The sequence below is a fragment of the Capricornis sumatraensis genome, chromosome 2 (genome assembly GCF_032405125.1).
Source record: "Capricornis sumatraensis isolate serow.1 chromosome 2, serow.2, whole genome shotgun sequence".
NCBI classification, from domain to species: domain Eukaryota; kingdom Metazoa; phylum Chordata; class Mammalia; order Artiodactyla; family Bovidae; genus Capricornis; species Capricornis sumatraensis.
The window spans coordinates 79839221-79960860 of NC_091070.1; the positions used below are offsets into that span (position 1 = coordinate 79839221).

The 121640-nt window shown below is 52.6% G+C and overlaps 12 protein-coding genes across 26 annotated transcripts; 9 read left to right on the plus strand and 3 right to left on the minus strand.

Moving 5' to 3' along the window:
* Positions 1-4877: 4877 nt before the first annotated feature.
* LOC138069785 (dehydrogenase/reductase SDR family member 4) lies at positions 4878-16656 on the plus strand. 6 transcript variants are annotated; one of them, XM_068961129.1, is made up of 8 exons: positions 4897-5186; positions 6815-6992; positions 11385-11486; positions 13535-13605; positions 13697-13748; positions 14046-14180; positions 14625-14680; positions 16120-16656. In XM_068961129.1, the coding sequence occupies exons 1-8, from the start codon at positions 5056-5058 to the stop codon at positions 16232-16234; spliced, it is 840 nt and encodes a 279-aa protein (XP_068817230.1). In that variant the 5' UTR covers positions 4897-5055; the 3' UTR covers positions 16235-16656. The 6 variants fall into 6 exon arrangements, with proteins under 6 accessions (XP_068817245.1, XP_068817261.1, XP_068817269.1 ...); XM_068961136.1 differs by lacking the exon at positions 11385-11486 and having other exon boundaries at positions 4891-5186; XM_068961144.1 differs by lacking the exons at positions 11385-11486; positions 14046-14180 and having other exon boundaries at positions 4878-5186.
* Positions 16657-17484: 828 nt separating this feature from the next.
* Positions 17485-34482, plus strand: CARMIL3 (capping protein regulator and myosin 1 linker 3). Its single transcript, XM_068964045.1, has 40 exons — positions 17485-17573; positions 19038-19132; positions 19443-19493; positions 19598-19657; positions 19743-19858; positions 20070-20167; positions 20399-20469; positions 20569-20642; positions 20867-20942; positions 21021-21109; positions 21571-21665; positions 21895-21981; positions 22193-22302; positions 22436-22513; positions 23104-23180; positions 23260-23364; positions 23457-23526; positions 23947-24028; positions 24156-24252; positions 24403-24457; positions 24538-24710; positions 24952-25020; positions 25238-25331; positions 25417-25515; positions 25950-26078; positions 26254-26367; positions 26779-26954; positions 27877-27964; positions 28121-28258; positions 28538-28601; positions 28719-28927; positions 29315-29415; positions 29978-30293; positions 30586-30714; positions 31722-31788; positions 31893-31982; positions 33455-33573; positions 33659-33839; positions 34015-34125; positions 34248-34482. The coding sequence occupies exons 1-40, from the start codon at positions 17534-17536 to the stop codon at positions 34271-34273; spliced, it is 4119 nt and encodes a 1372-aa protein (XP_068820146.1). The 5' UTR covers positions 17485-17533; the 3' UTR covers positions 34274-34482.
* Positions 34483-36331: 1849 nt separating this feature from the next.
* On the plus strand, positions 36332-42421 carry CPNE6 (copine 6). The gene is made up of 16 exons (XM_068963861.1): positions 36332-36437; positions 37713-37882; positions 38333-38512; positions 38857-38931; positions 39090-39164; positions 39283-39366; positions 39457-39546; positions 39899-40003; positions 40236-40322; positions 40566-40625; positions 40887-41020; positions 41096-41150; positions 41241-41292; positions 41623-41756; positions 41844-42080; positions 42284-42421. The coding sequence occupies exons 2-16, from the start codon at positions 37715-37717 to the stop codon at positions 42419-42421; spliced, it is 1674 nt and encodes a 557-aa protein (XP_068819962.1). The 5' UTR covers positions 36332-36437; positions 37713-37714.
* A 3374-nt stretch (positions 42422-45795) lies between these two features.
* On the minus strand, positions 45796-47431 carry NRL (neural retina leucine zipper). Its single transcript, XM_068966163.1, is given in 3 exon segments — positions 45796-45833; positions 45836-46127; positions 47051-47431. Coding segments are annotated over 3 exon segments (711 nt in total).
* An 11757-nt stretch (positions 47432-59188) lies between these two features.
* PCK2 (phosphoenolpyruvate carboxykinase 2, mitochondrial) lies at positions 59189-67437 on the plus strand. Its single transcript, XM_068963068.1, has 10 exons — positions 59189-59311; positions 61346-61591; positions 62227-62411; positions 62498-62701; positions 63048-63235; positions 63548-63710; positions 63977-64195; positions 66049-66186; positions 66478-66573; positions 66811-67437. Exons 1-10 carry the CDS (start codon positions 59283-59285, stop codon positions 67263-67265), a joined length of 1923 nt encoding a protein of 640 aa, XP_068819169.1. The 5' UTR covers positions 59189-59282; the 3' UTR covers positions 67266-67437.
* Positions 67438-74587: 7150 nt separating this feature from the next.
* DCAF11 (DDB1 and CUL4 associated factor 11) lies at positions 74588-82329 on the plus strand. Of its 5 annotated transcripts, none has more exons than XM_068963639.1 (15): positions 74588-74686; positions 75281-75510; positions 76400-76527; positions 76762-76889; positions 77164-77228; positions 77542-77642; positions 77880-78026; positions 78233-78287; positions 78643-78711; positions 79054-79111; positions 79210-79395; positions 79754-79907; positions 80322-80474; positions 81282-81388; positions 81479-82329. In XM_068963639.1, exons 2-15 carry the CDS (start codon positions 75356-75358, stop codon positions 81611-81613), a joined length of 1641 nt encoding a protein of 546 aa, XP_068819740.1. In that variant the 5' UTR covers positions 74588-74686; positions 75281-75355; the 3' UTR covers positions 81614-82329. The 5 variants fall into 5 exon arrangements, with proteins under 5 accessions (XP_068819740.1, XP_068819737.1, XP_068819739.1 ...); XM_068963636.1 differs by having other exon boundaries at positions 74631-74686; positions 75144-75510; XM_068963638.1 differs by having other exon boundaries at positions 74643-74686; positions 75276-75510.
* A 928-nt stretch (positions 82330-83257) lies between these two features.
* On the plus strand, positions 83258-86326 carry FITM1 (fat storage inducing transmembrane protein 1). The gene is made up of 2 exons (XM_068963642.1): positions 83258-85348; positions 85714-86326. Exons 1-2 carry the CDS (start codon positions 85083-85085, stop codon positions 86324-86326), a joined length of 879 nt encoding a protein of 292 aa, XP_068819743.1. The 5' UTR covers positions 83258-85082.
* A 1725-nt stretch (positions 86327-88051) lies between these two features.
* PSME1 (proteasome activator subunit 1) lies at positions 88052-91177 on the plus strand. Of its 3 annotated transcripts, XM_068964075.1 has the most exons (12): positions 88055-88083; positions 88552-88704; positions 89248-89280; positions 89427-89489; positions 89600-89710; positions 89799-89844; positions 89962-90059; positions 90309-90377; positions 90463-90530; positions 90620-90674; positions 90748-90834; positions 90970-91177. In XM_068964075.1, exons 2-12 carry the CDS (start codon positions 88666-88668, stop codon positions 91048-91050), a joined length of 750 nt encoding a protein of 249 aa, XP_068820176.1. In that variant the 5' UTR covers positions 88055-88083; positions 88552-88665; the 3' UTR covers positions 91051-91177. The 3 variants fall into 3 exon arrangements, with proteins under 3 accessions (XP_068820178.1, XP_068820176.1, XP_068820177.1); XM_068964077.1 differs by lacking the exon at positions 90970-91177 and having other exon boundaries at positions 88052-88083; positions 90748-90864; XM_068964076.1 differs by lacking the exon at positions 88055-88083 and having other exon boundaries at positions 88486-88704.
* Positions 91178-91211: 34 nt separating this feature from the next.
* EMC9 (ER membrane protein complex subunit 9) lies at positions 91212-93492 on the minus strand. Of its 3 annotated transcripts, none has more exons than XM_068965860.1 (6): positions 93146-93492; positions 92927-93003; positions 92508-92597; positions 91756-91825; positions 91571-91665; positions 91212-91422 (listed from the first exon to the last, which is right to left on the minus strand). In XM_068965860.1, exons 1-6 carry the CDS (start codon positions 93341-93343, stop codon positions 91242-91244), a joined length of 711 nt encoding a protein of 236 aa, XP_068821961.1. In that variant the 5' UTR covers positions 93344-93492; the 3' UTR covers positions 91212-91241. The 3 variants fall into 3 exon arrangements, with proteins under 3 accessions (XP_068821961.1, XP_068821962.1, XP_068821963.1); XM_068965861.1 differs by having other exon boundaries at positions 91212-91435; XM_068965862.1 differs by lacking the exon at positions 92508-92597.
* A 2689-nt stretch (positions 93493-96181) lies between these two features.
* PSME2 (proteasome activator subunit 2) lies at positions 96182-99434 on the minus strand. Its single transcript, XM_068965216.1, has 11 exons — positions 99318-99434; positions 98975-99007; positions 98476-98538; positions 98144-98230; positions 98009-98039; positions 97825-97922; positions 97211-97279; positions 96991-97058; positions 96768-96822; positions 96383-96469; positions 96182-96292 (listed from the first exon to the last, which is right to left on the minus strand). The coding sequence occupies exons 1-11, from the start codon at positions 99363-99365 to the stop codon at positions 96212-96214; spliced, it is 720 nt and encodes a 239-aa protein (XP_068821317.1). The 5' UTR covers positions 99366-99434; the 3' UTR covers positions 96182-96211.
* An 838-nt stretch (positions 99435-100272) lies between these two features.
* Positions 100273-111466, plus strand: RNF31 (ring finger protein 31). The gene is made up of 21 exons (XM_068962448.1): positions 100273-100607; positions 100694-100840; positions 100991-101146; positions 101370-101429; positions 101533-101608; positions 101842-102013; positions 102504-102879; positions 103054-103344; positions 103814-104062; positions 104162-104347; positions 104459-104665; positions 106984-107157; positions 107241-107339; positions 107433-107522; positions 108972-109086; positions 109179-109297; positions 109583-109696; positions 109838-109895; positions 110540-110636; positions 110916-111084; positions 111198-111466. The coding sequence occupies exons 1-21, from the start codon at positions 100416-100418 to the stop codon at positions 111249-111251; spliced, it is 3201 nt and encodes a 1066-aa protein (XP_068818549.1). The 5' UTR covers positions 100273-100415; the 3' UTR covers positions 111252-111466.
* A 422-nt stretch (positions 111467-111888) lies between these two features.
* On the plus strand, positions 111889-116757 carry IRF9 (interferon regulatory factor 9). Of its 2 annotated transcripts, XM_068962465.1 has the most exons (10): positions 111889-112002; positions 112757-112937; positions 113214-113397; positions 113650-113780; positions 113869-113962; positions 114066-114137; positions 114963-115081; positions 115187-115304; positions 116142-116257; positions 116386-116757. In XM_068962465.1, the coding sequence occupies exons 2-10, from the start codon at positions 112758-112760 to the stop codon at positions 116554-116556; spliced, it is 1185 nt and encodes a 394-aa protein (XP_068818566.1). In that variant the 5' UTR covers positions 111889-112002; position 112757; the 3' UTR covers positions 116557-116757. The 2 variants fall into 2 exon arrangements, with proteins under 2 accessions (XP_068818566.1, XP_068818558.1); XM_068962457.1 differs by lacking the exon at positions 111889-112002 and having other exon boundaries at positions 114963-115304.
* Positions 116758-121640: the final 4883 nt, after the last annotated feature.

Genomic DNA, 121640 nt, shown 5'->3' on the forward strand with positions numbered 1-121640 from the left:
TATTTTGAGAACAGGGCTAAGAATTTGGTTGTGCTCATAAAGCACCCAATGTGAAGGTCATATTAGGCACCCTATTTGGGGGGTTGTCCCCCTATATTGTATCCCAGGTGGCGCTAGTGATAAAGATCCAGCCTGCCAATGCAGGAAACATAAGCAAGGATACCCCAACCCCTTTCCAAACACAGCAGAAGAAAGCAATCCTGGGCATGAGGGAAAAGAGAAGCCGAGGCTTGTCTTTCATATATATATAAAATATATATATAAGATCCTCTGGAGGAGGGCATAGCAACCCATTCAAGTATTCTTGCGTGGAGAATCCCCAGGGACAGAGGAGCCTGGCAGGCTACATAGTCCATGGGGTCGAAAAGCATCAGACGTGACTGAGAAGACTTAGCATACAAGCATACTTGCATATATTTATTTATTTTGCATATATTTATTTATCTGGCTGCTCCAGGTCTTAGTTGCAGCCTGCAGGATCTTTAGCTGTGGCATTCAAACTCTTCTCAGCCTGAGGTATCTAGTTCCCCTGACCAGGATGAAACCCAGGCACCCTGCATTGGGAGCACAGAGTCTTAGTCACTGGACCACCAAGGAAAGTCCCCAATGTCTGTCTGTAAAAGCCTCTGCATGCTGCTGTACAGAGTTCCTGAAAAGAACCTGAACAAACACTGGGTGGGTGATTTCTATACGGTGTTTACAAATAACTGCCTAAATACAGGGCAATAGGTGGAAAACTTTGAAAAACAAGAAGTTGAATGAACTATGCATTAGAGTCATGAGATTCTAGATGGAGCGATATCTCACAAAATTAATAATCCATTACCTGTGAATAGGCAAAGGCTGTGTCAGTCTCTGGCACCTGCAGATATATTCACTGTTTTTGTTTTGTTCTGTTGTCTTGGTTGGTTGATTAATTGATTGGTTTGGGGTTGTTGTTTTTTAGTAAATTTATTGCCAACATTTAAAAATCAAACATTTCTGGATTTCCCTGGTGATCCAGTAGCAACTCTGTGCTCCCAGTACAAGGGTCCCGGGTTCAGTTCCTGGTCAGGAAACTGATTCCACAGGCCACAGCTGAAGATCGAAGATCCTCTGTGCTGCAGCTAAGGGCTGGTGCTGCCAAATAAATAAATACATATTTTTTAATCAAATATATCATATTAAAACCCAGATTCCTACCTTCTGTTTCCAGTTCCTAAAATCTGGTAATCCTGGGTTGGCCTTGTCAATTACAAACATGAGGGAAACTAGGTGCACCCCAGGTCTGCAAGCAGCAGGTTAGGGGGAGCCACCGATCCCATAAGTTCCCAGGCACTGAGACCAAGGTATGCTGCCTCTTATCACCCTAAGCTTACACCATCAACCACAGTTAAAACCATGCTACACAGAATGTATAAAAGGACAGAGCAGCAGGTAAATTCAGTTTGGAAGAAAGTTTCATCAGAACTGATTAAATCTCTTTTAAGGTCATTTGACCATAGTCATCAATCGAAAACATTTGACCCAGGATAAAATATACATATTTGTACCAAATACAATATATATATATATACATCCAAGGTTGTTCATTGTAGCAGTGTTTCAAATGGCAAAACACTGGAAGCTATTTAAATGTTCATCGGTGGGAGACTGGCTAAATAAATTATGGAATATCCACACAATGGAATATCTTATAGCTATTTTTAAAAGGGAGAGACAGAATAAAGGGGACTATTGTGAACTACTCAGAACAATCGCCAAGAATGTATTTTAAGAAATGAAAGACAGAAGTAGGGGAAAAGAAGAAAGAAGAGAAACAAGCAATTTGAAGGACATTATGTGTAGTGCCATTCCATTCATGGGAAACGTTTAAGGGAAAATATGCATGTAAATGCCTAGGAACTTCTAGAAGGATACATAAGACTAAGAGCTATAGGGGGAGCAGGTAAAAGAAGCATAGGGAAGAATTTCTTTTTTACTTTTCACTCTATAACCTTGGGTCTCTTTTAAAAATTGTGAACATGTGTTATTTTTGTAACTTAAAAAATAGATATTTCAATGATTAGAACAAAAATGCATTGATGCAGAAAATAAAATTCCACTTTAGAGAAAATTAATTTCCAAGAAAACTGTCATTCTCTAACAATGTCAAAAAAATTAAGGATAGCTATTCAACACTGACAGCAGGTCAGGTTGTCATGACTCATTTTGATTTCACATATGGAAATAAAACTTCCTACTTCACTGGATTAGACATATTCAATAAAAATTATAAAAAGCACCCAACAGTTGCCAGCACTTAGTAAGTATTCAATAAAAGTCACTGTTATCACACAGTCCTCCCACACCTCACAAGCCTGACCTGTGTCAGGGATGATGAGTCAATGACCAACAAGGAATAGCGATAGCAAGATGCAGGACTTGAATTCCACCCCAGGTGAACTTCCTTCTGGACTACAGTCAGCCTTTGAGGAAGATGAGAGTGCAGTCCTCAATCACAGAGGCATCTCCTCAAGATCTGCAGATGGTCCCACCTCCATATAAGAACAACCCCATTACCTATTAAAATCCCCACTGAAAAGAGACTCCTACACATTTATGTATTTTCCCCCCAGATTTCCTACCCTCTTCTCCAACAAACCAGCTTGATGAGTAGTAGAAGCTGAAGACTTCCACCCTTTTTGCTTTCCTTCTACATTTTTCTGTTCACAGATTCCACTCCCCCAATATCTGCGGCATTCTCTGGAGGCCAAATACACCCCCCGCCCAGACAAGGAGGCTATGTGCTGTTCACGAGCTCCCAGGCCAGAATTCTCCTTTCCCCAAACCCTTTGCTCTTTGAGAGGGCTTCTCTTGTGGTGGAGCGCGGGCTCTAGAGCATGTAGGCTTGGTGGTTGTGGCACAAGGGCTTAGTTTCCCTCAGGCTTGTGGTGTCTTAAGGCAGATTCTTAACCGCTGGACCAGCAGAGAAGGAGTTCAAACCTCTTGCTCTTTGGGGTGTGACCTTCCTCAGCCTCCACACACCCCCTGCAACCCCCTGCTAACCTCAGCCCCTGGATTTGGCGGCTCATCTCTGGACAGGAAGTGGAGAGAGATCAAATATGCCTTACAGGCCTGTCCCTTTGAGCCAAAGCGCTGAGAGGCTCTGCTTCAGTCCTAAATCCCCTCCCCCAGCCCCACAGGCAGGTAGCAAGCCCTGGGAAGGGTTCCCACAGTGCATTAGCTCTGAACAGGTCAGGAGGAGGAGGATTGTCATGCTATCCAGCCTCTGTTGTCAATAATTCATGAGGTTCAGACTAAGGGGCACCAGTCAGAGTCAGTTTTCCCCACACATGGGGAAAATTAGACTCAAGCTCTCTTATCTCAAGATGTGCTGAATATCACAGCTATATAACATCTCGATTGAGGAATAAACTATAAATCCAGTGCATGCTTGTTATATCATTCACTACTCATACACTTTTAAATGCTGAAATCTTTTTGGCTGCTCAGCTGACCTACACATATACTACCTGAACCTTTAGCAAGTATGAATTCTGTTAAACAGCAATCCCCGGAACTGAATTTCACAGACCGGGATTCTCTCTCCTCTAATTGTAGGGATTGACGTCAGGTTGCCAGACTGGTGATTTCACCAACTAACAACCCTTTTCTTAACCTACCCATCTGCTTTCATCATATTCTCTTAACAGAAAGACTAACACCAAAAAATAATTAAAAAGAGCAAAAGCATATCCCAGAATAAAGGACTATCTCTTAAATTAAATAAGCTTAGCTTTATGAAACACTGTATTTTCTTTTTATTTTTTGCCTTGAACTAGTGAAAACTTTGCCTTGGATCTACACAGCTTCTCAGTCGGGCATTTGGAGGCCACAGGGTTAAACCAATGCAGATGCTGACACTGGGTCTGCCGGGCCTTTCTTCAGTGTATCATAAGCCATCCAGATTTATTAATTCTCCCGGAAACCCAGGAGGGAGATCATTTCAGCCCACTTGGCAGAAGTAGGGGCTGAAGTCTTGGACACAGAATTTATAGCTGGAGAGGACCTTATCTATCATCTACCCCAGCACCCTCAGCATACAGATGGAGAGCTTGGCTTGTGGCAGCAATAATAATTACTCTATGGTAGCAATAATTACTATGTGTTTAGTAGTTCAAAGTTTATAAAATGTTTTTACATTCAACAAATATTTATTGAACTAGGATGGAGGCTAAGACCTGGGGACACAGTGATTATGGAAAACTTGAGTGCTCCTGAGTGCTCTGAATTTCCACCACTGGTTAGGGGACACTCTAGCCTCCTTGCTACCACTTAGGCCTAGAGAAGTCCTCTAGAGTGGAGGATATAAGAGATCCTGTCAGGTCAGGATCTTTAATTCTGCACACTGGTTACCCCTGGTGATCAGAGTCTGCCCTCCAGGCCTATGGGGATGGAGGAGAACTTGAGCCAGAGTGAAGGGCAGTGCAGGCCTAGCCCTGCTCCTCTCCATCAGGTGTCTCCCGTAGGCTCCTCCAGGCTCCCCTGAGACCCTCAGGAGGAGCCTCACCCCCATGAGCAATCTCAAAACATCTGGCCTCCTTTGGGCTGTCACAAACGTGGACCCAGACTTTCGTGGAAAACAAAACCCACCTTGAAGTTCTAGGAAGCAAAAGCAAACAGTTAAAGTCCCCTCTGCCCCAAGAACTGACGTGGGCAAGCAGAGGTGGGAGGAGGAGCGGGAGGACAAGGAAGTCTACGAGCTCCCCGAGGTGGGGAGGGCCCCACAGGGAACCGGAACCGACAGCACCATCCCAAGCCGGCCGGCCCGGGCGAGCAGGGGATCTAGGGGCGCGGCGGCCACAAACGCCAGGGGACGCTCTCGGCCACGGCCGGCTCCCCTGGCCTAGGGCCCGCGCGGAGCGGGACAAGCTGTCCCGATCTAGGGCTTACGGGAGGCGGGGAGACGGCATCCGGGAGTCAGAAGCTGGGAGGGGAGCGGGCCGCCGAGCCAGGAGGCGATTCACTCTTCGCCTTGCCCCTCGCCCTGCCCCACTGTCACCTCCCCTGGGCGGCCCTGAACCGGCCGGTGCCATGCTGAAGGTGCGACTGCCTTTGGGTGCCTGTGCGCGGTCGTGGAAGTCGGTCCGGATGGCCAGCTGCGGGATGGCGCGCCGGAACCCGCTGGAGAATAAGGTGGCCCTAGTAACGGCCTCCACTGACGGGTGAGTGCCCGAGTGAGTCTCGGAGTCCCCCGTTGTCTGCAAACAGGTGATACCCCTTGTCCTTGGCCTCCCGCGCCCTCTCTTCAGCCCTCCCGTGCGGCCAGAGCTGGCCCTGGAAGAAAGGCAGCACGTGGTTGGCCTGCAGCCCCCTTCAGATTCCGCTCCCCCCACCTTTGCAGTTAACAGCGCTCTTGTCACTGCCGCCCCTGGCTCGAGTCTGCCGCCTTGGCGCTGCCCCTCACCCCACCCCGTCTATCCTGTCTCCTGGGGTTCTGGGCCGCCCCAATTAACTGGCTCCACCTAGAGTCTGGGAAGACCAGAGGCCGGAAGTCCAAGACAGTCCAGATTCCAAACACCCTATGCACTGCCTACACCGACTGTGGAAATGTTCCAGACACCCCCACTGTGGCACCCCCAGGAGCCTCACAGAACTTTGCCCCTTCCCTAGAGGGGACACAAGTCATGTGTCCAGGTTCTTGTTTAGTTCAGTATACTGTGGCCTCTCTTGCCCAGCCTGTTTCTTACCAGCCACTGTTACCTACCCTGTTTCTCATTCTCACAGACCCCTGCTAGATGCCAGCTCTTCACAAAGTTAGAATACATATAAATGGGGAAACCTGGAGAAGGCAATGGCACCCCACTCCAGAACTCTTGCCTGGAAAATCCCATGGACGGAGGAGCCTGGTAGGCTGCAGTCCATGGGGTCGTACAGAGTGGGGCACGACTGAGGCGACTTGGCAGCAAATGGCTAACAAGTGCAAAATGTGTGACCCTGGGGGTTTCCCTGGAGGTTCAGTGGCTAAGACTCCATGCTCTCAGTGCAGGAGCCCCAGGTTTAATCCCTGGTCAGGGAACTAGATCCCACATGGACCATCCAAGACCCATATAGCCAGATAGATAATTTTTTTTTAATGTGTAACCCTTTCTCCTATGAATGTAAAAAATTTATGTTTGTAACCAGAGACCCCCAGTTTCATATGTACTCCAAAATATAACTAGTCAGTTCAGTTCTGATGCTGGGAAAGATCGAAGGCAGGAGAACGGGATGACAGAGGATGAGGTGGTTGGATGGCATCACCGACTCAATGGACATGAGTTTGAGTAAACTCCGGGAGTTGGTGATGGACAGGGAGGCCTGGGTGCTGCAGTCCATGGGGTCGCAAAGAGTCGGACACGACTGAGCGACTGAACTGAACTGACTGAACCAGAGACCCCGTTTCATATGTACCCCAAAACATAACTAACAATAGAATATTGAGATGATGTAGACTACTGTCCTAAGGAAACTATTTAGGGGTAAAGGCTTTTCTGAGAGAGACTCTCCAATCATGGAAATCACTGCTGCTTGCTATACCCCTAAGTCATTTCTCTCTCCCCTCAGTCTCTATAGGGTATGGAGCCTATGATAACACCTATGGAAGGTGTTATCACTTCCTGGGAACCTAGACTGAGGGCCAAAACCATAATAAAAGTAGTAAACCAGTGCCAAAAAGATGCTAAGCATGTCCATCTGTATGGTAATGGCTGTGTAGGTGGAGGTCCTACAGAAAGCAGCCTGACTTAAGAGCCCATGCTCTCCCCCTCTTCCTGTACCAGGCTTAAAAGTCCTTCTCTCTCTCTGCCCACAGGATCGGTTTTGCCATCGCCCGGCGTCTGGCGCAGGACGGGGCCCACGTGGTGGTCAGCAGCCGGAAGCAGCAGAATGTGGACCGGGCAGTGGCAGCACTGCAAGGGGAGGGGCTGAGCGTCTCGGGCACCGTGTGCCACGTAGGGAAGGCTGAGGACCGGGAGCGGCTGGTGGCCACGGTAAGCAGCAGACATACAGGTCCGGAGCCATGAGACAGCAGAAAGGAGGCAGCCTGCGCTGGCCTTCCTAGACAACATGGGTGTAATCCAAACCAGCACTGTTCACTAAAATAAAATAGTGCATTCCACATACCCACACCAGTCCACCAGCACATTTTTATGTGTGCCTTTAGGTTCTGTCTCCAAGAATCATCCCATTTCAGTCACAGAACCAAAAAACACTCTACTGTTCTACCCTGCATTGTGCCTTGGGGCACCCAAAAAAACTCCAGTTGGTCCTGGTTCTCCAGTAGCTTCCACTCTAATTGGGCAGATAAGAAGGGTAAATAGGCATTCCCACTATAGGCTAAGAAACAATCAATCCCCGGTTTTTCAGTTTATAAAGTTGAGTGCCCAGGAACCTATAGGAGGCAGCCCATTTTGTTTCAGCCACCGTGTGCCATTCACTTTGTCTCGAGCCTTTCACGGGTTATCTGCAAACAACAACCCAAGCAAGGGCGGGACTATGCTCCCTGTTTAAAGAATGGTTCAGAAAGCTGGAGCAACACCCCAGGGTCCCACAACCAGTAAGGGAAGAGGTATGAGCCAACCCAGACTTACCAGCTACCTGTGTGTTTGTGTTGGTCACTGAGTCATGTGATCCCATGGACTGTAGCCCACCAGACTCCTCCATCCGTGGAATTCTCCAGGCAAGAATACTGGAGTGCCTAGCCATTCCCTTCTCCAGGGGATTTTCCCGACCCAGAGATCTAACCTGGGTCTCCTGCATTGCAGGCAGATTCTTTACTGTCGCAGCCACCAGGGAAGCCAAGCTACCTACAAACTACCAAGCATTTCCCTACCAGGTCAGGCCTTAGGTGCCCTCTTGGACTTTAGTCTCAAAGAACGTGGCTAAACCAGTGTCGAGAGTTGGTTGGCACCAGTCTTGCAGGTAAACATCTTACAAAGGAGGCCACTCTTTCCTAGGCTCAGGGCACACTCTTTATTTGTTGGAGTGGCAGGAAGAATCTACCCAAGGATGGGAAGCAAAAGATACTGTGCTGACAGAATGAAAAGCGGTGGAAATAATTTGGGTAATCTTAGACAAGGAGGGCATGAAACAATTGTAGACAGTGGCATAGTAGACACCATAGGTTATTCCATTTGTCAGGAGTCGTTTGGCAGATGCTCAAATGTGCATTGGAGACAGTCAGTTGTGGGTCCAAGAAGGCCACCATGCCTGGCCACCTCTGCCATCTCTGCTGGACAGAGCCCAAGACCTTGATCCTCAGGGTGGGAGCCACCTGGGATCCTGGGCCAACTAGTGGTCATGTGAAATGTATGTGGCCACTTATTGTCAAAATCCTGCTGGGAAGGTGACTTCTGGACCCTCGCTAGGTCCCCTTTGCCCATCCTGCAGCTCTGACCCAGAAGTGAGGTTTGAGCTAGACTTTGAGGAGTGGGTGGGACTGGGCAGATGGCATAGGGCCAGGATCCCAAATGATCCTGCAAAATGAGCAGATAGTCAAGGAAGGGAGGGTGGGGTGCTCTGTAAACCCACAGTGTGAGAGCACAGGCTCAGGAGCCCTGGTAGGAAATGGGTCAGGTGGGAAGGATGGGGGACATGGACCTCCATGGCCTCCCAAAGGAGTTTAGACATTCTTGGAGGAGATAAGAATCCAGGCGAGATTTTGAGTGAGGCGGAAATAATTACTAAAGAACAATAATCTGGCACTGGTAGGAAGGATATATTGGAGAAATGAAGACTCTGGGCAAGGACATTGGTGAGGAAGCTGATGCTGTCACTTGGGTCTAGAGCAGTGGCAGGAAGAACAGATGTGCCTAAGCGATGTTTAGTGGGAACCAACCAAAATTTTTCCCCCTGGCTGGTGTCAAGAAATGGGACCAGGCGGGATGAATCAAAATTGACTCTCAAGTAGTTGAAAAGACCAGTGTTAAGTGGAGAATGATAGGATACTTGTTGGCAGTTTGAGATGTGCCCTGCCTATAGCCAGCCACTAGCCTGTGATGAGGGAAGCTGCTGCCCTGAGCATGGTTATTCCCCAGTGGCCTCCTAAACTGCACCTTGAAGCTTCTCAAAGGCAACATGAGCTGAAACCAGATCAGCCACTTCTCCACTTGATTCTACTTAAAAAAAAAAAAAAAAAGACCTGTCAGAACACAGAGCAAGCAGCTCTAAACCACTTTAGGGTAGCAATCACACAATTTAGAGCAAGCCTTAGAAGACACCTGGGTGGTCATAGCAAATTTGCCATTAATCTTCCACGGTTCTCTGTCTCTGTTCAGTCAAAAGCCAGCCTGCTCTCCTGTCCATGCTGATAGGCCTAGAAGGAGAAGGGGACGGGATGCACAGACCAACCGGAAGAGCGCTCCAGGCAATTCTGCGGCAGTCCGCTGGCTCCCCACCCCAACACATCTGCACTCAGCCCAGCACACATCACTTTCTAACTCATCCTACGTTTTCTTTGAGACTTACACAGAGCCGAGGCAGGTGACCTGGACACCAAAATTTAGACGGTGCAGGAGAGTACTGATAGAGGTTTTGCAAAGATTATGTGATCTTAAAATGTGTTAAATTTACGTGTTGACAGCCCAGGCATCCCCCTCAGCAGTGTGGAAGCAACTGAGCTTAGCACCTAGTTAGCAAGAATAATTAGTTAAAAACGGGAGTTAGCAGATGGTACACATTGTTAATAACACCCCTCTGTGTGCCAAATCGGGAAGCACAAAGTTGATTGAGGGCCCATTTAGCGCCGTTTGCCCAAGGCATCAAAATTGCCAAGTCTGGGCAAATGTGAAGTCTGTTTGCCCAGTGGCAGAATGCTGGCAGAAAGACTGGCTATTTGTTACTCCAGCACATGCCTTCACCACCTACTTACAGTTTATTAAGGAGGTTAACTGTTGGCTCTCTTGGTTTTCCCAGTTTAAATCTCAGTTTCTGCCTTGAATCTTCCATGCCTCCAGGCCAAAAAATAAAAGCAGAAGGTGGGGGAGGGGAGGAAAAGGCATCATAACTGAGCGTGGAACTGCTTTAAGCCCAGACCGGCATCTCCTCCATCGTGGCCCTCCTGGATAGCCAGTTTCATAGTGACCCTCAACTCACTTTTGGAGGACTCTTATGAATTAGCTCTGGGTTAGAGACTCAATTCTGCCACCACTAATTAGCCTTGTCCCCTGAGCATATCACCTCTCCAAAGACTCAATGAGCAGAATTCCTCTTCTTAGCTGGTCCTGATATGTCATTACTGAGCCATATGACCTTGAGAAATGAACTTCCCTGAACCTCAGTTTTATCACCTTTACCATGAGGACATTGGGCAAGATGATCTCAAAGGCCCCTCCCAGTGGCAACTTTCTGTGGGTCTATTTAAACTCATTTTTCCATTCAGGTACATATGGACAGGCTGAGTTTGAGTAATGGTAACTCATTCAAGGGAAACTGGACAGTAAGCACTTGGAGAAATGGGGCTAGGATAAAATAGGAAGGGTCTAGAAATGGATTTTGAGGTGAAAGCTGAGGCCATGAGAATAAAGGAGTTTCGAAAGGGAAAGTCAAAAGAGAAAGGATCAGTGACAGCCTTAGAAGAAGTGGGAGCAGGAAGAAGAGATTGCAAAAGAAATGAGACAACCTTAAATGCTTTAGCAGTAGAGCCTGGGGCTGCCCTGGTGACTCAGTGGTAGAGAATCTGTCTGCCAGTGCAAGATATGCAGGTTCGATCCCCTGGAGAAGGAAATGGCAACCCATTCCAGTATTCTTACGTGGGAAATCCCCCGGATGGAGGAGCCTGGCAGGTTACAGTCGTCAGGACTGTAAGACCTGGACACTGTTTAGTGAGTGAACAACAGCAGAGCCTGGGGTGCTTTTGAAGAGAAAATGTTTTAAGGAAAAGAGTTCATTTTGACAACTGTCCCTAAGAAGGAACCCTTACCAATATTGATAAATGCACCGCCCTTACTGTCCTGTATGAAAAGGCAAAAAGATAGGACACTGAAAGAGGAACTCCCCAGGTCAGTAGGTGCCCAATATGCTACTGGAGATCAGTGGAGAACTCTAGAAAGAATGAAGGGATGGAGCCAAAGCAAAAACAACACCCAGTTGTGGATGTGACTGGTGATAGAAGCAAGGTCCGATGCTGTAAAGAGCAATATTGCATAGGAACCTGGAGATGGGAAAGATTGAGGGCAGGAGGAGAAAGGAACGACAGAGGATGAGATGGTTGGATGGCATCACCGACTCAAAGGACATGAGTTTGGGTGAACTCCAGGAGTTGGTGATGGACAGGGAGGCCTGGCCTGCTGAGGTTCATGGGGTCGCCAAGAGTCAGACACGACTGAGCGACTGAACTGAACTTACTGTCCTGTAGCCCTAATTCAGACCTTCCTCCTCTCTAGGCTGTGAAGCTTCACGGCGGCGTGGACATCCTGGTCTCCAATGCTGCCGTCAACCCTTTCTTTGGAAGCTTGATGGACGTCACCGAGGAGGTGTGGGACAAGGTAAGGAGGGATGAGAGCAGCAGGGGTGGGCTTCAGAGGATGGCACACACTCAATCTGCTTTTAGAATGCACTTGTCGAGTGCAGTGTGAATGTGAGGAGTCCTCGCAATTTGCCACACACCTGCAGCGCACCTGGTAAAGGGCGAATGGAGGTGGGGGGCTGCCTTTGTCCCTGTCTTTCTCTTTCATTTCTGCTTCGCGATCTTGTTTTCATTGACTCCTTGCTAACTGTCTTCTGCTTCCCTCCCCCAGCTCTCTCCCCTCTACCACCGTGGGCTTATACAAGCTCTTCTTCCTGGTTTATTTCCAGCAGGCATGGCAGCTAATATGCCAATAACTAATACACTCAGACTTACACACCACCCTTCCCCCTCTCAGCTGCCAAAAACAAATGATTTTTCATTAGTTGGAAAACTTTAATAGCTGCTAGTTAAGTGAAATATCAATTCTAGTGAAATGAACTAAGTTGCCGCTTTATGACATACAGTCTTTGAAAAAGACTTGCACTCTTTCTTTTTTAACTCCAGTGTCGAGAACATCTGAGATCCAGATGTCTAAATTCAAGAACAGGATATTGGTTTTCGTGTGAGGGTGTATAATTACATTATATTTATAAGGTATATCACACACCTACCTTCTTTAATTATAAAGCCTTAATTGAAAGATTTGTCTTTGTTTACTAATGTTAATACTCCCACATGATTTGGAAATGCTAAATTTTTTATGATCTCCCATGGTTTTGCCTTTTACCCTGATGTCATCAATTATCTCTCAACACTGAAGTTTAAGGATACTAAAATATTCCAGTTTGTTTATCAGTGTTCCACAGACATAGAGACCAAAGTGCCAAAATGGTCTTCAGTGAGTCAGTTCTTGATTGATATTCTTTAAAGCAGAGAAACATCTTTCATGAGCAGTCTGAATAGGGACCACATGAAAATCAGTTATCAACTGAGTAATTTTTCTTTCTAGTTGGCTTTTTTTTTTTAACATCATAATACATCAAATCTAAATGCAGTGGTTGATCCTTGATTGAACCCTGGACTTTTAAAATAAGGACATTTGGGGGACAATTGGGGAAGATTTTTTATGGACAGTATATTAAGTAAAATCATGATTCTCAATGTCAAATTTCTTGGGTGTGATAATGAATGGTGGTGTGTAAGAACATCCTTATTATTTGGAAATAATGCTACAGCATTTAGGGCTACAGTATTATAATGTCTGCAACGTGCCTTCCAAGGGTAAGGAAAAAGCTGCATAAGCACATAGTTAGGGCAAATGGCACAAAATGTCAACAACTGGTGAATGTAGTTAAAGGATATCCAGACATTCATTGTCCCTCTATTTCAACTTATCTGCAAGAGTGAAACTTTTCAAAATAAACAGTTACATGGGGGGAATGGGAGGGGACTATCCCAGCAGTGCCTGGAACAATGAAAACAAGGCTCATGCATTTGCTTTAAATTACAGATGTACAGTTTTGATTTTAGACTATGTCCCAGCTCCCCCAATAGTGCCTCCTCATGATCCCATGTGCCAATAAGTATCCAGCCAGCCAGTCGATCCTGGAGGGCCAAGAGCGTCTCCCTCCCTAACTCAGAAGCCAGAAAAGTGCTGGAACAAACCCAAGTGCCTGAGGTCAGGCCACATTTTCCCTGAGAATCACAGCTCACTCTGGGGCAGGTCCAGGAAGCCAGCCCAAATCCCAGGCTCTCGCTAGTTGGAAGACAGTCCAGCTCAAGTCCAAGAGAGCCTTGAGAGTTCAGATCCATACTGGGTCAGGTCAGACTTAGGAAACGAGATGAAGCAGGCTCCATTCTTTCTCATCCAAACCCCAAAATGTGTCATTCTCTGGCTGTCATTCTCAAAGCTCCCTCTCCCTGGGCCATGGCGTCTTCACTTGTAAGCTCTGGGTAAATCATCTTCAGGACCTCTGCCAACCCTAACAAACAGATCCTGGGGACCCCACTCTAACTCTCCATCACCCTGCCTTCTGCAGCCTTCTGAAGACCCTCATGCTGTTCCCCCTCTTCTTTCTGTTGCAGATTCTGGACATTAACGTGAAGGCCACAGCCCTGCTGACAAAGGCAGTGGTGCCAGAGATGGCGAAACGAGGGTACAGGGAAGGAGGGGGCCGGGGTGCACTGGGCCCCTCACAGACCGAGGCAGGGGTCCGTGGCAGCAGGGCCATTCTGCTCTTTTTTCAGAGGCGGCTCAATAGTGATCGTGTCCTCCATAGGAGCCTACCGCCCATTTCCTGTAAGAACCCCCTTCTCTGCTGCTTTTATCCTTTCCTCCACCCTGCACTTCCCGTTCCTCCAGTCACCCTAGGAAATGTGTGTCCCCTTTTGCACACCACCTTCCAACGAAATAGAGGCCTTGCCTCCACAAATGCTAACCTAGGAGTAGTTTTGCCCTAAGACAGTTTTCTAACTGGGACCCTCTTTAACAAGAGATGCCCTATTACTAGTTGCCCGTTCTATCTTATGTCAAGATATTCTCCACCAAGAATGAGCTGGAGTTGAAGAGACTAACCCAATTCTCTCCTTTCCCCAGAGCCTAGGTCCTTACAATGTTTCTAAAACAGCCTTGCTGGGCCTCACTAAGAACCTGGCCATCGAACTGGCAGAGTGGAATGTTCGGGTGAACTGCCTGGCACCTGGACTCATCAAGACTAGCTTCAGCCGTATGGTGAGGAAGGGGAGTCCTGCATCCCACTGGGACTCTAAAGGGCATCTTCTCAATGGAGGAGTCCAGCTCCTGGATCCTGAGCTCCCAACCACTTCCACCCCCTGCCCTGGGCTTTTCTACCCTCCCCCTCCATACCAGCCATGTGTCCAAACCAGATCCCCACACTATCCTTTCCTAAGGTGCACAGTGAGACTGAGGAATTCAGATGCCACTCAGTCCATTTCGTATTTCCTTAAGTGGATGAGACCTGGAGCAACCCACCAAAATGCCTCCTTAGGACCTGAAGAGAACAGAGCAGAAGAGGGCAGTGGGTGGTGACTGGGAGCTGGGAAGGACTAGGAAATGAAGGAGGCACCTCGCCATCCTTCCTCTCAATAGATGTGAGGGCAGGCAGTTTGTCCTTTCACTGTCCCTCACAGGAAGAGATTTTCCTTTTTCCTGCAGTTGTGGGAGGATCAGGCAAGACAGGAGAGCATAAAAGCAGCCATGCAGATCAAAAGGTAAGGCTGTCACAGGGGAGGGTGAGGAGGGATAAAGATGGAAAGGTCTGGTCCCTCGAAGCCTATAGCTTGCCATCTCTCGGTCCCGCAGACAACACAGCCATCCTTTCCTTGCTTCAAACACACAGACTTCACAAGTTTGTGAACAGAGCGTCACTACAGTGGTGTGTGCAGGGAGTCTGCCTCCTTGCAAAAACCAAACACAGAGGCATCCAGGTTTAGCAGAGCAGAGCCCTGGGGGAGGCCCTGACTCTTCTCTCCACTTGGGTGTTTGCCTCCACCTCTGGGTGTCCCTAAGGATCAGGGACCAAAACCAAAATCAAAGCATGCTGTTTTAGTTTCCCTTGAATAAAAAGAGTCATGTTTCCAAAGTTCAGGTTGATGATCCTACAATTCAAATAAAAGTCTCCAAACTTCCCTTGCCTAAGAAAACTAGCCTCTTCCCCCAAAAGGTCAGGCACCTTCATCTGGCTCCCTGTCCTCTACGTTCTCTGCCTCTTTCCAGTCTCTGGCTTCCCGGAGCTCTCTTGTCTTTAGCTCCTCCACCTTGTCCCCTCAAGGACACGTACCAGCAATGCCTGCTTGAGGAGGGAGACGCTCTCAAGTGCTCCCAAAGCCATTCTCATGTCAGGCATGAGCTGCAGGCCTAGTCCATTAATCGGTCAGGCCATTGTCATCCTTGAGCCACAGTGAATGATCTGGCCCCGTGCTTTTCAGTCTTGGATCCACATTAGAATCAGCTGAGTAGTTGTGAAACCACAGATGCTCAAGCCTCACTCCCAGAGATTCTTTGTTAATTGGTCCAAAGCAGGACCTAGGCATCTTTAGTGGGGGAAGGGGAGGGAGGGAGAAGTTGAGCCTCTCAGATGATAACAGTGTGTAGCTAGGATGGAGAACCACTAATCCAGTCCTTCTAGGTTTGAAGTATCCACTCCACCCACCTCTAGAGCATTCTATGGCAGTTAGAGTGTTCCCTAACTATGCAATCAGTGATACAAACACTGAGAATTAGCACAATCTCACAAAATGACTTTGAGACAAAAATAGATTCCTAAAAAAGTTGTCTGTGAATTGAAGCTGTACAAATGGAATCATTTTAAACAAATCATTTACTGTCTCACAGACTCTCTGATATTCAAATAGTATGCACACATGTGAAACAAATTCTCTGAAGAATGAAATAGCCAGGTTATCTATATAACTTTGGATTTTGGTGTCCTGAGTTCTCTAGAAAACAAAGTATCCCTATATTATATGAATATAATGTGTCGTGGTTTTTGCAGAGTACAGTATTAATGCTTCTATTGAATTATAACAGCTTATAATATTGGTAGCCCTATTTTATAGACAATTCACTGATCCTGAAAAATCACCTGATACTTTAGCAAATTCCATTCCCTGTTTGATTTTTACTCCCTTCCTTTTTCCCTGCTTCCCAGGATAGGCAAGCCAGAGGATTGTGCCGGCATCGTGTCTTTCCTGTGTTCTGAAGACGCCAGCTACATCACTGGGGAGACAGTGGTGGTAGCTGGAGGGACCCTATCCCACCTCTAAGGATGTGGAGAGCATCCACCAGGGCAGAGATTGGGCTCCAGCTCTAGAGTCCTGTTCTCAAATCAATCAACTGGCCTTTCCCACCTCTGCCTAGCATACTGCTACCCTTACACCATAACACCCCCCTGCCATACACACACACACACACACAAATCAATTCTGCCCTGTGAAAAGCTCCAGCATTCTCTGCTATCAAGGTGTGGTCTTGGGAGGATTCCCGCTGTTGCTGTAGCCTTGGACAAAGACGTCCCTTGAGAGAACAGAGCAGGCCTGCTGAGAGGGCTTAGTCTACCATGGTAAAGACCAACTAGTATTTTTTTCTGGGCATCAGGGAAATTTGAGGGAGATGGGACAGAATGAACTTGGAGTGGAAGGAACTGAGTTGGAAATTAACAGCTCGCAAATGAGATGCAAATAAAAAGCAGATGATCACCATGCTTTGAGTCAACGTGCTCATTTTTCAGTGCAGGGTGCATAGGTGTGATAGCCGAGCAGAGCAGAAGTCTGAGTGGACTGGATTCCCCTAGTACGCTCCCAGATGCTAAGTCTGGATCCTCCTAACCCTCCTCCTAGTCTCCAGGACCTGAGCGTAATGCTGAGGGTGGAGGTGTTTGCAGAGCTGCCAGCTGGGAGGAGATGGCACGGGAATTCCCAGGTGCTACTCTCGGCTCACACCCGCAGGGATGGTGCCAAGAACATCGCAGGGATCACCGAGGCTGGGCAAGCGGGAAAGGAAGGTCGAACTTCCGCAGATGTGGCCAGGTCCTCTCCTAGCATCGCCCTTGGCCGCAAGTTCCTTCCTTGGAGGGTCAGCGAGGACGAGCCAGACGCGTCCCGAGCAAGCAGTGAAAAGGGAGGAGCCTGGCAAGGATGACCCCGCGAGGGGTACCCAGGCCCACAAACAAAAGAAATAGGTTCTGCTGACGGTGCCGGAGGAGCGGATGACACGGAAAGTGAGGGCGCTGTGCCCCCGCCCGGGAGATAGCCCGGGCTCCAAGGCGACACGCACAGGGCGTCGCACGCGGGAGCCGGCGGGAGGGGTGGGCGCGAGCGCGCGCAGGGTCTCACGCGGCCCGGAGGCGCGGCGCGCATGCTCAATCCGGCACGCGGGGCGGGAGACCCGGCGCTCCGAGGCGGGGGGAGGAGCGCTCGCGCAGCCGCCCCTGACAGGAGCGGGCTCCGCGGCTGCTGCAGCGCTCAGCGCCCGGGCCCTGCCGGAGCCGGGTCTAGCATGTGCCACGGCTCCCTGGCGGCGGTGACGGCGGCTCCTCTGCAGCAACAGCGGCAGCAGCGGCCGCCATGGCCAAGTCCAGCGCGGAGCTCACCCGCGAGCTGCAAGGTACGAGGCTGCGGTGGTCTCTGGGACGCTCCGTCCGGGAGCCTCCCAGCCCTAGTGCGTTCCTCCTCGCGGTACACCCCGGTCCCTCCGCCCCTCATGCATCCCGGTTCCAGGGCAGCCCCTTGCCCCTGCATCCCAGCTCGGGGCATCGCTGTCCCCAGAGCATCCTCCGCTGCCCCCTCGCCTCACCCGTCAGGACCTACCTGTCCCGGAGCCGCCCGTCCCGATCTTCAGTGACAGGTGCAGTCCCTTCACGCTCCCTGGGGCTGACTCTCAGCTATCCTGGCCCATCCCTAGGCGAAGCATCCAGTCTCCCCGGCGGAGAGTCCCCTTTCCCCCGCCGGGCGGGGCCAGGCCCGCCCCGCCGGGTGATGGGAGCTGCCCCAGGTTCTGACCGCCTCTGGGCTCAACACCCTCCCTCCTCCCGGCCCCGCCCCGGAACTGGCTCCAAAGAGCCCCTCAAGAAGCCGGGCTGTGCCCAGGCCAGTGGGGGCAAAGACGGGAGTCAGGGAAGAGGGCTTGGACTGGAGCTGAAACCGGGAGCAGGGTCTCTGCAGCTCACCTACAACAACCCCCATACCAGCCTGCCCCCTGCTCTCTACCCCACACCCACACCTCAAGGCCTCTCCTGTTTGCCTGGTTCTCAGACTGTTCCAAACCAAGACCGACCCCCCAGCACAGCCACAACCCTGACCCTCAGAGGCGGGAGCACAGGCTAGCCCACGCAGAGACCAGGACTCTCAAGGATACTCAGAGGCGCGCTACACCATGCTGATCTCCCACACCTCCAGAGGCACACAAGCACAGTTGTGAGATGTGTGTACACACATCTTTACAAAAACTGCACGCACACACACTTTACAGAAACTGCACACACACACACACGCACGCACACGCGCACACTGGGATATCTGGATGATTCTCCAGCAGATGGATATGGGACTCATTTAAACACTAACTCCTTCCTACCTCCCTACCCCCCACCCACAGGAGAACTGGCTGGCTCTGTGCCCCTTTCACAACTGCAAGTACAGCATACTCATTCACACTTACCCATCCTCAACACAAGCTCCCTGGCATCTTTACACACATAGTAAAAGGCAGACACCACACCAGACCATCAAGCATGTAGTGGGACACCCCCGCGCCCCTACACACTGACTCACTCTGTATGGGTTGACAGCTGCTGGAGTGCACGGGTTGGGAAAATCCTTCACACTCTCCCAGAGTGCCACCCAACTGCTGTCCCTCAACTCAGGGACATCAGAAGCCAGAGTTTTTTCCGTAGCACCCCTGCCTTTCTAATAGAAAAAGTTACCCAAGAAGGAAAGGTCTCAATTCCTGTTCTTCTTCATCTCTCTCTGATTCTGTCTCCTCCTCTCTGACCCTGCCCCTGGAGGGCCTTGGGTATGTGGGGGCTGCTAGGGTAAGAGGGGCCCTGAGCAGCCTACTACCCACCTGCAGACAGCATCCGGAGGTGCCTGAGCCAAGGGGCTGTGCTCCAACAACATCGCGTGAAGCTGGAGACAAAGCCCAAGAAATTCGAGGACCGAGTACTGGTGAGGGCCTGGACTGGGGGAGGGGAGGGGGAATCAAGGGCACCTGGGCTGGTAAGGGCAAGGAACCTGGGGGGCAAAGGAGACAGAGGTGGAGGAGTGCTGAGAAGACATAGCCTGTGGGAGGGAGAGGCTGGACTAGCTGGATGTCCAGGAACCTGGGGTAGGGCATAAGACAGAAGCAGGGACTTTCAGAGCAGAAGGCCAGCTGGCGGGGGGTGCACATGGGCTGAGGGGGCTGACAGAGGGCAAGGGGACTAAAGCCCAGGAAACTACCATTTGCTGCTGACGCTCTATTTTTCCCTCTCTGAAGGCCCTGACCTCCTGGCGTCTCCACCTCTTCCCCCTTAAAGTCCCAGCCAAGGTGAGTTGGGCTGATGAGTGGGAGAACACCCAGGGTGCCCTCCTCTGAGCCCAGCAGCCAGGCCCTGACCAGGAGCTGCACATTCCCATGCCCCCACCCCTCAGGTGGAGAGCTCCTTCAATGTCCTAGAGATCCGCGCCTTCAACACGCTCAGTCAGAACCAGGTGAGCACTGGAGCGTGGGCCCCACTCCTGGGCCAGCAGGAGGAGGGAGCCTGTGTCTGAGTCCCTGCCGCTCCCTCTCTCCCAGATCCTAGTGGAGACAGAGCGTGGCATCGTGAGCATGCGGCTGCCGTCAGCTGAGAGCGTGGACCAGGTGACACGGCATGTGAGCTCTGCCCTCTCCAAGGTCTGCCCTGGCCCTGGGTGAGTGGCAAAGGAGGAGTCTCTCAGGGGTCAGACAGTAAAGAAGCCCCCTCCCCCCTCCCTCCTTCTCCTGGTCCTGGGACCCTGTGACACCAAGGAGAAGAGCTCTCATGTCCCCAGTCCTGCTTTTCCTAGGGATCCAGAAGCTGTAACAGAGGAAGAGTTGAGAGCCTCTTCCACCCGTCTTGGGATGGATTTGTTGTTTTTCCAGGAGTCTAATCCGGCGTGGAAATGCAGACACCCCGGACGGGCCCCGAGACACGTCCCCCAACTCTGAGACTTCCACATCCACCACCCACAGTGTCTGCGGTGAGCAGGGGCAGGCTCGAGGGAAAGGGGGCCTACACCACCCTGCCCCTTGCTCAGAGTCCTCTGTGGATAGGGCTTGAGGCTCCACAGCTCCCAGACCTCGGAGGTTCATGATGCTGCAGGAGCCCAAGATACTGGCACATAAAATGACCTTGACCTTTCCTTGAACGCTCCAAGTCTCTTCCCCACCCCCTTAGCCTTTAAGGAGCCAGCCCATCTCCTGCCCCACAGGTGGCTTCTCTGAGACCTACGCTGCCCTGTGCGACTACAATGGGCTGCACTGCCGTGAAGAGGTGCAATGGGTGCGTTTGGGCAGGGACCTGGCAGGCGGGCAGGTGGGACCTGGAGGGAGGGGGCCAAGGAGGAGGGGAGCATATGCGAGCCAGTTCCACCTCTCCAAGGATGTGGACACCATCTATCATGCCGAGGATAACCGAGAGTTCAATCTTTTGGATTTCAGCCACTTGGAGAGCCGGTAAGTAGATGGGATAGAGACTTAACCCTGCATTCTAGCCTCAGCCCAGCCCTGGCCCTTCTAGCCTCTCCCTTCTGGCCCCACCCAGCCTGGGCTCTGTCTCCCAGCCCCCACACCCACTGCCCTCCACCCATGTAGGCTTCCAACCACCCCATCCTTCGTCTCTTCTTTCCTGCCCCGGTCACCTGCCCACCACTTTCCTGCCCCCATCAATCTTCCCACAGAGACTTGGCCCTAATGGTGGCAGCCCTGGCCTACAACCAATGGTTCACCAGACTCTACTGCAAAGACCTGCGGCTGGTAGGGTCTAGGAGGAATGGGGGACGGGAGAGTGGTGCCCCCTCTGGCTCCTGACCACACGATCCCCTCTGCCCCCAGGGCTCTGAAGTGCTAGAACAGGTGCTACACACCCTGAGCAAGTCGGGGAGCCTTGAAGAGCTGGTGCTGGACAACGCCGGACTTAAGACGTGAGGCCAGCCTCCTCCTTGGGCAGTGGTGCCCCTTGATATAGTCTTAGGGTCCCAGAACCTCAGGGCATGATATAGGCCTCGTGATGTAGAACCATCTCATCCAGCTCCTCACTTTACAGAAGAGGAGACTGAGGCCCAAAGAGGGCACGCAGCAAGTCCCACCTAAGCCTCCCGACCCCCAGCTCCACGGCCTTCCCCAGTATCTCCGAGCCCCATCCCCTCCTGCCGTCAGCCGCAGAGCAGACTACTCTGCTCCGGTCTCGAGGACCCACAGCCGGGCTTTGTCTCAGCACCACTTCCCAGGTACTCCTGAGTGACAGCAGGCTCCCTGCAGGCCCCAAGCTGCTCCCCACCTGCGGGAACCGCTGACCATCGCAGCCCCAGCCAGGCAGGCAGATGGAGGAGGAGGGGAAGCCCAGAGCCTGGGACAAACACATCCTTCCTCCCCTTCCCTGAAGGGACTTTGTCCAGAAGCTGGCCGGGGTGTTTGGGGAGAACGGGAGCTGTGTGCTGCATGCCCTCACTCTGTCCCACAACCCCATCGAGGACAAGGGTGAGCCCCGGCCCTGAATCCTGCCCCCACCGCAATGCAGACCCCCCCAGCCCAGCCCAGAGCCCAACCCAGGGCTGAACAGGGGCTCTCCAACCTAATGCCAGCCCCTATCCCAGTACCTCCATCCTAGACCCCAGGCCCACATTCCACTCAAGCCCCCTGTCTGACTACACCACCTGCCCCCACTGCCTATCTCTCAGGGAGCCCCCTTTCTCTCTGCACTCCCCAGGTTTCCTCAGTCTGAGCCAGCAGCTCCTTTGCTTCCCCACTGGCCTCACCAAACTGTGCCTGGCCAAGACTGCCATCTCCCCTCGAGGTACTTGCCCCAGGACCCCTGACCTCTGGCCCCTGACCCCTCCCCTGCCCTGTACTACCTGGGTATCAAGTCCCAGAGGCCCCACCCATGCACATGGCATCCCAAAGATCACAGAAGGGACAGGAGCACAGCTGGGGAGTGGGAAAGAGTTGTGTGCAAGGGGGAGAGGTGGGGATGGGGGCCAACCCAGCCCAGTGCCCGCTGTGCTCAGGGCTCCAAGCACTGGGCCAGACCTTTGGGGCCAACCCGGCCTTTGCCAGCTCCCTCCGGTACCTGGACCTGAGCAAGAACCCTGGGCTGCTCGCCACCGACGAGGCCAATGTGAGTCTATGAACGGCGCCTCAAGTCCCTGCAGAAATACACTCAGGGCCTGGAGTCTCAGCCCTTTAGCCCTGGGGAGGGGAGGGGCTCTGTCACCCCTCCCCCTGCAGCCCCCTCTGTCCTTCCTTCCCAGGCCCTCTACAGTTTCCTGGCCCAGCCCAATGCCCTGGTACACCTGGACCTGGCGGGGACCGACTGCACCATCGACTCGGTGAGGGGTTGGTGATGGGGGCGCCAGCCTGCAGGGACTTGGGGAGGCCAGGGTGGTCTCTGCCTCACCTTGTACTCTCTGGTCTCTGTACTCTGAGTACAGAGGTGGGCCGAGCTGGCAGGATGGCTTCAGGTTCAGCAAAATTCCAAAGCGACCCCAAAGCTCACCCCTGTGTGGCACTTTGTCTTTGCACTGCCCAAGGTTGTGCTGGCTGTGCCTGAAAGCCAGCCTGGATCCATCCCCTGGCTGTGCACCCCAGCGCAGGGCTGAGCCCCCCCGGAGGAAAGGACTCCTTCCCTAACTTGAACCAGCCACCTTATAAGCCTGTGGTGGCCCTAGCTTTAAGACATCCACTGCCTATGAGCCTCTCACATCCCTGGGGCCAGGCAGGTGGGTGGGAGGAGACCCACTTTCCACAGAGGGGAAACTGAGGCTTGAAGAGGCTAAGTGGGGCAGGCACAGCGGGACTTGCACGGACTGACCACAGAGGGTGAAGCACCAGGACCTCGGTGGGGTCGGAGGAGGGAGTCCTCTCTGCCCCTCCCGGCAGCCCTCCCAGCCCTGTGAGACGCGCCCTGTCTCCCCCACAGCTTCTGGGCGCCCTGCTCCACGGCTGCTGCTCCCACCTCACCTACCTCAACCTGGCGCGAAACAGCTGCTCCCACAGGTGGGAGCGCAGGGGTGTGGGGAGGGGAGGGGCACGCCATGGACACCCCCTCCCTTGCTGACCGCAGACATCTCTGCAGGAAGGGCCGGGAGGCCCCCCCGGCCTTCAAGCAGTTCTTCAGCAGCGCCTACACTCTGAGCCACGTCAACCTGTCGGCCACGAGGCTGCCCCTGGAGGCCCTCAGGTCGGGTGGGTGCAGGGTTGGGGGCGTCCGACGGGGAGCCCTGGGAGAAGGGGCGAAGGGTAAAGGTGAGCCCGCTGACCTTCCTCCCACAGGGCGCTGCTCCAGGGCCTGTCCCTCAACAGTCACCTCAGCGATCTGCACCTGGACCTCAGCAGCTGTGAGGTGGGCCCTCCTTCCCCTGCCATTCATCTCTCTGACCTAAGTCAAGCTCTGACTCCCTGTTGCCTCTGCACTACCCCTCTGCAGCCCCACAACCTGACCACACCTCCACTCTTTCTAGAGGTCATTTCCAGTCTCCAGTATCCCCTCCCTGACCGCTTGGGAAGGGAAATACCAGGCTTTCCCAGCAGATGGCAGGAGCAGGCTGTCTCCAGAGCACCAGCCCAGAGATTTTTCTGGCCAAAGGAAGGGAAGAGCCCCAGGGAAGGATCTGGTGTGGAGAAGGGGGCCTCCTGATTTCCCTCCCGAGACCCGATTTGACCTTGAATCCTGGAATGACTCCTCTTATCTCTGAGCATTAGAGGGGCCCTATCTTCCACCCCAGTCCCTGCCTCCTGCCTCACCCTTACTGTGTCCCTACAGCTTCGCTCAGCTGGAGCCCAGGCTTTGCAGGAGCAGCTAGGGGCTGTCACCTGTGTGGGCAGCCTGGATCTGTCAGACAATGGTGAGTGGGGGCCCCTCCCTTCCTGGGGGCCAGGTGGGGGCAGGGGCCTGGAGCCTGGGGGAGAAACCCTCAGATGACTCCAGTGAGCTTCAGGCCTCAAGTCCAGGCCTCTCCATCTGCCGGCCAGGGTTCGACTCGGACCTCCTGACACTGGTGCCTGCACTTGGGAAGAACAAGTCTCTCAAGCACCTGTTCCTGGGCAAGAACTTCAACGTCAAGGCCAAGTGAGGCCCCCCTCCCTATACCCACAGACCCCCGCTCCATCACTGGCCTGTCCTTTTGGCTCACTGTATCACCCCTGAGCACCTTTCTGCTGCTCCAGTAGCATGACCCCAGCCCCCTCCCCTCCTACTCTGAGCCCCGACTCCCCGCAGGACCCTGGAGGAGATCCTCCACAAGCTGGTACAGCTGATCCAGGAAGAGGACTGTGTGAGTGCCAGGGCCTGGGAGGGGACCTGCAGTGACGGGGGCTGCAGGGACTGGGTCCAACCCCCCACTTGCCCACACAGTCCCTGCAGTCACTGTCGGTGGCAGACTCCCGGCTGAAGCTTCGCACCAGCATCCTCATCAATGCCCTGGGCAGCAACACCTGCCTGGCGAAGGTGGATTTGAGCGGCAATGGCATGGAGGACATCGGGGCCAAGATGCTGTCTAAGGCCCTGCAGATAAACTCCTCCCTCAGGTGGGGCCCACGCCTTGACCCTCTCACCTGGAGCCCCAGCCCTCCCCCAAACACACATACCTCCCCTCCCTACTACCTCACTGCTAATACCCCAGTTTCCAGGAGACCCGTAGTCCCAGGACTATCTCTGAGTCAGCCTCATTAACCAGGAAAGGTGGGAGGGCTCCCAACAGGGCTGTCCCTGCTCCCTAAGAGAGGCCCAGTAGGAGGGGTAACAAGCTGATGCCCACCCTTTCCCCAGAACTATCCTCTGGGATCGGAACAATACATCCGCCCTGGGCTTTCTGGACATTGCGAGGGCCCTGGAGAGGTGAGTAGGCTAGGGTCCTGCCCTAACCAAGCCCCCAGCCTCCCTGTATCTGGATCCAGCCTGAACTTCACAAGCCCCAATCCAGCACATCTGACCTAATTGCATAGAAATGTTAAGGAGGACCATGGAGGGACATGGTCAGAAAGAGCGGGGTGTGGGTAGCAGGAGCCTGCCCTGCCACCTCCTCCCCACCCAGCTGTGCCACTCTGTCCCACAGCAACCACACGCTGCGCTTCATGTCCTTCCCGGTGAGCGACATCTCCCAAGCCTACCGCAGCGCCCCAGAGCGCACCGAGGATGTCTGGCAGAAGGTGGTAGCCTGAGCAGGGTGGATGCCCGGGGGCAGGGGCCAGCCCGCCTGCCCTGGTCCTGACCCCACCCACCCATCATCTCTAGATCCAGTGGTGCCTGGTGAGGAACAATCACTCCCAGACATGCCCCCAGGAGCAGGCCTTCAGGCTGCAGCAGGGCCTGGTGACCAGCAGCGCCGAGCAAGTAAACGTTTCCCTCGGGGACATGGGGGCGCACGTGGGCATGCGGGGAGCACAGGGGTGATGTGTTGGAGTGCGGGGGTGGGGGTGGGGAGGGGTCAGGAGAGAGGCCTCCTGAGGTGCCTACAGCTGGACTGAGCGTGTGAGAGAGCAAACAAAACAGACGTGCAGAACGTGGGCCCCAACGTGAGAGAACATGTGGGCAAACAGCAGGGGTCTCGGACAAGGGATCCCAGGACTGTGGGAGCTCTGCTGAGTGTTCAAGAACAGCCTCCCAAGAAGAGGAGGGGACAGGCCATCGGCAGACGTCACCCTTGCCCCATCAGTGGCGGCACCAGCAACATGGTCCAAGGGAGCCCAGAAATGGGGCACCCAGGGCCTACCTGGGAAGGTGCAGAGGCGGGGGTGCCCCCTGACACTCCTGCCGCTGTGCTGCAGATGCTGCAGCGACTGTGCGGACGGGTGCAGGAGGAGGTCCGGGCCCTGAGGCTGTGCCCCCTGGAGCCTGTGCAAGACGAGCTGCTCTACGCCCGGGATCTCATCAAGGATGCCAAGAACTCCCGGGCGGTGAGCGTTCTGCAGCCCTGCCCTCCCTTGACAGTCTGGAGAGGACAGGAAGGCCACGTGCCAACCCAGGAGCATCCAGCCCCTGCCCCGTGCATCTACCCTCCTAGCCCAGGGCCCCCAGGGACCCAGCGAGGCCCGATTCTGGCTTTCTGATCAGACCCTGTTCCTTCTCCAGCTGTTTCCCAGCCTCTACGAGCTGGGCCACATGCTGGCCAATGACGGGCCTGTGCGGCAGAGGCTGGAGTCAGTGGCCAGCGAGGTGTCCAAGGCTGTGGACAAGGAGCTGCAGGCAAGTCCCAGGGAGGAGCCCAGTGCTGACCAAGGCCCTTAGCCGAGGGCAGAGGTCAGCACAGGGGGATTACTATGGGCAAGAAGAAAGTGCAGAAGACCACCTACACGCCCACTGCCCCAGGCATTGCCAGGAAACTGGGCTCGGATGTTTGCTGCTCCTTTCAGCCTTAGCCCCTGAACTCTGACCTCTCCCTCTGGACTCTGATCCTTAGACTGACTCTCCCCTGTCCATGTGTCCATGTGGTGGGATGGCAGGAACGCTGAGCAGGATGTGGGGAGGCCTGAGTGTCCAGGGCTCTGCTGCTAACCTGCCCTGTGACCTTGATGAGCTAGACACACTGCAGTCTCTTCCATTGTGGGGCGAGCCCTGACCTCCTTGGGGCTCTGGCCTCCTTTCCTCCCACGCTAGGTGATCCTGGAGTCCATGGTCAGCCTGACGCAGGAATTATGCCCCGTGGCCATGCGGGTGGCCGAAGGGCACAACAAGATGCTGAGCAACGTGGCCGAGCGTGTCACCGTGCCCCGGAACTTCATCCGCGGGGCGCTACTGGAGCAGGCGGGACAGGATATTCAAAACAAGCTGGAGTGAGAGGCAGGGGCGGGGCTGGGATGGGCTGGACTTGGCCTTGAGCACTTAGGGACTCCGGGGCCCAGCTATCAGCAATGAATAATGAATGACAATCTCCATTATAAGAGATGAATCTTTAACCAACTGCAACCTTGCTATTTAGGGTCTGACTGGTCTTTGCCCTAGAAGTGTAAATGCTGAGCTGGGGTTTAGGAGTCCAGACAGTGCACACAGGTGTACACGTACACACAGCCGCACACAGACCCCAGGAGTTGACCTCTAGAAACAAAGCACAGCCTCCTCAGAGGTAGGGGCAAAGAATACGGGTGTATGGACTGCACTGCCTATCCCCCCAAGTTTTCGTGGCCCCTAGAGCACTCTTTCATTCCAGTCTGGGTACCACCTCTCAAGACAAGGAAACGAAGGAAAATTATAACGCAAACCTGTGAAATAGGCAAGCTCAAGAAGTACTGGTTCCTGCTCTTCCAGCAGTTGTTGCTGTTCAGTCACTCAGTTGTGTCCGACTCTTTGCAACCCTTTGGACTACAGCACTCCAAGCATCCCTGTCCTTCACTATCTCCTGGAGTTTGCTCACACTCGTATCCATTGAGTCAATGATGCCAGCTGAGGCCAGCAGAATTCACTCAGCAACTCAACTTACCTCTCTCTGTTGCCCTGGAGCTCCAGGGGCCTGACCCAGAGCCCCCGTGCTCCTCTTTCTCCTTGGTTCCTTTTCGTCCACCCTCCTCATCCACATACCCCCAGGCTGGAAGGGCTGTGGGTGGAGCTGAGTGGTAGACCCAGGGTACCTTGTACAGCAGCTGTGTTCTCTGTGGGCAGCCAGGGCAGCTGGCCCACTCCCTCAGGCATCTGGGAAAGGCTGGGGCCGAGACTCTGAGGTGGGGAGGGGGAGCTGAGTAGCTCCCCCTGTGCCCACAGTGAAGTGAAGCTCTCAGTCGTCACCTATTTGACCAACTCCATAGTAGACGAGATCCTGCAGGAGCTATACCACTCCCACAAGAGCCTGGTAAGACTTCTGAGCCTCCACCAGGCCCAGGGAGGCCCTCTACGCCATCCCACATCAGCCCACCTGCCCCTCCCCAACCCTCCCCATCAAGATCCTGGGAGGCGGGCAACCTCCTTGGGATCTTGATCTTCCTTGTTCACACCTGTCCTTCCCTAGGCCCGACACCTGGCCCAGCTAAGAACATTGTCAGATCCACCAGGGGGGCCAGGCCAAGGGCAAGATCTGTCCTCCCGAGGCCGAGGTCGGAACCACGACCACGAGGAGACCACAGATGATGAGCTTGGAACCAACATCGTGAGCACCCCTACTCCCCTCCTTAACCTTGGTCCTGCCCCCGAACCTGCAAACCACTGTCCCTTTCTACATCCCTGGACTCCACCCTCTGCCCCACACTGGGTCTCATGCCCTCACCCCGATCAGGCCCAGCCTCTTCCCTCGTCCCATTGCCTCGGCTGCCTGAGGACAGGGAGCCAGGATGGACTCTAAAGAGAAGACTTCATGCGGGATGGGAGGCTCCAGGTGAGTCTCCTGGGACTTGCCACCTGGCCCCATCACGTGCCTCCCTCTCTGCAGGACACCATGGCCATCAAAAAGCAGAAACGCTGCCGCAAGATCCGGCCAGTGTCTGCCTTCATTAGTGAGTCTTCCAGCCTCCGTGCTAATGGCACTGATTCTGTTTCTTTTATCTCTGCCTCTCCAGCCTACTCTCTCCCCTGCCCTCCTGCTAGTCCCTCTAACGCTGCTGTCCCCACAGGTGGGAGCCCTCAGGACATGGAAAGTCAGCTGGGGAGCCTGGGAATCCCCCCTGGCTGGTTCTCAGGACTCGGGAGCAGCCAGCCTGCAGCTAGTGGTTCCTGGGAAGGTCTATCTGAGCTGCCCACTCATGGCTATAAACTAAGGCATCAAACACAAGGGCGGCCCCGGCCCCCCAGGACCACCCCTCCAGGACCTGGTCGGCCCAGTGTGAGTCCCTAAGGCCTCACCAGAGGACCGACTTCACTTAGCAATGCCAGAGCCAAGGACTCTAGCTCTAGGACACCAATGCCAGAGGTCCTTGCCCTGTGGGATCGGGCGGGGGCCCAGGCAGGCCATGGAACAGAGGAGGGAGTATCCAGATTGGAAGGAGCTAGACCTGGCCACAGATAGGAAATCTGTCTGCTGGACAGTGGCAGTTCTCATTTTGGTGAGAGTCAAGAGCCGCCAAGCTTGAGATCCTCATGTAGCCTGAAGTCTGTGTTTGTGTGGGGTCAGGAGGAGGCAAGGTCACGTCCCAGGGGGCTGGCCTTGAATAGAGGGGAGGAGGGCTTCCTCACTCAGATAATATATCCTACAGGACTTTCCTCCCAGCAGGCACCAGTACCTGGGACCCGTCAGGAGAACGGAATGGCCACCCGCCTGGATGAGGGGCTGGAGGACTTCTTCAGCAGAAGAGTCATGGATGAAAGCTCCAGGTGCGGCATCCAGGCACACCCCCAGTTTCAGCAGGCCCCGAGGCCCTAGAAAAGCTCCTGTGTCCACCCACCTCCCAGGGAGGTTTCTCCAGTGGCAGTCTCCCTGGGACATTTCCCCCCACATTCTCTTTCTTCCCCACCCAGCCCTTAGTTCCCCTGCTCTCTGAATCTCCTCAGGACAGCTGGAAGGAACCACCGGAGTGGGACTGCAGGAGCTGGGGGTTGGGTAGCAGCACCTGGGATGGGATGAGAGTGGTACCAGGCCTGGAGGGGACATGCTGTCACTGTCCTGCACAGATGCCCCAGCCTCTCTCCTGAAGGAACTGGGTCACTTGGAAAGGCTGAGAGGAGGTGGGGGAAGGGGTGGAGGGAAGAGACTGCTGGAGGGCTACGACAGGAAAGGTGAGGACACCATCCCCTGGGAATATGTAGACAGAGTTATGAGCAGCAGGGAACGCTAGATGAGAGAGAGTGGGGGATTCTGAGAACTGCCAGCGGCCTCAGCATCTGGCACTGGGCCCTCCCCATGACTTTGTCACTAACTCACCCCGACCCTGCCCAGCTACCCCCGGACTCTGAGGAGCCTGCGTCCAGGCCCGTCCGAACCGCCACTGCCTCCACTCCAGAAGAAAAGGCGCCGAGGCCTGTTTCACTTTCGCCGGCCCCGGAGCTTCAAGGGGGACAGGGGGCCAGGCTCCCCCACCTCCGGGCTCCTCCTCCCTCCTCCCCCACCCCCACCCCCAACTCAGGAGAGCCCCCCCAGCCCAGATCCCCCCAGCCTTGGCAATAACTCCTCCCCCTGCTGGAGCCCCGAGGAGGAAAGCAGCCTGCTCCCCACATTTGGCGGGAGCCGGGGGCCTTCCTTCCGCAGGAAGACGGTAAGTGAGGCAGGGGCTCTGAGTCCTGCTTTGCTGCCCTCACACAGCCCATCCGCCCCAGGCAAATAGTGGCAGGATGCTAGAACTAGGGATCAGGAGAACTTTGTCATCCCAGGTCTCCACTCCTTGGCTCCGTGGGCTAAGCCTGGTGACCCAGACTCCCAGCATGCAAAGGAGGGCAGTGGAAGGACTCCTCAGAGGGTCTGGGTAGGGCTTCCAGACAGGGGACTTGGAGAGGTAAGGAGCTCCTTCTCCATAAGAAACTGCTTGTAAACCTGTAACCTTGTTCCAGGACACTGAGGGGGCAGAGCCTGGGGAGGGAGGCCAGGCCCCCGGGACAGCACAGCAGCTGAGGGTCCACGGTGTTGCCCTTCCTGGGTTGGGAAGAGCCAAGGGTTGGAGCTTCGATGGGAAACGAGAGGTGAGAGAAGCCCAGGGTGGCAAACTGGGGGTCCTGCAGGTCCCTGCTTACCCCCCTCCCCTCCCCATGGGCCTGCCCCGCTCCCCTCCCCATGGGCCTGCCCCCCTCCCCTCCCCATGGGCCTGCCCCGCTCCCCTCCCCATGGGCCTGCCCCCCTCCCCTCCCCATGGGCCTGCCCCGCTCCCCTCCCCATGGGCCTGCCCCGCTCCCCTCCCCATGGGCCTGCCCCCCTCCCCTCCCCATGGGCCTGCCCCCCTCCCCTCCCCATGGGCCTGCCCCGCTCCCCTCCCCATGGGCCTGCCCCGCTCCCCTCCCCATGGGCCTGCCCCCCTCCCCTCCCCATGGGCCTGCCCCCCTCCCCTCCCCATGGGCCTGCCCCGCTCCCCTCCCCATGGGCCTGCCCCGCTCCCCTCCCCATGGGCCTGCCCCGCTCCCCTCCCCATGGGCCTGTGGTTGGTAGGTCCATGGAGAGAGCAGTGCTTTGGGGAGGAAGGTGTGTGCTGTGGCTCTGCCCCTACACTTGGTGCAGAACCCTGGACAAGTCACTTAACCTTCCGGAGCCTCTGTTTCCTTGTAAAGTGTGTGGCCCCCAAAATACTTAACTTCTAGAGCAGCTTCCCAAATTTTAGTGACTTGATCACCAGCTTTATGACTGCTTTAACCTTATCCACATACCATGGCATTATTATATAACATTTTTATTGAAATCAACTCACCTTTTTAAACTCAGTCTGGACCTAAGCATTATCATCTTTTAAAATCACAGGCTTGTACTAGTCATGTTTTTTCTACAACACATAAAATAAACACATATTAAAATAACAGTATATTCATTCATGTAAACCATTTCTTAAGTCCCCTAGGGGTGGTATGGGTATCATTCTTTGAGGAAATGAGTCTGAGTGTCAGAGACCAATGACATGAGATGCTAGAGCAGAAGCCCCTTGCTAACCGCAGTCCCCACACGGAAGAGACTTTTTTATGACCTGACTCAGCTGTCCTTTCAGGGCACAGGCCCAGACCTGGAGGGCAGCGTCCAGGCTTGGCAGAAACGGCGTTCTTCAGATGATGCAGGTGAGAATGGGCAACGTCACTTCCTTCCTTTGACCCCGCTCTCAGAGCCCCACCTAACATGCATTTCCCCCCTCTCCCTTTCCCACCCTCTCCTTCCACTCTAGGGCCTGGAGCCTGGAAGCCCCCGCCACCCCCCCAAAGCACCAAGCCGAGCTTCAGCGCCATGCGCCGAGCAGAGGCCACGTGGCATATAGGTATGGAAAGCCTCTTTCCTGGCAGCAGCTCTGAAGGCCCGAGTGTGTCCAAACAGACAAGCCAATCAAGGTGGGGCAGTACAGTGTCAACATTATGAAGATGCTTCAGGGTATCTATAAAACTACATCCAAAAAAAACAAACCACCCGGTCCAAAGAAAGGCCCCCCGGAACAAAAGTGCTTTGCCAGGCTGAGCCAACGGGAACAAAACTTTATGGATGGTCGCAGGGAATTCTCTAGAGCAGGGGCCATCAGCAGAACGGTACCCTCCATAAAGAAGGCCTCTCTCTGTACCTCAGCTAGGGAAATGGTGGGCAGTACCAACCAGGTCCACCTCAAACATTCCAGTCCCCTCCACAAATAGCTCACCAGATCATCCTCTGCCCACACAGAAAGGTGCCAACCAGAAGGGGCAAGAGCCCCCTGCCTTGGGGGTCAGACACCCTGGGTGTTCAATTGGGCTCAGCCACCACCCGTAGTGTTGACCTCAAACAAGTAATTTACCTTCCAGAATAAAGGGTGGGGGATCATAGTATGACACCTTCCTTCTGCTGGGTTCAGAGCACCTTTCATTTAGGGAGCCGCTAACGGAAAACCAATCAGCTTGGCATCATTCTCAGTTCCCACAGGCCTGGAATGTGACCCTCCAACAATATGGACAGGGACAAATCTCCCTGGAGAGGTTGACACTCTTCTTCCCTCCTCCACTCCCACCCCAGGGCTAGGGCATGAGGGTGCCCTGCAGAGCTAGGCTGGCCTGAGGCTTGGCGATGCCTGGGCACCTGCCCCATCCTCCAAGGCCAGCACATCACCTGGACATCTTCCCTGATGATCCCGTCCCATAAGCAGACTAGTTAAGACACCCGAAGAGGGGTTCCAGCTTTCATTTAGGAGACCATGGTTGTGGGGGATGGGGTGCTCCCCCCGTCCCCCCCCCAACACACACCTACTGCCAGCACCTTCCAGGTCTTCCTTACCTGCACCTCACAGATACAGACACAGACAATCCCATCCACGTCACATATCCTCGGGTCTGGAGTGCATAAAGCCACAAGGCGGGGCTAGGGTGCGGCGAGAATGCCAGGCACCTCTCCTCCAGATTCACCACCTAAATCAGACTGGCAGAGAGTCCTAGGAAGGCCAGGCTGCAGCCTTGGCAGGGCCCCGGGGCACTGCAGCCCTGGATGGGCAGCCATGCCTGTGAACCCAGCAGGCCCCAGACCCTGGCTCTGTCCCTGCTCTTCAAGAGGGTCAGCCCGAGCTCCCTGCAGAGGTGACAGGCTCAGGAGGATCCTGGGGACCAAGGGCAAAGGAAACTGGAGAGCAGAAGGCGACATCCAAGGCAGAGACGTAGGAGCAGAGGGGCTTGGAGGGGAAAGTCCTGGCCTCCAGGGCTTTACAGGGGGAGGGGACTGGGAGGGCTATGCAAGGATGTCTTTTCCTGCAGTTTCTCCTCTCTCCCTATCCCCCAGCTGAGGAGAGCGCCCCCAACCACGGCTGCCAGAGCCCCAGCCCAGCCTCCCAAGATGGGGAGGAGGAAAAGGAGGGGGCTGTCTTCCCAGAGAGGACGGTTCCCACCAGGAATGCTAAGGTGAGAGCCAGCAAGGCAGTGGGGAGGGACCTTTGATGAAGCAAAAGGACAAACTAATTGACCCAGCCTCCTCCTTCTTTGCCAGCTGCAGGACCCTCCATTAGCTCTGAAGCCCCCCAAGCCCGTGGCTGTGCCAAGGGGCCGCCGACCCCCACAGGAGCCAGGGGGCCGGGAGGAGGTCGAGACTGGGGGTGCAGCCCCAGGAATGAACAAACCCCGGCTGCGGCTGGGCTCACAGCAAGACCAAGAGGAGCCTGAGATCCAAGGTGTGCCACCTGCTAGAGGGGCTGTGGGTACCTCTGGGGCCTCCCTGCCCACCCCCCCGTCAAGTCCCTTCCTGGGCACAGGACGAGTAGCAGACAGCCAGGAGCCACGGCCTGGGTGAGCGCCCAGCCCAGGAGCCCCACTCTCATGCCAGGCCTGCCTTGACTGTCACTGCAGGGGCCCCAGATCCAGGCCGCCGGACTGCACCCCTGAAGCCTAAGCGGACACGGCGGGCGCAGTCCTGCGACAAGCTGGAACCTGACAGAAGACAGCCCCCTGACCCCACAGGTGCCAGAGGGGCGGTGAGAGGGTGGTCCCCCTGCCCACCCATCCATCTGACGCAGCGCCCCCGCACGGGGCAGCTGGCTCTCCTTGCTGGGGAGACAGGGTTCCCTGGATTTTCCCAGCAGGAACCAGCGAGCCGGGAACAGACTGACAGCCACTACGGCACCCTCCCCAGCCCTCCTCTCGACATGTGCCTCACAAGGACTCCGACCCCCACCCACCCCCACACCCCCAAGCCCCTCTGCCAGCCCCTGTCCCAGGGGTGCAGGATGAGGCACGGGGAACCAGAAGTGGGGGAGCAGCCTGGAGAGAGGGAGGCTCTGCTCTCTCTGCAGATCTCCTCTCCTGGGAGGGCGGATCTGTCCCTCCATCCCCAGGGGCTCTTTCTCCACTTGTATAGAATAAAAAAACAAAATCACTGCCTGCCTGCGTCTCTGCTGTCTTCCTCATTCTCTGCTCCCATTCCCCACCAGATGCTCCCCTTCCCTCAGTCCCCCACAGTGGGGAAAAGTAGGGACCATCCCCCCAGAGATGGGACTAGAGCTCTAAGGGAAGAGGCAGGAAAGACTGGAGAGCTGCTGGATGGGAAGGGACTCGGAAACCCCCAGGCAGGGGATGTCATTTGCAGGGTCTGGGCTGAAAGCTGGCTGCAGAAGGGGCCAAGGTTGCAGAAAGCAGCATCATTGTGTGTTGGGCTTTGCGGAGGTACAGTGGTACTGGGGAGGTGCTGGTGTCCCAGGAGGAGATTGGGAGCAGTATGCTATGTGTGTGTGTACGTGTGTGCTTATGTACAGGCAGGCTCACTAATGGTGGTATTAAATGGTGGTGTGTCATCCCGGGGGCACCATCAGTAGTCAGATATCTAAATAGTAGAGTGGCCTGCTGTAGCGAGAGAAGATCAATGATTAAAATTAATTGTTTCCCATCAATGTACTAACAAATGCTAGCTTGGCATCCAAGATGCTGCTCAAGAGCCTCTTCCTCTGTGAAGCCCTTCTTGATGCCTTCCCCTGACTCATCCAAATTGAGCCCTTCCTCTTGTGGCCCATTGGCTCCTCAATAGATCCATACTTTTTGCCTGTCATATCTCAATGCATTTGTTCTGATCATCTCTGTGGGATTTTTGTTCTGTATGCACATACTGCCCCGAGGGGCAGGAGCTGTGTCTTAGTCCCCAGTGTAGCCCCAAACCCTGGCACAGTGCCTGGCACCCAGGAGATGCTCAATAAATTATTGCTACCTTAATACACGAGCAGCTTTGGGGATGAAAAGTGAAGTGCCCTGGTGACCCTTCTGTCATACTCATCCAGACCACCATGTTTCCAAATGTCTTCACATGCGGCACCCAGACAATTGCTCCTTTCCCCTGGCCTCACTAGGGAATGACTAATGTCTTGTTTGTTCAAGATCTGTGCGTGGCAGGGCCCCTCCCACAGGATATGGCCATATGGGCTGAATCTCTGGGTTGGGGGTGAGTTACGGGCACTAGGAAGATGCCTCCGGAATCAGTCCAGCATATCTCCACACTGGGAAGCCCCTGACCGAGATGTGACACTGTGTGCTATTTAGCAATTGTGTCCGTTTCCTTGTCTCCCTGTTGAAAGGTGGAACTTTGAATTCTAAAAGCTATGAGGATCAGCATGATATGCAATGGTCTTTAAGGCACACGTGAAGATCTCCATTCTGTTGTATTCAGGTTGGCGGGCGTGGATGAGGGTATGTGTGTGTGTGACAAGTATAGCCCCGCGTTCTGTATGTGACTGCAAATGTCCTTAACAAATGTGATATGGAGAGCAATGTGAGACCGGGTGTGTCTCCCTGTGTGCATCCCCAAGGCTGAAACTGTCATGATGTCGTGGTGAGTTTATGTGCTGGCACCTGTTTGTGTCAAGACTGTGTGTGAGCCTGCGAGTCGTGGGTGCGTATGTCTCCATCGCTTCCCGGCGTGAATGTGTGTGTGTGTGCATGCACCACCGCAATGTGCGCCTCTCTGTGATGCTGGGTGTGGGTGTGGCAGGAGGGGAAGATGTATGTCACTGTGTCTGCGGGGGTCCTGCCTCTGAGCCACCCTCAGCCCACCCTCCTCCCCTGGCTCCATGGCTCCCTCCCAAGCAGTGGCCCTGCCCCCCTTCTCCCTCCCAACCGGTCTGTGCAAGGGGGGGGAAGCTGGTGCTTCGGCCCCCCCACCCCTCCCCATCCAGGCCCCATAAATAGCAGCAGAGCCGGAGCCGGAGCCGGCGCCAGCGGCTGGAGCAGCAAGGGAGTCAGGGCCAGGGCCAGACAGCCGGAGAGAGGAGCCCCCGACTAGAGCCCAGGTGAGCCCACCCTTCATCCCTCGCCCAGCCCCAGCCCAGCCCAAGCCTGGCCCAGTCTCCATAACAACATCGCCCCCAGCCTCCAAAGAGGTCTCCAGTCCTGCCCAATACCCTCACCGTAACATGCTCCTGCCCGACTCAGGGGATCTGTGAGAACTGGGAGACTTGTGGCTAGAAGGCAGAGCCCACCCCCGCCAACCCAGACCCTCCCTCACGTATCCAAAAGGGCACACACTGTGGGGAGGGGGTACCCAGCCAGGGAAGGATCCCAGTTCTGAGGGACGTACAGGAACTGTCACAGCCTCCTGAAGACAGACACCCGACTAGGGGATAGACACGGGGTGGGGGCATCCAGACACACCAACGCACACTCGCCGAGGAAGCACGACACGAGATCAGACAGCCTCACCCTGAGAAGTGGACAGACACAGAGAGACGGATGGACCGGCCGTGAACTCGGGCCAGCGTACCCCTGCATGCTGCTGCCCGTAGCTCGGTACCACTGTTGGGGGAGGGTGGCGTGCGTGCATCCCACGGGCAGCATGGAGGGGGCCGAGGCTCCCCAAAAATCCTGTCGCTAAGAGACAGCACCAGTGCTGCCAAGAAGTGTGAGAACAGGGGAGTGGGGAGGAAAGCCAGTGTTGTCATCGTGGGAGGCACTGCCAGGAACCTAGAGAAGCTCTCAGCAGGGCCGAGCTCTGCTGCTCACTCTGCAAGCCCACCACCCCTCCCTTTCCATCAGCCAACCAGAAGGTGAGTCGGGGGAGGTGGATGGGGACAGCCCTGCAGGGCACCTTCCAACCTGTCTCCTCCTGCCCACAGCAGCCTCCGTTCCTGGCCATCCCCTTCAGACTTGCCGGGGCCCCTCCACTCCCCTCCCCGCCCCCTTGCCCCAGTTCAGCTTCCTCAAGCCAAGACTGAGTGCAGTGCTGGCTCAAACATCAGTCAGGAAATAGCAGAAGGTGCTGATGTAGCAAAAAATGTGAATCAATCGATTGCCTAGGAACCAAGGCTGCCGGGAACCCCTAAGCCCTCTCCAGCCCCATCCATGCATACAAGGCCAGCAGGGGTGACAAGAGCACTCACTGGGCTGTGCAGGAGTGAGAGGCTCAGAGCTCAGGGGAAGCCGAGTGAGGTCAGGGGGAAGAAGGTCCATGAGATGCCAGGGCCTCAGGAAGCAGGGTAAGGGGGTGGGGCCCAGGCTCCCAGAGACAGACCCCTCCTCCGGCAGGCATCCCCCTTCCAGCGGCCAGTGTCTGCTCTGTCCCCACAGAGACATGTCCGACCCAGAGATGGCCTGGGTGCCCGAGCCCCCAGCCATGACGCTGGGGGCCTCGAGAGTGGAGCTGCGGGTGTCCTGCCATGGCCTCCTCGACCGAGACACACTCACCAAGCCCCACCCCTGTGTGCTGCTCAAGCTCCACTCCGACGAGCAGTGGGTGGAGGTGAGAGTGGCTGGCCTCTCCTTCACGGACCTCTGGGACTGAAAGGAAGGAGGCTGGGTGGGGGCAGCCCCAGGGGACGGTCAGGACCCTCAGGGGCCTCTTCCAGTCTGTGTGGGTAACCCTAGAGATGCGGGTGCCATCGTTACACATGCAAAGCATTTCACATGGGCCAAAACTCATAGGGTCCTATGGGGTCCTGAGATGGCCCCCAAAGGCAGTGGCACTGCTTCCAAATATGAGAGCCCCTGAGGGCTGATGGTCCGAGGGGCAGGCAGCACCCTAAGCTCAGGGTTCAGCCCAGGGAGGGAGGAGCCAGTCTCTGGGGCACGGGAACCTGAGGAAAGCTGGCAAGACCGGCGGGGAGGGGGGGGGGGGTGGGGGGGGTGGGCAGGGGTCCAGGACAGAGCAAAGCAGCCCGATTCCCAGAGGTGGGCTCCCCTCCTGCTGCAGGTGGAGCGCACAGAGGTGCTGCGCTCCTGCTCCAGCCCCGTCTTCTCCCGGGTGCTGGCCCTGGAGTACTTCTTCGAGGAGAAGCAGCCCCTGCAGTTCCACGTGTTTGACGCTGAGGACGGATCCACCAGTCCCCGCAACGACACCTTCCTCGGCTCCACTGAGTGCACCTTGGGGCAGGTTTGCATTCCCACCCCCACCCCCACGGTTCTGCCTCCAGAAGCCAGAAGAAGACAGAGTAAGCTGCGGAGTTAGTTCAGTCGGGGGGTTGGATCCCATCTCCGCCATCCGCCCGCTGTGCAGCCTTGGGCTAGACATCTAACCTCTCTGAGTCTTAGTTTCCTCATCTAAACAATGAGCGGTCACAGTGCGGTCTCTTAGGGTTGCTATGGAAATTAAGTCCAATTCTAGCCCAAGTGCAGCCCCTGTGAGTGACCAAAGGGCGCTTATTACCCTGTCCCTTGTGCCCTGGCCAAAGCAGGTGGGGGTGTCACAGCTGGGTCTCCCTCCACCTCCATCCCCAGATCGTGTCACAAACCAAGGTCACTAAGCCTCTGCTACTGAAGAATGGGAAGAACGCGGGCAAGTCCACCATCACGGTAGGCAAGGTCACCGGTACTCACCCTTGGGCAGGGCATTCAACACCCCTGCAGGGACAACCATGGTGACATCCTGCCCCCAGGGCTGGCCCCCACCTAAGGGAAAGGGCTTTGTGGGGTGGCATGGGGGAATCCTGCCACTTGTATCCCCCTTGCAGATTGTGGCCGAAGAGGTGTCTGGCACCAACGACTACGTGCAGCTCACCTTCAGAGCCCACAAGCTGGACAACAAGGTTGGAACCCCAGAGTTTAGGCCCCCATCTCCACTGTTAGGTAGCCTAGCCCTCGGGGTTAGGCGACCCCCCTTCAGACCTCACCAGGCTCAGGGGCCCTTTCCCCCTGTGTCTCCAGGACCTGTTCAGCAAGTCTGACCCTTTCATGGAGATCTATAAGACCAACGGGGACCAGAGCGACCAGCTGGTCTGGAGAACGGAGGTGGGTGCCCGAGGCTGTGGGGAAGGCAGGAGGAAGGGCAGAGTAGGTGAACCTAGACCGGGGATGACCAGCTCTCTGTGCCTCTCCAAGGTGGTGAAGAACAATCTGAACCCCAGCTGGGAGCCATTCCGTCTGTCCCTGCACTCCCTGTGCAGCTGTGATGTCCACCGGCCTCTCAAGGTGAGGCCCCACGCGTTAGGGCAGCCTGGCAGAGCATCCAGCCCCTGCCCGAGACCATCCACCTGAGGGTGCAGGCCCCTCTCTCTCCCCCTTACCCGCTGCGGTATAAAGAACCAGTCACAGCTCAGTGTTCCTATATCAATGTTCCTTCTATCAGAGGCCAAGTCCCAACCAGACCGAGCCAAAGGACGAAGTTCACAAGGGGCTTCTCCGGACAGGTTGAGGACATCTGTTTGGGCCTAGTGACTGTTAGGGCCCTACTTCCCTGAGTCTCTCCTCCTGCCCCCACTGAACCACTGCAAAGCCTCTCTGATCCTGACCAGCCCCTCCTCCTTTCCCCGTGCACTTTCAGTTCCTGGTGTATGACTATGACTCCAGTGGGAAGCATGACTTCATTGGCGAGTTCACCAGCACCTTCCAGGAGATGCAGGAAGGAACAGCAAACCCTGGGCAGGAGGTACTGCAAAGACTGCCCCCCCTTTCCCCAAGAATCTCACCAAGATCCCTGGGAAAATCCTAAAGGAGATGCCGAAGAGCCCCTCACATGCGATAGGAGGTGGAGAGGGTGGGAAACTCAGGGCTCAGCCTAAGGACTGAGCCATGAGGGTCCTGCTCTGGGAGGCTCCACTGCAAGGGGGAAGAAAGGTGCCATGATGAGACCCTGGGCTTGTGGGGTATGTGGGGTCTAGATGCAGTGGGGCTGTATCAACCCCAAGTACCGGGACAAGAAGAAGAATTACAAGAGCTCAGGGACCGTAGTGCTGGCCCAGTGCACGGTAAGTCCCAGTGCCCATCTCAAGCCCTTTCCCACCCCCTGCAACCCCCATGGCAACCTCAGATTCAGCCTTGCCCTCGTTACAAAGAGCATTTCTGTGCTCCTGGGAACTGAGAACCCTCGTCCTATCCACCACCAACTTCAGCCTCAAAAACTCTGGCCCCTCCATTTCCCCTGCAGAAGCCCCACCCAGCTCCCTCCTCAAGGGACCAGCATTCCACCTTACCTGCCCTCTCCCCACCAGGTGGAGAAGGTGCACACCTTCCTGGATTACATCATGGGGGGCTGCCAGATCAGCTTCACGGTAAAGGCCTGGGGGCGGGGACGCAGCCGAGGGGGAAGGGCCAGGCCCTAGTGAACAGAGGAGCCCAGAACCCACACTGCCCTTACTTGGACCTCTCATGAGCCTTGGGGTGGTCAGCTTGTTCCCCTCCCCCGACTCCAAGACGAGGCTACCTGGGGGCTTGCTCAGATTCACCTTAGTCCTCCCGGCAGACGCCAGCTCTGGCCTAGCCTCCCTGGTGGCTCTCATGGATGCAGCATATCCTCTCCCCGTCTCCACCAGGTGGCAATCGACTTCACGGCCTCCAACGGGGACCCAAGGAGCAGCCAGTCCCTGCACTGCCTGAGCCCCCGCCAGCCCAACCACTACCTGCAGGCTCTGCGTGCAGTGGGAGGCATCTGCCAGGACTATGACAGGTAGCAGGAGATGGGGTGGGGGGTGAGCAGGGATGCCTTGCCCGATGGGCCCCCATAGCCTTTTCTTCTCCCCAGTGACAAGCGGTTCCCAGCGTTTGGCTTTGGAGCTCGCATCCCACCCAACTTCGAGGTAGGCTGGGCAAGGGTAGGAGAGGAGATGCTGGGAGACTCAGACAGGAAGGAAAAACATCCCCTGGCTGGCCTCACCTTCCCCTCACAGGTGTCCCATGACTTTGCTATCAACTTTGACCCAGAAAATCCTGAATGTGAAGGTAAGAGAGGAGACTCCCACCAGCCCCGCCTCCCTTCATACAGCTTGCTGCCCACTCCTGTGCACCCCATGCAGGAGCATAGAGTCCATTCCCATGGGCCCAGCTCCCTGCCCCTTCATGCTTCCAGTGTCTGCCTGCATTTGGTAAGACTTTCAGCCCCTGACCAGATATCTGCCCACCCAACTCTACCAGCACCTGAACCATCCAACTCTCCTGCTTAGTGAGGATCATGGTGGCAGGGCAGTCCTGAGACAAGGAAATGCCTCCTTACTGTAGGGAGTCTGGAAGAGCTCCCTGCTAATCTCTGCCCTCTCACCTCTTTGCCCACAGAGATCTCAGGGGTCATTGCCTCCTACCGCCGTTGCCTGCCCCAGATCCAGCTCTATGGCCCCACCAATGTGGCCCCCATCATCAACCGCGTGGCGGGGCCAGCTCAGCGGGAGCAGAGCACTGGCCAAGCCACGGTTAGGTGTCCTGCGGGTGGAGCCGGGGGTGGCGGGTGGGCGCCAAGGCCGCAGAGCTGACCCTTCCCCCACTCTGTCTGTCCTCAGAAGTACTCGGTGCTGCTGGTGCTCACGGACGGTGTGGTGAGCGACATGGCTGAGACCCGCACCGCCATCGTGCGCGCCTCCCGCCTGCCCATGTCCATCATCATCGTGGGCGTGGGCAATGCCGACTTCTCTGACATGAGGCTCCTGGATGGAGACGATGGTACCTTGCGTTGCCCCCGAGGGGTGCCCGCGGCTCGCGACATCGTCCAGTTCGTGCCGTTCCGGGACTTCAAGGATGTGAGTGCCCGGATCCCCCTCCCGGCTGAAGGGCTCCTCAGTTCCTCCTGCCCTCCAGATCAGACCCATCTCTCCCACCTGATTGATGTCCCGCGAAAGACGCGGGAATCCAGATGGCCACCCGAAGCTCCGCCCCTCACCTGAGCCCCGCCTTCCCTCACTCTACCTCCGCTAACCACTTCCCCACCCCAACCCCGACCCAGGCCTCACCCTCTGCGCTAGCAAAGTGTGTCCTGGCCGAGGTGCCCCGGCAGGTGGTGGAGTACTACGCCAGCCAGGGCATCAGCCCCGGGGCTCCCAGGCCCTCCACGCCAGCCATGACCCCCAGCCCTAGCCCATGACTGCCGACTACCTGACGGACACGCCCTCAGTCTTTCAGTGAGTCCTGGGACACTAGAGGGTAGGGCTTGGTGGAGTCCATCTGGGCTGGGTGTGTGGTGTAGAAGAGGGTGCTTATGACTATCCCACTCTCCCCCAGGTGCCTGTTCTGACCCTTGTGACTCAAGAGACCATGCCTCTCCCTCTTGGACCAGGTGTGCCCTCTGGGGGCCGGAAGTGAGTGGTGAGCCCCACCCCATCTCTTCAGGCCCCAGAACCCTCAGCCTCATGTCCCCTCAGTGATTTTCTTCAGTGATCCTGACTTTCTGGCCATTAATAAAGGGAAGCACTCCTAGCACCTCAGCCTGTACCCATCATGTGTCAGATGCCCATTGGGCCATCCATAGCACCCTACACACACCATTAAGAAATGGGGACCAGCACCTTTTGAACTCTGAGCCAGAGATCCCCAGGCAGTCTGGTATCTGCAGTTTCACCCCAACTATGTGTCAGTGAGATCTGAGGAGTCCCTACCCTCACCTCCCAACCTTGGGGTGGGTTGTGGGGGTAGGGTGGGGTGGTAGCCCAGGCTCCCTGGTGGTTAATTACCAGACATGGAAGGGTAATAAGGGGCTGTCAAAGGGGTAAGTCGATGCCCTCTTAAGCTGTCTCCAGAGAATCCTAGCTGAGCCCCCCAGGGGCTGAACTCCAGCCCCCACACAGCTGTGGGGCGGGCTGTGAAGGGGGCAGTAGAGGACTGAAGGAGGGAAGCAGGTCTGCTAGTGAATTATGAATACAGAGGGGGTATCTAAGGTCTGTGCAGCCTGATTTTCCTGGTGCATGAGTGTGTGTGTGTGTGTGTTCATGAACTGCATAGGCCTTTAGTGGTTCAGAAGTCCAGCTGTATACATTTGTTGTTGTTGTTGTGCCTCGAGGTTTGTGGGATCTTAGTTCCAGAGATTGAACCCAGACCCCCACAGTGAAAGCTCTGAGTCCTAACCACTGAACCACCAGGGAATTCCCTGTGTACTCTTTATACTATGGACAACAAACATCGCCATTTAGCACGTGTGAAGCTTTGTGTTTAGTGCTTTAAATGTGTTCACTCTCACTAGGTAGTTACCATTATCTTCCCCATTTTCCTGACAAAGCAAATGAGGCTTGACTGAAGCTTACCTATGGTCAAAGAAGAACTAATAGGCCTAGAACTTGAGTCTAGGCCCATAAGAATAAAGGGCCCACACTTAATCATAAATGTGCAACTTCCATTTGCAGTGTACCCACGTGACCCACTTGTGACCCCAGGGTGTGTAAACATGGCCCAATTATGTGTATGGGAGTAGATGTCTATGGATGGGCATCTCTGCCCTTACGTGTGTCATGGAGGGCCTCAGCCAGTTAAAGAAGGCGGGTAAGAATGGTGGTGGGTCTAGATCACAGCTGTAGAGAACACATGAGGATCCAGGGGATAGCCAGAGTGACAGGAGAAGAGCTGGGCTCCTAGAAGGACCTTCCCTGCGCCAGCCTCTCCCTTCAAGGATGCCAGTGAAAGGGGATGGAGGAGGAGGTGCTCAGGATGCCATAAGCCACTCATAGAGGAGACAGAGCCCAAGGGGGTAACCAGTGGTCAGTGGTGGGAAATAAGAAGAGAAAGAAAATTCTGATGGAGATGGAGGAGAGGACTCTCATCACAGGCTCCTGAGTGGAGGAGGGATGAGCTGGGGTAGAACTAGAGGACGGGAGGAGGGAACAAGAACAGGGATGGGAAGAGACAGCTGGGGAGGGGGCGAATAGAGGGGGCAGAAAGGAAGAGAGACATATGGGAGTTTCTTCCCCCATACCCAGCTGCTTCTCTCCATTTATTATTTGTCCCTTAGAGGACCTACCACTGCTGCTAAGGTAACTGCTCCCAGTCCAATGCCTCTCCTCTACCCAGAGCCCCACCCACTCTCTGTAGGCTGCTGAACTCAAGGGCTGGGTTACCATGGCAACTATGAGCCATCAGGATAGCCCCAGGCAGGCCTGGCTGGGTCACTACTGTTCTTGGGCTTCTATGCAGTGGAGGTGGGAGCGGGAGGTTCGATCTGGCCCAATCCCCGCCCCCCACCCCCATTTCAATTGGGCCTTAGAACTGTGATGCTCCACTCAGGCCTGGTGGGGGCTATCCAATCTCTTTCCCCACACCACACTTTGTATCTCTCTCTCTCATTCTCTCTCTCTCTCACACACACACATATGCACACACACACTTACACAGGCCTGGAGCAAGGACATAGAATAAACACTTCTTAAATCGCAAGAACATCTAGCCAATAGCATACGGTTGTGCCTAGACTTCACGTTTAATTCACAAAAGCTGCATTCTTTCAGCTCCTTGACAGGCTGGGGACAGTCTCACCTCAGCCCTCGGAGAGGCGAAAGGGAGCAGGGGCAACCTATGCAGGTCTGGAGGCCAAGGCAGCATGGAGGGAGCAACCCAGAACCAGTGCACAGTCTCATCCAGGGCCTAGGCTGCAGTCAGGAAGCTGGAACAGGGCAGGAAGTCCCTTTATGAGGCTGAGTCGAGGGATTCTCGGGGAGACCCCTGGGGCTTCCACGCTACGGAGAGGCCAGAACTGGAAGGATGTCAGAAGTCATCCAATCAAGTGAGCATTAGATGAGGTCATCAAAACCCAGGGAGCCAGTGATTTGCTCAAGGTGCCAGAGGTATCCTGTGGCAGAGCTGAGACTAGCTCCCAGGTTTTCAGACTCCTGCTCAGGGTCCTCTCCCAGCCCACACCTACCACCCCTGGAGCTCCTCTGATCTTTGCTGCTCTAGACCTTGGAGGCCATGGGGTTAGCTAGGACAAAAGCCTCTTGAATCAAGTTTCTGGTCTGTCTTGATAATGGGAATTGAAATCTTGAAAATGCAGTTGTCCTAAAATGGGGAGGTTACAAGCCCTGGAATGAAAACATAGCCTCATTGCTAATTACCACCTTACTGCACTACAGGTTGAAAGCCTTGAATTAAAATCTAAACTGATCTGGGAGCAGCAGGACTCCCTCACCTCCCATTCACTGTACGTCATCCACACCTCCTTGCGGCCCGCCCCCTACACAATGCCTGGCACTGACCCCCGCAGATTTCAGTGACCCAGTCCTATAGAGTGGGGCAGAAAGTGAAGGGTTTCTGTGCACGTCCTGCGTGAGGGAAGGGGACCCCTCTCCCAGGAAATGACCAGCATCTAACCTCAGAGCATGCCTTGAGGGTCCAGGAAGTTTGGGGATACTTGTGTGGTCATCCAAAGGAGTGTCTGGCACCAGAAGGCGTTCAGTAGCCATCTAGTGAATGGCACAGGCGCCTCCGGCGTGGTGCACACCGCCCGCCCACCTACTCCACCACTCGGTGGCCAGCGGCTCAGAGGAAGAGGTGGGCGTGGCCTCTGGCCCCAGGCCGCTTGGGGCCAGCAGTTCACAGCGAGCCTTGTAGAGGTCGCGTTCCCTAGCCAGGCGGGCCACTTCGGCGCGCAGCGCGTCCAGCTGGGTGGCCAGGCGGGCGCGCTCCGCCTCCAGCCCCCGCCGCTGTTGCAGTCGCTTGGAGCGACAGGCCTGCGCGTACCCGCGGTTCTTCAGCGTGCGGCGCCTCTGCTTCAGCCGCAGCGCCTCGTCGCGCCCGCAGCCCCGCAGCTGTCGGTTTAGCTCCCGCACAGACATCGACACCAGCGCCGCGTCGGAAAACCGCTCCGCCAGCTGCAGAGAGAACCGGCGGGTCGCGGGTGAGCACAGGCTCCCGCCTGGCTCCAAGCTCCGGTGGCCCCGCCCACCTGGCCCCGCCCCCGGCTCCCAACTTTACCTGAACATGCGCCTTCCCTGAATCTATCCTGCAGCCTAGATCCTGTTCCAGGTCCCAACACGCTCTCCACTGCCCTCCACCATCAGCAAGGGTCTTCGACCCCTTTGGGTGGTCCCCGCGTTTCCCACCCACCTTCTGGCAAGCCAATCGCGCGCCCGAACCCCACACCGCCTTTGCCTTTGCGCGGTCTTGAGCGGGGCTCCTGCCCTATGTGTGTCCCAGGGCAGACAAACCCTGCCCCTCCAACACGCCTCGCTCCCCTGTCCTCCAACACACCTCGCTCCTCAACCCTGTGACCCTCAAAGGATTTGGATTATGTCTTAATGCCCTCAACGCCCCCATCTGTCTATGATTAATGGGATGAGTCGCAATCCTTCCTGAGAAGACTGGGGGCTGGGGAAGCACGAAGTCTTAAAAAGGCCAACTTCATTCTGGTTCCTACAGTTTCAACTCCACTCCATTCCACGCACAACCGTTTCCCGGTTTCCACAAACTCAGTATCTATATACCTGCCCGTAATCAATCATTCCTGATGCCCTTTAACTCTCAACTCTCCCCTTTCAGTTGGTCCTCTTCTAACCTTGTCTTCTCCCTCTTCCTCCCGTTTAAGCCCACTCATTTCTCCCTATTGGGGGGTGGGGGTGGGGGGCGCAGAACAGTGGTTTTCTTTATCTGATATCTTCTAAAGGTACTTCCCTTCTCCTGTCCTTTGTTCCTTTCCCAAACTGGTAAGCCTCTCCAGGGACTCTCCTTCCTCTCTGGGCTGGCCTCCCTTCTCACCCTCCCCGCTCCCCCCCCAGCCCTCTCACTGACCACTCACCTGGGCATGCTGGGCTCCTGTCTCCTCTGGACTCCCTGGGTAGTAGGCATGGGGCCCTTCAACAGGGACTGGGCTCTGACCCTGCAGCAGCTCCACAGCCTCCTCAGGACTTAGCCCCAGCGCCTCCCCGGCCCCCAGCTGCTGCTGCAGGGTGGCCAGCCAGTACAGCTCCTCCAGGCCTGGCCGGGTGCCCTCGGTGGCCCCCACCATGCCTGGCTCACTGAAGGTGGGTGAAGGAGGCACTGAGCTGTAGGGTGTGGAGCCCAGTGAGGCTGTCGAGGGGCCAGATCGCCCCTCTGAGGGTTCCCGCTTTACCTCAAACTTCATCAAGTCAAAGTCATTGACATATTCCATGGCCAGGGGACTGGGAGGCAGTGCCATTCTGGGGCTGGATTAGGAGGGGTGCACCTGCAAACAAGAGGACAGGTTCGGAGCACCTGGAGACTTCCTGCCAGTCTCCTCCCCCAAAGCCCAAGTGCCATGGAGACAGAATTCTGGAAAACTGGGGTGATGGCACAGTCTGTTCCCTGCATAGTCGCCTCCAGGCTGAGATACAACTTCTTAGGTGGCAGGGGCTCCTGACCAGGGGCCAAGCTACTTAAAGCCTGAATGAGAGAGGAGATAGCACGGCCTCCAGCCTGCTGGTGCCTCTGGGATCTATGAAAAACAAGAAGAATATGGCAGCACTCCCAACTCTAGTGCTGGGACATGCTGAACGTCTCTGTCATCTCAAGAGGCATCATTTCATTTCCAAGCAATTAAAAAAAGTTGCTTAATTAACTGTGACAGAGAATGTGTATATTTTAGGGCAATGGCAAGGCACATATGCTGTGGATTTTAATATAGCTGGATCACATGCTGTAATACCTCTCTCTCTCAGAACACCCAGGCCAACGCCTTGCACGTAGAAGACCCTCAGTGCACATTCATTCTATGGATTAATCAACGAGCAAGAGACTCTTCAAGGAAAAAAGGTCCCAGAATCAATTCTAAAAAGATCAGGACAGAGTGGTAACCATCTTTCCTCAAGACCAATCTCTCCAAGGAAAACCAACCGAGATTAGTTTTCCTCCTTCCATCCAGGACCTAAGACATGTGAACTTGAACAGGTCACCTTCCCCTTCTGACCCTAGTTTCCCCTTCTGTTCAAGGAAGGTAGTTAGACTTTAACAATTCTCAAAGAGTGTTCTGCAAAACATGAAGTCTGAGAAATAGCCAAGGAGGGGGTCTATGCTCAGATCATTTTGAGAAATGCTACCTCCAATCCTCACCTCTTGCAGGTTCACAGAACACAAGCAACATAGTCATCTGAGAAGTCCTTCAGTAAGCCATCTGCTCAACTTCAACAGAGTTGAACCCCAAACTTGTGTCACCCAGGAACCCTCCTCTCTGTTATCAACCACAGAGCATGTGCCCACTTGAGGCACCTCTGGCTAGGTGACCTTGGAGAGACTTCCCAGCCTGGAAGTCCCAAGCTTGAGCCCAACTCCCAGTTCTAACAGCCCCAGGAGGGACAAAGCAGGGACTTCCCTGTAGCTCAAACAATAAAGAATCTGCCTGCAATGCAGGAGACCAGGGTTCAATCCCTGGGTCAGGAAGATCCTCTGGAGAAGGGAATGGCAATCCACTCCAGTATTCTTGCCTGGAGAATTCTATGGACAGAGTAGCCATGGGGTTGCAGTGTCGGACACGACTGAGCAACTAACACGCACACTTAGCCCCAGGGTTTAGAGTTTGGCTCCATCTTCATGCCTCAAACCTAGGTAGCTGCTTTCCAACCACATCTCAGGCCCCCAGGTTCTGCCCAGAGAGGCAGGAGGAAGAACAAGGCCTCTCTCTCTTCCTGTCCCAGGTGTTGCCATACCTCGTGAGCTCCTCACCCTTGAAGGGTAGAGGGGATGGGAACAAAAACACACATTGAAGGAACTGATCTTTGTCAGAGAGAAGGTGAGACAGAGAGAGGTGTCCAGACAGAGTTGGATGAAAAGATAAGTGAGGAGGGCTGTTTTTCTTTCTGATGTGACAGCAGTGAGGGACCTAAAGCCAGTTGAGGTGGGAGTAGAGCAGGGGGCAGAAATGTGAAGATTCCTGAAAACAGAAAACAAAAAGCCCTACAAAAAGCCGATAGCAGGTGTTGGAGGAGGGGGCTCTAGGTGAGAGGGCTGGCACCCAGGGAGGCCTCAGATATACTCACTTTAGGAGTGGCAGAGATGATTGGTCAAATGTCAGAGCCAGGCAGGCACAGCTTCCCCAGAGAATGGAGGCCCCATTGAGCAGGGCCTGGCACCTCTGTGCCCACTGGGCACTCTTAAAGGGCCAGCTCTCTTAGGTCATCCATGGTTCTCAGGCCTCCAGCCAATGAGGTGAGGGGATCATTTGCATATCTCATTGACCTGGGAGGTTGCAGGAAATGAGAGCACAAGTCTGCCTGGTCTCAAAGAAGGGAAGGGGGCATCTTCCCCAGCAAAGCATATCACAGATGGTCCTACTCACTGTTCCCCGTTCCCCAGTACAGAGTGCTACGTTGGCCCCCATCGGCACCCTCATGTTGACATAACCCTCAGCCCTTGGTGACTGTAAGCCTGGGACTGGAAAAGAGGGCCAGACAAGCTTCCAGCACCCTTAGCCTCCAAGGCTCCGCCATGCCTTGTGGGTGTTTTAGGGGAGTGCGAATTCTCCCAAGCCCACTCTCACCTGGCCTGTTGAATCTGTTTCCTGTTTTCAGGAATCCTTACATTTCTGCCGCCTACCTCATCCCCACCTCATGCCCCTCACAGTTATGGCATCAAAAAGATAAACAACCCTCCAGGACCTGCCTAATCTATTCTCAGCCTCTCTCATTGCTGCGGACCCAGCCCCAGGACGGGCAGCTTGGGAGCAGGAGCAGAGGGGAAATGAGGAACCCTGCTCCTTCTTTCCTTCCAGGCCACCTCGGGACACTGAAATCCAATCACCACCAATCCATCCAAGGCACTTCTGAAACTGCCCTCATTTGCCCTCTGCTTCCCCTCACCTTTTCCTTGTGTGTGTCTCTGAACCTCTCTCTTCCTCTCTCACTCCTCCTGGTTCCCAGATGGCTGGGGGGTGACCTACATTTTCAGCCTAATCCCCTAACACCTCTTAGAGCTATCATCCCCGAGTAGAAGTTGGAACAGGGATACTAGGTATTAGCCAAGGAGATGTTTAAACCTGTCTGAAGCTGTTTAAATAGAGTCTGTACTAGAATAGAACTCCAGGAGTTAAAGGCTATTCTCTACTTTCTAAGGACATTCAAACACTCCCATGGGGTTAACAGATCTTCTCTCCCCACCCAAAGAGACACCTGGGTGTCCATCGGCCCCAAGGATCATCAATTATAAAAATTAACTGGGTCCCAGCCTTTGGAGTTAGGTGAAGAGCTGATGGATTCAGATGATCTAAGACAGCGGTTCTCAGACTGGGGCCCCCAGATCAGCAGCACCATCTGGGAACTTGTTAAAAAATGCAAGTTCTCTGGAATCACCTCAAACTTACTAAATCAGACACTTTGGGGATGGGCCCCCAAAACTCTGTGTTTTTATAAGTCCTCCAGGTTATTTTGATGAACACTAAAGTAGAACCCCTGGTCTACAGAATACCTGTAGTCAACTCAGCTTTCTTTGGGGCCTGTGTGTATGTGTGTGGGTGGGTGGGTGGGTGGGGGTGGTCTCTCCTGTCTCTCTCTCTGCTGCTGCTGCTGCTAAGTCGCTACGCATATATAAAAACACCTCCATCAGAGGACTCCTGTCTTTCCACACTCGGCCTCCATTTTATGGAGCAGAAGCCGTTGCCATCATTCAAGTCGTGTGATGGCCTGGATCTAGTGTTATTTTTACAAAAAACAAACAAACAAAACCCAAGGCCTGGGAACAAGGCCACAAAATGGGAATGGGAACCATGGAGACTAGATACTCCATACATGTGGCCATGGAATGTGGTTCTAAGGTAAATCCACAGGAAAGAGGCCTCAGAATTTCCCTGTTGAAGAAGAAATAGCAAGCGTTGACTGCAGCCCCTTTCACAGGCCTGGCCTGGTCTAGCCAGACACTTGCCCCCCAGCAGCTGTCAGGTCTGCACTGATCCTCTTGTTTACTGGAGCGCTCAGAGGAGAGGTGGGAGGGCTAAGCCTCTAACGGGCTAAAGCAGTCAGACTAAACAAGCTCAGGCAAGTTGAGCCGCTCGGGGCTCAGACCAGGCGCCACTGACCAGGGAAAGGAGTCTGGGGGGTGAGGGCTGGGCCAGGGGAAAGGACTAAGCGCACAGAGAGAAGAACCTGCAGTAGCCAGTGAGCACCCACAAGGTGCTTCATGGGTTTTCTTGGCAGGAGGGGGACCCATGCTGAGACTGTCTGGCTCAAGGACAAGCAGGGACAGGGAAATGGAGATGAGAAAGATGAAACCAGGTGGACTCTGGGAAGGACAAAACAGAGGAAGGGAGGCAGGAAGACTTAGCTAAGGAGGCAGTAAGTATAGACTTGGGCGAGAGGACAGAACAAGTCGGGGGCTCCCCAGCAATCTGGACTGAAGGAGACAGAGGAACATGGGCACAAAGCAGAGATGGGCGAAGGGCCATGGGGAACTAAAAGAGAGAAGAAAGTTTCCAAGAGGGGATCAAGAGGGAGTAAGAGGTGATGGGAACAAGGGGCTAGAAGAGTAAAAGTGGCAAAAGAAGGGAGAGAGGAAGGTAAGACTGGCAACCAAGAACTAGAAACAAATACATAACAGGCAAATAGATGACCAGGCCACAGAAAAAGAGCAGTGGACATAGGAACTAAAAGTAAAAGGATACAGACAGAGGGATGCTAGACCATGCGGAGGGAGGCCAGGCAGGCAAAGGTCCTGGAGGAGAGCGGTAGGGAGCAAAGACGAAGGAGAGGAAGGGAGACAGAGCTGTGATCTGGGGTTCCCTTCCCATCTCCTCTGTCCTGCACCCCCGTTTTTGCAGTCCTGTACAACCTGTACAATCTAGATCATCAGTAATGGATCCAAATCCTCAGACCTCTTCTTGGTTTACCTCTCGTACATTCATTCATTTGACAAATATTGATTAAACACCTACTCTGCACCAAACAATGTGCTGAGCACTAGGGACACTCAGTAAATCAGACCATCTCCAGCCCCGTCTTTGTGGAGCTTACAGCCTGATGAACCAGGGAAATGTGAATTTATTGCCCTTGGGCCCAGGTAGGAATAGCCCCTGCCCCAGGCCCTGTGTTTTGGAAGGCTTCTCTCTGGCCCTCTTCTGGCTATGTCCCTTGCAGTGAGGAGTCCAGGCCTCCCCTGCCCATACCCCAAGCACCTTCCAGACTATACTCCACATACTTAGGAATTCTCTGTGCAAAGGGCTCCAAGCCCATTTCTAGGGCCCACATGGACCTCTTTCCTGGGTTTGCCCTCCCAAGGGTAGATCACACTACTCACATACACATTCCTAGACCCAGGGGGTGGCCAAGGAGTGGCTGTTGGCAGGAGACTGTGGACAGAATTGGGCTGTGTAGACAGGGAGGTCCACATGATGCAAAAGAGTCCCCTTGTGGTAGAAGATGGTGTCAGAGGCGGGAAAAGAAGTGGGTCCAAAGAGATGCCTTCCCCCACGACACCACATTCTGCTGTGGAATCCTGAGAATTCCAAACAAAATCCAAATTTGAATTCAAATTCGAACCAAATTCCAGACCATTGTGTGTGTATTTGTCAAGGTAGAAAAATAGAATATATTTTATTTAATAGTTGTTAGCTTGTTTAAGTCATACATTTCAAATGCTTAGAGCCTTTAGTTAGGGATGGGCCTACGTAAAAATAATTCATTATATGAAGATGGGTACTGTGCAAGAGAAGGGCAGGGACCTATGAAACTTTATTTCATGGGAACCTAATCTAATGTGGGGGCAGGGGAGGCAGTGGCATTACAGCAACAACTAGCTTAAGGAAGTCACATTAAACTGAGACTAGTCAGGGGAGTAAAAAGGGACTGTGTCTGGAGGGGTAGAGAAGATGGGGATTCCAAGTCACAGGAATAATCTATGCAAGGGCTCTGGGCAGGGAAGAGGTAGACACATGCATGAAATTGAAAAAAAAAAAAAAATGCATGAAACTGAAAAACAAAACCACTGTAGCCAAAAAGCAAAGTGGGAAGAATGGAGATAGGTGAGGGTGGGGCTGGATCATGCAGAGACTTGTAGGCCAAGTTTAGGACATGGACTTTAAAAAGAACGTGCTGAGTCGCTTCAGTTGTGTCCAACTCTTTGTGACCCTATGAACTGTAGCCCACCAGGCTCCTCTGTTCATGGGATTCTCCAGGCGAGAATACTGTAGTGGGTTGCCATTTCCTCCTCCAGGGGATCTTCCCAACCCAGGGATCGAACTCACGTCTCCTGCGGCTCCTGCATTGCAGGTGGATTCTTTACCTCTGAGCCACTGGGGACACCCTTAAGAACAATGAGAAGCTACTAAAGGATTTTCAGCAAGGATGTGGAATGATCAGGTAGTGTTTGAAAAGATCACTTCAGATCTACTGTGAAGGATGGCCAAAATGGAATCAAGAGTCAGATTAGGGGGTTAATGCAGTATCCAAGTTGAGTTGGGGGGATATCTTAAGCTGGAAAAAAAAAAATAACTCTGAGATGGAAACTTGTGTACAGGTGGTTTGATGGGAAGATTTTCTGTCTGTGAGGGAAGCAGCATTGGATAGAGAGAAGAGTTGAAGAGCATTATGGCTGAAACAGAGGCTTCAGCTGACCCCATAGGAGCTCTGGAGCTAGGATGAAGCTTCAGAGTGCCCTCAATTGAGAGAAAGGGGCTGGGACTCTGGACCCCTGAACCAATCAGTCACTGGACACAGGCTGCCCCAGGAAAGAGGCATGCACATTTGGCAAGACAGCTCCTTTCAGCCATAGGTGGTACCCAGGGAAGTGCTCAGCTCTTCACTATCAGCACCCAACACTCAGCATCTGGGACAGGATCCTGAAGGATCTGGGCAGCATGCCACAGCACCCACCACGGGGGATCTGTGAGACATCCAAGAGGAGACCCAGAGGGCCCTGGGAAGCAGAAAATTCAGAGTAAGACAAGGCTGGTCACACCCTGCACCTGTTACTAAATGCAAGTTTGCATACCCCATGAAGCACAGTGAGGCCCAACCACAATGTGGGAGTTTGGAGCAGAGAAAGGTTTGCTGCAGGGCCAAGCAAGGAGAAAGTGCAGCTCGTGCTCAGAAACCCCAGTGGGTTTCTGGAAGATTTTATAGACAAAATCTGGGGTAGGGGCTTTAGGGTGTGTGAATTTTTTCCTCTGACTGCTTGCTGGTGAGGTAACAGGGCTGTGTTCCAGGGATCTTGTGCTCAGCCTGAAGTTACCATTCTCCACCTGGGTGGACAAACTTAGGGAGATAATGAAGGACAGGGAAGCCTGCCTGCTGCAGTTTATGGGATCACAAAGAGTTGACATGCCTTAGCAACTGAATAACAACCTGGGTGGGGGCTTCAGTTGCTGCAGAAGAACTCAAAGATATTTTTATACATATCCCTTGAGGTTGTTTGCTTGTGTTGTTGAGTTGACTACGCCAAAGCCTTTGACTGTGTGGATCGCAACAAACTGTGGAAAATTCTTAAAGAGATGGGAATACCAGACCACCTGACCTGCCTCTTGAGAAATCTGTATGCAGCTCAGGAAGCAACAGTTAGAACTGGACGTGGAACAATAGACTGGTTCCAAATTGGGAAAGGAGTACATCAAGGCTGTATATTGTCACCCTGCTTATTTAACTTATATGCAGAGTACATCATGAGAAACGCTGGAATGGATGAAGCACAAGCTGGAATCAAGATTGCAGGGAGAAATATCAATAAGCTCAGATATGCAGATGACACCACCCTTATGGCAGAAAGTGAAGAGGAACTAAAAAGCCTCTTGATGAAAGTGAAAGAGGAGAGTGAAAAAGTTGGCTTAAAACTCAACATTCAGAAAACTAAGATCACTGCATCTGGTTCCATCACTTCATGGCAAATAGATGGGGAAACAGTGGAAACAGTGACAGACTTTATTTTGGGGGGCTCCCAAGTCACTGCAGATGGTGACTGCAGCCATGAAATTAAAAGACACTTACTCCTTGGAAGAAAAGTTATGACCAACCTAGACAGCATATTGGAAAGCAGAGACATTACTTTGCCAACAAAGGTCTGGCTAGTCAAAGCTATGGTTTTTCCAGTAGTCATGTATGGATGTGAAAGTTGGACTAAAGAATTGATGCTTTTGAACTGTGGTGTTGGAGAGTCTTTTGGACTTCAAGGAGATCCAATCAGTCCATCCTAAAGGAAATCAGTCCTGAATATTCATTGGAAGGACGGATGCTGAAGCTGAAACTCCAATGCTTTGGCCACCTGATGCAAAGAACTGACTCATTTGAAAAGACCCTGATACTGGGAAAGATTGAAGGCAAGAGAAGGGGATGACAGAGGATGATGGCATCACTGACTCAGTGGACATGAGTTTGAGTAAACTCCAGGAGTTGGTGATGGACAGGGAGGCCTGGAGTGCCACAGTCCATGGGGTCGCTAAGAGTCGGACACAACTGAACAACTGAACTGAACTAAACTGATATCCCTTGAGGAGGAATCAGGATCCTGCTTTATAGCCACACTATCCTTTCTGAACTGCTCCTCCTCTGTTTCTGCATTATCTCTCCTCCCTGATTAGTAACTGTTTGAATCTGCCCTTCGGTACTCAGGGAAGGTCTAGGAAGCTGAAGCCTTTTTCCTCCAAATAAGAAACAGAGGACACAAAAAGGATTTGTACCTGGGAGGGTCCCACAGGGTCCTACTCAGTTTCAATAGGTGCCATGATTCTAAAGTGGGGATCTGGGCCACACTCCTAGTATCTACTGCAGAGGTTCTGTGAGACATCCATGGGGTGAACCAGAGGGCCCTGGGGAGCAGAAAATGCAGACCAAGCCAAGGCTTGCCCTGCCCCCTGGTGGTGTTCCTCTGACACTGGCCCACCTGGCGGGTCAGGCTAAAAGAAGGGCCCGGGATTATAGAGATACAAAAACAACTAGAATAAAATACAATTAATTCAAAGATATAGGTATGCACACAGTATAGAGCAAACACAGCATATAGGAGAGAAGACAGCAAGTAAGGAGCGGGAGGTGATACCACTGGATAAACAGAAGCCAGATTATGAAAGACATCAGTTGTCATGTGGTAGGAAGCCTTCAGGGAATTTTAAGCCTAAGAATGCTATGATCTCATTTTTTTTTCCTTAATGATAAATCAGAGACAATATAGAATTGCAGGGGAAAAAACCAACTTGGTAATTAGAGTCAGAAAAACTTGGATTAAAAAAAAAAAAGAAAAACTTGGATTCAGATTCTATTTCTCCTGCTGATCAGCTGTGTGACTTTGAAAAAAATGGCTTAAACTCTAAGCTTCTGTGGCCACATCGATAAAACAGAGTTGCTGTGAAATGGAATGAGGCTGTGTATGTAAAAAACTTTCCGAATGGTTCAGCAGTGAAGAATCTGCCTGCCAGTGCGGGAGACCCGGGAGATGCAGGTTCCATCTCTGGGCCGGGAAGGTCCCCTGGAGGAGGAGATGGCAACCCACTCCAGTATTCTCGCCTGGGAAATCCCATGGACAGAGGAGCCTGGCAGGCTACAGTCCTTGGGGTCGCAAAGAGTCAGACATGACTGAGCACGTACACACACGCGTGTAAAACTGCTGGTTCAGAGCCTGGCACCTGGGAGCCATACAATAAACATTATCCTTCTCTCTTAATTTTCCAAAGTGAACTTACGGGCAAAGTTTGGAGAAGAAATTAGTGGGAGGGAGAGGGAGTGGCATTTGGAGATGTGGGAGGCCAAGCAGGTGCTTGGAAGCTATTGTCTGAAGCCAAGTGAGACATAAACCTTGAACTATGGCAAAGGTCAAGTGGGCAGACACTGATTTGAGAGCTAATTGTGAAGTACAAATCCAAAGGTCCTGGTGTCTGATTGGCTGTGGAAGATAAGGAAGGAAGAGTCCAGACTGATTCAGGTTCCTCTGGGGCAGCTGGCTAGATAGTGGTTCCATTTGCTGATAGGGAACCATGAGAGCAGAAGAGATGATGACCTATTGATATCAAGCTAGGCTCTGTGGAGCTCCTAGGTGCAAAGACTTTCTGTGTTCCCCATTTCTTTGATTATAGGAAACAGCCCTCATTCAGCCTCCATGACCTTCCCTGAGTTCCAATGGACAGATTCAAGCAGTTGTTAACTAGGGAAGGGAAGAGACACAAGACCAGGGAGACACAGTTAAGGGCAACTATGGGGCAAGGTTCTGTTTCCCTAGCAACTGATATACACAATAATATCCTTGAGTTATTTTTCAAATTCTGAAAACTTTTCCAGGTGGGAGAAGTTGTCAAATGATGGTATGCTATCCACAAGCATGTACCAGTTGGACCTGAAGGTTGATGATGCTGATTCCTACTTACCTCACCACCAAGCCATCAGAAGAACGTCCACAAATTGATTATGCTCTCTTTGAACAATTATTATAAAATTTCTCACTATCTTCTCCAAGTTGGGACACACAGTTTTAAGGGCATTAACCCACTGTAGCCTCCTTTGCCTGGCAAAGTAATAAAGTTAATTATTTTCTACTTCACCCAAAACTCTGTCGCCAAGATTAGATCTGGCACCAGTGTACAGACAAGCTGGGCTTTCAGCATGACTTTGAAAGGTTGGTTGTGATGCCACCAGTGTGCACATCTTTAGGCCAGAGAGCAGACACAAAGAGGCAGTTGATTGCAGTGGAGTGGCTAAGACAGAGTTTGGATGTAGGGACTGGAAGAAACTGTCCCAAATACATACACATGAGGTTGAGTCCAGGATGCAGCCTGGGTGGAAGAGATGAGGGTCAGTAGCAAGCCCAAGGCTGGAGACCAGCTCCCCTTTCTCAGCACAGAACTCTGAGAAATCAGAGAATCAGGATTGTTTCTGTTACAAATGGCAGAAATCCTCTTACAATTAGCTTGAGCAAGAGAAAACATTTATTGATTCCTAACCCTCGAATCAGGAATCTGTTGCTCTCTATCCCTCGGCCTGCTTCCTCTAGGCTGGCTTCCATCTCAGGCAGTTTCCTCCTTTGCAGGGCCAAGCCGACACCCAGCAGCATCAGGCTTAGGTTCTCCCAGCCCGGCAACCCCAGCAGATAGGGAGCCCATTTTGAAAGCTGACAAAAAAGCCTGAGAGAGAGAGACATCACCCCATTCCTGAATATTTCCACTGGCGATGGCCAGAGTAAAGAACACACAATTTGGCCAAGCTCAGAGCCCACCCCCAAGAGGCCTACAGGACCACACAGTTTGAGGAGGTGGTTCCCCAAAGAAACATCAGCGTGCTATTAACAGAAATAAGGAATGGATGCTGGCTTACCATAGCCATGTTGAGTTTGAGGTGATATGGCATTTGGGATAATACCCAGGGCCTCAAGCTGAAGACAGATGTCTGGATGGAGACATAACTTGAGAAATTACCAGAGGACTTTATGGTTGGTTGGGGCAGATGCGTCCTTCAGGGGAATGTGCAGGGAATGATCAGTCCAGGGCCCCAAAGAAGAGATTCTGGGGTGGAGAGACATTACCACCATGGTAGGGCAGAGAAGAATCCTCATCTCCGGGAGAAGAAACAGGGCTTTGGGAGCTCCTGATATTAGAGTCCTGGACAACAGAAGAGCCTGGGCTCAGAGTGCCCAAGCCCCGGGAGGAAAGGGAAAGGCAAAGCCCAGCCCCCGGCTTCTAAACCTCCAGCTTTCCGTGGGTTCCACCTCTGGCCTCGGCCCTAGTTCTTGGTTTGTCTGCCACCCAGTGCCTGCCAGTCGCTATTTCCCAGGAGCAAGAGTCCTCAAAATTTCATCATGTGCAGGGGGCGAGGCGGACCGGTGGGGCGGGGCCTCGGGGCCGAGGAGAGGAACCAGTCCTCCAATGGGAGACAAGGGTTTGGGGGCTAGGATGCAGCTGGTGGGGCCGCGGCTGGGCGGACCCGCGCGTAGCCGTGGGCGGCGAGAGGGTCTGGCCGGCCCTGCTGGGTCCCGCCCCTGCGCCGGCCCGCCTCCTTTTTAAGCGCCTCCCGCCTAGCCTGAGCTCCCGCTCTCGGCGCCGCTCCCTCGTTCCCCGCCTTCCTTATCTCCCCGGCTTCGCTCGGTTCTCGCGGCCACCCCGCAGCCCCAGCGCAGGTGCCATGGCCGCTATGTATCGCCCCGGCCTGCGGTGAGTGACCCCCAGACCGGGGCCGACCCTCACTTTCCGCCGCGCTCGCCCCCTCAGGGCTGCCATACGCGTTATCCTGCTCGCCCCCCTCGGCCTGGTTTTGCATCCGAGAGGAGGAGACGGGCAGGTGGCGAGTGTGTCTGGATCTCGTCCTCTCGGCTCGTGCGTCACGGCGGAGATCGGGGCGGCCTCAGCCGCTCCGGGTGTCTCTGTTTCCGTCCCCTCCTCCCTCTCCCTGCTTTGCTGGTCCCTGACCACACCATCTGTATCTGCCACTCTCAGAACTTCCTTTCCCCCTCCTCGCTCTCCCTTGCGGGGCCCAGTCTCCATATCCCCTCCTTTGCTTGGTACAGATGTAAGTGGTTCCTTCCACAGGTTGCAGTGAGGAGAAGTAGGGCCTTGGGGTCAAGGATGCACGAACCCCTGGGGACTGAGCTCAGAGCTCCCTAAAGAAGGTAGAAGGTAAACAGCCATTCCCCGGCCTCCCCCGGATGGGAAGCTGGCGCGGAGCCCTGCACAGCTAGAGGGCTCTGGGGTCCCAAGAGGGAGGGAGGCATGGTAGAGGTAGAGACCAAGTTGCCTTCATTCTTACCTGGCTGACTTCATCCCCTGTCCAGGACGAACCCCCAGGCCCTGCCTGTCTATCGTCACCGCCTTTTCACAGCTTTCTGTCTTCCCTGTGTAGTCTCCCTTCTCAGCTTTGTCTCAGAGTCTGAGCCGACCCCCTGTCTCTCCCACAGCTGGTTCCACTGGGCTAGCCATTGTGGGTGGTCTCTGGAGCAGAGAAAAAGAAGGTCCCACTCCAGAGACTGGAGAAGAGCAGGGGGAGCTTCACAGGAGACTCCCGGAGGCAGCCTCCCACAGAGAGAGGTTCTCCCCAAGGCTGAATGCCTTTAAAATTAATGCTTGGGTAAAACTCTCAGAGGCCGAACAGAACAGGTCCCAGGAGGCTTCCTCCTCTGCCCCTAGGCCCATGCTAGGTCTCCACCCTGCCCTGCCCAGTGAAGCCACCCAGCTCCCAGGCCTGAGTGTCCTCTCTTCCCCAGGCTTCTTCCCTGTGAGTCTGAGCACCCTGCAGTCTAATGCTCCACCCCACTGCCAAAGCTCTAGGCATTTGTTCTTTAGGAAAGAGAGCCAAGAGAGGGACAGGGTCATGCAGTGCTGGGCTTGTAGGGTACAGTTTCTGGTGGGCAAGGCCCTGGCATAGGAGGAGAGTAACTTCCCTCTCTTGGCCTTTGCTCTCTCTGCATCACTTCACCTTGGGTCCAGGCCAATCAGAGCAGACCCTACTTTTCCCTCTCCTAAGGGTGTGAAGGGACAGATTCCAGGGGCTCTGTTCTAAGAATTGGGGCATGCAGCCCAGCCAGTGATATTCCCTGACAGTCAGCCTTCCACACAGTTTGAAAATACCTACCTACCCAGTGGCAACACTTTATGCAATCCTTGTTGGGCCAGTGGGCAGCCACAGATCCAATGCCTGAAACCCTGACATCCGATCACCCACTCTTTGTGCAAGGGCCCAAATCGAGAAAATTGGGACTTAACCACGTCACAGACCTGGTCCTCTGCTTGAAGCTTTCACAGTCTTACAGCATGCAAAACTATACTTGAGGATGAAAAGAACACCAGAAACATGAAGCTGTCACTTGGGCACAATTTATTGACATTTGGGCCACAGGACACCTGCTCATTTCCAGACATTGACCAGATGTAGTAAATCATGGGCATGAGCCAAGCCTACAATAACATCAGCATGCCTAAACATATACTTCCATATTGCCAGACATGTGCCCTTATGCTCATTTGGTGATACCTGTCCCTTGCTAATCAGGAGACACCTTCACTAAGCCTCATAAAGGCCACAAAATACACATGGCCTGAACCCATCTCCTTCACCTAGTCTGACCTCTTCGTGGTGCCTGTACCCAGAGGGACTTTAGCTCGTCTTTAGAAGCCCAGCCCTCTGTACCCTTGACTTGCCCATCTTCCATGAGAACACCTGGCCCATTACCTCTCTTGTTTCTTCTCTTGCAGGCTTAGCTGGCACAGGCTGAGCCCCTGGGGTTGGTCGTCACGGTGTAGCATCCAGACGCTGCGAGTCCTCAGCGGAGATCTGGGCCAACTGCCTGCTAAGGTTCGAGACTTTGTGGAGCACAGTGCCCGTCTGTGCCAACCAGAGAGCATCCACATCTGTGATGGGACCGAGGCAGAGAACACTGCCATGCTGGCCCTTCTGGAACAGCAGGGACTCATCCGAAAACTCCCGAAGTACAACAATTGGTAAGTCCTGAGCCCAGCAACCTGCGACATGGGGGCAGCTGCGTGGACCGAGGCCACTTTGGGTTTACCGAGACAAAATCCAATTTTAAATAGACCATGCCAATGGAATAAGCAGAATGGAGCTTTGAGGGAAACCATCAGAAATTATTGCGGTTGGTCTATACTTTTATGTTAAGTTGATACAAATAAAAGCCTTTACTTTTTTTTTTTTTAACTTACAAATTCAGGGAGTTTCTGCCAGGGCAGAGGCCATTAGATGGCTGGGGGCCAAGGGAACTACCCCTTAGATTGGGACAAAATCTGGGGGAGAGAACTTCCCTGGTGGTCCAGTGGTTAAGAATCTGCCTTGCAAAGCAGAGGACGTGAGTTTGATCCCTGGTCCAGGAACTAAGATCCCACACGGTGCAGAGCAACTAAGCCCACACACTGCAATTACTGAGCCCATGTGCTTGGCATGCTGCAAACTAAGACCCAAAAATTAAAAAAAAAAAATCTGGGGGAAGAACTGAGATGCAAACGAATGGGAAAAAATAAGGCCAACAGAAGACCTGGAGACAAAGCTGGACATGAAAGAGTGGGTCTGGGGTGAGGGCGGTCTGCTGGCCACTATCTTCTTGATATCCGCTCTCCCCCAGCTGGCTGGCCCGCACAGACCCCAAGGATGTGGCACGAGTAGAGAGCAAGACGGTGATTGTAACTGCTTCTCAACGGGACACGGTGCCCCTCCCAGCTGGTGGGGCCCGTGGGCAGCTGGGCAACTGGATGTCCCCAGCTGAGTTCCAGCAAGCTGTGGATGAGAGGTTTCCAGGCTGCATGCAGGGTAATCAGGGCAGGGACACAGAGGCAGGGGCACTGAAGGTATCAACAGGTTGGAACCCTTCATCCAGGTGGCATTTTCCTCCGTAGGCCGAACCATGTACGTGCTTCCGTTCAGCATGGGTCCCGTAGGCTCCCCGCTGTCCCGCATCGGAGTGCAGCTCACAGACTCTGCCTACGTGGTGGCAAGCATGCGGATTATGACCCGGCTGGGGACGCCTGTGCTTCAGGCCCTGGGAGATGGTGACTTTGTCAAGTGTCTTCACTCTGTGGGCCAACCCTTGACTGGGCAAGGTGAGCACCTGCTCTGCCCAGGGGAGGACACAGAGGCCCGCTTGTACTCAGAGGGAACCCCACAGCCTAGCCATCCTGATTAGTGAGATAGTGAAGTCCCATGTTCTAGAGCAGGAGTGGGCTGGGAGTGAGTCTGTGTTGACAAAGTCGTTTGCACAAGATTGAGAAGAATTATCCAAGAATAGGGGCACGGGAGCCGACAGGTGTCATGAGGTAGGAGGTTTTAGCCACCCATTGACACCACCACTGCTCCCAGTGTCTTTCCTGCCAACCCCAATCCCTCCAGCCCCTGACACCCTGATGCCTGATGCCCCTGCCAGCAGCCCCATGAATCCACTGTCCCCAGGGGAGCCGGTGTGCCAGTGGCCATGCAATCCAGAGAAAACCCTGATTGGCCACGTGCCCGACCAGCGGGAGATCATCTCCTTCGGCAGCGGCTATGGTGGCAACTCCCTGCTGGGCAAGAAGTGCTTTGCCCTTCGCATCGCCTCTCGGCTGGCCCGGGATGAGGGCTGGCTGGCGGAGCACATGCTGGTGAGGGCCTGGTGAGGGTCTGAGGGGGGCAGGCCAGGGGTGGGGCCTGACCAGTCAGCCTCAGCCTTGCCTCTCCACTGCCAGACTGAAGGCCAAGGACTCAGCCCAAATGCCCGAAGCTTTGGCCTGAGGCTGCTGACTGTTGGAGGGCTTCCCCTTGCTGCCACCCCAGGCCCCATGGCCAGGCGGTGTACCCAATTAGTGAATAAACCTTGGTCCTCCCTGTCGACCTCTAGCTGTCCTTCCCAAGCAGACCATTCCTGACCTCTGTCTGGTGCTCTCTTCCTTGTCCTCTCTCTCCCCAACTCGCAGATCCTGGGTATCACCAATCCCGCGGGGAAGAAGCGCTATGTGGCAGCCGCCTTCCCCAGTGCTTGTGGCAAGACAAACCTGGCCATGATGCGGCCGGCACTGCCAGGCTGGAAAGTGGAGTGTGTGGGGGATGACATTGCCTGGATGAGGTTTGACAGTGATGGTGAGAGGCCCTCAGATCATACTCTGGGTTCTGGTTCGACGTTCCCCTCACTGCTCAGGATGAACTTGGTCAGTGAGAACCTCTTCCTGAACAACCGCCCCACCGCCCTGCCTCCTGGCAGCCCCCCACCCTGGAGATGCAGAGCCTTTCCCCTCAGATCTAGGGTCTAGCTCAGGGCAGGGAGGAGCTGAGCAAGACCTTCCAAGACTGAGCCTCTCAACTTTTCCTGGTTAGTCCTTCCTTTTTTTCACTTCTCCTCCCAACAGGTCGACTCCGGGCCATCAACCCTGAGAATGGCTTCTTTGGGGTGGCCCCTGGCACCTCTGCCACCACCAATCCCAATGCTATGGCCACAATCCAGAGTAACACCATTTTCACCAATGTGGCTGAGACCAGCGATGGCGGCGTGTACTGGGAGGGCATCGATCAGCCTCTTCCACCTGGCGTCACCGTGACCTCCTGGCTAGGCAAACCCTGGAAACCTGGTATGAGGAGTTAGTCAGACCCGGGGCTCAGTACCTTGTTGATGTAAAGGAACCTGCAGCCACCTCCCAGGACCTCTGGGAGGCCCAGGGATTTATGAATGTTCTGTTTTCTAACCCTAAGCAAGATCTCAAGTCACATCCCAGCTCCACCAAGTATTGGCTCTGTGGCCTGACTGAGTTGCTAAAACCTCCTGAGCTTCAGGGTCCCCATCACTTGAATGGGGGTAGTTATTACAGTACCTAGCTCATAAGGTGTTGGAGGATTAAATTAAAGAATGCATGTAAAAGGTTCAACATAGTGCCAAATACATAGTAAATTCTCAATTAATATAAGCTGAATGTTTTTAAAGGGGACGGGCTGTCTTGGAAATTTTTACAGAAAGAATGGGACTCAAAGCACAATCCATAAAGTTGGACCCATTAGGAAGGAGGAAGCCTGCCCCTCCCCTCCCCTGGGTCCCCACCGCCACCCCCCTAAAATAACCATTGGCTAAAGGTCAGTATTGTTAACTTTCCCCTGCTCTTCCAACATATTCACCCCAGTCCTTTCAAACAAAGTTAGACCAGCTCTTTAGCCTCTCCTGGAAGCTAGTTTCTCAACCATGTCATTACTCTCCAGTGCCCTGCCGCCCTCCCCTTCCCCCAGTCCTGCACTCTGGACCTTCAGCTTTTAGTGGCCTTTGGCATTTAGACAGCCGAGATCTAGGGTTGGGAGCAAAGAAGAGCTTAGCAGGGGAGGGTGGCCTGTGGTCACTGAAGCCTACATTCAAGTTTTCCAGGCTGGCTTAGCAGTCACCCTCTTCATCTAATCATCCTTCATTTTCTCTAACACCATCATTAAGCCCTCCTCAGCCTCCCCACCCAACTGCGAAATCCAAGAAACTTTCATATTTCCCCACAGGCTAGTTGCCCAACCCTTTCATCATCTCTGGATTCAGGGGTATTACTAGGGCGTGTTGTACCAGATTCAGTTCTCAGAATAATACCCTGAGCTAGGTCCTAAACTGAGGATGAAAGTGCCAGAGAGAAGCGTAAGGGATGGTTCTTATATGAGAGTGGAGGCAGGAGCTGGGGCTGGAGCAGGGCAGGGTACACTGGCTCTGTGACCCCTTGCCCCCCAGGTCTGAGCAGCAACTTCTAGCAGAGAAAGTACTGTGCCCATTCAGGGCCCCCATGATGGGGCTTTATACATATGCCACTGACTTGGTCCCATCTCCTCTCCAGGCATCTGAAGGGGCCTAAAATGACCTCCTCAGGTTACAACTGTCCAGGTTACGTCCTCAACTGAGTTCTTCAAGCCCTGTCACTCCAGCAGGGTCTAAGCAGACCCAGGGAAATTACCAAAATACTGCCTGCTTTAAAATTAGTTCCTGTTTGCATTTTGATAACTCAGGAAATTCTGTCTTCCACCATTTGCTGATGGAGTCAGTTATCTAAAATACTGACCTGACAGTCTCAGTTTTTGCTTTAGGTTTGAGTGTTTATTTAAATAATAATCTCATAAAAGAAGAGTTTCTGGGGCAAAATTTCTATTATAACTCTATGACAGTATTTAACCCCATTCCCTTGAGCACTGGCCAAGTTCTGTAACTTAGTATAAACATTAATATCCTGCTAAACCCCAGTTCCTCTCCCATTCTTTTCTCCCATAACTCAGTTGGCAGCACCATCATGGATAAATAACTTGATCTTCAGGGGAGATGTTCTGGCTCCCTTCTCCCTACTAACCTCCAACTCAAGGTTGCAGGGAGCTGATGAGGCAAAAAGAAATTGTGCAAGAGTGCCTGCAAAGGTATGTGTGTTGGGAGTGGACATGCCCTTGGAAGTGATAGTATTTGTATTTGCTCTGCCAGGTGACAAGGAGCCCTGTGCGCATCCCAACTCTCGCTTTTGTGCCCCGGCTGGCCAGTGCCCCATCATAGACCCCGCCTGGGAGGCCCCAGAGGGAGTCCCCATTGACGCCATCATCTTTGGAGGCCGTAGACCCAAAGGTAAACATCATGCAGGCTCCGTGCCTTCTGGGTTAAGAGTCAGGCTCTCTATCAGGACACACCTCCCTCTTGTACTTAAAGCTCAGAGGGCTTCAACCTGGATTGCTAACTACAGCTGTCTGCCTGTAGAGTGCCCCTCCACCTGGAGAATCAAGGTGGAGGGGGGCGGCATAGGGTTTGAAAATCCACAGTGGAGGTCCTAGGAGAGAGTAGGAGTCAAGATCACCAGAAGGGATAGAGTGATGGTGCAAAGATAAGGGCTGCCTTTGACCATGTGCCCTGGTGTCCCAGGAGTCCCCCTGGTATATGAGGCCTTCAACTGGCGCCACGGGGTGTTTGTGGGCAGTGCCATGCGCTCTGAGGCCACTGCAGCGGCTGAACACAAAGGTGAGTGCCCTCCCTGCTTCACTCCTGTGCCCACCTTACCTCTTCTCTCCCTCCATGAGCCAGGCCTTCCTTCTGCCCACCCTTTCCCAGGTGTATCTTTTCCCTACTCCCATCCCCTAGCCCTGCCTTAAGGATATTCCAGTACCACCACCATTTCACAGCTTCCTCCAGCTGGAGGCAGAATACTCTTCTCCAGTAAGAAAGGAGATTCCTTACCCATCCTGCTCCCCTCCCCAGGGAAGGTCATCATGCATGACCCATTTGCCATGCGGCCGTTTTTCGGCTACAACTTTGGGCGCTACCTTGAACACTGGCTGAGCATGGAGGGGCGCAAGGGGGTCCGGCTGCCCCGCATCTTCCATGTCAACTGGTTCCGGCGCGATGAGGCAGGCCGCTTCCTGTGGCCAGGCTTTGGAGAGAATGCCCGGGTGCTAGACTGGATCTGCCGACGGCTCGACGGGGAGGACAGTGCCCGGGAGACACCCATCGGGCTGGTGCCTAAGGAAGGCGCCTTGGATCTCAGCAGCCTGGGAGCCATAGACACCACCCAGCTGTTCTCCCTTCCCAAGGACTTTTGGCAACAGGAGGTTCATGACATTCGGAGCTATCTGACAGAACAGGTCAACCAGGATCTGCCCAAGGAAGTGCTGGCTGAGCTGGAGGCCCTGGAGGGACGTGTGCGCAGAATGTGATCTGAGCCTTCAGCTAGCAAGGGGGCACAGCACCCGCCTACCCCCACCTTCAACTCCCCTGGAATAAGCAAGCCACCAGGCTTGCAGAAACTATGAGCAACTTAACAACACTCTCATCCTCTGGGTGCTGTGAGATCAAGCCCCAGAGCTTTCCCCACATGCTGCCTAATAATGAGATGCTCATTTATATAACATTTGTGCTGTTTTCATTTCCTGCCTGTCTTCACAGGCTTCCCTTTAACACTAATTTCACAATCTTCTTCCAAGCAGCTGGTGTCCCAGTGCAGCCTGCCCTGGCATGGCCCAGTGGTATAAGGATCTCTCTCACAGGCAGCTCAACCACCGAGCCAGATAAGTAGAAACTGCTGGGAGAAGACAGTATCTACTGGTGTCCTGAGGAATTAAAAAGGAGGGACCTCTGTGAGCAGCTCAGTATAGCCTCCAGGCCTAAAATTCCTAATCTCCCATCAGAGAAGCAGAAGCTCTATGACCCCACTCCAGTGACGCGGCTCCACTGTCAGTTCTCAGACCTGTTTTTCCTCCTTCATTACCCTGAAGTTTGACTCACAAAGTATTCATGAGAGCTGATTCAATATTGAGGCAGCTAACGCTTCCATAGTACGTTCTGTGTGACAGGCACTGTTCAGGAGTGACGGCTGAGAGTAACTTCACCTGTGATCTGGATCTGCCTGAGTGAATGTATAAACTGAGATGGGTACGATGGAAGTTTGTACCCACAAAATGAGGACAAATATTCACAAAATAACTGAAAATTCCTCAGAAGAAAACCTTGGAGGAGGAAACAACAAATGTTTTTTATAGAAAACAGCCAATAACCAGTTATAATGTATAAACAAAAAGGAATCTAAAGTCAGAGTGGATTACATGCTAAAACACAGCAATGGAGTCCATGGCACTAAAATAGATTTTACACTGCACTAACAGATATTAAAACTTCATACATAGCATGTGATAGCTAACAATATGATCAGAGGTAGCATAGTATAGATGTTAGGCACATAGTAGACTCAAGCCAGGGGTGCCTCTCAGCTTCTTCAGCTATAAAATGGGGATGTGCCTACATCTGACAGTGTTGTTTGGGTTAAGAGTCAGTGAAGCCAGGCACTCATAACTATGCCTGACAAGGAATAACCATTGACTAAGTTAGCTGTCCTCACCTTTTCACTCTGTATGGATTAGAGTGGGCCCTGTAGGCATGTTATACACTGCTGACTTGACAGTTTAAGAGGAAAGTGAGCAATGTAAATACAATTTAGAGGAGAAAGAAAATAGGTTGGAAATAAAGTCCTTCCTGGAAAGAGGCAAGGAACTGGGATTCCAGGCACCTTTCTGATACCATACCTAAATGCACAGGAATAGGAAGGTGTTATAGCCTTAAAAATTAGTCTGGAGATTTCCCTGGAAATCCAGTGGCTGACAGAGAACTAAGATCCCACACGCTGCATGGCAAGGCCAAAAAACGTTTTGTTTTTTTTTTTTTCTCCAAAGACGACATACAGCTGGCCAACAGGAATATGAGAAAATCTCAACTTCACTAATTATTAGAGAAATGCAATGAGATATCGCCTCATACTGGTCAGAATGGCCATCATCAAAGTCTACAAATAAATGCTGGAGAGGGTGTGGAGAAAAGGGAACCCTCCTACACTGTCGGTGAGAATGTAAACTGGTGCAGCCACTATGGAGAACACCATGGAAGTTCCTTAAAAAACTAAAATCAGAGTTACCATATGATCCAGCAATCCCACTCCTGGGCATATATCCAGAGAAAACTAGAATTTGAAGATACACGCACCCCAGTGTTCACTGCAGCACTATTTACAATAGCCAAAACATGGAAGGAACCTAAATGTTCATTGGGGAAAAAAAAGTCCACCAATAGATGAATGGATAAAGATGTGGTATATATATATATACAATGAAATATTAACCATGGAAAAGAATAAAATAATGCCATTTGCAGAAACACAGATGAACTTGGAAATTATATTAAGTGAAGTAAGCCAGACAGAGAAGACAAATATATATCACTTACATATTGAATCTGAAAGGGTACAAGTGAGCTTATTTACAAAACAGAAATAGACCCACACAGAGAAAACAAACTTATGGTTACCATAGCAGAAGGTATGAGGAAGGGATACATTAGGAGAATGGAATTAACATATACACACTACTATATATAAAATATAGATAATAAACAAGGATTACTGTATAGCACAGGGAACTATAAATATTTTATAATAACCTATAAAAGAAACTAATCTGAAAAAGAATACATACACACACATATATATGTATCTGAATCACTGTGCTGTATACCTGAAACTAATACAACTATACCTCAATTTTTTAAATTTAAAAAAATAAAAAGCCTGGACAAATCCCCATTTAAAAAAAAAAAAAAGATTTTGCCAATTAGAATAAAATTGCATGCCCTGCAGCTCCGGATAAATGATAAAATATAGTTAACACATTTTATTAAACTCTCTAAACTAAAACATAGATATAGAAAACCGTACAAAATAAAAGTATAGCTTAATAAACTAAATCGAACTTTGAAGTCATTACCCAGAAAAATAGAACTTTGCCAAACACTAAAACTGCCACCACCATGTTCCTCATCTTCACAGTCCCTCCCCTTCCTGGTGTAAATTGACACCATGGTTCATGATAATCACATCCTTGCTTTTTTCCCGAATCACCTAAATCCAGAACCCTAGACATTATAGCCTAACCTTATCCATTAAAAAAAAAAAAAACCTGTATACCTTTTATATTTCTTTCAATCTACAGGTTACCCCTCTACTCTTCTCTTCAATTTAACCATTGAAGAATCCAGGTCTAGAAGTTCATCACCTAGATTCATTAATTTGTTAGGGATTTCAGAAAAGCTGTCCTCAAACTCTTACAAATTCCCTTACAAAGGGACACTCCTTTTATTTTCTGTTTTCATTACCCTGAGGCACAGTTTATACAGGTACAGCAAGATAACTGCTTGATTCTTTTCCTTAACTTACCATCTTCAGTATAATGTTTTTGGGGACTTTTCTGGCGGTCCAGTGAGTGGCTAAGACTCTGAGCTCCCAATGCAGCAGTCCCAATTCCTGGTCAAGGAACTAGATCCCTCATGCCACAACCAAAGACCCCATGGGCCGCAACTAGAACCTGGCACAAATAAATGTTTTAGTTATTTAAGAAAATAATGATTTGGTTTCATATCATCCTTCAAACAGGTGACCAGGTTGGTTTTTTTGTGTGTGACCAATTAGTTACACACACACACACCCATTATGAACTCAAGGATTTAAACATACTTAATGTTTATTAAATTATAATGCTCAAATTACCCCTTCTTTGGCCATAGGCTTGGCTCCTGAGTCCTTTTGACTTTACCCTGATAATGTTTACTGGCTTCTTTACTATCTGGTATGGTAAGTTCCATGCTTTCCTTGTACATCTCCTACCCTAGATCCGGCGCTTGAGGTAAAGAACCCACCTGCCAATGCAGGACACATAAGAGACACAGGTTTGATCCCTGGGTTGGGAAGATTCCCTGGAGGAGGACATGGCAACCCACTCCAGTATTCGTGCCTGCAGAAGCCCACAGACAGAGGAGCCTGGCAGGCTACATTCCATAAGGTCGCAAGGAGTCAGGCAGGACTGAGCACGCACACATGCACCCTAGACCTACCCCAAGCTCTGGTTTCCTTCATGGGAAATGGTATTTTAAGATTTAGGTGGTAGGAGTGTTTATTGCTACTAGATTGTTTCTAGATCTTTTCAGTGGATAGGGATAGGAAAATAAAACACCTCTTGAGTTCAAACTGATAGTTCCTATTCAAACTCAGAACTAAACTGTTTTTAACTTCTGTATCATATTTATACCTCCTACCCGCCACACAAAAAATTCTGGTTCCCAAGGACACAAAAGTATTAGAAATCCCGTAATTACTCAATTGCTTTATAGTCAACACACTTTTAAGTCCTGGGTAAACCAGCATACTTCCCCCTTTCCTTCTACATTGAGCGTGCTATAAGAAGAGAATGTATAAACACACATCATCCATCACTTCAGAAGACAAAACGTTCCTTTGTGTTGCCCACGTGTTCCTTTGTAGCTGGACATGTGTTCCAGGAGCTCTGCCGTCACCAGGCTGGGATTAGGGAGAGGGAGGACAAAGGTAGCCAGAGAAAAATTTGTTTTCCTTCTCTCCTCTCAAGCCCAGCCCGCCCCCTGGTGGACATGCTAATGAGCAGGAAATGCCCAAAGCAGGTCAGACGGGAAGTCAACTAGCTGACATTTACAGAGCAATCACTAGAATCAGTCCTAAAATGGGTGCTAACTAGAAAACCTCTCTGTTGCTTTAAGTGTAGGTGGGGAGAGTGGAGATTGCCCAAACGAAAAGCACTTATAAATTGTTGCCAAGCAACGTGCCAAATTTCAAATTCATGAGAGGAAGGGCCAATAAAGTTTATCAAAATGACTTAATTAAAATTATTTTTTAAAGAAACACCATTTTCTTTCAATGAAACACACAGTACATCCTAACATATAAATGCTCATATAGATTTTTAAATTATTGTCACAAGTGATATAATCAAGTTCATAGACTTAAAATCTTTTACATACAAAAATCAACCGATGTATCAAGAGATGAAATCTTACACTCTTCAGCATTTGATGTCAAGACTCATTTTGGCCATAAAACCTCAGATTTTTCTTTTTAACATTTACTGTGACTTTAAAATGCCTTATTCAATAACACACAAGTTCCATCTTTCAAAGATTTGAGTATAGATTTTGTTCAGCTTTAAACTGCATTTGTAAATTAAACAGATTTGTAAGCTAAGGAGGAAAAGAGGAAAGAGGTAATTTTTAAATGAGTTAAGAAGATGAGTTTAACAGAAGTTTTTGTTTTCTGTAGACCTCAAGTGGTTGAACCGTGTTAACCATAATGATTTGTTCATACTGTATCTTTATCACATTAGTTCATGCAAGGCTTTCTCTACTATTTGTCTAATAATAAGCCTGGGTATTTTTATACTTTTTAAATGCAGAATTTAAACATATTGTTTTTGCATCCACATGTCACCAGAAGAACTACCACCTTTTTGAAACCTAAAAATGTAACTTGCACAATTTCCCACAGCATAATAACAGGACTACGTCATTTTAATGGCTACCTGGCATTTTTGTGTCTACCATATGAACCATAATTTATTTAACCAATCCTATCCTGCAGCAGTGTGCTTGGATCTATTTTGTTGCCAGTGTTTTACTACAATCCATAATTGCTCTCCTGAACATAAACATTTATGCTAAACTTGGCATATAGACTAGGGCTAGCTTCCTAGAATTGACACTACTGGGTCATGAGAAAGGAAGTCTGATTGATAGAGACAAAGTTTCCCCCAGACAAGAAATTCTGGGAAGGTGCAGAGAAGAGAAACGAGTAAGGACTTTATGGCCATATGTGCTTGGCAAAAGTAATAAAAAAATGACAAGGGGGGACAGATCGGAGCACTTCTAAGAGTAAAAAAAGAGTCAAGCAGGCTTGGAAGTTTGTATTTGAAACAAACACTAATGAACCAGTTGTAGGTTAAGAACTAAAGGCTATTAGAGAAGAATACTTCCAGAGATCAACTAACCCGGAGAGGTGTGAAACAATGAAAATTTGATGTTGGGTGATGACTCTGAAAACCACAGGACTTGAATAACTGAATTTAAAGGGCAAAGAGAAGGGAAAGGTCATTTTGGAAAATGATTCCACATTTTCCAGGCTGGACAACCCAGAAACCACAGAATCTAATATTTTCTGATGGTGACTCAAGACGGTGAAGAAAGGAATGGCATTTCATGGACAGAAGAGCCTGGCAGGCTACAGTCCATGGGGTCACAGAGGGTAGTAACACTTTCGCTTATATTATTTTAGAATTTATTTATAAATATATATAATATTTATTGAGGCAATAAACACTACAGGGCAGAAAGTAATCTGGCAATAGGAGATGGCTGACTGGCAGAACAGGCTACTTAATTAGTAGTTCCCAGAGCAAGAGAAAATTGTGGGGCACTTGCTCAAAAAATTTTTTAAGCATTTCAAAGGGTGATAGCACAATATTAAACCAAGTGTGGGCCCAAGAAGCCGGCCCTGGTGATCAGGTGATAAGCACCGATCTGGCGACCTAGAAACCAGGAGGCATCGCCCAAAGGACTAACCACACCTTCGCCCTCCCAGGGAGAATGAGCCCAGGGAAACTAAGGGTCCCCACTCCCCTACCTGCCCCGAGGCGGCACCGGGAGGGGGACAGATGACAACACTTCTAAGAGAGTGCTGTCTGGGGTTGTTGAGGTGCACCTCAGACCCCGGATCTACGCGCCCGCGCCCGGCACGAACAATCAACACTCCCCCCCCCGCCCCCAAACAGACACACACACCCAACCCCAGCAAGGGCAAGGATCCCAAAGTACACAAGTCGCGGCCTTGGACTTAGCCGAGTTACTCATAAACCGGGAGGAGGGGGTAGGAGGCGCCGCGCGCCAGGTTCGGCCTGGGGCGGAGAGGCACCCGAAGCACAGGTCTAAGGAAAGTCCGCAAATCCCAGAGGGCCCAGGGGGCGGCTGAGGGGAACAGACAAAAAGTAAAGGCCAAAGGAGCCCCGCGTCTGTGTTAGGGAACGTCAGCAAAGACCGACAGGGGTCACCTAAAAAGTTGCCAAAGCTGCTAACAGGAGGTCCAGAAACGGCAAACCCTACAAGAACAAGGCTTCCGGAAGCTAAGTCCGGAAGGGAGGGTGGAGGGCCTATGACGTGAACACGTCCCAAAGGCGCCGGGCACCTCTTAGGGCAGGGACGGCAGTAGCTGCAGTCGGCGAAGAGAGAGAGGATAGAGCCGAAAGGGGAAAAGGGAAGGAAAGAGTAGGTCCTTAGAGGTCGTCTGAAAAGTGCGAAGCCAAACTAACCCAAGGGACCGACAGCAAATTGTATCTCTTGTTAAGACACCTCACGGAAGCGCGCCAACGTCTTTTGTAAGCCCCGCCCCTCGCTCATCTAGTCTAGTTCCGTGGTCTCATATTCAGGAAGCAGCCGGTTCCCTACATACTCCTCCCACAAGGAGCGGTCGCCCCTACTGGGCTGCGCGCTTTCTCCTCCCCTCAAACCCCTCGCGCACTTTCTCCCGCCCGTCTGTCAATCACCGCGCTCAGCTGTCCAGTAAGCTGGCCAAGAGGGCTGGGCCGTCAGGGCTGTCGCGTGACGTCCGTAATCCGCCGGTCGCGGAGCGGGGAGATGCGTGACGAAGGCGGCGCGTGACGGAGAAGCGGTTAGCCGACGCTGCGGCGGCAGTCCGTGTAAACAAGGCCTCGGCCGCTGCTGGTCCTGCGACTGCTTCTCGCTGGTGGGTGGTCTCGCGCGTGGCGGTAACCACAAACTATGTGGGAGGTGCTTCTCGGCTTCCTCCCTGCCTGCCCCCGCTTAGCGTACACACCCCCGGAACACCACGTGGGCGTGAGGCAAGGAAGGGGGGGGTGTTAGGCCGAATTTTAACCTCATTGGTTGTTGCTGCCACCGGCTCTCGCAAGGGAGTGCTCTAATTGGCCGGCAAGGGGGGCGTCGAGGGGGTCTCTGAGTTCTAAGGCTTCTGATTGGCTAGGTGGATAAGCTAATAAGGCGCCTTTCCATCCGCGAGGGGTTTTGATTGGTTCGCCGGAGAGGTTACCTGGGAATCCACCCCCACCCCAGGGACTTTGATAGGTGAGTTTGAGGTGGAAAACTGAGAAATTCCTGTTCAAAGGATTTTCACTAGTGAGCTAGGGTCATGCCCTAGGTTTCATTCTGCTTATTTTGCTTCACAGGATTGGGAAAGGTTTGTGTTCCCGAAGCCTTGGGAGTTGTTACAGGCTGAGGAGAAGGGATCTCAATACCTAGGAAGGGTCGCCCTCCTAGAGATAGCTACTATCCATCTCAGGAAACTCTGGTGTTTCTAGAGCAGGCTTTGCTTTCACCAAACCCAAGGAGGTGACAGGAGGAGTCCCCACACAGGACTTAAGGATGCTGTGACCAGAAGATGGGATCACGTAACAGTAGCAGCGCAGGAACTGGGTCCGGAGACCCCTCCGAGGGCTTGCCCCGAAGAGGGGCTGGCCTGCGTAGGAGTGAGGAGGAGGAAGAGGAGGATGAAGATGTGGATCTGGCCCAGGTACTGGCCTATCTCCTACGCAGGTAACTTACCCCTTGGTGTGTCCCCACCAGGCACCACCGCAGTCCCTTGATACCAGCTCCCGTTGGGGAAGTTACAGAGAATAGAAAATGGGATCAGCCCAGGATAGCTGTTCTGTTTGAGCAGAACAGCCTTCTCTGCTGGACACTGGCAGCACTCCCCTAGGCAGGGTCAGCAGGATGATTTGCTCTTGTGTTGAGGGGACTATTCAAGGGAGTCTAGCTATGACTACACACATGTAACCTATTTTCCAAGTAAGTAAAAGAAAAAAGAGGGAGGGGTGTCCTGGTGGGAAGGAAGTGCTATGAGGAGTGAAGAAAAGAGTTGGGGAAGTGGGTGTTGAATTTAAATGAAGTCATTGACACATGATATGAGGCCACATGGATTTACTTGAAAAACAAGTTTAAATTAACCTAACTCTAATCCTGTTCCTGAATAAAGAATGCTTTGAGGGAAGTGACCACTGGCAATTGCCTGGAAAGGGGGTGCAACTGGCTTTGGTTCTTAGCTATGGCTCCTTGAGGGAGAAGGCAGGCTTGAGAAATCCCTTCAGAAAACCATGTCCTATGCTAGACTCCTTGGGCAGAGACTCAGAAGGAAATGCTCTCAGAATTTCTAACTCTCTGGGAAGTCAAATCAGTAGATTAGCCAACATCCATGCAATGCTGGGGTTTTCTGCTCCTCTTGTAAGAGTGAAAATTAGCTTCCTGGTGTGTCTTATAGGAGACAAAATAACAGCCACGGTCTAGTCAGCCTCAAACCTCAACATGGGGACAGTACAGGGGTTTGAGGACAAGGTGGTCTATGAACTACATAACCATTGACTCTGAATTTGGTTGGTCTGGGGAAGGGATCCTCCCCTTTATCACGGGGTGGGGGGTCTCTCCACAGAGGCCAAGTGAGGTTGGTGCAGGGAGGAGGTGCAGCAAATTTGCAGCTCATCCAGGCCCTCTCGGACTCAGAGGAAGAGCATGACAGTGCCTGGGATGGTCGTCTTGGAGACCGATACAATCCACCAGGTAAGAGGAAAGACAGACAGAGACCCTAACAGCAAAGGATTTCCACTACAAAACTTTTTTAAAAAAATTAATTTTGGCAAAAATTGAAAGAAAAAGATGAGATAATTCAGGGAATGAGGGAGTCTTTGCAGCCCCAGTATATTCAGCCACATTGAGAAGGCTGAGCACAGCCTTGCTAACTATCTGCTGGGGCTGGAAAAGACCTAGGATGAAACTTCTCTTTGGTGCTCACAGTGGATGCAACCCCTGACACCCGGGAGCTGGAATGCAGTGAGATCAAGACACAAGTGGAATTGGCCACAGGGCGGCTGGGGCTTAGGCGGGCAGCCCGGGAGCTCAGCTTTCCTCAAATGCTGCACCAGGTAGGCCTCTCCTCATCCAGCCAGTCTGGCAGCAGGACTATTAGTGCAGCCAGAAGCCACAATCCCAGAGAAGAGGGAAGTAAACTTTCCAAGGAAGCCTCAAGTGCTGGAGCTGGAGCACTCTCAACCAGCCTGAGTGGGCATTTGGTGGGACATATTACTGTGTGCTGGGTTCATTCCTGTAGCAAGAGCAATATTTTTGGAGGAGGGGGCTTGGTGTGGCTGAGGTGGCCCTCTGTTTCTACTAGCAATATTCCCCAATCCCTTCCTTTAGAGAGAACGGGGCCTCTGCCACCAGGGAAGCTTCTCCCTTGGAGAACGGTCTCGAGTGATGTCTCAGTGAGTATGGGGCTTGGTGGAGAGATTCCAAGGGCCAGATAAGTCTAAACTTTCTTAAACTTTGAAAGGATGAGTGTTAAAGGATTCTCAGGGATATTAAAGTTAGGTTATGTGGGGTTGAGGCTTTGAGAATGAGCAAAGTGGAAAAGTATAGCAATTGAGAGGATGATAGAATGAATCAAAGACAAAGGCTTATACCCAAAGCCGGGAAGAATGCCCCTGTACTCACATCCAGCTGTGTTAGGATGCTGCTAACTGGGACAAGGAGCCATCCTGAGCTCCTCTTACCCTCACTTTCTTTCTGCTTCCCCAGCTTCTTGCCCAACGGTCTGGGCTTCACCGATACCTACTCTCAGAAAGCTTTCTGTGGCATCTACAGCAAAGATGGTCAAATCTTCATGTCTGCCTGTCAAGGTACCATACCCTAGTCCTACCAGCTGCCTTAGAACAAGAGATGTTCCCTCTGACTGATGCTAGAAAGCCCCAGATCCATGGAGCTCAGACCCTGGCTTAAGGATGCTTAGCTAGAACACATGTTTTGTCCCATGATCAAGGGAAGATTCCACAGATCAGTGGTGGGTGAGAGAGGTCTGACCTAGGGAGGATTCCAGGAGGCTGTTTTCTAATTCTGCCTGATCGCCACTCACACAGACCAGACAATCCGACTATATGACTGCCGGTATGGCCGCTTTCGTAAATTCAAGAGCATCAAAGCCCGAGATGTCGGCTGGAGCGTCTTGGATGTGGCCTTCACCCCTGATGGGAACCATTTCCTTTACTCCAGCTGGTCCGATTACAGTGAGTGTGCCCCAGACCTCCATGGTCTCTCCAGCTAGGGACCTGAGGTCTCCAAACACCCATCTCCTCCATGCCATGACTCCATGCCTTTTCCTGGACAAATTACTCCCCAGGTCCAACTTCCTTCCCATTTGTTCTATCTCTTCCCTGGCTCTACCCTCCTTACCTCAGCCCTGAAAGATTCTTGTTTCTCTTGCTTCTCTTAGTTCATATCTGCAACATCTACGGGGAGGGAGACACACACACTGCCCTGGATCTAAGGTACTGGCTTCCCTTACTGGTCAGACTCATCAGAAACTACTCAAGAAAGGCTCTCTAGGAGCATACCTCTTGAACTGGAACTCCCGCTTAGAGGGGAAAGTACACTGGTTGCAAGTTTCTCTGTGTGGACTTCTGGGAGGGAACCACCCAGCCTGTCAGCCAGAGGACAGGATAAATAGATGGCTGCAGGATTCTTCTTGGTTCCTCACTGAGGTGCCCCACATTCTGGCATGTGTGCTAGTGGGATTTCTTTTCCCCTCAGCAGTGTGCCTCACAGCCCTTGTCACATTCTGTGTGGATTAACCCGGGCTAAAGGGAAGTTCACTTAATGCAGCTCCTCCTTGTCTCTTTTCAGGCCAGATGAACGTCGCTTCGCTGTATTCTCCATCGCTGTCTCCTCAGATGGACGAGAAGTGCTAGGAGGGTGAGTGTTTGTGGGGATGCCTCCAGAACTTAATGAGATAGAAATTCTCCCAGAAGCGGGCTCTACCATTACAGAGACTATAGTAGATACCCATACCCAGGCGGCTGTGGAGAACAACCAGGGCTTCTCCAGGGCCAAGATTTATGTGTGGCTTCACTTCTCAAGCACCATTTCTCCAGCACGAGATGGGAGGTCACAGCTAACTCTTCTCCCACCTCCTCTATAAGAAGACACAAGGGCTTGCCCCTTAGCGGGACTTCGAGACACAGTGTCTCCAGAGCACACGTAGCATGGGTCCTCTCGATCCTGGCTCCAAAGCCCTCTTTATTGCCTCCCCTTCAGGGCCAATGATGGCTGCCTGTATGTCTTTGATCGAGAACAGAACCGGCGGACCCTTCAGGTATTGCTCCCGAGATTTCAAGCCCCCGCCTCCTGGTCCTTGGCTTGTTGGAAGACCTAGAAAGAGGTTGTAAACATCCTGGCCCATTTCTCCCCTAGATTGAGTCCCATGAGGATGATGTGAATGCGGTGGCCTTTGCTGACGTCAGCTCCCAAATCCTGTTCTCCGGGGGTGACGATGCCATCTGCAAAGTGTGGGATCGACGCACCATGAGGGAAGATGACCCCAAGCCTGTGGGCGCACTTGCCGGACATCAGGACGGCATCACTTTCATTGACAGTAAGGTGGGTGCAGAGGCAGGACCGCACAGCCAGGCGACTGAGTTGTGCTATCAAAGCAAACAGGTGTGGCAACTCTCCAAGCTCCTCCTTTAGCCACGGTTTGCAAGATCAGCACCATCCACAAGGAGTGGGGCTTTCTGTACAAGAGAAGTAGAAGACAATCTGATCCAAGGTAGAACAGGAGCCAGTCAGTGTGCTGGACAAAGAAGGGGAAGCCTAGCCAGGGTGTGTGGCCCGTGGTAGGAAACCAATGGCGAGGCCCACCTGGGTGAAGAGAGAGGAGACCAAAGAGCAGCCTGCGTTCATACCCCTCAACTGAGAGGGGGGGCTCTGATCCTCCTTATCCATCCTGGATTCACAGGGTGATGCCCGATATCTCATCTCCAACTCCAAAGACCAGACCATCAAGCTCTGGGATATCCGACGTTTTTCTAGCCGGGAAGGCATGGAAGCCTCTCGCCAGGCTGCCACACAGCAAAACTGGGACTACCGCTGGCAGCAGGTGCCCAAAAAAGGTGAGAGTGGAAGTAGAACCTGAGATCTGGAGAGTGAAGAGTCAGGAGTGGTAGTTAAAATATTTAACCTGTGGTAAGGCCCAGTGTGGGCATGGTGGATGAAGCTGGGACCCCTCTCCTGACTCCCCCCTTGCCAGGCATTAACTTTGTTTGCTGAACCGTGGGAAAGTCAGGAGTTACCAATGTGGGAACTGTGGATCACTCACTCCAAGCCAGTGGATACGAAAGTACTGCAGCATCTTGACAATCAGCAGAGCCATACTGGCGTGTATCAGCTGACTGTTTGGTGGGGAAAGAGACACCAGTTGGGGATTGGAAAGAGGACTGTCTATGAGCATCATTGTTTGCTGAGGACTGGTGATACAGGAGAATCCAGACTCCCTAACCCCGGGTTTGCCCTGCATCCCTCCCCAGCCTGGCGGAAGCTGAAGCTCCCAGGGGACAGCTCCTTGATGACCTACCGGGGCCACGGGGTGCTGCACACCCTCATCCGTTGCCGATTCTCCCCCACCCACAGCACCGGCCAGCAGTTCATCTACAGTGGCTGCTCCACTGGCAAAGTGGTCGGTAAGGACTGGGTCTCGGGAAGGGCAGGAATGTTCCCCTGGCATTCTACCTGTGAGCACCAGTGAGCACCTTAAGAAATCCAGTGAGAACTATAATGAAATTTCATTTAGCCTGAAGCAGGGTGGCTTAAACAGAGAAAGAGAAAACATTCTATTCATTAGCATTTTAAATTAAGAAAGGAACACAGAATTCCAGTCAGTAAATATACTAGATCACCAAAAATATACACAGTTCTGTTTTTTAATCAGTCAGGGAAGAGATTACAGATGAAAGGTAGGAGGGAACAGAGACAGAAAGAATGACACAAAAAGCAGCAAGTCGTAAAAGATGTACAGCCACTGAAGCAGGAGGAATGCATGAAAAGAAACAGACACAGATGGATGGAGCCTAAGACAGAGCCTAAGATAGACCTAGGGAGGTGCTGAGATGAAGGCCCATCCAGGGAGAGAGGAAGGCACACCCGAGTCCAGAAGAGGAGCAGCAGGTTTACAAGTCTATGGAGACAGGCCCATGTTCACCTTTGTGGTGTCTCCCATATCTTATGAGCTTTCCAAAAAATTGCTGCTTTAAAGCCACATTTCATTTTCTTAACCGTTGACCCTGTAACATTTAGCTAAGGGCCAGAGATACCCAGGCTCTGCTAGATCATACTCTCAACCTGAGGTAGGGAAAAGAAACTGACAGCATCCCCAGATGTGGGCTTTGTTCCTCTGGGAAGGTGGGAGGTTGCCTGAGAGGCAGGGAGAGATGAGGGATGGCTGGAAGGTCTTCTGGCTGCCCTTCTCCACTCTGGCCTTCCCCGGACAGTGTACGACCTCCTCAGTGGCCACATCGTGAAGAAGCTGACCAGCCACAAGGCCTGTGTGCGTGACGTCAGCTGGCACCCCTTTGAGGAGAAGATTGTCAGCAGTTCGGTGAGGATGCTAGAGTGAGGGTGGCCAGCGTGTGTCTGGGACCGAGTGAGGGCAGCGTCCCCTGACTGCTTGCCATCTTCTACCCTGCAGTGGGACGGGAATCTGCGTCTGTGGCAGTACCGCCAGGCTGAGTACTTCCAGGATGACATGCCAGAGTCGGAGGAGCACCCCAGCACCCCTGCCCCAATGTCCCACCCCTCTACAGCCTTTTCCTCGCCCCAGTAGATCTGACCTCCAGGCCCAGTCATGGGTGAGCCTCTTCACCAGCTCTCCACCTTCTCCTTCTTTTCTCCCCTATGGGGGATCTTTGGGGACTCACTGGCACTGGCTGGGGAGAAACAGAAGCCCAGGCTTTGGGCCCCTAGCTGACCCCTGGGAGATCCTCCCCTTGGGGTAGTGTGGTCCTCTCACATGCTCACACTCAATCATCTTGGACCTCTGTCTCTGGCCGGGGTCTGGCAGGACTGCCACTATCTGATCAGCAGGAGAACTGTCCTGAGTGTTTTTAATCATGTTTGGATGTTAAGTGTTAGCTCCTAGAGTAGATGCCTGGGGCCAGGTCTGAACTGTGCCATCAGCAAGGCCCATTGCCCAGGCCTTCACATTGAGGATTAGTTAGACTGGTCAGTCAGAGGGCCAGGAGTGCTGGCCTTTGTTCCAGAGGTCCTAACGGCTAAAGCTCTAGCCCCTCAGGGAGAGGGGGATGGATAAGCACCCTCCCACGGCGGGAATTATGTCTTCTCTCTCATGCGTCTGGGTCTTTGGGGTGGGCAGGCTATGGTGTGAGAGGCTCTGTGTGGCCCCACACAGGGCAGGTCCTCCCCCTCCCAGAATGTTCCATCATGCCAGAGGCCAGCAGCTTCAAGGAGGGATGTTGAAGTAGGACTCCTTTGTCCTATCACTGGCTTTGGCTCCCTCAATAAACTCTGGGAACCTGGCTCAGCATCTGTCTGTCTCTCTCTTTATCCTGTTGCAAATCTTTTATCCTCTCACTTTAAGAAAATGGTTTCAACAAAGCTTTCAGATATGCTCCTCTGTTAGAGAAATCACTGCTTTGATGCCCGAAGATGAAAGGGAACACCAAAATCATCTGTTAACTGAGCTTTGCAACAGGGAGTCCCTCACCGACCTCAGAAACTTCTCAGCAAATGGAAATTGAGATAATAGGAAGTAAACACGTTTTGGGCTTCCCTGGTGGCTCAGACGGTAAACCGTCTGCCTGCAATATGGGAGACCCGGGTTCGATTCCTGGGTCGGGAAGATCCCCTGGAGAAGGAAATGGCAATCCACTCCAGCACTCTTGCCTGGAAAATCCCATGGACAGAGAAGCCTGATAGGCTACAGTCCATGGGGTCGCGAAGAGTCTGACACGACTGAGCGACTTCACTTTCACTTTCACTTTCAAACACAGTTTAGATGAGAACTCGGAACACCCACATCAGCTCTGCCCTGGAGCTGGTCCAGTCTATGGAAAGAAGTAGCCCAGAGCCAGAGATCACCTGGTGGGCACTGATGGCAGGCCCCATCTGGGCACTTCACGCTCAGGACTTCACCCATTCTCACAGCACCCTTTTTTCCAGGTGAGGAAATGGAGGCGTACAGCGGTCAGCCACCATGCCTCAGGGCAGACCCATGGTGTGGACAATAGGGGAGCAGCTTGGCCTCACCTTCCCCATTATCTCTAAGGCAGTTCTGGAACCAGAATGCACACCTCCAAGGGGTCTTAGAGACACAGCAAGGGATTAAGAGATGTACCTGTTCAACAGCAAAACACTTTTAAAAGAGTAAATTGTCCAGATGCTTGGCCTCCAGGTGATCTCTTTCCTCCAGTTGACCCACCTGCATGAAACCATCACATGGATCTCTACTGGTCCTTTCATCTCCCCTCTGCCTCTTCGCTCAGGAGGGACTCCCTGTTGCAAAGCTTAGTTAACAAATGATACCTATCTCTACCCCCTAACACCCAGAGATGCCACCCATCTCACCCAGAACTGTTTTACCTCCAGGATGCTAGAAGGAGATGCCAACTAAAATGATTAGTGTCCTCAAATCCTCATTTAATCAAGACCCCAAGGGCCATCTGTTCTCATTAAGAGATGCATTTCCAATACAGTCTTATTGTATTATTATCAAGCTCTGTGAAAGTTTTGTTGTACAAATAATATATTTTGTGCTACTAACAATTTTGAAATTTGTACTAATTTATATGGAAATTCAATACAGAAGAAAAAAATTCAACTTATGGTCACAGGAAATGTGTAAAAATTGTTTCAAATCATCTACTCTTTTTTTTTGGCAGAGACTTACGTATGATCAATGAAAGATTTTCAGGCATAAAAACATATTAGGATAAATTCTGTAGGGAGAATAGAATAGAAATATAATTTCTGTTAAGATCTTGTCACATTTTTAAAATGAAAAATGGTGAGGTATATAATCACTAGTGTTGTGAAAGTGTTAGTCGCGTGGTCGTGTCCAACTCTCTGCAACCCCATGGACTGTAGCCCACCAGGCTCCTCTGTCCATGGGGTTCTCCAGGCAGGAACACTGAGTGGGTAGCCATTCCCTTCTCTAGGGGATCTTCCTGACCCAGGGATCAAACCCTGGTCTCTTTTGTTGTAGGCAGATTTTTTACCATCTGAGCCACCAGTGAAGGAGTTATATAGATAGCTTTATTTTTGAAAAGTAAGTATATATAATACACTAGATATTTTGTCCTTTGCAACTATTTAAAATTGCAATGAAAAACTCTGTGTCAGCTTAAAAATGTGTGAGTGCTTCTGGAGGTCCTCAGGTATAGAGCCCCTGAGCACGTGCTATGTCGAGGTATGGGAAATGGAATCTAAGGATCCTAATCCATCTTGGTCAGTTTGCAGATGATGGCACTGAGGACCAAAGGGTTAGTTTATTTTCTCAAAGTCACAGAGTTGGGCCAGAACCCAGGTACCCTTTCTTGCTCATCCCTTTCACTACTTCATGAGCCTCCACAAAGGTAGCCCCTGAAATCCCATTTCTCAAATCTCATTTTGAGAAATGAGAAGACAAATAGGGATCTCAAAACAGTTACTGAATGAATAACAGGGACTTCACTTGGATAAGTTGCTCACCGCCCTATGGCTCCAGCCTCAGTGGTCAGGCTTGGAGGCCACATTCTATGTGTGGCCAAGCCCCAAGGGCACAATTGAGGGGCACAACCCCAAGGATTTGATGGACTCCAGACTGGGGATTTTCCTCCTAGGGTCTCCTCCACCCCCTATCATGTGGGAGTGAACTTGATCTTTGGGGCTCCGAGAGACCAACCTGTGTGGGGTTGGGGTGACTTTGGCTGACCAAATAGGGACAAACAGACCCAAGCAAGCTGTGGACAAAAACAGCCCTGAACCACAGGAGTGGCCCTGAAACCTGAACATGGTTTGACCTAGAGACATAGGACCTAAAGTCAAGGGACACAGACTAACAGGGAAGGAACAAGGCCGTTGTCAGGAAACACCCAAAGTGAGAACCCTGCTGACGTGGCAACCCTCAGCCCTGGCCCCTCACTGCCCCCCGCCCCTCTCCCCCGCCTGCCAGCTGCCAACAGGGCTCTGCCCTGTGTCTGCCACACCTGTCACTGCCTGTCCTTGTCCAGGGGGGCCCCATCAGCCCCTCCTCAGCTGCTCAGCAGAGCAAGCGGTTAGCGGGGAGGGGAGGGAACATGGAGCGGGGGCCGGTGGTGGGGGCAGGGCGGGGGGCCAGGGCCCGGATCCGGGCCCTGCTGGGCAGCCTGGTCAGGGTGCTGCTCTGGGTGGCCTCTGCCTTGCTGTACTTTGGAAGTGAACAGGCTGCCCGCCTCCTGGGAAGCCCCTGCTTACGGCGCCTCTACCATGCCTGGTTGGCAGCAGTGGTCATCTTCGGGCCCCTTCTGCAGTTCCACGTTAACCCTCGGACCATCTTCGCCAGCCACGGCAACTTCTTCAACATGTGAGTCCACTCAAGGCTGGGGGCGCTGGCTGCCTGGGCTCAGGGATCCTGGCTTCCTCCAGGTTTCTGTCCTCCTGCCAGTGTGAGACACTAAAAATAGACTAGGAGGTTGAGGAGAAAGTCAGGGGGGAGGGGAACAGAGCCGGGGGGTACAGGAGCAGGGCCGAAGAGGAAACGTGGACCCTAGAAGGCTGAATGGACCTCCAAGGAGATGGCCAAGTTCAAGTGGCTGTGGGAGAAGAGGGAAGAGGGCACAGAAAACAACAGGGGGTGATATTGCGACTGGAGACAGAGCCAGGCTGGGAACACACAGGGAGCGATGGGACTGAGGGGCCTCAATAGCCTTTCCTCTTTTCTGCCCACAGAAAGTTTGTGAATTCGGCGTGGGGCTGGACCTGCACCTTCCTGGGGGGCTTTGTGCTGCTGGTGGTCTTCCTGGCTACACGGCGCGTGGCAGTGACTGCCCGGCACCTGAGCCGGCTGGTGGTGGGGGCAGCTGTGTGGCGGGGGGCCGGCCGGGCCTTCCTGCTCATCGAGGACCTGACCGGCTCCTGCTTCGAGCCTCTGCCTCAGGGCCTGCTGCTCCACGAGCTGCCGGATCGCCGCAGCTGCCTAGCAGCCGGCCACCAATGGCGGGGCTACACGGTCTCCTCCCACACCTTCCTGCTCACCTTCTGCTGCCTGCTCATGGCCGAGGAAGCAGCAGTGTTCGCCAAGTATCTGGCCCATGGGCTGCCTGCCGGCGCACCCCTGCGCCTTGTCTTCCTGCTCAACGTGCTGCTGCTGGGCCTCTGGAACTTCTTGCTGCTCTGCACCGTCATCTATTTCCACCAGTATACTCACAAGGTGGTGGGGGCCGCAGTGGGTACCTTTGCCTGGTACCTCACCTATGGCAGCTGGTATCATCAGCCCTGGTCTCCAGGGAGCCCCGGCCATGGGCTCTTCCCTCGCCCCCACTCCAGCCACAAGCATAACTGAAAGGAATAAAGTCACATCAGACCTAGCTCTGGCTCTGTTCATCACTGGGTTGGCAGGACCTGTAAAGGGTGGGTAGGGTAAGAAGAGAGTATAATAGTCGCCAGGGTTCCCCAGTCATTCCTTGCTGTCACTGACCTTGAATGTCCTTATGCTTGACCCCTATCCCTCCTATTGTCCTTTCAGTCTCCTGGTCTCTGCAGACATCAAGATATCTGGGGCTCTGATGTCAAAGACTGGCACTACCAGGGCAGGTAACTGTCCTCAGGGATGGGCAGCATTCCCACTAAACAGATGCTCCATCTCCAGCTTGGTTGATTTGTTTTTCCTGCCTCCAGCACTGAATCCCCCCTAACCATCCTCAGGGCCCTTTCTATCTGGGCACCCTAACTCAGCCTCTCTTTCTACCCTGTCTTTCCAAACAGGGTCTATACATGCTTATTTTCTTAAAAGATGTTCATTGAGCCAAGCATAGTTCTTTGCCATGTGAATAAGAAAGACAAAGTTTTTGCTGTTTGGGGGCCCGTGGGTTACTGCCTGATGATAAACTTACAAATAATAATACTATTGTGCTTACTCTGTATCAGGCACCATTCTACATATCTATAAATTCTTTATATAAATTCACATATTTAGCCCTCACAACACCATGAGGTAGGAGTGTTCCCACTGTACATTTGTGAAAATGGAGGTGCAGCGCTAAGTAAGTTTTTCACAACTAGTAAATATTGGAGCTAGAATTATTAACCCAGGCAGTATGGATCTGTTGTTTGTGCTCTAAAACAGAGATCAGCAAGCAACAGTCCTGTGGCCACTGTTTATATGGCCTGAGAGCTAAGAAATGATTTTACATTTTTTAATGGTTGAAAAAAAAGAATATTTCATAACAGGTGAAAATTACTTGAAATGCCACTGTCCATATGGCACCCTACTCCAGTACTCTTGCCTGGAAAATCCCATGGATGGAGAAGCCTGGTAGGCTGCAGTCCATGGAGTCGCTAAGAGTCAGGCACGACTGAGTGACTTCACTTTCACTTCTCACTTTCATGCATTGGAGAAGGAAATGGCAACCCACTCCCATGTTCTTGCCTGGAGAATCCCAGGGATGGGGGAGCCTGGTGGGCTGCCGTCTATGGGGTCGCACAGAGTCGGACACCACTGAAGCAACTTAGCAGCAGCAGTCCATAAATAAAATTTTAGGGTAACTAGCTACACTAATTTATTTAAGTATATAGCTGGTTTCCTGCTACAATGGCAGAGTTGAGTAGTTGCTACAGGTACTACAAAGCCTAAAATATTTACTATATGGTCTATGACAGAAAAAGTTTGCCAACCCCTGCTCTAAAGCACACTATCCTCAAAAAAGAAACTAACTTCATAGAGATAGTGCTGTGAAGGTACTAAAACAGGCTGCTTTCTAATCGACTTGGAGGGAGTTATAAGCAGAGTTCTTTCTGAAGAAGTGATACCTAAGCTGAGAACAGAATGACATCCTGAGGCAGGGTAGGTTGTGTCAGGCAAAGGGATTAGCAAGAGCAAAGGCCTTGAGGCAGGAATGAACAACGCTGGCAGGTTTGAGAAACAACTGGAAAGTCCAGGTATTCATAACTGAAAAGAGGGAGAAAACAGTGGAAAGCAAAGTTGAAGGGGAACAGGTGCCAGATAGGCCTTTTGGACCAGGAAAGTCCTTTGGATTCTAAGGTCAACAGGAAGTTGAGAAAGTTTTAAGCAAGAGCAAGGTGGAATCCTGCTGCTGCGTGGTGAGTGGGTTACAGAGGAATGGAGTCCACAAGGGTCTTAAGAGAGCTGACCAGGTCCTGTGATGGGATGATGCCAGAGTCTGAACATCACTGCGTGGGCCAGACGATGCCCGTGGAGCTAGGGGTCCACGCTGGCAGGGCAAAGGAAGGGAGGCCAAGTCTTGCTTCACCACCCAGAAGAAAGGCAGATAACGCTAACCACTGTCCGAGGTCTGGGGCAGGGGGCGGGAGGGGCGGGGAGTCCTGAGGCGGGCCCCGGCCTCGTGGCCGGGGAGGCGGGGCGTCAAAGGGAGGGCGGGGAGGGTGGGGCAGATGGGCGGAGTCGTGGGCGGGGAATCGAAAGACCGACAGCGATGGGGATGCGGGGAGGCGGAAAGGTGCCTCTCCGACTCTAGGGGGAGCCCCGGCTGGGCTGCCTCCCGGCACTCAGCTCCTCGCCTCTCTCTGGTCTGTCCCCGCCTCCTCTAGTACCTCCACTCCCACTACCCAGGAAGGCCGTGCGGGGAGCGAGCGCTGCTTTCACTTTCCCTTCCCCGTGCCCACTCCTCGCTCCGCGTGCTTCGCCAGGCCCCTACCCCGGCCATGGCCACGCTCAGGGTCCTGCCCGAAGCCCAAGCCAAGGTGAGCGCTGCGGGTTCTAGGAAGGGCCCATCAGGGAGGGGTGCCTCCGAGACACTGAAGGAGTCCGTGACCCGCACCCCAGCCCCTCGAGTAGGGGTCAGTCATCCGAACACTCATGGGCCCCGTGCCCAGAGCACCTGAGCCCGGAGAGTCCCGCCAGGTCTGCCTGCGGGAGGAGAGGCGAGGCGGCCGAGGTTCAGCGGGGTGAGGTGAAGCGGAGCCCTGGCGTGAAGGGGAAATCTGCTGGCCCGGCGCCCGGGCCCACACACAGACGGGGTTCGGGCTCTGCCCTGCCACCATGGGAGGCCCCGCGCCCATTCCACAGGGCACTCCGACCCTGCCCCAGTCGCAACAGCTCTCTTACATCCCTCCTCCCACTGCCCACCGAGGGATCTGTTCCCTCTTGAACTGTTCGCCCTTCACTTCCAGGAATGTTATTCCCCAAATCACACCGCACCCAAGTCAGACCCCATGCAACCCTAAGGGTTCTCGAATAAACTGGCCATAAAGCCAAATGTCTGAAGGGCTGCTTGTGTCCCACAGGTGGATGTGTTCCGTGAAGACCTATGTACTAAGGTAAGACCTGCGTGGTCATCACCCCACCTCTCCCCAAGCCCACTGCTCAGCCCTCCTTCGCTAGGCAGCGGCAGCCCTTCCTTCACTGCTTAGTAAGGGAATTTGATTCTGACCCCCATCCTCCCTTACCGTTACCCTACACACAGACAGAGAACCTGCTCGGGAGCTATTTTCCCAGGAAGATTTCTGAGTTGGATGCATTTTTAAAGGTACTGGGGCTGGGCAGGGAGTAGAGGCCAAAGGGAGAGCTTCAGGGGCTGTGAGAGTGAGGAGGTGAGAGCTCGCCCCTGCCTCCAGCCCTTCTCCCACCCTGCACCAGGAGCCAGCTCTCAATGAAGCCAACCTGAGCAATCTGAAGGCCCCATTGGACATCCCAGTGCCTGATCCAGTCAAGGAGAAAGAGAAGGAGGAGCGGAGGAAACAGCAGGAGGCAAGATGGGAATTCCTGGGAGGAGGGACCCAACCCCGGGAAAAATCAGCCTCAGGCCTGACTCCCAAGAGCCTCCCTTTCCCTACAGAAGGAAGATAAGGATGAAAAGAAGAAAGGGGAAGATGAAGACAAAGGTATCACTATGGTGGAAGGGACTTGTGTCTCACTTCCCAGGAGCTCCTCCCTAAGGATGCCTTTTCCTTGCCTGGCACAGTCCCAGTCATGTGACTGACCCAGTGCCCACCTCCTAGGTCCTCCATGTGGCCCAGTGAGCTGCAATGAGAAGATTGTAGTCCTCCTGCAGCGCGTAAAGCCTGAGATCAAGGATGTCATTGAGAAGCTCAACCTGGTGAGCCCCCCACTTCCATCCACACACTTCAGGTCAAACCCTTTGTCTTCCTTTGTCCCTACCAGTTGGGCATGGCACCTGCCAGGTCTTAGCAGGAGAGGGCACAGCAAGTAAAGCCAGAATTCCAGGCCATGGCATTCAGGACAGACCTGACACACTCCCATTCACTGTGAGCAAGGAAACAAAGGACAGGAAGCTGGGAATTGGGTTTGAGACTGATGGGGCTTCTTTGCCATTCCCTCCTCCCAGGTCACCACCTGGCTGCAGCTACAAATACCTCGGATTGAGGATGGGAATAATTTTGGAGTGGCTGTCCAGGTGAGAGCACTGCCCCACTCCTCTGCCAACTTTCTCTCTCCAGTCCTTGCTGCTTTCCACTTTCCCTTCTGCTTTCTTTCCCCAGGAGAAGGTGTTTGAGCTGATGACTGCCCTTCACACCAAGCTAGAAGGCTTCCACACTCAAATTTCCAAGTGAGTCATTGCCCACTGCTCTGCCTCTGGCAGAGACTGAGGCCTCTGCTCCCTCCTCCTCCTGCTCCATACCCTTCTACTTCCCACAGGTATTTCTCTGAGCGCGGTGATGCTGTAACTAAAGCAGCCAAGCAGCCCCATGTGGTAGGTGAGGTCTCAGTCTGGGTGCAAGGGAGGAGGGACACTTGAAGTCAGGCCTGATCCAAGTCTCCCGCAGGGTGATTATCGGCAACTGGTGCACGAGCTGGATGAGGCAGAGTACCGGGATATCCGGCTGATGGTCATGGAGATCCGCAATGCTTACGTGAGGAGGCGAGGGTTGGGGGTGGGCTGAGGCAGCTTTCCCAAGCCACCCACTTTCGACCTCTCCACAAGGCTAGAAATGGGGTACAGAGCCACTGGGGGCTGGGGGCTGACTCTCTCCTCCCTGGCCCCATAGGCTGTGTTATATGACATCATCCTGAAGAACTTCGAGAAGCTCAAGAAGCCCAGGGGAGAAACAAAGGGAATGATCTATTGAGACCCTCTTCTCATTCTGTGATGGCTCCAGCAGAGACCTTCTGACTTTTACAGGGGACTCCAGACTTTCCCCACCTTCTGCCTGTTGGTTTCTCCCTCACCTTGCCTCCCAGGCACAATAAACATAGTCATACCATTGCCCAACAGCCCAAGTCTCTTTATTGGATCCTGAGCCTCCCCTCTGGCCCTGGCTCAGGTATTTCCATTTGTGGGACCAACCCACTGGGTGATCTGGGCGTTGAGCTGCTGGTTGGTCCAATCCTCTCGGATGTCATCAAGGTGGCAGTCAAAGTCCACAAGGTGCTGGTGGGCCCGGCCCTCTAGTAATGCTCCCACCATCTGCCGTGACTCTTCCCAGTCCCTCCACATCACTCTGAAATAATAACCTCCATGGCAGTCAAACTCAGCAGGGAGCGGGGCCAGGTTAAGTCTAGAGAAGGACCCTTGGGACAGAACCAACAACAGAGGAGGCTCAGGAGCTGTGGGCTTCCAAGAAGAGGTGGAAGGAGAGGGGCACTCACAAGTTCTTGTCCTTGGGGACCCAGCGGAGACCATGGTTCTCCAGGACGATAACTGGGGGCACGTGAGGCTGGGGTACCAGTTTCTGATTATCCAACTGTGTGGACAAGGAAGGGCTGGTGAGGGTTTCAAGGGTTCCCCCTTCCTCCTTTCTTTCCAACTCCCCATTCTGAAAACCAAGCCTCACCATAATAAGTACTGCATCAGGGAAGAATTCAGCAATCCGCCCAGCGATTTTCAAGGCCAGGGGCCCAGGGCTGTGTAGAGGGAAGATCAGAGGTGTGAGGAGCATTCTGTGGGCAGACTGCATCCATCTGAGCTGGGCCTCCCAGGTCTCAAAGACGTGGATGCAGCGATGGCCTTTCCCTGTATCTGGCCTGGGGGCACCCGGCCTACTTGATGCTTCATGCATGACTGCCTGATACTTCAGTGCTGTGGGAAACAGGTGCTCAGACACTGCTGGTGAGAGTGGAAATCTACGATGGTCTTTTTGTAGAGTAATTTGGCATAACCATCCAAACTTATATTGTATACTATACATATGCTAGCCCAGAAATTCTACTTATAAAGAATTTACTGTATTAATAGGACAGTGTCTGTAATAACAAAAAAAAATGGAAACCACCTCAATGTTTAATGTAAAGCATTAAATTAATTATGGTACGCCCATATTCGTACTATATAGCTGTTAGGTTAAGGTAGCTATTAGTGTAGAGATGGAAAGATGTCAGATATTTATTAAGGAGGGAAAATCAAATTACAAAACAGTATAGTTTGATCCGAATACTTGATTATAACTAGATAGCTTTTTCTATATATATAGTTGACCCTTGAACAATGATGGGGTTAGGGGCACAGAGCCTTCAGCAGCTGAAAATCTGCTGATAACTTTACAGTGGGCCTTCCCTATTCTGGATTCCACATTGGAATTCAACCAACCTTGGCTCCTGTAGTACTGCAGTATTTAGTGAAAAATTTTTGCCTGTTTGTGGCCCCACGTAGTTCGAGCCTGTGTCGTTAAATGGTGAACTGTATACATAAAAAGAAACCTCCTTTAAAAAATAAAAGTTTCCAGTTGAGCTTTCTTTGTGTTTTCAGCACTTGTTGGGGTGGGACGGCGGTGGGGGGGCATCTCAGTTACAGCAGGTGTCAGACTGATATTGTCCTACCCACCCCCACCTAGCTCCTTCAGAAAAATACGTTTCTTTATAGTTCCTCACTGCGTACGCAGCCTAGTGCCTGCTTTACAGTGCCTAAGCCTTGAATGAAGGGAAGATGGAAGGAATGACCAAGAGAGGTTCTCTTGACACCCCCCACCCCATAACCCTTAGCCTTCTGCCTCTGGCTACCCCACTCACCTCTGGTCGTCCAAAGCTGCATTGGCATGGTAGTACCCTGCCACTACCAGCCCGGCCTGCGCGCCCCACACATCCACCTGCCATGGGAAAGGGGCCATCAGTAACTAAATCGTGCCGCCCGCCCTGTGGGTGCGCACTACTGCCAAGAGACCAGGGATGGGCTTGGGCTAGGGGTGTTAGGGGATTTCGCGGTGGTCGATGGGCGTCCGGCGGCGGCACCTGGTTGAGTGCGACCTCCAGCATGACAGACAGGGCCAGGTGGCTGTGGAACAGGGGCACACAGTCGGTGAGGCACAGGCATTCTCCCGACCGCGGCGCCGGCGCCAGCAACAGCCCGTTGACAGCGGCATGCGGATACCGGGCGGCGTGCAGGCTCATCTTCACGTAGGCCCGGGCCGAGATCTCCACCTCCCCCATGGCGAGCGGAGCCCCAGCTCGCGTCCGCGAAGCCCCCTCCAGAGCCCCAGAGCCCTCCTAGGCCCTTCCCCGTGCCCCCTCACTTAGGTTCGACGGTGACGCTGACTCGACTCGAAGGCAGCCAGTCAGCTCAGGCCGACCTCGGCCCGACTCCCGGCCCCCACTTGGCCCGGAATGCAGGCGGCCAAAACAGCATGTTACACCACAGAGCTCCGCCACTCCCGCCCCCAAACGGCGCAGCCTACCACAAGCAAAAGCCGGGCTTCGCGTCCGAGCCGCTTCTGGAGTCACGCCCACATGGTACTCTTTGATAGGCTTAGAGGGTATCGTTTTGCCCAATCACCGGCAGTATCCAACCTCGCCCCGCCCTTGACTGGAAACTAGAGAGTTGCCCGCGCGCTGATTGGCTAGGCTGTCCCACTTCGGCTCTTGATTGCAAGATGGCTGCGTCTGTTACCTCTGCTTCCCGTCCATACAGGCCCTGTTGAGCCCTGTGGGTGGAGCCCGCACCCAAGTCGGGAGTCTACAGGAGCCGTGGAATCTCGAACTTAGGTACATAGCGGACAGCATGGTTGCTGCTATGAAATTAATGGGTCTGTATTCTAGAGTGGTGGTTCTGCCACTTACTAAGCCGTGTTACTTTTCGCACTTCAAGTTATCTGGCCCTTGGTTTCCCCGAGGAAGTAAGAAAGGAGGAGGTAAAGGTCAAAAAGAATTTTATTGACCTATCCTTCCCATAATGTCCTGTGGTATAATTTCCTTCGCCTTAATGCCTTGGAAGTGTTTTTTACCCTCCCAACCCTTGAGAAGAAACCCAACCATCTACCCATAATTTTCGCAGTAAAACCTCATTCTCCCTCTGGGCTTGCCCTGAGCTGATGACAAGGGTTGTACCTTTCTTCATTCCCTGACCTCAGCCGCAGAGCCTTGTCCAAAGCCTGATTATTCTTGTAAGGGCTCTGCCCAAATGCCGTCTCTCCCAGGACGCACTCAAGAGACCTCCAGATGGAAATGATCCTATGAAAGTCCCAAATACAGGTTATATTCATGGCTGATGGCATGTGACAGCCCCCACCCTGTTCTTTAGGATGACTTCCTAAGACTAGGATGGATCTCTAATTCATCTTTGTCTTCCTGGCACCCCTCCCTTTCCTATCACATCATTCACATTTAGTGTCTGGACACAGGTGACACTGAAAGTAAGTGTAATTGCTCAGTCGTGTCCAACTGTCTGTGACCCCATGGACTGTAGCCCACCAGTCTCCTCTGTCCATGTAATTCTCTAGGCAAGAATCCTGGAGTGTTGCGCTTGCCAAGCACCTGGTCGCCTGAGCTGCTCGGACCTGGGAAGGGCACAAAGCGCAGGCCCAACTGAGACTGTGCCTTTGTGGAGTACCCGAGAACCTGAACCTGAGCGGCTTAGACCTGGGAAGTGCATGCAACCCAGGGCCCACTTTAGACAGTTCCCCTGCAGAGCAACCTGGAGCCTGAGCAGTGTAGACCCAGAAAGCACACACGCCGTGAGCGGGGCGGGTTGGGGGGTGGCAAACCCAGTGTGGCCCAGACACTGTGAGCACACCCCACACACGCCAGTGATATTTGTTTGCAGTGTTCCTCCCTCCCCACAGCACGACTGAACAAGTAAGCCTAAAAAAGTGTCCACCACCACCCCCTTGCGTCAGGGTGGAAATCAGACACTGAAGAGACTTGCAAAAGAGGAAGTCAAAATAAACAAGAGGGAATCGCTTTGGAAGTGACACGTGGAATAGATTAAAACCTGGTAGTTAGCATTGACTACATCAGAAGGGGCCTATAGACCTTGAGAAGAAGTATAAGCTGGAACAAGGAACCATCTGAAACGGAACTGACCCCACACTGCCTTCAACAGCTCCAGAGAAATTCCTAGATATATTTTACTATTATCATTTTTTTAATTTTTAAAAATTTTAAGTTATTACTCCTTTAATTTTCATTTTTAAAACCTATTAGCTTGCACAAAAAGACCCTATTTTTAAAGCAAATTTCATATATACATTTTTTATAATTTTTTTTTAATATTGTATTTTTGAGAGTCTAACGTCTAGATTTTTAATCTTTGCTTTTTGGTATTGTTATTAATTTTGCACCTTTAAGAATCCAATCTTCAGTACCCATTTTTACTAAGGAGTATGATTACTGGCTTGATTGCTCTCTCCCCTTTTGACTTTCCTTTTTCTCTCCCAGGTCACCTCTATCTCCTCCCTCCCCCTTCTCTTCTCTACTTAACTCTGTGAATCTCTTTGGGTGTTCCAGGTTGTGGAGAACACTTAGGGAACTGATTACTGGCTAGATTGGTCTCTCTCCTTTTGACTCCCCCTGCTCTCCTGGTCACCTCTATCTCCTTCCTCCCTCCTCTTTTCTCTATGTAACTCCGTGAACCTCTCTGAGTGTTCCAGACTGTGGAAAGCAAATAGGGAATTGATAACTGGCTAGATTGCTCTCTCCCCTTTTGATTCCCCCTCTTCTCCTGGTCACCTCTATCTCCCTCCTCCCTCTTCTCTTCTCCATGTAACTATGTGAACCTCTCTAGGTGTCCCTCACTGTGGAGAATCTTTTCACCATTAACCTAGATATTTTATCATCGGTGCTGTATGGATGGAGAAGTCTTGAGGCTACTGTAAGAATACTGGAGTGGATTGCCATTTCCTTCTCCAGGGGATCTTCCTGACCCAGGGATCAAACCTGGGTCTCCTACATTGCAGGCAGATTCTTTACCATCTGAGCCACAAGAGAAGCCCAGGTGACAGTACATGTTTTTTGAATGAAAGACACACAGCAGAGGTTATCTACACAAAGTATAGGTCATTTATTTCCCTTCTAACCCTGGGCTCAGTACATAGATGGCTTCTCTTCACCCTTTGGGTTGACAATTTTCTCCAGGTTGCTGCTGATAATATGGTAAAGCTCAGCCTGGAAGAAGGCCAGAGGACAACAGTCAGTTTCTCGGCCTTTCCCCTGCCTCCCTCATCCACCTCCCTTAAGGGCTTACTCCAGACTCACATAGAAGGCCCTCAGGTCCAGCACCATGGCCCTGAGCTCCCCATAGACTGCCTCATCTCGTTCATGCACCAGGGCCCGGTAATCCATCTGGGATGTGAGAAGCAAAGCTGAGTCAGCCCCATAGGAGGGTGGGATATTAGTCTTGTTTCCTTATATAAGGAATAGGTAACTTGAAGAATGAGCCCCTTCTCAGCCAAGAAATGGGATCACACAGGATCAGAGAAAAGGGGTCAAGGTTTGTGAAACCCAGATCAGTTTTCTTGGGCTTAATATACTCCACATTGGAAAGGTCATAAACAAGACAAAGAGGACCTCTATCCCCACTTCCTCACCTGCCCCCACCCCAGCCAGCCTCAGCTAAAAGGCGGGTAGACTATGTACTTACTACATGTGTCTCCTTAGAGGCCTTGGCCACAGCATCCCCACGCTCTGAGAAGTACCTGCCAGGAGCAAGAGGAATAACCACAGGAATGACTATTTCGAGAGAGAGAGAGATTCCCTCAGACCTTCCCCAAAGCCCTGTTTCATCCCAATGGGCATGCTCAGCTTTGGGAGTCCCAAATAAATGTCCCTGCAGACCCCCATACTAGCCCTCCAACTGTTCTCACTTGGAAATAGTTGTCTGGAAGGCTTCCACTTTGGTCTTGACTGCATTTACCCTCTCCAACACCTTTTCCTGTGGTGACAAAAGAGATGTGAGGCAAAGAAAACACTTCATCTCCCTCCTTCGCTCACTATCTCCCACCTCCTCCCAGTTCATGTCCAGCTCCTGTCCCTTTCTCTCCAAGTCTCTCCCTGCTCTCAGCATCCTCACATACCCTTTCTTACCTGGATTGCCACCCCAAAGTCATTTCCATCCTCAATTCTGGGGATCAGGTGCTGGATCCATGTGATCACCTACATTAAAAGTTATCATGTAGGAATCATTCAACAAACTCTCTGTTCTTATTACTGCTACTTCCTAATAAACCTACATTTAACTGAGTACTTATTATATGCCAGGCACTGTGCTATGTATTATACATCTCATTTAATCTTCACAACAACCTTTCAAGGTAAATATTCTTATTGTACCCACGCAACAGATGAAAAAACTGAGTCACAGGATGTCTAAGTGACATACTTAAAGTAACCAGTTAGGTAAGTGATAGAGTCAGGATTTGAACTAAGGCAGTCTCCCTCTAGGGCCTAAGTTCTTAAACCAGCTCACTGTTTCACAGCACCTGCATACCTGGTACAGCAGTAGGTTCAGAGGTTATGGAGGTGGATACAGCACCATCTGATTTGGGGATGTGATCACCATTGTGATAAACAAAAGGTATCTAAACACAAGGCACAGAAGGAAGCTTCCTAATTTGGGAATAAGTTCCTGAATGAAGGACTTGAGTATCTAGGGCCTGGCCTTGCTTGTCTTCTCTATGTCCCCCAGTTCCCAGGCTTACCAGAATGCATTTTTCTTTGAGAGTCCAGACTTCTGGCTTAACCAGGGCAAGCAAGGCCAGAACCTTCTCATTCCCAGGGAGAAAGCCGCACTTAGGGACTGTGAGAAAGAGGGGATTTAGACCCTTTCTCATCCAACAGTCAGTGTGCCATTTCCCTTTCCCTAGCCACCTCTTCCTCTCTTACCTTCTTTCTTCTCCTGCTTATCTGTTTCCATCTAAGGGAAAAAGGGGAAAAATAGCTTTAGAAAAGTCATGGAGGTTGGAGGGCCATCATTTACACTGCGTTTATAGCCAGAGCCCTACACCCTGAGTGCCTCACCTCATCATCCTTGGGTGGGGGGTCTGGAATGGGGATGTCCAGTGGGGCCCGGAGAGAATTCAGGTCAGTCACATTGAAGGAGTCCTCCTGCACAGAGCTCACTGTCAGGGGCTGCCCAGCCTCTTCCCCCTCGGCCTGAGTCACAGCCTTCCCTTCACACATCACACCCGCCCTCTGCCTCGGAACCTAGGCTCAGGCTTCATGTTATTCTAATGTTCCCAGTCTACCACTTACAACTGTATTCTGCATTCAGAATGTAGCTGTTAGCCAGAGAGAGTGGATGAAGAGGAGAGAGGCTATGGGATGGGGCAGGAGGAGTTCACACTACTTACTTGCAAGAGCTGATTAAGGTATATGATTTTCTGAGGCAAGAATCTGTAGAGGAATTCCTCAGCCTGTGGGTTATATTGCAATGGTCAGAATCACAGAAGACATTCAGTGAGATGTCTGAGAAGTGGGACTGGAAGGGCCCTTGGAAATCATTGACTCTAACACTTACAAATGAGGGAAATGAAGCCCTGAAAAGTGAAGGGACTTGCCAAAGCTGGGACGCAGCAGAACCAAGAATTGTGGTATTCATTCCTACTTTGGGGCCATGGCTTTTCCCTCCACACCAAAAGAGGGGAGAGGAAGTGACGGAACTGAGGACGGTTTTAAGAGAGGTCAAAGTAAAAGCAGAGATCAATAATTAAGAGCTTATCTTGGGTGGAGGTTTGATAAAGTAGTGCACGGGGCGAGGGTGGGTTTGGGGATCAGTCTGAGAAGTTGCAACCCTCAAGTATTGGCCTTAGATTCTGGATTAAATCGCTTGAATCTTGAAGACTTACTTACCTCCTGGAAAAGATTTTGCCTGAAGACATCCACCTGCACAGAGAGCAGTACCCGGATGTCGGTTAAGGGTCTCGGTTGTCCAGAGTAAGATCCCACCCTCAATGGGATGCCCTCCAACTTGGCTCAGTTCTTTCGCACCACAAGCCAGATTTCCCTGGAAACCTATGCTCAGTGCAGAGATAGTCCAGAGAGCAGGTATCTGTAATCCCCCGAGACAGAAGTGAAAGCACTTAGAGAGGTTGGGAGATTTCTCTGGCGCGGCCTCGTTCCCCCGGAGCACCCAGTCTGGCCTCCATTCAGAGGGGCTCCTCGGCCCCTTCCTGGCCTCCCGGTCCCCCGTTACCTGTTTGCGGGCTTCCCCGCTCAGGCGCACCCCACAAGGCTTGGCCATGCTGCTCCAGCTCCTGCTAGATCTCCGGTCCCCCAGTTCGCCGCCTGGGCTTTCGCTTTCACTCCCGACGTCCAGGCCCGCCCCCCTCAGCCCCGCCCCTTTCCTTCTTTTCCCCCTCCCCCTGGAAGGCAGCAAACCGTAGGGAGCCCCTCTGCCATTCTCAGCCTGTGCGAGTGGGAGAGGCGGTGCTGACTGGTCACAAGCCCAGGGGCTGCCCGTGGGAGGGGCTAGGACAAGTGGAACAGGCGGAGATTGAACAGGGGCTGTCTCTCGAAGGGGAGAGGCTTAGAGGGAAGGGAAAGGACTGCCCAAGGATAGTCAGGGTTGGGGTAGGGATGAGAAGGGTGGGAGAGTGGGAAAGGGTGTGCTCAGTGGTGTGGCTCCCCCAGGAAGGCTCGACTGTGGTGAAGGGTCAGAGAGGGATCAGAGTGAGTGGGAGAAGTAGTAGAAGGGAGACGGGATAGAGGATATGGAAGAGGGGGCTTCCTCCTGAAGGGCGCTCTATCAAGACTGACAGAGGGGCTTGACGGGCTCAGGCTGGCCAGAGTTGAGTCCCCAGCTGAGTGGGATTTCCTCAGTGGGGTGCGGATAGAGAGGACTTTGATGGCAATAAAGTAACCCCGCACCGGGAGCTACCCGGAGAAGGGTGGAACCAGCCTGGACCAAAGAGGGGAAGCGAGCTAAAAGAAGGTTTATTGCCTAGACGCTCTGGGGGAGGAGCCAGGGACTATTTACCATTATAATTGGCTGGGCCTTCATGGTCACGCCCCCTGACTTCCTGGCCCCACCCCATCATAAATTTAAACCCCTCCCGTTCCCCTGAATTTGGGTCTCAATCCCGCCCTCTTTCCTAGTACTTCCTGTTCCCGCTAACTCTGGCATGGGGCCTGGGACCGAAGAGTGACCGTGGCCTGAGTGACCCGGGGCGTCCTCACCGACCAGGGTCGGGCTGGAAAGCCAGACCCCAGACGCTCCGGGCGGTGCTCGGGCCGTGCACAGCCTGCGCCCGGTCCAGTTTGGCAGCGGGCCGGGGCTGACTCCTGTCTCAGGATGCCGGGGGAGGAAGAGAAGCGGGCCTTCCTGGAGGCCCGCGAGGAGCTGGCGAGCGCCCTGAGGAGGGATTCCGGGCAGGCTTTTACGCAGGAGCAGCTCTGGCCGCTACTGGGCACCTCTCTGCCGCCAGAAGCCCGTTACCTGCAGCTGGATGCTGCACGCCTGATCCGCTGCAACGCTCATGGGGAGGTGAGGCCCGCCCCGGCTCGGGAGGAGGACAGAGGACCTGAGGCTGGGCCGGGGCTCACAGCTCTCTGCTCTCTGACTGCTCCCAGCCCCGAAACTACCTCAACACTCTCTCCACGGCCCTGAACATCCTGGAGAAATATGGCCGCAACCTCCTAAGCCCTCAGAGGCCTCGGTACTGGCGCGGGGTTAAGTTTAATAACCCTGTCTTTCGTTCTACGGTGGATGCCGTGCAGGTGAAGCTCCTGGGCCCCTAATGGGAGTAGGAAACTTAGCCTGGGCTGGGGGTTGGCTAGAAAAGGCCTCAGGCTGTGCTGAATGGGTTGAGTCCCAGCCCTATTGGGAAGGGGGCCTGCTGGGCGGTGACTGGTTTGCCTGTGTGGCAGGGGGGCCGGGATGTTCTGCGATTGTATGGCTACACAGAGGAGCAGCCAGATGGGTTGAGCTTCCCTGAGAGGCAGGAGGAGCCGGATCAGCAGCAAGTTGCAACAGTCACACTGGAAGTACTGCTGCTTCGGACAGAGCTCAATCTCTTGTTACAGGTGAGGTATCTCTAGTCCTGAGGACTTAAGCACCAGGGCTGGGGAGACTAGCCTAACAACAAAGCCAGTCTGGGGACTCTCATACTGCTGAATCACAGGCATAGTCTCCATGGTAACTTGGGATCTCTCTGTACTTTTCACTCTGAATGTTGGGGGACCAGGGCTTTGAGGGAGGGTCTTGTTCTAAGGCTATAGGTGGGAACTCTTCTCATCTTGTTTGCAGAATGCTCATCCAAAACCACAAGCACTGGAGCAGCTGCTGAAAGACAAGGTTGAAGATGATGTAAGGAAGGCAGGAATGGGGCTCTGGGGCCTGGTGAACAAAGGAAACCTGTTGTGGGCCTGTGTCCCCAAGCCCTTACTCATTCCCTGTCCTTTTTCCTCAGCTACTGCAGCTCTCAGAGTTTGCCCCCTTACTGAGAGAGATTGCTCCCGGCCCCCTCACCATACCCTCTGCTGCAGGTATTATTGTTCTGTATTAGGGGGAAGGAGTGCTAGTAGATCATATTGATAGAAATTTCCTCTTTCTTCTTGATTATCTCCCTTTCTTTTAAAAAAGAGATTAAGATTGTTTCTTTGGGTAGAAAGATGTGTTGAAAAGTAGTCTGTGATTTGTTTCCCTCCACAGCTGATTCAAATGTAACCTGGTTTTTTTTAGAAAGATATTCTGTTCTTCTTTGTCTCCCGTTCTCCAGGCTCCACTCCTGGTCCCTGCTTCCTCTGTGGTTCTGCCCCAGGCACGCTGCACTGCTCAACTTGTAAACAGGCCTTGTGTCTAACTTGTGATCGCCTCTTCCACGGACACCCAGAACGTGCGCATCACCATCGCCAGACCCTGCATGGACCCCCTCAGGCTGTTCACCCCAGGTGCGAGATCTTCTTTTCTGAGTGGGAGCAAAATTGAGAGAACTTAATATTCCTTGAGTCTACTGTGTGATGGATTTTGTGCTAAAGACTGTTTCATAGATGCCAAACAGCTGGCTCCTGCCCTTCAGGAGATTCATAGACATATATACCAAGCAAGGTATACATACATAGATATAGTCATAGCAAAATAGATTGTCATGGTGTGCGAATGGGTAGTGGGAGGATGCACCCTAGTTAGAAGGATCAGGTCAATCAGTTGGCAGTATTTTAAGCATCTAATAGGGGTGAGGCTGAGATATTTACCAGCCAGACCTGAACTTTAAGCTGTCATTTCACCGTTGACCAGGCTATGAGTATGTGAGTATTCCAGGCATAGAGGATAACATGTGCAAAGGCCAGAGCCATGTGCTGTCCTGCAGGGTATGAGGGGGCCCATGGGTAAGGGGCCCAGGCACCCCCTCAGCAGGCCATGTCTGTTTATCCATTACAGCCTACCTGCCTCAGCTCCACCACGGCCTCAGCCAGCCTCCGTGCCGACCCTGGGAGACAGCTCTGATCCTGCAAGTGCCCGTCTGCCCTGGCCCTGTTCTGCCTGTGCCTTATTAAATGAACCTTGGGCAGTACTCTGTGTGGCCTGTGATCGGCCCCGAGGCTGTAAGGGGTTGGGTCCTGGAATCGAGGGTCCCCAAGGAACTGGGGGCCTAGAACCTGAGCTTTCTCGGGGTCACTGGGCCTGCCAGAGCTGCACCTTTGAGAACGAGGCTGCGGCCGTGCTGTGTGCCATATGTGAGCGACCTCGGCTGGCTCAGCCTCCCAGCTTGGTGGTGGATTCTCAGGATTCCGGCATTTGCCTGAAGCCCCTTCAGGTATCTTGTTCCTGGCCTTCTGATCTCTTTATTTAGATCTGTTACCACAGGCCATTCTCTGCTTCTTCATCCTCTGTTTTCCCTTAGTTCCCTGGTATCTTCCCCCAAGCTTCCTATATTTCCATTTTGAGCCTTAGCCAGCCTTCGATAGGATAATTCTTTCTGCCTTTCCAGCAGGGGGATACTGTGCTTTCCTCTGTCCAGACTCCAGCGTGGTACTGTATTCACTGTACCTTCTGCAACTCGGGCCCTGGCTGGGTGTGTGCTATGTGCAACCGGACCAGCAGCCCCATCCCAGTACAGCAGACCCCCCAGCCCCAGGCCAGCTCTTTGGAAGAGCGACACCCTGAACCAGGGCCTCCACGACCCCTCTGTGCCCCCGTGACCAGTTCCTGCGGGGACCTTGAGAAGCAGCGCCAAGACAAGATGAGGGAAGAAGGACTCCAGCTGGTGATCAAGATCCGGGTGAGGACATGGGCCTGGGATGAGCTTGTCGGGGAAGGGAGAGGCTGCAGTTGATTGATGGGCATTCTCAAAACCTGTCATTGTCAGCAGCAGCTGCCTGAACCCTTCCCCCATGGCAGGTATCAGACTGTGCACTGCTCACACGATCCATGGTCTCAAGCACTGTCAGCATTTTGATCCAGGCTAAGGGGAGGATGGGCTTCCCTGGTGGCTCAGACAGTAAAGCGTCTGCCTACAATGCGGGAGATCTGGGTTCGATCCCTAGGTCGAGAAGATCCCCTGGAGAAGGCAATGGCAACCCACTCCAGTACTCTTGCCTGGAAAATCCCATGGACCGAGGAGCCTGGTGGGCTACAGTCCATGGGGTCGCAGAGTCGAACGTGACTGAGCGACTTCACTTCTTCTTCAAGGAGGGGATGGAGTGTGCCCTTCCTGCTGGGCTCTCTATCTGAGCGGGGCTGTTTCTTAGGAAGGGGAAGCTGGAGGCGCCTCTCCAGAGGAGGTCTTCTCGGCTCTGCAGTACTCGGGCACCGAGGTGCCCCTGCAGTGGCTGCGCTCAGAGCTGCCGTACGTGCTGGAGATGGTGGCTGAGCTGGCTGGACATCAGGACCCAGGGCTGGGCGCCTTTTCCTGTCAGGAGGCCCGGAAGGCCTGGCTGGATCGTCATGGCAACCTGGATGAAGCTGTGGAAGAGTGTGTGAGGACCCGGCGGAGGAAGGTATAGCAGCCGTGCTGGAGGTGAGGCAGGGTTGAGGGCTGTGGATCTAAGAGCCTCGCACACCCTGATTCACTCCTTCTCGCCCCTCCCAACTCACAGGTGCAGGAGCTCCGGTCCCTGGGCTTTGGGCCTGAGGAAGGGTCTCTTCAAGCCTTATTCCAACATGGGGGTGATGTGGCACGAGCCCTGACTGAGCTACAGCGCCAGCGCCTAGAGCCCTTCCATCAGCGCCTCTGGGACAGTGGCCCTGAGCCCACCCCTTCCTGGGATGGGCCAGATAAGCAGGTGCTGGAAGGAGGTGACGAGCCCACTTAGTAGGGCTGAGGGCAGGCTGAAGGGTAGGCTCCCTGGGGTCTGACAGCCACATCTTCCCTCTCCACCTGAATCGCCTTGCAGAGCCTGGTCAGACGGCTTTTGGCAGTCCACGCACTCCCCAGCTGGGGCCGGGCAGAGCTGGCGCTGGCGCTGCTGCAGGAAACACCTAGGAACTATGAGCTGGGGGACGTGGTGGAGGCTGTGAGGCAGAGCCAGGACCGGGCCTTCCTGCGCCGCTTGCTTGCCCAGGAGTGTGCCGTGTGCGGCTGGGCCCTGCCCCGCAACCGGGTGAGTCTCCACTGCCTCCAGCCTTAGAATTGCTCTGTTCCCTTTGGACCTCCCCTCTACCCCAGTCCTGTCTCTCATGTCTTTTGCTCTGCAGTTGCCCATGTGACCCTGAAGGCTTCTGGGGAGGGGAGAGCAGGAATAGGCCACCTCTCTCTCTTTTTTTTAATGTTCTATTATGAGAAATTTCAAGTGTGCAATAGTAGAGAAAATTGTATAAGAAATTCAGCCTCCCTCCCTCCACTATGTATTCATCATCACGCTTCAACCATCATTAATGTATGGCCAATCTTTACTTTATCTACACAGGATTATTTTGAAGCAAGTCTCAGACATCAGATAGTTCACTAGTAATATTTGCATATCTATCTCTAAAAGATAAAACTCTTTGAAAATACAGGCACCAATGTGCCACTGTCATGCCAAAAAAAATTACCACTAATTCTTTAATGTCATCATCAAATACCCATTTGGTAGGGATAGGCCCCTTTTATCTCCTGAGCCCCTTCTAACTTAACTGTAGGTCAGAAGTGGCAGTTCCTTGGCCAAATACAGCCCAGGTTAGTTAGGCTGGCCGTGTGTTTTTGTTTGTTTGTTTTTACTTTTTATTTTAAAACAATTGTAGATTCACAGAAAGTTATAAAAATAGTACAGTCTTGTGTGCTCCACCCACCTCCCAATGGTGACATCTTATATAATTGTAGTGTAGTGTCAGGACCAAGAAATAAATATTGGTACAATGCTAGCTAGACTGCAGACCTTGTTCATTTTGTACGTGGATGTGTGTGTTTGTCGTTCAGTCAACCAAGTCGTGTCCAACTCTTTGCAGCTACAGCACACTATGCCTCCCTGTCCCTCACCCATCTCCCAGAGTTTGCCCAAGTTCATGTCCATTGAATCAGTGATGCTATCCAACCATCTCATCTTCTGTCACCCTCTTCTCCTGCTTTCAATCTTTCCAAGCATCAAGGTCTTTTCCAGTGAATCCACCTGTTCACATTAGGTGGCCAAAGTATTGGAGCTTCAGCTTTAGCATCAGTCCTTCCAATGAGTATTTAGGGTTGATTTCCTTTAAGATTGACTGCTTTGATCTCCTTGTTGTCCAAGGGACCCTCAAGAGTCTTTTCTAGCACCACAGTTCAAAAACATCAATTCTTTGGCTCTCAGCCTTCTTTATGGTCCAGCTCATATCTGTATACAACTACTGGAAAGACTATAGCTTTGACTATACAGACCTTTGTTGGCAAAGTGATGTCTTTGCTTTTTAATACACTGTCTAGGTTTGTCACAGACAAAGAAGCAATCATCTTCTAATTTCAGGGCTGCAGTCACCATCCACAGTGATTTTAGAACCCAAGAAGAGGAAATCTCTCACTGCTTCTACCTTTTCCCCTTCTATTTGCCATGAAGGAATGTGACTGGTTGCCATGATCTTAGTTTTTATAATATTGAGTTTTAAGCTGGCTTTTTCACTCCCCTCTTTCACTCATGAAAAGGCTCTCTAGTTCCTCTTCGCTTTCTGCCATTAAAGAGGTATCATCTGCATGTCTGAGGTTGTTGACATTTCTTCTGGTTTATGCATGTACTTGTGTGCAATTTTATCTCACATGTAGATTCATGTAACCACCACTACAATCAAGATATCACAAAAGCACCCCCTTGTGCTACAGCTTTAGAGTTGTAACCTTCTTCCCCTCCTCCTGTCATACAGCAAGCACTAGTCTGTTCTCCATTGCTACAGTTTTCTCATTTCAAGGATGTTTGTGTGTTTGCTGTTTATGGCCATGCCACATGGCTTACAGGATCTCAGTTCCCCAACCAGGAATTGAACCCAGGTGCTCAGCAGTGGAAGTGTGGAATCCTAACCACTGGACCACCAGGGAATACCCCCCCTCCCTTCTTTCCTTTTTCAATTAATGGTTTTTTTTAAAAATTTTATTTTCTACTGGAGTATAGTTGTTTTACAGTGCTGTGCTCGTCCCCCTCCCTTCTTTCCTTTTTTAATTAATGTTTTGGTTTTTTTTTAATTTTATTTTCTACTGGAGTATAGTTGTTTCACAATGCTGTGCTCGTTTCAGGTGTACAGCACAGAAAAGTGATTCAGTTATCATATGTTTGCTTTTAATTGACTGAGGATGCCTTCAGAAGATCTTCTTCCGTTTACATTAGGTCTCACCATTGTCTTTTTTTTTTTCCATCTGAAGGTCTTCAGACATTTAGGTTGCCTGGCCAGTTGTAGCAGACACCAGGCCGCTGCCCCTTCCACCGGCTGGCAGCTGTAGCTTCTGACCCCTCCCCTCCCATCCTCTCCCCTCCACCAGATGCAGGCCCTGACCTCCTGTGAGTGCACCATCTGCCCCGACTGCTTCCGCCAGCACTTCACCATCGCCTTGAAGGAGAAGCACATCACAGATATGGTGTGCCCTGCCTGTGGCCGCCCCGACCTCACTGATGACACACAGCTGCTCGGCTACTTCTCCACCCTCGACATCCAGGTAGGGCAGTCCCTCGGACTCAGGGTGCCCTGGGCTTTGAACAGGAGCCTTGCCCGCCTGCCACTTTCGCATCCTGTCCCCAGCTTCGAGAGAGCCTAGAGCCAGATGCCTATGCACTGTTCCACAAGAAGCTGACGGAGGGCGTGCTCATGCGGGACCCCAAGTTCTTGTGGTGTGCCCAGGTCAGTGGGCTGCCCAGAGGTGCTGACCGGAAGGAGGGGTGGGGAGTAGCACATGGTCAGGCCTTAGATAGCTTTATGCTCTTGCACCCACAGTGCTCCTTTGGCTTCATATACGAGCGTGAGCAGCTGGAAGCAACATGTCCCCAGTGTCACCAGACCTTCTGTGTGCGCTGTAAGCGCCAGGTGAGGCACGTCTAACCTTTTGGAATACCTGCTGAGCCACTGCAGGTGCTGTGTTAGACTCAGGGTTTGCTACAGAACAGAACAGACAAGCTCTCTGGTCTCAAAGAGCTTACAGGCTAGCAAGGGAGGGAGGGGGCAAGGTTGAGGAAGGGAGTGAGAACAGAAGTATATACATCACCATGTGTTTATGAAGAAAACAAATAGGAATCTGAGGTCAGGAATAACAGAGTGGACCTACCTGGTACATGAGATTGGGAGGTTAGCTAAGTCTTCTCTAAAATGGCTTGATTTAGGAACTTCCCTGGTGGTCCAGTGGTTAAGAATCCGCCCTGCAATCAGGGGTTCAATCCCTGGTCGGGGGACTAAGATCCCACATGCTTTGAGGCATCCGAGCCTGTGTGCCACAATTAGAGCCCCAGCAGCTTGCCACAACTAAGACCCATCAAAGCCAAAAGTAAATCAATATTTACAAATAAATGAAATGGCTTAATTTAAGCTCAGGCCTGAAAATTAAAAAGTCAACTATGCAAGAAGTATTTGAGAGAGAAAGAACAAAACACGGAAAGGCCAAAGTCCAAAAAAGTGTTGTATGGTTGGAGCCTCAAAAGCAAGGGCGAGAGTGCCAGGTGGTCCAAGAGGAGCTAGCTGCCAGATCAGGAGAGGTCATGATGAGGCCAAGCGAGGAGGGGATTGATTGGCCTTTCATTCTCTGTTTTGGCTGTGCCATGGGTCATGTAAGATCTTAGTTCCCCAGTTAGGGATCGAACCTGCGCCCTCTGTAGTGGAATAGTGGAGTCTTAAGCACTGGACCACCAGGGAAGTCTCAGGTCCTTTCATTCTAAGACTGAACAAGGGGTTATGCGCCTTCATGTACCTTTAAAATGTTGAATATTTGAATGGATTCCTAGTCTGAGTGAGCCCAATAAAATTGGCTGTTTATTCTTCATTAAAAAAAAAGTTAAATATTTGATACCAAAAATTTGCATCTGTCTTATGAAACACAATAATAAAGTGAACACCTGCCACCCTACCTCCAAACTTCCAAGCTAGAACACTCCCAGTGCAGTTGAAGCTGCCTGATGTATGCATTCAGAGGCACACTGCCTGCCGGGTGGAGGCTGAACCACAGGGGAGCAGGAGTGGAGGCAGAGAGACTGGTCCTCGAGGCAAGCAACCAAGGCGAGACCTGACCTGGCCTGAAGTAAAGGCGGTCAGAGGAGGGATAAAGAAAAGGGGAGCTGGGCTAGAGTGACAGAAACGAGACTTGCTGGTGAATGTGTCAGGTGTGGAGAGATGAGAGAACCAAGGCTGGCCCTGCAGTTTGGTGTTGGAGCACAGGGTGGATGGCAGAGCTGTACACTGAGTCAGGGCCCTCTGGATCTGAGTGGGGTGGCCAGCAAGCAGGGCCTGGCATGGCGCTTTCATGGGAAGCTTGCTTCCTTCTGGCAGTGGGAGGAGCAGCACCGAGGCCGGAGCTGTGAAGATTTCCAGAACTGGAAACGCACCAATGACCCAGAATACCAAGCCCAGGGCTTGGCGATGTACCTTCAGGAAAACGGCATAGGTAAGGTGCCCAGTCATCTCTCATTGCGAAGAATGACACTCTTTCCCGGGGCCTGAGGAGCAGCCCCAACCCTGACCCACTGACCCTTGCAGACTGCCCCAAGTGCAAGTTCTCGTACGCACTGGCCCGAGGAGGCTGCATGCACTTTCACTGCACCCAGTGTCGCCACCAGTTCTGCAGCGGCTGCTACAATGCCTTTTATGCCAAGAATGTGAGCCCCCAGGCCTGGGATGGAAGGGGTAGCAGGGTGGGGCTCCCATGAGGAGGGGCGGAGGCAGTGGAGGAGCAGCCCAGGGGAAGAGGAGACCGGGGCGGGGGGGGGGGGGGGGAGTGGGTGAGGTGAAGCACCTCTCTCTGTCCCCTCCCGCCTTCTGCTTGCTCCAGACCCTCCAATGTCTCCATCTGCCCCACCACTATACCCCTCATGCAGGGGTTCCTGAGAGGCCAGGACCCCAACAGTTTCCAACTGCCCCTCTCCCATCTGGGTTTCCACCAGAAATGTCCAGACCCTAACTGCAGGGTGAAGAAGTCCCTGCACGGCCACCACCCCCGAGACTGCCTCTTCTACCTGCGGGACTGGTCTGCTCTCCGGCTCCAAAAGCTACTTCAGGTCGGGTGGCCAACTTGGCTGGTGTTGCCAGCTGCCCAGGAGAGGAGGCAGGGTGTAGGGTGGCAGGAAGGGAAAGGTCAGACGCGGAGAAATCAGCAGGCTGGCATCCAGGGAAACTAACTCCCAACCTTCTGCCCTCAGGACAATAATGTCATGTTCAACACAGAACCCCCAGCGGGGGCCCGGGCAGTGCCCGGAGGTGAGTGTCAGGACAGGCCTGGGAGGAGGGGCTGGCTCCCGCTGTGTGATGGATGAAGGGGGCTTGGGTGTGGGGTTGAACCAGAATGCAGAGCCCGTCCTGTGCCTGCTTGTTGTGTCCTTTGGTGAGTCAGCCTCCCCGAGCTTGTTTCTTCCTCTGTGAAGCAGGCTCGTGTCCAGCGTACAGCCCAGCTGTTTTATGTAAGGCCACATTCAAGCACCTGGTACCTTGATGCTAATTTTATTCTCCCATTCCCAGAGGATAGTGATTCATTAATTAACTCAATGGCTATTTAATGAGACTTACTAGTTGCACTGTTTTAGGTTCTGTGAGGACAACAGAAAAGATGTTGCATGTGATTCAAATCTATCCCACTTCTCACCATCTGCATAGAGTAAGACCTTCACAGAATAAGCTAACCTTGTAAGAGCTTAGCTAAATGCAAGGACAGCAGGTCCCTGCTTCTGTATCACAAGTGGTCTGCACAGTGGCATGTTTCCCAATGCCCCCCCACCCCCACCCCCATTAGAGCAGGGACTCCTATTCTCAGTCCTCTTCCCAGAGGCTGCCTCCCACGTTCCCCTGGGCCTTTGTGGTCAGTGGCCTCCTCCAGGCAAAGGGTTCCTTCCTTCCCTTACCCTTAGGTGGCTGTCGAGTGATGGAGCAGAAGGAAGTTCCCAACGGGTTCCGGGACGAAGCCTGTGGCAAGGAGACTCCCGCTGGCTATGCTGGCCTCTGCCAGTGAGTGCCAGGCGGGGCATGGAGCTTGGTGTTGTGGGGAGAACTGGGGGTGTGCCTGGGCAGAGAAGTGGGCCTCTGGGAGTAGTGGGTCCTGTGAGAAGTGGGAGGGAGGGAGCCCTCCAGGCAAGGGCACAGCGGGCAGCACGCACAGGTTGGCAAGTGCCTCCAGGAGCAACAGGTGAGGGGCGTCCGTGCGGTTCTTCCGAGTACGCTAGTGCCCGGCACACTCAGTTAGAATCAGCCAGACAGAACAAATGTTCTACCCTTTCATCTCCTCAGGGCGCACTACAAAGAGTATCTTGTGAGCCTCATCAACGCCCATTCACTGGACCCAGCCACCCTGTATGAAGTGGAGGAACTGGAGACAGCTGCGGAGCGCTACCTGCACGTGCGCCCCCAGGCACTGCCTGGGGAGGATGCCCCCACCTACCACGCCCGCCTGTTACAAGTAAAGCCTCCCCTCCAGCCTTGCCTCTGACCCCACTCTCTAGGAGTCCCCTTTCCAGCCTGTGTCTGAGTCCCAGGCTTCCAGCATCATTTGTCTTCTCTCTCTTTCTGCAGAAGCTGATAGAAGAGGTGCCCTTGGGACAGAGTATCCCCCGCAGGAGGAAGTAGCTGAGAGCGAGGGTCCCAAAGAGGGGCCTGTGGTTCGACTCCCACAGGAACAACTCTAGCACCAATAAAGAGGCATTTCCTTGCCCAGGCTTCTTGGTAGTCCTTCTTCCTTCCTGACCTAACTAACCATCCGGGGGCATCAGGGAAAGGGGAGTGGGGTGAACAGAGCTTTGTAAAAACTTGTGGGTGGCCAAGGGCAACCCTCCCCATTCAGCCACCTGGCCTGGGCTTCTTCCTTCCCTGCCTCCTTTGTTTCTTTCATTGAATTCAGCTAATATCTGGGGTCACCTAGTAGGTATCAAGCAGACATCATGGGGGGAATATAGATGGGCAAGTGGTACAGAGCTATCCAGAGGCCCCAGGCCAGACCCCAGGACACTGCAGCCTCCCAGGGGAAGCAGCGGCGTCATAGAGACGTCAGATACAAGCAAGGGGAATCCTCAGGGAGGAAAGGGAAGGAGCCTGAAGTAGGAGAGGCCCTCCTCCATCTTCTGACCAGCAGGATTCCAAAGATAAGGTTCTCAGATGCTGCTTCCCCCTGGTGGTAACCAGTTGCCCTGCAACTCTGAGACCACGTGATTTCAGGGAAAGGGCCCTCCCTGGAGGAGAACTGAAACTTAGGGTGGGGACTGTAGGAAGGGGTGGAGAGATACGGAAGCTGCCCAGCTGGGAGCTGAGCTGAGCTGAGCTGAGCTGAGCTGAGCTGAGCTGAGGTCGGCTGAGCCCTGGAACTCCCTGCACAGCAGCTCAGGTAAGATTAACCAAAAATGGGTATCAGCTTGGGCCTAGGTTTGGAAAGCCTGGCCAGACTGGAGGTGGTGGGTAGGGGCTTTTGGGGACGCCTCTGCTAGACTGAGGGATAGACAGCAGAAGGCCTGTAAGCTAGGGAGCTAGAAGTTTGTCCTGAGTGAAGACTGATCCGGGGCCAGTGTCCCAAGCCCTACAGGCCAAGGGCAGGAGGGCCTGCTATGGGGCTGTTTGGGGAAGAATACTGCCCCATCTCCTGATTGTTTTCTTGCCTTCTGGCCCTGCCCACTTCCGCCCCAGCTCTGCCCCAGCCCCCAGCTCCCTGCCCCCCCTGCTCCTGGGACAAGCACAGAGGAAGTTTGGGAAACATCAAAGGAGTTGTGAGGGTGGTGGGTGAAGAGGGCTGATGAGACATCTCAGAAGCAGCTACTGTAAACACTGGGGATCAAGATAGGACGTCTCCCCTGGAGCAGGACACCAGGGGAATTCTCTTCCAAACAGTAGATTCCTGAAAAATACCAAGACAAATGCCTCGGATTTCCCTCCAGACGCCACAGTTGGGATGTTGAAAGTATTTTTGGTACTTGCTAGTGATGGCAGAAATGAAACAATTCAACCCTAGAATTTTGAGATATGTCTGGAGGCAAAATAAAAATGGGATCTCCAGGGGCCTTGGCCAGAAGCCAACCCCAAGGGTCAGGGTCTCACTCTTCCCAAAGTGTCAGTTCCCCTGACATTTCTGTTGCTCTTATCCCCAGGATGGCATCAGGCAGGATGCGCTGCACCCGAAAGCTCCGGAACTGGGTGGTGGAGCAAGTGGAGAGCGGGCAATTCCCAGGAGTGTGCTGGGAGGATGCGGCCAAGACCATGTTCCGGATCCCCTGGAAGCATGCAGGCAAGCAGGACTTCCGGGAGGACCAGGATGCCGCCTTTTTCAAGGTGAAAGGCCTGGAAACTGACCTCTCGGAGGGAGGGATGGAGCACACGCTGGCGCTGTCACCCTGTAGGATGACAGATAAAGGGGAGATTGGAGGGTAAGACCAGCCCCATGCAAGATGGAAAGGCAAAACTCAGCATGGATCTCACGGTGGCAACAGCTGAGCGTAAACCTAGCTTGAGCCCTTCTGTGCGAGCGCTCAGGCTGTACATCCGTGAAGCCAGCCGGGTCAGTGGTCCATTACCAGTGATCTCTTCTTTACTGCTGCTGTCTTCTAGGCCTGGGCAGTATTCAAGGGGAAGTACAAGGAGGGGAACTCGGAAGGCCCTGCCATCTGGAAGACTCGTTTGCGCTGTGCTCTCAACAAAAGTTGTGAATTTGAGGAGGTTCCTGAGATCGGCCATAGGGATGGCGCTGAGCCCTACAAGGTGTACCGGCTGCTGCCATCAGGAACTGTCCCCGGTGGGTGTCCCTATGCCCCACCACTCCTAAAATCAGTAGCTGGGGGTGGAGTGTGGGGGGAAGGATGGTGTTCTGTGCCTCCCGGGAGGGTGGTGGGCCTCCCTCCAGGCCCCTCATTCAGAGATCTGCTCTGTCCTTGGGAAGGAGGTTCCCTGCCCAGTCTTGCCCGTCCTTTCACTGCCTCCTGTCTTTCCCTTTCCTTTTGTCCCCACTTAAGGCTCTGACATTTGCCTCCCTCTCAACGTTCTACAGCTCAATCAGGGACCCAGAAATTACCATCAAAGCGACCCCACAGTTCTGCATTCTCTGAGAAGAAAGAGGAAGAGGTTACCACAAAGAACTGCATACTCAGCCCCTCCTTGCTCCAGGAGCCCCCTCAGAATGTGAGAGCAGGGGAGGGAACCGGGTGGGTCTGAGGGCAGAGCAGTGACTGGGGGCAAGGTGGGCCAACCACAGGAACTGTGTCTGCAGGAGACAGTGGAGACCAACGGGGGAGCTGGCCGTTTAGACTTTGGGAGCAGCGGAAGCAGCAGCAGCAGCAGCAACAGCCCTGAGCCTCAGGAAGGTACTGAGTACTCTGCCTCTTGTGTCATCCTCCACACCACACCCTCTGGCCCTTGGACTCCCTGGTCCACTCTGAATGACCAGTACCTCTGCCTCCCTTCCAGGTGGGGACACAGCTGAGGCTCTTTTCCAGGGAGAATTGCTGTCCCTGGAGCTTCTGCCCCCTCCAGATTCAGGTACTTGGCATTTGTGACTCACCCCTGCCCCTGTCTCCCTTCATCATCCTAAGGCCATGCATGTGTTATCTAATCTGTCAGGCCTTGCAGCCGGCTACCTGACCCAGAGACACTGGTTTCTAGGCAGCATGCCTGCTAGATTCTAGACTCCACACAACTCACTTCTCAAAAATACCCCCTACACATTCTCTTCCCTGGAAATCCACTTTGAGATGTTGATTCTGTGGGTTAAGTAGAGGCCTGATCTCTGGGACCCTCTTGTAAACTGTAAGACCCTGGGCATTAAGGCCTCAGTGGAAACCTATGTATTAGCTCCTCTCCTGAGTGCTGGGAGCCAGGGAATTCCCATGGTGTAGTGGTAAAGAAACTGCCTGCAATGCAGGAGACCTGGGTTTGATCCCTGGATTGGGAAGATGCCCTAGAGAAGAAAATGGCAACCCACTCCAGTATTCTTGCCTGGAAAATCCCTTGGACAGAGGAGCCTGGAAGCCTACAGTCCATGGAGTTGCAAAGAGTCAGACACACACATAAGGGCTGGGAAAGCATGAGTGGAAGACTCCCCTGGCTGCTGAGGGTTGGGGGATGAGGATAGGAAAGGCAAGGGTCTTCTCTGTCCTCAGAAGGTACGGCTGCTGCCCCTGCCTCGCAGCCTGCCTGGTGCTCACCAGCCCTCATTTGGTCTCTCTCTCTGAGCCCCATGTTCCTTGCCAGCAAAATGAGGGTGTTGGATTTGCAAGGCGTCCCTCTTCATTTCTCCAGAACTTCCTGCCAGTCAGTGGGCCCCCGGGAGGGCACTGGTGCAGCTGGCATTTCTCTGTCTTGCAGACTACTCGCTGCTGCTCACCTTCATCTACAACGGGCGTGTGGTGGGTGAGGCCCAGGTGCAGAGCCTAGACTGCCGCCTTGTGGCTGAGCCCTCAAGCTCCCAGTGCAGCATGGAGCAGGTGATATTTCCCAAACCCGACCCATGCGAGCCCGCCCAGCGCCTGCTGAGCCAGCTCCAGAGAGGGGTCCTGCTGGCCAGCAACTCCCGGGGCCTCTTTGTGCAGCGCCTCTGCCCCATCCCTATCTCCTGGAATGCGCCCCAGATGCCATCTGGCCCGGGTCCGCACCTGCTGCCCATCAACGAGTGCGTGGAGCTCTTCAGAACCAACTACTTCTGCAGAGGTGAGGTTGCTCCAGCCAAGCACCTGAGCCCTTTCCCCCACCTCCACTCCCCGCCTCTGGGCCGGCTGTCACCCTGTGCTCCCTCCAGCCAATCTCCCAGCACAGTCCAGGCCTGGCCCCTGCACTTGTGTGGTGCACATCCCAGGGCTCAGCCCTGGCAGCCCCGCTTCCTGGGCCAAGGCCACAGAAGATGAGGCCCAGGTGGAGCCCGGCACCGTAATAGCGCATCTCAGGAGCGCCACCACATGGAAGCATACAGTAATTACAAGAAGGTGCGCTTTGCGCCACACCCCCCTCGCCCGCCAGACACACTCGCACAACGACCATCCACACTTGTGAGAGCTGCGCATGTCACATGTTCTCACCCACTGCTTGAGCTGCCCTCGGGTTCCCCCTCTCCCAACCATGCTGAGAATTCCACTTCCTGCCTCCATTCAGCTCTCAACTGGACCTTGGGACTGGGGCCAGGAATATAGGGGACGCAGAGCGTCAGTGTGGAAGGGAGTGAACAGGCAACCAAGGTGTGGCATGGCTGTGTTAGCAGCCAGGGCTGCTGCCAAACGGACTCTGAGCTCCCCCAGCAGAGAGGTTTCAGGGTGTGTGACGATCGGCTACCCCTGATGGGGGCCCCTTTCCCTGTTTGTCCTCAGGTGAGTAGCAGTTTGGTTCCTAGCACAAGACAGCAGTGTCACCACCCCCGGGCTCCAGCTCTAGCCTTGTTCTCCGAGTGGCCCCATCACCATCCCTCTAACTCCGTAATGGGTTCCTCCTTTGTCCTTCCCTGCCTGGGGCCTTCTGTCTTCTCTTTCTTCCAACTCCTGGCCTTTTCTCTCTCAGACTTGGCCAGGTACTTCCAGGGCCTGGGGCCCCCACCCAAGTTTCAGGTGACACTCAATTTCTGGGAGGAGAACCCTGACCCCAGCCACACCTCACAGAGTCTGATTGCGGTGCAGGTGAGTCAGCAGAGCCTGCCTGCATGGGGGTGGTATGTTCCAGAGAAGGGCGTACTGGGGAAGAAGCCCCGGGGTATAGCATCCGGCCCTGTGGTGCCCACAGACCCCTCTCCCACTTCTCTGCACAGATGGAGCAGGCCTTCGCCCGACGTATGCTGAAGGAGACCCCAGAGGAGCAGGCGGCCACCCTGTCTCTGCTGCAGAGCCTGCAGGACCCGCTGCCTTCTCTCCTCTCTATCCCGCCGGTCTTCTTTGAGACAGCCTCAGCCTCCTTGCTGTCGACCTGCCTCCCCCAGTGAGCGTTCTCATTGGTGGTCTGTGGTGACTTTGTCCCTCAGCTCCTCATGGACACCGATTGGTGGGAAACTCAAGAATAACTTTTTTTTTTTTTTTTTCAATTTTGAGATATACCCTCTTTCATCTCTGAGGAACTGAACAGGCAAGTCCAAATGGTGTGAACTCAGTGGGCCCTTCCCTCCGCCCCCAACCCTAAAACCTAGCACTTTATATTTTTGTCTTAGATCTTCACTAAGGATTTAAAATAAAATGTTACTGAAAAAGGACTCCTCATTGGATTCATTGAGAGAAGAAGGCAGCAGGATCACAGGGAGATGGTGGAGATGTCGCCTGAGAGCAGGGTTCCCAGGGTCTCTTCCTGCTGGTGTCTCTGGGCCCCTCTCCCCTGATCCACTCACAGTTTCTGGCAAGGGAGTTGTCCAGGCTCTGTGGGTTCTGGGCCTAGCTCTCTGTATTCTCCGGGCAACCAGGACTGGAGGGAGGGTTGGGGTCAGCCACCAAGAAGGGCTCTGAGCCACCTTCTCTCATGGGAAAGTCCAGTGTCCACAGCCTGTGGCTAGAGGCCTCTGATTCGGCCCACGGTTGAACTCCTACCTGGAAGCCTCAACGAACAGACCTGAAACCATGAGCTCGAGGCCCTGGGGCCTGGCATGGGAGGACATCAGAGGGACGAGGGGCTGAGCCTCCCGTGCCCAAGGCGGATCAGGTCCTGGGGCCTCTCTCCCAGTGTCTGCGGCACTGTCACCCTAACTGAAAGTTGCTGCCATGCTGGTCTCCTTACTCCGCCTGAGCCCCACGTCAGACGGCCTAACCTAGACTGCCATGTCAGCAGCACTCTATTTGCGGGGATCCCAGGGGCCCAAATCCACCAACACCTCTCTCCCTTACCTCGTGTTTATCTTGCTCCCAAATTGGAAGTTCTTCCCAAGGCCAGCGGTCCTCCTATCTCTCTGGACGTTCACCTTCACCAAACTAGTTCACCACTTACCCAACTGCCATAGCCACCGCTTCCCCCTCCCCATACAGGACACCAGATGGGCAGAGCAGGAACCTTCCAAACCAGCTCCTTCCTGTGATGTCACTTATAGAAGCTTTGAGTGGTTCAGCTACATCGTTAAGTCTAGATAGACGTCTGGCTTCTTGAGGAAGTCCTTACTGTCTCACCTGACAAACGTCAGCGCTGCTTTGGAGCCGTCCCGCCTCCTTGGACCTTCCTTGTCCCTCCCGAGACAGGCACCTGCATAGGCAGTGAGGAAGTCGGATGCTGAGTGCGCAGAGGCACAGGCCCTTTACTTCCTGTTCCGTCCTACCCCACCTCCAACCCATCAGCTGGTTCTAGCATCCCTTTCAGAATTCTCTCCAGAATCTGGCCTCTGCTTCCCTCGCTAAGACTGATTGTTCAACCACTGTTATCTCACACACCTCTTCTTTCCACTTCCTTCCACATCTTTTCTGCTCCCTCTCTTGTTCACCATCAGTCCATTCTCAACACAGAAGAGATCCTCTTAACACATAAATCTCATCATGTCACTCCTCTGCTCAAAGCTCTCCAATAGTTTTCTGTTCACTCAGGGAAGAGCCCAAATCCTTTCCTTGGCCTCCAAGGCAGTGTGACTCCTATCCACCTTTCTAACCTCACCCCTTGCCATTCTTCTTAGTCACTTTGCTCTAGGCTCCTTGAACCCGCCAAACACATTTCTGCCTCAGGACCTCTGTGCTTGCTAAGTTTTTTTTTTTTGTCAGGAACACTCTTCTTTCAGGTAAGCACACTGACTCGCCCCCTTCTCTTCAGAGAGCTTCCCGGAGCACCTGGCCCAAATAGCACCCCTCACTATTCCATTATGCTGCCTCATTTTTCTTCACAGCACAGATTATGACCTCATATGTTTCTATTTGTCTATTTGATTATCATCACTCCTTTCCTATTCATTGAGAACAGGGACTTATTTTGTTCATTGCTACACCCTCAGTGCCTGGAGGACTGCCTGATACATGGTAGGCATGTAATAAATATTTGTTAAGTGAATGAACAAATTACTGTATCCCTTACCTCTGAAACTAGGTTATAAGTGCCTTCCTTAAAGGCAGGTACCCCCAAATTTATCATATGTGTGCCCCAGTGTTAACCCTTAGGAACATTGGCAATATATGATCAAAACAATTTTTAAGTATCATGTAGAAACCAGTTTAGCCAGGCACCATGGAAGGACTGAGAGCACTGGAATTCAGAAGAGTCGAGCTCCCAACCAGGCTGCCACTACAGAGCTGTGTGGTCTGGCAGAAATGGTCTGTATGGGCCTCTGTTTTCTCACCATGAAGACAAGTCTTGGACTAGATTTTGGAATCCCATTCAGCCTTAATATTCAGTGGTTGTAAATTTAGGGCAATTGTGCATTCATTTGACAAATATTTGCTATGTTTCAGGCGCTAAAGGAAAAAACAAGACCCCAATCTTAAGAGTTCCTGGATTGAAGGAACAAATGAAATAGGGTTAGTTTGGCTCTAATCAGAGCTGAGTTTTTTTCTAATTGAACTACAGTTGATTAACTATTGTTTTAGTTTCAAAAATACTAAACAAAGTGGTTCAGTTATGTACATTTTTTTTCATTATAGATTATTATTGCAAGATACTGAATATAGTTCTGCTATGCAGTAAGTCCTTGTTTCTTTTATATATAGTAGTGTGTATCTGTTAATCCCACAATCCTAATTCATCCCTTCCTCCCCTTCCCCCTTTGGTAACCATAAGTTTGTTTTCTATGTCTGTGAGTCTATTCCTGTTTTGTAAATAAGTTCATTTGTATTCTTTTTTAGATTCCACATATGAGTGATATCATATAATATTTGTATTTCTCTGACTTCACTTAGATAATTTCTAGGTCCATCCATGTTGCTGCAAAAGGCATTTTTCATTCTTTTTTATGGCTGAGTAATATTCCATTGTATACGTGTATATACATATACCCCACATCTTCATCTGTTGATGGACACTTAGATTGCTTCCATGTCTTGCCTATTGCAAATAATGCTGTGAACATTGGGGTATGTGCTTTTCAAATTAAACTTTTTGTCTTTTTTTGAAATATGCTCAGGAGTGGGATTGCTGGATCATATGGTAACTCTATTTTCAGTTTTAATCGCCATACTGTATTCCACTATGGCTGCACCAATTTACATTCCCACCAATAGTGTAGGAGGGTTCCCTTTACTCTACACCCTCTCCAGCACTTATTATTTGTAGACTTTTCAGTTATAGCCACTCTGATCCATGGAAGGTGATACTTCGCGGTGGTTTTGATTTGCATTTCTCTGATAATGTTGAGCAAAGTTTCATGCGCCTGTTAGCCATCAGTATATCTTCTTTAGAGAAATGTCTATTTAGATCTTCTGCCCATTTAAAAAATATTTCTAAATTTTTGTTTATTTTTGGCTGTGCTGGGTCTTATTGCTGCTAGCAGGCTTTCTCTAGTTGCAGTGAGTGGGGAGCTCCCTTTTGCAGTGCATGGGCCTCTCATTGCAGTGACTTCTCTTGTCGCGGAGCACAGGTTCTAGGGCTCATCGGCTCAGCAGTGGCGCGTGGGCTCAGTAGTTGTGGTGAGTGGGCTTAGCTGCTCCACAGCATGTGGGATCTTTCCAGACCAAGCATGGAGCCCATGTACCCTGACCACTGCACCACCAGAGAAGTCCCCTTTTGCCCATTTTTTGATCGGATTGTTTTTCCGATACTGAGTTGTATGAGCTGTTTATATACTTTGGAAATTATGCCTGTGTTGGTCACATCGTTTGCAAATGTTTCTTCCCATTCTGTAGGCTTTTCCCCTTTTGTTTATGGTTTCCTTTGCTGTTCAGAAGCTTCTAAATTCCATTAGGTTCCATTTGTTTACTTGGGGGTTTAATTTCTTTTGCCTTGGAAGAGTGATCTAAGAAAATATAGCTCCAATTTATGTCTGACAATGTTTTGCCTCTCTTCGATTCCAGGAGTTTTATGGTGTCATGTCTTATTTAAGTATTTAAGCCATTTTGAGTTTATTTTTGTGTATGGTGTGAAAAGCTGAGCCTTACAGACAGAAGCACGCCCTGGAGTCAAGGCTGAAAAGTGCACTCTAGACCAAAGAAATGACTGTGCAGGCAGGAGGCATGGGGAAAGGAGTATTCGCAACTACAGCCACACAATTTACAGCACACAAACAGTTGTTTGAGACAAACAGCTTTTGCTACGCTGAAAAATATGCCCTACATCCAGCAAAACTAAGGTCTCAGCCAGGAGAACATTCACACCTGGGAAACAGCCAGGAGAGGAATGCCTACCACCTAAGCTGTTCAAGTTTAGGAAGGGACTTGGCAAGACCCTCGCTGCTTGTGAGATCTCTCTTCCCCATCGACCTGTGGTGGCTCCAAAGCCACCTCACACCCGTTCGCCATAGGCCTTAGGCTGGGCATAAAAGTAGACCAACCACTCGCTGCACTGTGGGATTCGGAAAAAGGGTAAGGTCTAACTGCAAGTCAGGCGCCCTAAACAGGGCCTGACGATTGCCCTTGGCATGACGCAACCTCCTCCTCTAGTTGAAGCACCTTGTTACCAGGCTCGGTGCTCGGAGTCTCCTCCCTACTCATTGGTCCATGGGGAAGCACTCCCGAGGTACCCCTGTTACCCGGCGAGGATGAGAGCCCATTGGTCCAGACCCCTCACAATCCTTCCCCCCTCCCCCCACCGCCTGCAGGGTTCGTCCCATTGGTTCGCTGCCTGCCTCGGGAGCCCCCTGTTGCCTGGACTAGGCTACTTAGCGCCCCGAACGAGCGCCCCCAAGTTGACCCTGTTCCCCATTGGCTGCTCTGAGAGCGCGCCATCTAATGAGGAGTAAAGCGCAAAGCACCAGAGTACGCCATCCCCGCGGCGGGATCTGGGCTGCAGGAGCGGGACCGGCAGCAGCCGAAGCTGCGCAACAGTCAGCTGCCGGGCCTATCTGCAGAGGACACCCGTTCTCCCTCGGACCCGGCCTGGGTTGTAGCTCGGACGGTCTTCCTTCGCGAATCTTTGCATCTCCAACCTGGAATCCAACCTGCAAGGCTCCCATAAGTTCGAAGC

Bases quoted from the DNA above. Each gene is read 5' to 3' on its own strand.
- DCAF11 (XM_068963639.1), top strand. From the start codon at position 75,356: ATGGGATCACGTAACAGTAGCAGCGCAGGAACTGGGTCCGGAGACCCC. The intron at 76,528-76,761 runs GTAAGAGGAAAG...TGGTGCTCACAG, and splicing joins AGACCGATACAATCCACCAG to TGGATGCAACCCCTGACACC. The intron at 79,112-79,209 runs GTATTGCTCCCG...TTTCTCCCCTAG, and splicing joins AGAACCGGCGGACCCTTCAG to ATTGAGTCCCATGAGGATGA.
- FITM1 (XM_068963642.1), top strand. From the start codon at position 85,083: ATGGAGCGGGGGCCGGTGGTGGGGGCAGGGCGGGGGGCCAGGGCCCGG. The intron at 85,349-85,713 runs GTGAGTCCACTC...TTCTGCCCACAG, and splicing joins CACGGCAACTTCTTCAACAT to AAAGTTTGTGAATTCGGCGT.
- PCK2 (XM_068963068.1), top strand. From the start codon at position 59,283: ATGGCCGCTATGTATCGCCCCGGCCTGCG. The intron at 59,312-61,345 runs GTGAGTGACCCC...CTTCTCTTGCAG, and splicing joins ATGTATCGCCCCGGCCTGCG to GCTTAGCTGGCACAGGCTGA. The intron at 63,711-63,976 runs GTGAGAGGCCCT...TCCTCCCAACAG, and splicing joins GATGAGGTTTGACAGTGATG to GTCGACTCCGGGCCATCAAC.
- PSME2 (XM_068965216.1), bottom strand. From the start codon at position 99,365: ATGGCCAAGCCTTGTGGGGTGCGCCTGAGCGGGGAAGCCCGCAAACAG. The intron at 98,040-98,143 runs GTGAGGCACTCA...TTTTTCCCTTAG, and splicing joins CCCCACCCAAGGATGATGAG to ATGGAAACAGATAAGCAGGA. The intron at 96,823-96,990 runs GTGAGAACAGTT...TGCTCCTGGCAG, and splicing joins TTCCAGACAACTATTTCCAA to GTACTTCTCAGAGCGTGGGG.
- LOC138069785 (XM_068961129.1), top strand. From the start codon at position 5,056: ATGCTGAAGGTGCGACTGCCTTTGGGTGCCTGTGCGCGGTCGTGGAAG. The intron at 13,749-14,045 runs GTAAGAACCCCC...TCCTTTCCCCAG, and splicing joins GAGCCTACCGCCCATTTCCT to AGCCTAGGTCCTTACAATGT. The intron at 14,181-14,624 runs GTGAGGAAGGGG...TTTTTCCTGCAG, and splicing joins AGACTAGCTTCAGCCGTATG to TTGTGGGAGGATCAGGCAAG.
- RNF31 (XM_068962448.1), top strand. From the start codon at position 100,416: ATGCCGGGGGAGGAAGAGAAGCGGGCCTTCCTGGAGGCCCGCGAGGAG. The intron at 104,063-104,161 runs GTATAGCAGCCG...CCCAACTCACAG, and splicing joins TGAGGACCCGGCGGAGGAAG to GTGCAGGAGCTCCGGTCCCT. The intron at 109,896-110,539 runs GTGAGTGTCAGG...CCTTACCCTTAG, and splicing joins GGCCCGGGCAGTGCCCGGAG to GTGGCTGTCGAGTGATGGAG.
- CPNE6 (XM_068963861.1), top strand. From the start codon at position 37,715: ATGTCCGACCCAGAGATGGCCTGGGTGCCCGAGCCCCCAGCCATGACG. The intron at 38,932-39,089 runs GTAGGCAAGGTC...TCCCCCTTGCAG, and splicing joins CGGGCAAGTCCACCATCACG to ATTGTGGCCGAAGAGGTGTC. The intron at 39,165-39,282 runs GTTGGAACCCCA...CTGTGTCTCCAG, and splicing joins CCCACAAGCTGGACAACAAG to GACCTGTTCAGCAAGTCTGA.
- PSME1 (XM_068964075.1), top strand. From the start codon at position 88,666: ATGGCCACGCTCAGGGTCCTGCCCGAAGCCCAAGCCAAG. The intron at 89,711-89,798 runs GCAAGATGGGAA...CTTTCCCTACAG, and splicing joins AGCGGAGGAAACAGCAGGAG to AAGGAAGATAAGGATGAAAA. The intron at 90,675-90,747 runs GTAGGTGAGGTC...AGTCTCCCGCAG, and splicing joins CAGCCAAGCAGCCCCATGTG to GGTGATTATCGGCAACTGGT.
- CARMIL3 (XM_068964045.1), top strand. From the start codon at position 17,534: ATGGCCAAGTCCAGCGCGGAGCTCACCCGCGAGCTGCAAG. The intron at 30,294-30,585 runs GTAAGTGAGGCA...ACCTTGTTCCAG, and splicing joins CTTCCTTCCGCAGGAAGACG to GACACTGAGGGGGCAGAGCC. The intron at 31,983-33,454 runs GTATGGAAAGCC...CCTATCCCCCAG, and splicing joins AGAGGCCACGTGGCATATAG to CTGAGGAGAGCGCCCCCAAC.
- IRF9 (XM_068962457.1), top strand. From the start codon at position 112,758: ATGGCATCAGGCAGGATGCGCTGCACCCGAAAGCTCCGGAACTGGGTG. The intron at 112,938-113,213 runs GTGAAAGGCCTG...GCTGTCTTCTAG, and splicing joins AGGATGCCGCCTTTTTCAAG to GCCTGGGCAGTATTCAAGGG. The intron at 113,963-114,065 runs GTACTGAGTACT...CCTCCCTTCCAG, and splicing joins CAGCCCTGAGCCTCAGGAAG to GTGGGGACACAGCTGAGGCT.
- EMC9 (XM_068965860.1), bottom strand. From the start codon at position 93,343: ATGGGGGAGGTGGAGATCTCGGCCCGGGCCTACGTGAAGATGAGCCTG. The intron at 93,004-93,145 runs GTGCCGCCGCCG...TTCCCATGGCAG, and splicing joins TGGAGGTCGCACTCAACCAG to GTGGATGTGTGGGGCGCGCA. The intron at 92,598-92,926 runs GTGAGTGGGGTA...TTATGTATACAG, and splicing joins GCAGCTTTGGACGACCAGAG to TTCACCATTTAACGACACAG.